At 35.6% G+C, this 144,179-nt stretch overlaps 1 long non-coding RNA gene across 3 annotated transcripts; it reads right to left on the bottom strand.

The window, feature by feature from the left end:
• Positions 1-29,755: 29,755 nt before the first annotated feature.
• LOC143654808 (uncharacterized) lies at positions 29,756-132,649 on the bottom strand. 3 transcript variants are annotated; one of them, XR_013161978.1, is made up of 4 exons: positions 132,541-132,649; positions 131,468-131,642; positions 81,284-81,349; positions 29,756-30,022 (listed from the first exon to the last, which is right to left on the bottom strand). It is a non-coding gene; the product is annotated as an uncharacterized LOC143654808 (long non-coding RNA). The 3 variants fall into 3 exon arrangements; XR_013161977.1 differs by lacking the exon at positions 29,756-30,022 and adding an exon at positions 40,563-40,804; XR_013161976.1 differs by lacking the exons at positions 29,756-30,022; positions 81,284-81,349 and adding an exon at positions 126,150-126,901.
• Between the last annotated feature and the right edge of the window lie 11,530 nt (positions 132,650-144,179).

The following is a 144,179-nucleotide window of genomic DNA, read 5'->3' as shown; positions in this document are numbered from 1 at the left end:
CCCACCAGCTTTCTTAAGTCTAGGTATGTTTGCCTAGATTTTTATATCATTAGAATGGTAAACTGACAATTAGTTTGGACATTTTTATATCATTAGAATGGTAAACTTACAATTTAATAAATTCCCTTTATAAAAGCTAATCCATAATTGCATTCTGGCAGCATTAACAAACCAGTACAATAGCAGTTTATATTTTGTCCATAGCAGATACTGTTACTTGATGACCCAACATCCATTTCTTCTTGGCTAACTGAAATCAAACTTTTTTCAGGTACCCAACCTTTAGGGAAGACATATATATTCCTACTCATGGATAAATGATAAATTTTGATTATTCTAATGTATGATTATTAAACCTTTTGTCCTCAATTTTTATTTATGTGGGTTCAAGAAATCAATATTCACTATATTATAAATTAAAATTTGATAAAATTTGAACATTTATTCTCTTAAAAATAACATCAATAAATACAGATTATGTTACCATACATAAAATTTTTATAAAAATAACTGTTTTCCAAAACAAATTTCATGGTAGTTATATTGGTTTATATTTTTACAAATCTCTTTAGTGTTTTTCTTTAATAGATTCTCATAAATAGTTCTGAATTCAATCTGTTGTAGCATGTTCTGTTAAAGTAGCTGAAGAATGTGGGGAATGGAGAAGTATTTTGTTATCCTATTCAGATAAATGTAGTGATTCTTTGACATTACACCAACACTCAATAAGTGGTAGTTTCTTAAAGATTAGTTGAAATGTGGTGTCATGGTCAGGTTCATGTGCCAACTTGGCCAAGCTGTGGTACCTGTTTGTCTGGTTAGGCAAGTGCTGGCCTGTCTGTTGCAATAAGTACATTTCATAGAATTAGATTATGATCACATCAGGTGCATCACAGCTGATTCTATTTGTAATCAGCCAAGGGGAGTACCTTCTGCAATGAGTGATGCTTAATCTGGTCATGGGAAGGCTTTTAAGGAGGATTCAGAAGAGATAGGCTCTATTCCTGCTTTGGCTGGGGAGCCTCTCCTGTGGAGTGCGTCCAGACCCTCCTTTGGAATTGTCAGCTTCACAACCTGCCCTGCGAATTTTGGACTCCACATACCCGCAGTCATGTGAGACACTTTTATAAATTTTATGTTTGCTAGTGTTCCCTGTTGATTCTGTTTCTCTAGAGAACCCTAACTAATACATCTTGGTACCAGAAATGGATCTTAAGAAACAAAATCTTAAAAAATGGGTTTTTATGAATGGTTTTCTACTCTGATTGGACTCAAAGGCACTAAGGACTCTGATTCCCATAATCAGAATGACACTGCCATGGAGTGAGCTGTCCAAAGAGATGGTCAAAATGTGATCATTAGATTCTTTTAATGGTTCACTTGTACGAAGCCAGGCTCTGGGAGATAATGTTTTTTGACACCTTTGTGGAGTTTTGTGGAAATAGGGTGTTAACAGTTTGTTTAGATGGCTGGTTGAAACATGGATCCAAAGGTGGCCAACATTACCTGAGATTGAAATGCCAGAACTGCCCTGGCATAATGTAAATGAGGGAATCTAGAGGCTTAGAGAGATTGGAATGTTAGAGTGGATTTGTCATGCAAAGCCTGCTCTTACACCCCAGGAATGTCCGGAGGATGCATCTTTCACCAGAACAGTGAGAAATAAATTTGTGAGACTAGCACCATCATCCCTGAAGAGCTCTGTGGTTGCACTTCTCTGTAGGTCAGATATTACTGTAGAAACTGCTGTCACTGAGCTGGAATCCTTAAACACAATGAGGATAATGGGATCCGGAGTTGGCAGAAGCCAGGTGGCAGCACTTAATTGCCAAAGACAGGGTAGATGTGGCTATTATAATAGACAGCAAACTCAAAGCAGGTGTCAAAATTATATGACTCACATAGATTTGTGACATTGGCTAGTAAATCATGGGATACCCAGAAATACAATAGAAGGGCAGTCTACTAAATTTTTGTTTGAACTGTATAAACAAAAGAGTTCTAGGTCAAGTGAACAGACGTCTAACCTGAATTACAAAAACACAGAGTCACGGCCCCTTAATTTCCAGAGTTCAGACAATTTACAGACCCAGAGCCCCTTGAATGAAGGGGAGGTCACATCCCTTTGGGGGAGATTCCTGTTACACTGCCACAAATTTAAACTGTTAATCTTCCTCCAGGCTTCCTGATGGAGACCAATGGCCTTTTACCAGGGTAGCTGTGCATTGGGGAAAGGGAAATGATCAGATATTTGGGGGATTATTAGACACTGGTTCAGAAGTGACATTAATTCCAGGGGACCTAAAACATCACTCTGGTCCACCAGTCAGAGTGGGGGCTTATGGAGGCCAGGTCAGCAATGAAATTTTAGCTCAGGTCCATCTCACAGTGGGTCCAGTCAGCCCCCGGACCCTACCCATAGTTATTTCCCCAGTTCCAGAATGTATTATTGGTATAGAAATACTGAACAACTGGCAGAATCCTGACATTGGCTCTCTAACTCATGTAATGAGGGCTATTATGGTGGGAAAGGCCAAGTGTAAGCCACTAGAATTGCCCTTACCAAGCAAAATAGTAAATCAGAAGCATATACCAGATTCCTGGAGGGATTGCAGAGATTATTGCCACTCTTAAGGACTTGAAGGATGCAGGGGTGGTGACTCTCACCACACCCCCATTCAACTCTATTTGGCCTGTGCAGAAAACAGATGGGTCTTGGAAAATGACAGTGGATTATTGTAAGCTCAACCAGGTGATAACTCCAATTGCAGCTGCTGTTCCAGATGTGGTATCATTGCTTGAGCAAATCGATACATCCCCTGGTACCTGTTATGCAGCCATTGATCTGGCAAATGCTTTTTACTCAATAGCTATTAGTAAGGACCACCAAAACCAGTTTGCTTTCAGGTGGCAAGGTCAGCAGTATACTTTCACTGTCCTACCTCAAGGGTGTATCAACTCTCCAGCCCTATCTCATAATCTTGTCCACAGGGAACTTGAATCAGTTCTCCCTCCTACAAGATATCACACTGGTCCATAGTATTGGTGTTATCATGTTGATTGGACCTAGCGAGCAAGAAGTAGCAACTACTCTAGACTTACTGGTAAGGCATTTGCATGTCAGAGGATGGGAGATAAATCCAACAAAAATACAGGGGCCTTCCACCTCTGTGAAATTTCTAGATGTCCAGTGGTGTGGGGCATGTTGAGATATGCCTTCTAAGGTGAAGGATAAGTTGCTGCATCTGGCTCCTCCTACGACCAAAAAAAGAGGCACAATGCCTAGTTAGTCTCTTCGGGTTTTGGCGACAACATATTTGGGTGTGCTACTCCAGCCCATTTATCGAGGGACCAGAAAAGCTGCTAATTTTGAGTGGGGAACTGAACAAGAGGAGGCTCTGTGACAGGTCCAGGTTGCTATAAAAGCTGCTATGCCACTTGGGCCATATGATCCAGCAGATCCGATGGTGCTGGAAGTGTCAGTGGCAAATAGAGATGCTATCTGTTGCCTTTGGCAGGCCCCTATAGGAGAATCACAACACAGACCCTTAGGACTTTGGAGCAAAGCCTTACCATCTGCTGCAGATAACTACTCTCCTTTTGAGAAACAGCTTTTGGCCTGCTACTGGGCCTTAGTAGAGACTGAAGGCTTAACCATGGCCACCAACTTACCATGAGACCAGAGTTGCCTATCATGAGCTGGGTGTTGTCTGACCCACCAAGCCATAAAGTGGGCATGTGCAGCAGCACTCTATTGTAAAATAGAAATGGTATATATGAGATAGGGCCAGAGCACGTCCTGAAGGCACAAGTAAGTTACATGAAGAAGTGGCCCAAATGCCCATGGTTTCCACTCCTGCTGCCACATTACCTTCTCTTTCCCAGACCAGAGCTATGGCCTCTTGGGGAGTTCCTTACAGTGAATTAACGGAGGAAGAGAAAACTCAGGGCTGGTTTACAGATGGTTCAGCATGATATGAAGGTACCCAAAAATGGACAGCTGTACAACTACAACCCCTTTCTGGGGTATCCTTGTTGGAGAGCGGTGAGGGGAAATCCTCCCAGTGGGCAGAACTTCCAGCAGTGCACCTGGTTGTTCATTTTGCTTGGAAGGAGAACTGGCCTGAGGTGCATTTGTATACTGACTCATGGGCTGTTGCTAATGGTTTGGTTGGATGGTCAGGGACTTGGAAAGACCATAATTGGAAAATTGGTGAAAAAGAGGTCTGGGGAAGAAGTATGTGGATAGACCTTTCTGAGTGGGCTAAAAACATGAATGTATTTGTGACCCATGTGAATGTGCACCAGAGGGTGACTTCAGAAGAGGAAGGTTTTAATAATCAAGTGGATAAGATGACCCATTCTGTGGATACCAGTCAGCCTCTTTCCTCAGCAACTCCTGTTATTGCCCAATGGGCTCACGAACAAAGTGGTCATGATGGTAGGGATGGAGGTTATGCACGGGCTCAGCAACATGCACTTCCACTCACCAAGGCTGACTTGGCTACAGCTACTACCTAGTACCCAATCTGCCAGCAGCAGAGACCCACGCTCAGCCCCCGATATGGCACCATCCCCCAAGGTGACCAACCAGCTACATGGTGGCAGGTTGATTATATTGAACCACTCCCTTCATGAAAGGGGCAGCAATTTGTTCTAACTGGAATAGACACATACTCTGGATATGGGTTTGCTTTCCTTGCATGCAATGCTTCTGCCAAAACTACCATCCATGGGCTTACAGAATGCCTTCTCCATCGTCATGGTATTCCACATAGCATTGCTTCTGATCAAGGAAAACACTTCACAGCAAATGAAGTGTGGGAATGGGCACATGCTCATGGAATTCTCTGGTCTTATTATGTTCCCTATCATCCAGAAGCAGCTGAATTGATAAAACAGTGGAGTGCCCTTTTGAAAACTCAATTATGGTGCCAACTAGGTGGCAATACCTTGAAAGGCTGGGATAATGTTCTCCAGGAAGCTGTATATGCTCTAAATCAGCATCCACTGTATGGTCCTGTTTCTCCCATAGCCAGGATCCATGGGTCCAGGAACCAAGGGGTAGAAATGGGAGTGGTGCCACTTACTATTACCCCTAGTGATCACTAGGAAAATTTTTTGTTCCTGTCCCTGTGACCCTGAGCTCTGCTGGTCTACACCATTTAGTTCTAAAATGGGGAGTGCTTCCTCCATGAGAAACAACAATGATTCCACTGAACTGGAAGTTAGGACTGCCACCTGGTCACTCTGGGTTACTTATGCCTCTGGATCAACAAGCCAAGAAGGGGATTACATTATTGTGTGGGGTGATTGACCCTGACTATCAGGGGGAAGTAGAAGTGAAACTACATAATGGGGGTAAAGAAGCGTTTTCTTGGAAAATAGGAGATCCCCTAGGGCATCTTTTAGTATTACCATGCCCTGTGATTAAGATCAATGGAAAGCTGCAACAACCCAGTCCAGGCAGGACTACCGATGGCTCTGAAACTTCAGGAATGAAGGTTTGGGTCACTCCACCAGGCAAAGAACCATGGCCATTTGAAGTGCTTGCTGAGGGTAAAGGGAACATGGAATGGGTAGTGGAAGAAGGCAGTGATAAGGATGAACTTTGACTGCATGATCAGTTACCGAAATGAGGACTGTAATGCTGTTTTGTTCATGTTATACTATTTAAGTTGTAAGATATCAAGTTTAAGAATGAATGTTGCCCAAGGATTTGCACCTTATTCTGGAAAGATTTAATGTGTTTCCAGTTATATGCAGAACAGTTGAGTATTGGTAGATAAAAGAAAAAATGTGTGTTTTATTGTTTTTTATTTGGAAATTGGGTATGGTTTAAGATGATATATATAGCTACCAAGTTAAAAAGGGGTGAACTGTCATGGTCAGGTTCATGTGAACTTGACTTGGTGGTACCTGTTTGTATGGTTTGGCAAATGATGGCCTGTCTGTTGCAATAAGGACATTTCATAGAATTAGATCATGATCACGTCATCTGCATCCGCAGCTGATTCCATTTGTAGTCAGCCAAAGGGGAGTGTCTTCTACAATAAGTGATGCTTAATCTAATCACAGGAAGCCTTTTAAGGAGAACTCAGAGGAGACAGGCTCTATTCCTGCTTCAGCTGGCGAGCCTCTCCAGTGGAGTTCATCCAGTTCCTCCATCGGAATCTTTGGCATCACAACCTGCCCTGCAGATTTTGGACTCTGCGTTCCTGTGGTCATGTGAGACACTTTTATAAATTTTATATTTGAGAGTGTTCCCTGTTGATTCTGTTTCTCTAGAGAATCTTAACTAATACCTGTAGAATCTGAATTCTTATCAATGAACACTTTACACTCTGTTAAATTAAAATCCATTAGTCTTTGGTGCATGTTGTATAATTACGCAACATTATGTATTGGTCATTTGGAAAACATTGACTCACTGGTTTATACAGACATTCTAATATGTTAACATACTTAATTATAGACTATTTTAAAAGGCTACATTTGTTAATATAATTTGTAAATATTACCAACAATCTTATCAGGATGAGATTCCTTTAAGTATGGAAAATATTCAAGTTCATAGAGGCAGATGCAAAATTATAATTTTAATTCTAATTCTCATTTCAAAATTAGAAATCCTTTGAAAGTTCAAATTTCATCCTTACCAACAAATACTGTCATTTTTTTCTTTAAAGTGGCACACTGATTTTGTTTATTTTTGAAAAGTTTTGGCTGAATATCAAAGTCTGAATTTCTGTGTTTTTTGTGTCAGCAATTCTTTCCACTAAAAATGGGATTTTGTGGAAGTATGGACTAGTTAAGCTTATAGAACAATCACACAAATGCTTTTCCCTCAGACAACCATTGTACTCAACTATGTAGCAGATTTTTTTTCATGCCAACTTTCCATTTATTCACACAGAATATTTAAAAATCATATACTCAATGATTGAAGTTTAATAAAATTAATAATTTTTATACTTCATCAAGGACATCCTTAAACTAAGTTTTTTTTTTTTAGGAACTAGTACATGGCAGTGGAGAATACAAGGGCTACTACTATAGTTTTACTCCATTGTCTTGATTTTTGCTAAGGTGTCAGCAGTTTTAAACACCGTTTCTTTTACACCATCAGATACCACAGTGAAAAAGGCAAACAGTATCTTTGTATTACAGTGAAAATGGTTTTGACCTTGCAAACTTCTTGAACGATTCTCAGGAACTACATGGATCCATGCATTGGTTAATGGATTTAGGAGGTGTCATGTGACCTAGATATAGTCAATGAGATATTGTAGGGAATCTTCCAAAAAGATTGAAGTAGTTATCTCTTTCTAAAGTAGACATAATGAAAAACATAGCTCCCTTCATTCAGAAGATGCAGTTATTGTCCTCTCTGGATACTTGTATGTTTTATGCTCAGAACTGTTCATATAACATGAAACTACAATAGTAATGAATGCCAAAGAAAAAGTTGGCAATGAAAAAGTAGTAAAATGAAAAAATAAAATGGAAAGAACCTGGATCCTTGATGATGTCATTGAGCTACTTCTGACTTAATCAACCATGAACCTGGTCATTGTTAGGTTATATAGGTGAAAATGATAAATACTCATTCTATTTAGATATATTATAGTTGGAGTTTTCTGTAACATTTAATCCAAGATATCCTAATGGATAATTTCCATTTTCTCTTTTACCAAGAGAAGGAAAAGCAATGATTACAAGTTTATAAAGGAAGGTCTCCTTGGGTCATCAATTATACAAAGAGTGAAAAATCTCACAGGAAAATCTCTGTGATTAAAAGTAGGAAATTGCATCAGATTGCTGCAGAAGAATGGCATAATTGATTTTGGGAGACAGCTTAGACTTCTTAAAGTGCCTGGTGTGTAGACTGAAGTGTGTATTGCAATTTAGACATGTTCTTAATCCTCATTCTTGTAGGTGTGAATCCATTGTAAATGAGATTTCTTAAAGATGCTGTTACATTTAGTTAAGGTTTGGCCTACTGAATGAGGCTGGGTCTTACTATGGATTGCTGGCGTTCCTTATAAGCAGAAAAAAATCAGAGACTGAAAAAGCCACAGGAAGGAAAAAGAAACTGGGAGTGAAAAGAAGCTGAAAATCAGTGGAAGCCAGAAGAGAAAGGAAAGGACATCAACCAATGGTGTGAGGCAGGAATTCAAGCCAAGAAAACCAAAGGATCACCAGCAGCCAGTACCAGAATGTCACAGATTTGGGGGAAAAAGCATCACTTTGCTGACACCTTAATTTTGGATTTCTCCCAGCCTCAAATTTGTGACCCAACAAATTCCCATTTTTTAAGCCAACTAAGAAACCTGTTAGTGAAGTTAGGTTTATTTCAGATTTTGTGAAAGGAAACAAGTTAAGAGGTTTCAATTTCAAAAATTACTAGCTATAAAGGCAGGGAAACAAGAGATTTCCAGAAGTTACTGAATCAATGAACGTGTCCATCAAATATTAGGCAGTTAGAAACTTGGAGTAATTATTTACCAGTTTCTACCTGTATCTTAAGAGCCTGAGATAATCCTAGAAAAAAGATTTTGATTAAAAATAGAATGTATTGTAAATTAATTTGACAACATCTGTTATGAACTTACTCTCTGGGACAACATTGATTTTAATTTGAGTAATACTTCTTGCACTCACTCTTGCCTAGAGGTAAAGTAGCTTAATGAAAATTGTCAAGTGAATTGATAACCAAAGTAATAAAAAAATGAATACGCACACTGTGATAATCCTTTCATCTGCACAGAGGAAAGTTACTCAAATGCCAGCATTTCTCACAAGTGTTAAAACTGTTTTTTAAAAAGAACATGAAGCATCACTTAAAATGACAGAAAATATGCATGTTTTCTCCCTTAAACAATTTTCCCATTATTAAAATAACAGATGTGTGATATAGAAAAAATTGGTAAGAAAAAGATAGCTGGAAAAAATTTGTCCATAACCAAATCACCCAAACACAATCACTGCTAATTTCCCTTTATTACTATTCAGTCCTTCTTTATGATTCTCTTTACATAATTAAAATCACTCCATTGTATAAGGAATTCATATCCTAATACTTCCACTATATATTATTTAACTGCAATAAATGATAAGGATTATTAAAAGCAACATTGAATAAATGAATGTTGCATAGATTATATAGTTATTATCTCTTGTTGAATATTCATTTTTCTATTAATTACTAGAACATATAATACTGAGATGAAAATTCTTTTGCATAGTTTTATATTTAATAAACAAGTAAGATAAATACTTTATTATAGTTTTCCAAAGCATAACTTTCAGATTAAATAATATGACAAATATTGTCGTATATAAACTAATTGCATTTCCAGTGTACTATACCTCTATACACAGTAAATTTACAGTGAATTCAAGAGTGACCATTTTATCACTTCCTCCTCATAATGTAACATCAACATTTGATAATATCAGTTGAATAATTAATAATATAAAATAATAGTATGTAATTTTTACAAACATCTGGAAGACATACTAGTCTACTAAAGGAAAATTCTATGTATGTTCAAAGATATGTTAGATTTTAAATAAAAGAGCTAGAATAAAGCAAGTGAGGTGTCATACAAGTATGGGGTTGGATGATTATTTTTAACTTTAAATTTTGATATTTGTTAATCATGGACTTTTGCATAAGTTTTGATTAAAAATTTTTGTATTAAATATTATTTATTGTTATTACTGAGTTTTCAGCACCTCCTCATTTTTGTGTCCAAAGCCAGTGCCTTACTTGCCTTGCCCTAGTTGGATTTATTGCCTGAATATTAACTTTAAAAGCATTTTGCATACATTTCTCAAGTTAAATAATTCAGATGTTTTTCCTGAAACATCTTGAAGTTAATTTGTAAAGTTACTTTAATTGTAAGAAATATAATACTTCATTGTACTCTTTAATAAGAATATTATAAAATCTAACAATCTCAATCAATTGAAGCACATTATCATTATATAAAAAGGAAAATAAAGATTGCATGCTATTATTAGCAATAATTTGATACAGTAAAATTCTAGTTTTTAGTAAGCAAAAAAATAAATTGTGAGAATGATCATGACACTACAAAAGAAATTCATATCTGCAATTTATGCAAATCAGAGCTATCCAACAGAACTTTTCTGCAGCAAAACAAATATCTTCCACGGGATTTAATGGAACAGCCCACAGGTACAAACAAGAGGAAGGACAGGTCTTAGGAGAAATATAATGATTATCTTGCTACACACACAGTTGTACTTAACAGTGTCAACTAACAATGTAAGATAATGATAGTTCATTATCTGAAATGATTTTAAGTAGTTTGCATTGAATAATTAGTTTCCTTAAATGATATATAACAACATTAAAAGTTCCCTGCTAGAATGTGGTTCAGAAAATTGTAACATTCTGATAAAAAATGTTGCATTTTCCTTTCAGATTTTTTTCGATCTAAATTGCTGTCCTATTTTATTTTTTATCTGAATGAAAGGTTACTTGGTAATAGACATGACATGCTCTAGACTCGACCCATCATCAGCGTTACCAGGTCCTCTGAAATTTCTCTGAATTTTGAACTATGCAGTTTTTTTCTATGTAGCTCAACAATCCACAGAACAAAGATAGGGAGGAATGTTTCTTCACTTTCCTCCTTTAAACCTAGATACAACATTCATTACACTTGATAGGGATTCTCTCATAGATCAATGAGAAGTGCAAGGATGAAAAAAGGAAATGGGTTTTTTTCTCTGAAAAGTGTATTTATATGACCTGTGGAGTGACAAGGGTAAGAGCAAATTGACATCCTGCGCAGTTCCTGCTTAATATAAGATTACACATAATTTGGTGGCAATGCCATTTTAGGAGGTCAGACCATCGTACATGTCATGGAGCCCATCTGCAAATAATAGACATTTGCATATTAGTCAGGTTGTGTTTTATGCTATTTTATTTCAGGCAACAGAAAATGCTCTAGCTGGTTTAAGTAAAAACTTGATTTATTCGAAGATAGAAATAGCTATATAGCTCAATGTCCTTGGGAGGGTTGAGATTCTAGACTAAGTTCATAGGAACAACTCCTTTCATCCCAGTGAGATTATAAGAAAGAGAACTACAGATCAATACTTTGGAATATTTTTGTTACAATCAGAAAACTGAGTCAAATAGGTGGCAATAGTGTTACAGCACCAATACCATGCTACCGCTATTTTAATGAAGTATCTACTGTAATAGGAAGCTACTCATAGTGCCAAACTCTAACAGTGCATTGTCTCTGCCATGATTCATACAGGCAAATGGATGCCCTCTCTCTGCCTCCTTTTTCACATATCTTAGATCAGAATCCAATCATGTGGTACATATAATCGGTGGAAGCTAAATTACAAGCCTTTATATTAATAGCCAGGTTGTCTAGGCAATGTGATTACATAGGTTCTTCACTGATTTCCAGTTTTTCATTGAGGTTGCAGGTCCCTTAAACTATGAAATTAGATATTGTGAGGTTACCAATTGCGTAAGTACTGTGGCTACTCTGAATTTTTTGCCATTCCATACAAATCTGACCATTCTTTATTTGAAAGTTACAAAATAAGTTGCTAGGATTTTGATATGAATTTTATTGAATCTATAGATGAAGTTGGGAAGAATTGACACCTTAACAACATTGTGTCTTAACAACATGAACACAGAATGTATCTTCATTTATTTAGAAGATTTTTTTATATCATTCATCACTGTTTTGTAGTTTTCTATGTTCTCACATTTTCCCCTAATCTTAGCAGGAAAACATCCATTCTCTCACATTAAGTATGATGTTAGCTGTCTCTTATCAAGTGGAGGAAGTTTTCCTGTATTCCTAGTTTGCAAAGAGTGTTTCATCATGAATGGTGTGTTGGGTTTTATCAAATGATTCTTTATGTGTTAACTGATATGATCATATGGATCTTCTTGCTTAGCCTTTTGGTGTGGTATATTATACTGAATGATTTTGAATGTGGAACCACCCTTGCATACCTGAAATAAATCACACTTGGTTGTGTCAATTTATTTAATAATCACACAACTATTCAGATTATCTTTTTATTCTTGTGTAAGTCTTGATGCTTATTTTTTCTCTTAAGCAATTGGTCCATTTCCTCTAGGTTATTAAATTAGTGCACATTGAATTTTTTCTAGTGTTACTTTGTTATCCCTTTTATACATGGCATCAGAAGTGATGATGCTTCTTTCATTTATGATATTAGCAGTATTTTTTTTTGTACTGGCCACCCAGGCTAAAATTTTACTGATGTTATTATTTTTTTTTCAAAACACTAGCTATGGTTACCTTGATTTTTTTATATTTCTTACCTTTCTTCATTTTCATTGATTTTTTTTCTCTATTTTAATTATTTCATTTCTTCTGGTTGTTTTAGTTTAAATTACTCTTCTTTCTCTAGTTTCCTAAGGTGGGAACTTAGGTTCTTGATTTTAGAACTTTTTATCTAATGTATGCAATTAATGCTATAAATTTCCCTCTAAGCACTGCTTTAGCTGCATCTCATAAATTCTGATAGTTTGTATTTTCGTTTTTCTTCAGTTCAAAACATTTTTAAGTTTGTGTTGAAACTTTCTTTGACCCATGGATTGTTTAAAGCATGTTGATTGATTTTCAAATATTTGGGGATTTTCCAACTGTTGATTTCTAGTTTAATTCCACTGTGGCCTGATAGTATGTTTTGTATGATTTTAACCATTTTTAATTTGTTTAAAAAATTTTGAGTGTTTTATGGCCCAGACTGTGTTCTATCTTGGTGAATATTTCATGTGAGCTTGAGGATGTGAATTCTGCTGTTTATGGATTATTCTAAAAATGTCGATTATATTAAGTTAATTGATAGTGCTTTGAAATGATATATGTCTTTACTGATATTCTGCCTACTTGATTTTTCAATCACTGATGGACAGATGTAATGAGTTCAAGTGAGAATTTCAGAGTTGATCAAGCAAAACATGAACGATTAAATGACAATAGCACATGAGCTATTTATTCTGGGGTGTGGGGATGGGTGGGAAAGGGAATGCTTTTACAGGATTGGAGTAGAAGGGATGTCCTTCACAGCAGGAGAACTTCCAGAGGCTGTGGCAAGAGGGAGCCAGGAGAAGAAGAAGCATGGTAAAGGAAAAGAAAGAAAGTGGGAGAGGGGAAACTATGTGATTTTGAATGTCTCAGACTCAGAAGAGAGCTCCAAGGAACCAAAAGTAATGTGGGCCCTTACAACAGAAAGGTTTCATTTTATTCCATGGCTATGCAGATTTTGGACACAGTTTCATGGGGTATGCAAAGTAAGTCAACTTCACATGGCTAAATATTCCTTATTGGACTATTTCTAAAACAACTGGATGTGTAAGAATTTTACTTTGACAATGGCAGTCTTTTCTAATGAACGCAGGCTACTGTGAAGATGGACTACTACACAGAGGCCATCTTTGGCTCATTTATATTATAATGGATGTTAAGTCTGTAAGTATAATCGTGTATTTGTTTATTTCTTCTTTCATCTCTATCAGTGCTTATCTCATGTATTTCGGCACTTTCTTGTTAGGTACATATACATTGAGTATTGTTATGTCTTCATATATATTTGACCCTTTATCATTATGTAAAAGTTTTCTTTATATCTGATAATATGTCTTGTCATAAAGTTTGCTTAGTGAGTTCCAGCTTTATTTTTATATTTTCTTTTCAGACAGAACCTTGTTTATTTGTACATTTCCAAGAATAACTCTACGTTGGAAGAATCATTTTGGAGAACAGTTGGCCATATGTATTACAAATTAAAGTGTACATAAACATTCACTGAACAGTTCCAGCTTTATTTTGATTAGTGTAAGCATACAATATGTTCTTTCTACTTCTTTACTTTTAACCTATTTGAGTCTTTATATTGGAAGTAGGTTTTTTGTGGACAACATATAGTTGGGTTTTTTTTTTCATCCACTTTGAGAATCTCTGTCTTTTAACTGATGTGATTACACCACTCACTTTAAAGTTATTATCGATATAATTGGATTAATATCTACCATGTTTGTAACTGTTTTTTATTTTCTGCTTTTGTTCTTTCCCCCCTCACCTTTTTCATGCCTTCTCTGGTTTTAATCAACACTTTGTGCAATTCCATTTTCTTTTCTCTCTTTGTGTATCAATTCTATGTCTTTTAAAAGCATTTTTTGTATGCTGTCCTGGAACTTACAAAATACATGCTTAACTAATTTAACTACACTATACCACTTCAAGTGTAGTTCAGGTACCTCATAATAGAATATTCCCACTGACTTCCTTCTATACTTTGTGACATTTCCGTCATTTTATTCACCTTCCCATACCCAATACTTTATGACTATTACTACTTTAAGCAAGAAGTTATCTTTTAAGTCAACTTAGGTGACAGAAACAAAATTGTTCTTTTCACCCGTAATTTCTTCCTTATTTGAGGCTTTTTCTTTCTTTAGGTAGATGTAAGTTTGCCACCTAAATCATTTTTCTCATGCCGGAATAGTTTCTTTTAACATTTCTTGTTGGACAATTCTGTTCCTCTTTGAATATCCTCAGTTTCTCTTTGGTGGAGAAAATTTTATTTCTCCTTCATATATATATGGTGCATGGTCCAGGAATTGAACCTTGGTCTCCCACATGAAAGGTGAGCATTCTACCACTGAACCACCTGTGCACCCTCTCCTTCATATTTTGAAGGAAAATTTTCCTGTATATAGAATTTTATGTTGGAGTTTTATTCTTTCAACACTTGAAATGTTTTGCTCACTCTCTTCTTGTTTGCATAGTCCTGATAAGGAGTATTCTGATAATGCTTAAAATATTGTCTTCCTTGACATTATATCAAGATTTTGTTTGTATTTGATTTCCAGCTGTTTGAATATGGTATGCTTAGGTGTAGTTCTTTTGGGTATATATTTTCTGTTCATTGATTTCTGAGCTTCCTGGATCTATGCTTTTGAGTGTGTAGTTAACTTGAGAAATGGCCATTTTTGTTTAAAATATTTTTAGCTAGTTTCTTTCTGGCATTTAAATTATACATGCATTACATTTTTGATATGTTCCACAGTTCTTGGATGTTCTGTTTTTTTCCCACTTTTTTGTGTCTTAGTGTTTTTATTTGGAAAGTTTCTATTAAACTGTTTTCAACTCCAGTGATTGTTTCTTCAGCTATTTCAAGCCTACTGATTAGCCCATTCAAAGACATTCTTCATTTCTGTTACAGGGCTTTTATTCTCTAGCTGTTGCTTTAAAATCCTTTCTTAGAATTTCCATTTCTCCTCTTACATTACACATCTCTTTCTATATGCTGTCTACTTTTCCCCTTTAGATCCCTTAACATATTGATAATTCTTATTTTAAATCTCTTGCATAATAATTTCATCATCTTTATGTATATGATTCTGGTTGTGATGATTGCATTGTCATTTTACACTGTGTTTTTCCTTCCATTTTGTCATGCCTGTCAGTGTTTTCTTGAAACCAATATGCATTGATGCATTGGTTAACAGTTGCATTGGTTAACAGCAACTGAAGTAAATAGGCCTTTAGTGATGAGAATTTATGCTAATTTGACTAGGATTTAGGCTGCCTTTAATGTTTGCTGTAAGTGCCAGAAGCTTCAAATTTCTCTGTTCTATTTGTGTCCTTGTGCTTGCATTTCCTTTTTTTTTTTAAACATTTTTATTGTATAGTATAACATATATACAAACAAAAGAAATAATAAAGCAACAGTAACAGTTTTCAAAGCACTCTTCAAAAAGTGGTTAAAGGATAGAGCCCAGAGTTTGTCATGGGCTACCATTTGGTCCTCTCATATTTTCTCTTCTAGCTGCTCCAGAATATAGGAGAATTGGGGGTTAAGTACTTTTTTATCATCACAATCTACTTTTTTCCTTCTATTTTTGTGAACAACAACATATATACAAAAAAGCTATAAATTTCAAAGCACAACACCACAATTAGTTGTAGAACATATTTCAGACTTTGGCATGGGTTATAATTTCACAATTTTAGGTTTTTACTTCTAGGTGCTCTGAAATACTGGAGACTAAAATAGGTATCAATTTAAAGATTCAGCATTCATATTCATTTGTTAAGTCCTATCTTCTATCTATAACTCTACCATCACCTTTGATCTTTCCATACCTCTCTTTGGGGTTGTTTGGGCTGTGACAATTCTAAATTTTTGATATTTGAAGGTTTTGTCACTAATAGGGGTTAGGAGGATGGAACTATCTGGTATTCTGGAGAGGCTGGGTTAGGTTTCAGGACTTATCTGGACCAGGGACCCATCTTGGGGTTGTAGGTTTCTGGAAAGTTACTCTAGTGCATGGAACCCTTGTGGAATTTTATATATTGCCTTAGGTGTTCTTTAGGATTGGCCGAAATAGTCTTGGTTGGGGGTTGGCAGGTTATGATAGGTAGCAAGGTCTACCTGAAGCTTGTGTAAGAGCAACCTCCAGAGTAGCCTCTTGACTCTATTTGAACTCTGACTGCCACGGATACTTTATTGCACTTCTTCCCCCATTTTGGTCAGGATGTAATTGTTGATCCCACAGTGCCCAGTCTGGATTCATCCCTGGGAGTCCTCTCCCAGGTTGCCAGGGAAACTTTCACCCCTGGATGTCATGTCCCACATAGAGGGGAGGGCAATGATTTCACTTGCAGATTTGGGCTTAACGAGACTGATTCCACATCTCAGCAACAGCGGAGGTCCTCCCGGAGTAACTCTTAGGCATGCCTATAGTTAGTCTAAGCTTCTCTGTCACCTACATAAGCTTCACAAGAGTAAGCCTCATGATCGAGGGCATGGCCTATTGATTTGAGTATTCCTAATGTTTGATACAGTATCAAGGGATTCCCTAATGGTAAGATTTAATATTTCCATAGTCTTTCTCTCCTCCCTCAGGGGACATTGCCAATGCTTTTTGATTATCTGCCTAATATACTCGAGGATGTTTCCAGATATTACAATAATCTATACACAATTAAAGCACAGAAATAATCACCACTCCAGACTTAATGTGTCTGCTCTAAAAGCTTGCAATCTTGGCCTCTGTTTTCTAATAAGCATTTTCTAAAAGTGACCATACCATTGTATTTTTTTGTTTCTGGCTTATTTCGTCTCATCAAATGTCCCACATGTTCATTCACATCATTGCATACCTCATGACATTGTTCCTTTTTGTAGTAGCACCTTCATTCATAATTATATACCATCGTTCACCAATCTACTTCTCCATCAGGGCATCCTTCAGCCACCTGCATTCATTGGACATCATGTAAAGGGCCCAAAGTCCACAGTCCATCAACATTCTCAATTTTACATAATTTCATTGTTCCCTAGAGACAGGAAACTAATAAACTCACCCTCACCAAATAAAAAATCTAAACCTTCTCTTAATTCTTGTCCCTCACTCCATTATTTACCTCTGCTGTTGCTGTGGTAGTGCTGATGGATTCTTTTTGAACATAGCTCATAGCATGCAATAGCAGTTTCCCCCCTGCACCCTGTACAAGAATAATATCTTTGAGGTAATTCTTTTGAGAACTCATTCATATTCTAGTGTGAATCAGTGGGACACACAGGTCTATACAACCCCTTTTGATCTTGTTCATATTCAATATGGTAATATTATATCTAGACCCACTAGAGAATCACCTTTACTCCTATGTATTCCCTTACATTGGAGTTCAACAACATTAGCTAACTGTTCAACCATTTCTAGCTTCCATGTATCTCTAAATCCCCTATATTCTGTATTACAAGGCTCTTATTATACCTTTATGCTGGTCATGAAAGTGGAATCAAACAAAATCTGTCCTTTTTTGTGCCTGGCTAATTTCACTCAGCATTATGTCCTCAAGGCTCATCCATCTTGTCATGTGCTTCAGGACATCATTTTGTCTTACTGCAGCATAATATTCCATCATATGTATATATCACATTTTGTTGATCCACTCGTCTGTTGATGGACATTTGGCTTGTTTCCATCTTTTGGTGATTGTGAATAATGTTGCTATGAACATCAGTGTGCAAATGTCTGTTTGTGTCACTACTTTCAGCTCTTCTAGGTATATACCAAGTAATGTTTTTGCTGGGTCATAGGGCAACTCGATATTTAGTTTCCTAAGGAACCACCAAACAGTCTTTCATTGTGGCTTCACCATTATACATTCCCACCAGCAGTAGGTAAGTGTCCCCATTTCTCCACATCCTCTCCAACATTTAAAGTTTCCTATTTGTTTAATAGCAGCCATTCTTATAGGTGTGAGATGGTATCTCATTGTAGTCTTGATCAGCATTTCCCTGATAGTCAGTGAAAATGAACATCTCTTCATGTGCTTTTGAGCCAGCTGTATTTGCTCTTCAGAAAAATCTTTAGCCCATCTTATAATTGGGTTGTTTATTCTTTTGTTGTTGAGTTGTATGATTTCTTTGTATATACAGGAAATCAAACCATTGTCTATATGTGATTTCCAAATATCTTCTCCCATTGAGTTTGCTGCCTCTTCACCTTTTTGACAAAGTCTTTTGAGGTGCAGAAGCATTTGATTTTGAGCAGTTTCCATTTATCTATTTTTTTCTTTTGTTGCTTGTGCTTTGGGTGTAAAGTTTAGGAAGCTACCTCCTATTATTAGGTCTTGAGGATGTTTCCCTACATTTTCTTCTAGAAGTTTTATGGTGCTAGTTCTTATATTTAGGTGTTTTATCCCCTTTGAGTTAATTTTTGTGCAGGGTATAAGATTGGGGTCCTCTTTCATTCTCTTGGCTATTGACATCCAGTTCTTCCATGCCTGATTACTGAAAAGACTATTTTGTCCCAGTTCAGAGGATTTGGGGGCCTTGTCAAAAATCAGTTGACCATAGATTTGATGGTCTATTTCTGCACTCTCAATTTGATTCTGTTGGTCAATGCTTCTGTCTTTGTGTGAATACCGTGCTGTTTTGACTGCTGTGGCTTTATAATAGGTTTTGAAGTCAAGATCGTTAATCCTCCCACTTTGTTCTTCTTTTTTACGATGTTTTTTTTTAACTAATCAGGGTCTCTTTCCCCTCCAGATGAATTTGGTCATTAGCTTCTCCAAATCCTCAAAGTAGGTTGTTGGAATTTGATTGCTACTGTGTTGAATCTGTACATCAATTTGGGGAGAATTGACATCTTAACTTTATTTAGCCTTTCTATTCATGAGCGGGGAATGTCATTCCACCTAATTAGATCTCCTTTGATATCTTTTGGCAACGTTATGTAGTTTTCTGTCCTTTATGTCCCTAGTTAAGCTCATTCCTAAGTATTTGATTCTTTTAGTTGCTATTTTGAATGGATTTTTTCCCTTAACTGACCCTTTAGCTATGTCATTGCTTGTGTATAGAAATGTTACTGATTTTTGCACATTAATTTTATATCCCACCACCTTGCTGAATTTGTTTATTAGCTCAAGTAACTTTGCTGTAGATTTCTCAGGATCTTCCAAGTATGGTATCACATCATCTGCAAATAATGAGAGCTTTATTTCTTCCCTTCCAATTTGGATGCCTTTTATTTCTTTGTCCTGCCTGATTGCTCTAGATAGAACTTCTAGCACAATGTTGAATAATAGCGGTGACAGTGGGCATCCCTGTCCCATACCTGATCTTAGGGGGAAGGCTTTCAGTCTCTCTCCATTGATTTTTTCATATATTCCCTTTATCATATTGATGTAGTTACTTTTGATTCCTATCTTTTGGACTGTTTTTATCAGAAAATAATACTGAGTTTTGTTTGATTTTCAGCATCAATCGAGATGACCATGGTATTTTTCCCTTTTGATTTGTTGATATGCTGTGTTACATTAATTGATTTTCTTGTGTTAAACCATCCTTGAGTTCCTGGTATAAACCCCACTTGGTGTATAATTCTTTTAATGTGCTGTTGGATTTTATTGAGAATTTTTGCATTTATGTTCATTAGGGAGATTGGCCTCTAGTTTTCCTTTCTTATAGCATTTTTACCTGGTTTTGGTATCAAAATGAAATTAGCTTTATAAAATGAGTTAGGTAGAGCTCTCTTTTAATCATTTGTTTGGAAAAATTTGAGTAAGATTGGTGTTAGTTCTTTCTGATATGTTTGATAAAATTCCCTTGTGAAGCCTTTTCTGGGCTTTTCTTTGTAGGAAGATTTTTGAAGACTGAATCTCTTTACTTGTGATTGGTTTCTTGAGATTTTCTATTTCTTCCTGAGTCAGTGTAGCTTGTTTGTGTCTCCAGGAATTTTTCCATTTCATCTAAGTTGTCCAGTTTGCTGGCATATATTCATTCATTGTATCCTTTTATGATTTCTTTTATTCCTTCAGTGTCTGTGGTAATGCACCCCTTCTCATTTCTTATTTTGTTTACTTGCATCCTCTCTCTTTTTTTCTTTTTCACTCTTGCTAGTGGCCCATCAATTTTATTGATTTTCTCAAAGAACCAACTTTTGGTTCTTTTATCTTTCTATTGTTCTTTTGTTCTCCTATTCATTCATCTCTGCTTTCATCTTTGTTACTTCTCTTCTGTTTGCTTTGGGGTTAGTTTGCTGTTAAGTTCTTGATTTTTGCTCTTTCTTATTTTTTAATATAGACATTTAAGGAAGTAAATTTCCCTCTCAGCACAGCCTTTGCTGCATCTCATGAGTTATGACAAGTTGTGTTCTCATTTTCATTCATCCCCAGATAGCTACTGATTTCTCTAGCAATTTCTCCTTTGACCCACTGGTTGTTTAAGAGTATGTTATTTAATCTCCATATATTTGTGAAAGTTCTCATTCTTTGATGTTTATTGAGATCCAGCTTCATCCCATTGTGATCAAAGTGCTTTGAATAATTTCAAAATTTTTAAATTCATAAAGACCTGTTTTGTGCCCCAGCATATGATTTATCCTGGAGAATGTTCCATGAGCACTAGAGAAGAATGTATAACCTTGTGCTTTGGGGTGCAATGACTATACATGTCTGTTAGGTCTAATTCATTTATCAAGTTATTTAACTTCTTTATTTCCTTGTTGATCTGTCTGGTTGCTCTATCTATAGAGGAGAATGGTGTATTGAAGTCTCCTACCATTATTGTTGAAACGTCTATCTCTCTATTCAGTTTTGCCAATATCTGTCTCATGTACTTTCGAGCTCCTTGATTGAGAGCATAAATATTTATGATTCTTATATCTTCTTGATGAATTGACCCTTTAATTAGTATATAGTGTCCTTCTTTGCCTCTTATGATGTCTCTACATTTAAAGTCTGTTTTATCTGATATTAGTATAGCTACTCCTGCTTTCTTTTGGTTACAACTTGCATGGAAGATCTTTTTCCATCTTTTCACTTTCAACCTATTTGTATCCTTGTGTCTAAGATGAGTCTTTTGTAAGTAGCATATAGCTGTATTGTATTTCTTAATCCATCCTGCCAACCTGTATTTTTTAATGGGTAAGTTTAGTTCATTAGCATTCAAAGTTATTACTGAAAAGGCATTTCTTGATTCCACCATCTTATCTTTTTAATTTTATTTGTTAGTTCTGTATATTCTTTTCTCCCTTTCTCTTTGTATTCTTTTAATTACCCTTAGTGGTACTATTCAATTCTGTGCTCTTCTCCAGATCTCCCTCTCCTGTTTTTCTTTTTCAGCTGGCAGAACTTCTTTAAGTATTTATTGAAGGGCTGGTCTCTTGTTGACAAATTCTTTCAGGACTTCTTTGTCTGTTAAAACTTTAATCTCTCCCTCAATTCTGAAGGACAATTCTCTGGTTACAGAATTCTTGGCTGGAAGTCTTTCTCTTTCAGGATCTTGAATATATCATATCATTGCCTTCTCACCTCCAGGGTGCTAGTTGAGTAGTCTGAACTCAGTCTTATTTGATCAAATATGAAGGCATGGGCCTTGCTCTGAAGATTTCTATTTAATGTGATCTTAATTATAAGCTCTGAGTTGAGAAGATCAATGAGGAAAATAAGCATTCTAGATTTTAGGTTTCTGAATTCTTTTTGTCAAAGCAGTAGAAAAATTTAATTTTTCATAGCTCTCTTCTTTTAGTCCATCAACTCTTTGAACAGCAAAGGACCTGACTGATAGTTTTAAGTGAAAACTAATAAAATGCTTATTCTTCCTTGGTTGTTCAAAGTGAAAAGAAACTCTTTAAAGAGATTAAATTGATTTCCCTTGTACGTAGTAGATTGTTTCTCAAGATTTTCTACTTCTCTTCAAAATTTGACAGACTGATAAGTATGTACCTTTGGGGGAGGCCTATTTAAATTTATTCTGCTTGGAGTTCTATGAGCTTCTTTGACTTGTATATTTATGTCCTTTATGAGAGTTGGGAAGTTTTCCCCCATTACATCCTCAAATATTCTTCCTAGCCCTTTACTCCTCTCTTCTCTTTCTGGAACAGCAATGATTATTAAATTTGTGTGCCTTGTTTCGTCTATCATTTCCCTGAGTTCCCATTCAATTTTTTTTATCTTTTTTGCCATTTGCTGTTTTGAGTCTTCAAAGTCAATTATCCTGTCCTCTATATCACTTATTCTTTTTTCTGTCTCTTCAAATCTGGTGTTGTGTGCCTCTAGTATGTGTTTTATTTGGTCAACAGAGTCTTTAATCTCTGTGATTTCTGCTATTTTTCTATTTGTTCTTTCAAATTCCTCTTTGTGCTCTTCCACTGTCTTCTTGATCTCTTTTATGTCATTTGCTGTCCCACTTATTTTATTAAGTAAAGTTGTATGAATATCCTTGATTAGTTGTTCTAATGTCTGTGTCTCCTCTGGTGTTTTGATTTGGTCCTTAGGCAGGGTTCTATCTGTCTGTATTGTGGTATGCTTTGTGATCTTCTGCTTTCTTGGTCACATGTAAATATCTTGATTGGTTTACCTTGGGAGTTGATTTCTTTCAGTAGTCTAAGGCCTTGTGTTTGCGGGATAGTCATACAGCAGGTAGCAGGGCATGGGGTGGAGCACTCAGTATGGTGATTTGTTTTAGGGCAGATATGGGCACAGGTTGGGGATGTTATGCTGATGCTTGTGAATGTGGGCATCTAGCAGGTGGGGAGGATGTAGCTGTGTGGGTGCACTGGTCTGGGGGGTGTAACCCTGATGTGCACTGGTGCTTACATTTCCTTTTAACTTTGAACTTCCTTAAGTGCTCCTCCTCCAGGAGAATAGATGTCTTGTAGATCTCAACTTGAATTCAATTATATTGTAGTGGAGTTTTGATGTGGAGGTAAGATGTAGGAGTGAAAGAACATTCTGAAACTTTCAACTTAAATCACACTCTTTTAGTGGGCTTCTTTTTTGGAGCTGTGACCTTCACAAATGTTTTTCAGTGAAATAACTTGTATCTAATGGTCCCTTCTTATTTTCCTGGCTTCAGTATTCTAAATCTATTTCCTTGACTGCTGACCCCTGTTGAATATGTTTTTTTCCTTTGTTTGTTTGCTTTCTCCTAGAAGACTAGGTGGGATTGGAGTTAGTAATATGTCCTTTCCCTACCTGGGATAATGTACTAGCATACTCCTTTCCCCATGAAGATTTGACCTTTGTTATGGAGAAGGCTAAAGGAATATTTTCCAGTGAATACTGTACTCCTTCCTATGCAGATACACAAGGAAAATTTTCTCAGATTTCCCCCATGAGTTTTGGGTTGCCCTCTTAGACTATAGTCCTCAAGATCTTCTCCCTTGGGGCGGGCCGCGGTGGCTCAGCGGGCAAAGTGCTTGCCTGCTATGCCGGAGGACCTCGGTTCGATTCCCGGCCCCAGCCCATGTAACAAACAAACAAAATACAATAAAACAAGAAAATGTTTAAAGATGTTTCCCTTTCTTCCTCCCTTCCTTCCTTCCATCCTTCCTTCCTTCTCTCTGTCTTTCCTTAAAAAAAAAAAAAAAAAAAAAAAAAAAAAAAAAGATCTTCTCCCTTATGCTTATATACACTCAGCATCAAGCATTTTGCTAATAATTACTAGTTTATGGTCCCTGGGGTTCTTCTACAAGTGAGCAGATCTCAACTATGTCTCTCTGGATGTGTCTCACTCTCTAGGTTTAGGGGTAGTGGGGTAGCAGTTTGTCTGTGACTTCACTTCTCTGATGGGTCCATGAAAACTCAGCATTTTCCTTGTTTAATGACAGAAGTGATGACTTCTGAGAACTTTACATGTTGGAGCTGAAACTGAAATTCCTAACCCTTGCATTTTTTATAGCATTTATCACCTGTCTTCTGACCAAGTATCTATCCTTTGTATTTCTGGCTGGCTAGGTTCCTTCAGTAAAAGGCATCATTGTGGTGAACCATCATGTTTGCTATTGGATTCATGGTACAATCGAGATTAATGAACAATACATTATGTTATAGAACTGAAGAGCTGAACTGTTTCTTATGGTTACTGATTAAAGTGCAATACTGGTTTTGTTAAGTGAAAACAAATAGTTTTTGATGTTCTCTCTAATTGGAATAGAAAAAATGTGCCAGTGCAGTAACTATAAAAGGAGGCTAAAGCTCAAGATACCCTGCAACATCCTAGCCCCACCGATGCCTCCCTGCCACTGCTGGACTTCTGCTCCCACATTGTCTGCAATTCTGTTTGCAAGTCATCAATCTTTCCTGCTCCTCTATGTTCTGTGGTGATGATGACCCCATGGACCAGCAATGTTGCTCTTGCTGGACTATTTTTGAAGAAAAAAAATGGCTTTAAAGGGTCCTTTCTTTCATAATATCCCCTAAAAGGGGCTTTGCTAGTCTCTAAGTGCCTCTATTACAACTATGCATGCACTAGAAAAATAGTCTGATTGTGGTTCTATGAGTGACCTACTACCATGAGGTGGATTCTAGCCAGAAATCTATTTAAACCTGATTCACTTAAGTCCCCAGTGAATCTTGCATAATTTGGTATTTTGAATCATGTAGATAAATATTAAATAGCTTAAAAGTGTGTCCAAAATTTTATTAAGTATCTCAGTATTCCCATATCCTGTGGAAATGACTTGTCTATTTTAGGAAGCATAGGGGGAAGATTTACAGTATGCATTTGTGACATTATTTCAGCTTCTGTTATCAAGAGAATGAATTCTTCTTTCAAGAGGCTCAAGGGCTATGGGCTGTCATATCATTTCTCATATCTGGGAAGTGGTGATACTCTGTTTAAGATATTAAAGTCATTTTGAATTTATAGAAAATGTAGGAACTTGGTAGGGATATCTATCTTTTGAGTACCACCATATGACCAAAGAATCGTAGCCAAAGAATTTTATTGTTCTATTGTTAAACATTTTTTATTATTATTCTGGCTCTGTTAACTAGCCTCCTGGGATAACAATGCTACTCTTTGGTGTTAACAACTGTTCCTTGGTGCCTCCTAAACTGCAATCCCTTAACCCTCTTTATGCTCATAGAGACCATTTCATTGGCATCATCTCCCACTTTTCTTCCCACTTTACCAAGAGCAACCATGCAGTTATCTACATGAATTCTGTGCTTTCCTTAACGATATATTTCTCCATGATTTGGGAAATGAAATCTCCTCAGGGTCCTCCACAAAGACATGGATAAAGTTTATGTGAGTAAGTTGCCAAGGATTTGCTCCTTAGATCTTTGGAATCTTCTTTTATACTATATTGAGTATTTTCTGATCTCTGAACTTCTTTTAAGGTAGGCCTATACTTGAGTCTAAGTTTTAATCATTCAATCAAACAAATGTATTTCAAGTTTATTTGAATTCAGGATCTCCAAAAAGTGTATCCCTAAGGACAAATACATCAACATCTATAATTATGTTTCTCTCTCCCTGTTTTAGCACCTTAGAATCCATTCCTACATATACCTCCCAGGCTTTGGCCACTACAAAATTACTAAAGTTTTCAAGCTTTGCAATTGCTCTGGAGTACAGTGTGGAATCAAAATAAAGGGGAATAAAAATAATGTGAATTCTTTTGCAATGTGACTTCAAATAAAGCAGGGCCACCTAATCAGAAGGGACAGTATCTGCTGGTAGGGCAGTGGGTCTTGTAGTTGAATTTACTAGAGTTACTTAAATGTCCTTAATAGTTATTTTCATTTCTTTAAAGCTGCCAACATAGAAGCAGCCATCCTCCCAACAACCTTTGTTTGTTTCATAGTAATGACCTCAGCTAAGTTGAACTAAGCAGCTACCAGTCTAGCCAAGTTTTGCTGTCAATAAACAACTTATTCAAATTGACCACCAGTGAAAAATTACTGTCTCCCCTGTTGAATTTTCTAATAATAACTAGGTGCTCATTGTCTTTCACCCTAACTGAGTAAAACAGTCAATCTGAGGTTCTCATTTCCGTAAGGTTCTATTCTATTGTTCTACACATTCATTGTAATGGTAATTTTATTGGTAGGAATTTATTGTTAAGAATAACCCACTTTTTCCTATAAACTGAAAGCTTCTCTAATTAAAAGTAAAGAATAGCCCACTCTAATTGGTATAAGCACAAAAAGGATTTTTAAAAGAAGATCTCTCTTTCATAGAATTGTTGAAAAGGATAAAGAAATAAAATGTAGGTTGGATTTCCAAGATGCATATAAGAGAGTCTCAGCCCGAGAACTTCTGTATTTTCCATTACCAAGAATTTTTAAATAAGGAGGCTGCCACTGTAGATAATGATGGCAAAGTATACCTCCTCTGCCATAACCCAAACTAGTGGAACAGCTGCCTATGCCCTATCCCTTTAAATATGAACCTCATTCTCTTCTCTGTCTAAACTACAGTAAACATCTAAGAGTCCTAAAACACATACCTATACCTAGGTCTAATTTTTTTTAGTTCCAAACTGGGAAAATGGTATATATAAAATGAGAAACATCAAAATGTGTAGATAGTTCAATATAATTGAGGGTTAAATAGAATTTAGGCAGCAACAAATGCAAGAGTCATCAATTGTGAAAGGATCTAACAACCTATGAAAGAGAGCCAGACCACCCTCCAACAAAAACATAAGAGCGTTTGTTAAATTAATGTGTATCTTACGTAATTTATCAGATGCTGTAGGGGTTTCAACACTGCAAAGAAAGAATAATACATTATAATTGTAAGGATTTTTAGAACTGAAAATATAGCTCAAGAGTATCAGTGCACTGTTAGCTGGCGAGCATGCCTTCATGTAAATGCTTTTACATCAGAAAAGTTCTGTGCTCATTTGGCACATGGAACATTAGCAACAATTTTATCTATCTTCTCTGGGCTCATGCATGATGATTCCAAGTTGGGAAATGACTCCAAAGCAACTAATGATCACTAATTGTATTATACCACTAGCCAGCTCCTTCCCCAATTTAACAAATGAAGAACCTGTGACGTAGAAAACTTAATATCTAGTTAAAGCACCGTAACTTTTTAATTAAGGGACCAGTTGGACTCAGAAAACCAATTTCTGATTTCTAACACTATCTAAATATCTTTACTTATTCATATTCATCTTTCACCTCAAGTCATTTTTTGCATTTTAAAATTGTTTGGAGTAAAAATAATTTCATATAATTAGCCAAGGTTTAAGTTACAACTAACCAGAAACTTATAACTAACTCTGAAATGCAAAATTTTAAATATGCATGGAGTTTAATTTCACTCATAATTTTTTCTATCTCCATTATCAAATTCACTAGATATTTTGAAGTTGAGTAGAACCTTTTGTATAAACATAACCTTGATGAAAATGCATGTAATTTACTTGGAGGAAGCGCACATCTTAATGCACTGATGATTTTTAAATTTCTTATGCATTTTCTTTTAATTTTTCTACTATCCCTCTCCATCTTGAAGAAAACATAATGTAGTCCTAGCTATTGTAATTATTTCACAGTTAGGTATCAAAAAGTATGAACATTTAATAACAGTCCTGTTTAATTATGCCCTAAAAGCCTTTGAATGACTTTGACATTGAGTAAAACAATAGAAACAACTACCATTTACTGAATTCTTAGGATTCAGTGTCAAGCATTAGTGCTACATTTCATTTATTTTCTCACAAGCATGCAGTGAAGTGAGTGCTATCCCCATGTTTATATGAAGAAATGGAGACTAAAGAGATTAACCATATTTTTCAATATTCTGGTTACAAGTAACAGAAATTTATTTAAGTTATTTCATACAAAGGGGGCCTTATTAAAATAATACAACAACCTCATTGACATCCACGGTAAGTAAATGAAATACACATCGATCTTATGGTGGTAGGAATTGAAAGGGCAAAGACTAAGTTTTATTCTTCAATTTCCTATTGCAAGATCATTCATTTCTGTGGCTTTTTTGCAGATCATTCATTTATGGCTTCTTTTTGCAGATGTGCTTATATTGTTAATGGTGACTTCAAGTGATATTTTGAGATATTCAATGAGAATAACCTCATTGTCTCTCTAGGAGCAAATCTCACTTTATTTGAAGGATGGATGAGCCATTGACTGATTGACAGTTCTTGGTTCATTTAGGGGGGGAGTGGGGTAAGAAAAGGCAGGGTCATGTGGTACTAGAGACTATGACAGGCAGATTCCGATTGTTTAGAATGTTAAGTCTGCTGAACAACCTGATTTATATGTAAGCAATTTCAATTTTGAAAAGTCCCATGTAGTAGTGACTGCAAAATATAGGAACTGAACTCATATTTATCTAACCTCAAAACCCCATTCTTAACCATTGGGTTTTGCAATGTAATGTGTTCAGAAGCTTCAGGGAAAGAACAAACAGGAATATTTAGTGGTCTCTATAAGGATTAGTGATGTTTTCTGAAAGTTTAGAATATACATGTAAGGTTAATTTATTATCTGTGGAGAGTTGTTGACAACTAAGGTTAATGCTGGTTAGATTTTATAAAGACTGAGTTTACCTGTGAAGAATAGAGTATACTAGAGTCTACAGTGAATTCACTGGTGGTTTTATGTAATCTTTTTTTGTGTGTTCCCTTTCCAAAATGCTGAATATAAAAAAAGGAGAGACAATGGATTTCTTCATAAGCAATATATGTCAAAGTTAACCTCAATATATAAAACCAAATCAAAATAAATGTTTGAAGTCTTTTGTGCAATAGAAGCTTTTTTTGTTTTTTTGCATACTTACATGGCCTTTCTAGAAACGTGCAAATGAAATGTTTGCGTTTCCTATCAAATATGTTTAACATGCTTGCTAACTGTTTGGAAACATCCAAACTCATAATTGAATTGCTTTCTTCACATTGAGTTGAGTGAGTGTTTAAATGGAAGTGCCTATTTTTGAAATTACGTAGATAGAGTACTCTGGCTTATTTTTTCATATAATATGATAATAAGGAAAATGTATCATCTGACTAAAGTTCAGAAATATTCCATGGACATATTTTAGTGAGACTTTTAGGATTGTTTGTTTGTACTTACCAGACAAAAATTTAGATGGAATTTTTCATCTTGATCATATATCTGAATATTGATAAGTTAATTGTAAGATATTTGGGGACATCACATATATTTGTCATTGACCTAGGTTAAAAGCCTGCTATAATAAAGGGTCTGGCTCTGTTAGGGGTTGAACCATGTCTCACTACATGGCATCTTAATGTCCTAATCCCCAGTCCTGGGGGTGCGAACCCATTTGTGAGTAGGACCTTTAAAGATGTTCCTATTATTTGGGGTGTGGACTCCATTCTGAATATGTTCTTCAAAGTTACTATATTAGTCTGCTAGGCTGATGAGTTGCAATATACCAAACGTGGGCTGGCTTTCAGCAATGGGGATTTATCAGCTTACAAGCTCACAGTTCAGAGGATGGAAAATTGTCAGCTCAAGGCATCATCCAGACAACACCTTTTTCCTGAAGACAGGCTGCTGGAAATGCTGGACTTCTATGACAGATAGCAAGGCACATGAAGCCATCTACTGGTCTCTCCCTTCTCTTCTGGGTTTTGTTGCTTGCTTTCATCTTCTTGCTTTTGCAGCTTTCTCTCGGAGCATCTGTGACTTTATTTCTGAGTTTCATTTCTTATGAAGGACTGCAGAAAGAAAATTAAGACCCACCCTGAAGGAGGTGGCTCATATCTTAAGTTAAGATCCTGCTCACCAAAGATCCCACTTACAATATGTCCACACCTACAGGAATGGGTTAACTCCAAGAACATAATTTTCTAGGTTCTCCCATAAAGCTTCCAAACTTGATGAGGCCAAATTAAATTAGGGTGGGTCTGAATCCAGATGGTTGAAGTCCTTATGAATAAAGGAAACTGCTCACAAATGTAAAAGCCAAAAACCAGAAAAAGCTAGAGAATGAGACAGCTTGCCATGTTTGGGAGGCTGAGATGCAAATCAAGGAACCCCAAGAATTATTGCAGCCAATACTAACAAACTAAAGATTCCAGGAGAAAGCACAGCCTGTCAAGACTTTGTATTTTAACATCCCAAACCCTGAGACAGTAAATTCCTGTTGTTTAAGCCAACCAGCTTTGTGGCATTTGTCATGCAGTCCTGGCAAAGTAAGACAGCATTCATTTTTAGTGTTTGATTGCTGAAAACTTTCAGCTTCCTTCTGCCCCTCTTTCCCTCTTGCCGCACATGTGGGCAAGCTGAAAAGATAGATCTTGCACTCCCTGGTTGGGTGCTAGCAGGAAGGTCAACCATGTAAGTGCAGAACTGTGGGTAGAATACTCCAACCCAGTCCCCCTTCTCTGCTTTCTCAAACCATGCTGTAGCTACATGGGGTTCTCTCCTTCTCTCCCCAGGAAATCTCATTATGTGAGAATAAGCCTTTTCATTCTCTTTGCCATGTATATGGCATCATCACTCTTCATGTCTGAGCCAAATTTTTGGTGGAGATTCATCCATTTTCCAAAGCTACATTTGTCAGAAATGGAGTGAGATAAAATCTTGTTCCTACCTTGACTCCAGCAACGAAAAAAAATATTTGACCAAGTGATATGCTCCTCTGCCTTTATAATGATCACATTTACTAAGCTGAAGTACGTAAAAGACTCTGCTAATTGATTTGAGGTATGTGGATGGCAGGAGGAAAATTATTCACAATGGAAGAGCTGAAGAAACAAAACTCAGCTTCAAGTTTCAGATTATTGAGTTTGTCTCTTATTGAATTAAGGAATTTGATATTCTCATTGCAGAATCCAATTTATTTGGGAAAATTATGCATATATATATGTAGTTAAGAATAGTGGATTTTAATTTTATTATTATAGTTATTTTTAGACTCCAAAAAGTATTTTATTAGCCAAGCACACCATTAATTGTAAAATATTTCACTGTTGTATGTATTGCTAATATACAAAACATCCTGACAATTCGAATTCATACAATGCTTTCTAGTTTCTTAGATGTTTTATGCTTATAAGAAGGACTCCTAGACCTTGTGCTGGTTTGAAATGATGTATGGACCCTAGAAAAGCCATGTTTTAATCAAAATCCCATTTTGTGATAGCAGAATAATCCCTATTCAATACTGTATGTTTGAATCTGTAATTAGATAATTTCCCCAGAGATGTGATTTAATCAAGAATGGTTGTTAAACTGGAGACATGGATGATTACATGTCTCCACCCATTTGGGTGGGTCTTAATTGGTTTACTAGAGTCCTATAAAAGAGGAAACATTTTGGAGAATAGGAGATTCGGAGAGAGCAGAGAATGCTGCCACACCATGAAGCTAAGAGTCCACTAGCCGGGGACCTTTGGAAATGAAGAAGGAAAATGCCTCCTGGGGAGCTTCATGAAACTGGAAGCCAGGAGAGAAAGCTAGCAGATGATGATGTGTTCGCCATGTGCCCTTCCAGATGATAAAGAAGACCTGACTGTGTTCACCATGTGCCTTCTCACTTGAGAAAGAAACCCTGAACTTCATCAGCCTTCTTGAATCAAGGTATCTTTCCCTGGATGCCTGTGACTGGACATTTCTATAGCCTTGTGTAATTGGGAAATTTTCTTGGCCTTAGAACTGTAAACTAGCAACTTATTAAATTCCCCTTTTTAAAAGCCATTCTGTTTGTGGTATATTGCATTCCAGCAGCTAGTAAACTAGAACAGACCTAGACATATTTTCATGATACATTATGCTTCTACATACATAAAAAGGAAATATGAGCAAAATAAGATCTTAAATTGTCTTTAAACAGTCAGGCTGTCTTTGTACTCAATGACACTTATCTCACAACTGCTCCTGGCAGTCAAACATTATCTCATTTCAGAAATATTGAAATGGGAAAATATGTTCATCTTGAAATTTTGTAAAACACAGAGTTCACTGAGAATTCCCAATCCCACAGAATTAGAAATTACTATTTTCTTTCTTTTCTGAAAAGCCTACAGAGCAACAAGGAAGATTTCAAAGAAAAAAAATTAGACTTATCAACAGTTCCAAAGTGAAATTCAGACACAAATCAATTGAGCAAATTCCAAAATATAGTAAATATTTTTAGTTCAGTATATCTGAAAATCAAGATAGTGATTACCATGTGACAGGCATTGTTCTAACATTTGCTTTACAAGTGTTGACTCATTTAGTCTTCACAACTACACCAAGAGGTACTTATCCTCATTTTATAGATAAATAAATTGGGGCATTGAGAAGATGGCCGCCTAAAAGAACATAGAGATTAAATGCCACAACCAGGTATAAATATAGTAAGTCTGATCCCAGAGTCTCCTTTGTTAATTAGAGACGAGCAGAACTGACATGAAAATTTGCAAAAATGTGACAATGTGATAGGAAAGTGCTGGGCCTTGAAGTAGCATGTCTCAGAAATCATCAGAAAATACTCATTCCCTGACAGAGAAGGATTTACTTTGAATTAAAACATCTTTGAGCAGGACTAAAAATCTCTAAGTATGTGATCAATAGGAGAAGCAATGATAAAAGGAACCAAAAATACTCAGGGGAGGATCCAAAATTGACACATATGACTGACCCAAAAGTGAATAAAGCACTCTGGAAAACAGGTTCTATATCTTTTAGATATAGAATTGTAGCAGCATCTAGGGAGAGAACTGGTTCCATTGAACCAGAATAAGGTTGAGAAGTAAGCGCTGGCTATATGGAGAGGCCACATTTGCAAGAAACTGCCATTGGAGTGAAACCCAAAAAATTACTCTTGCCTCTCTGATCTTCCACAAAGATTTCGAGCTAATATATTGCCCCCCAAAATCTACTCAGTCAAATGCAGGTTGAAGAATGTATATAACATCCATATAGAGGTACTGGAAGTAAAATAAAAAAGTGAAGGAAAGTAGCCAGACTCCCCTATCCATAAAGAAAAAATGTGGCCACAGAGCAGAAGAAAATTCTAACATACTATTCCAACCTGAATGTCTATAATAATAAATACGTGATAAATAAATTGCAGTTATGAAGAAAGACCACAGAAATGAAAGAACTCAGATAAAAGGTCTTTAGGTAATGCTTCTCAAAGCCTTAGGATGCATTGAGATTAGGAATCTGGACAAGAATATAAATAAATGCTCTTCTTCCTTCAGAGAGAATATCTTGCTTTGAAGAGAAAAGCCAGCTGAACTAAATGAGATGCTTAGTGAAGTAGTTGAGCTACATTCTGTTGTGAGTTTCTTGTCTCATCGCAGCATGGCTACAGTTCACAGGTGGCTCAACACTGGACCAGGAAGAGGTCTGTAGGTCACACTTTGCACAGCATAGGTCTAGAGTCCAATTGTAGGCAATGAAAGACCAGAGTCAAAAGGAGGAGATAAAACAAATTAGAATAATCATCTAATCAAAGCCATTTCAGAGATGATGATCAAACTACCCCCAAACAGAAAGGAGAACAGACACCATGCAAAATGTAGTAAGTTATGTAGGGAATGAAAATGAGACATGTCAATAAAATGAGATTAAAAGAACTAGAAAGAAATTTATAGCTATCGGATACAGAGACAATTATACATGACTAGAAGTAGGAAGAGAAAACCATGGAACAACACAATGTTTTTATACATGCTACAACATTGCAACCTCCTAGCAAATGGACTAATGGTATTTTCTAGGAGAATCTTCATGGAGCAGGATGTCTGTGCTGTATGATTGCACTTAGAAACAAGCTCAGAATCCATGGATTTCAAAGGCATTGTTCCCTGGAAACATTATACATAAACTATGCTACTACCCGAGTATGAAATAGAGATGTTTCATAACCTAAGCACTTTGTCCCATGTGCTGTAACCCTGAACAGCTCACATGGAGACCAAAGACTGTAAAACTCATATGCAAAAGAAGGAGCTACACTGAGCATCTCAGAACTCTCCCTGATGTTTTTCTGAACAACTTCATTGCGTGTATCCTCAAAATGGTAGTAAAGCTCGATAAAGGGCAAGATGTCTGATTTATATGTTTTTGATTAGTGAGCTCCATCCCTCATTTTATCTGAGTTAAGAAATTTAAACAATAGAAGATAAGTTTTGGTATGTAATGTGATCATTCTTTTAGTTAAACCTTCTGAGTAGAGGAGTATCTGGGGAAAAGGCAGATAATGCTTCCATCCTGTGGTAAAAAGCCCTACTACTTTCTTGCTTCAGGAATGTCGACAATATGTTTGACATGTTAGTGTATCAGAAAGTATATCTGATGCCAGAGAAAATAGAATATACTGTCAATATAAGACCAAGACTATCAATCACTAGTTTGATAACATTAGAGGTATTATGTGATTAATTTGCTTGATTTCACATTTTAGTTTTCAATTGTTTTTGATACTTTCACAGTTAAATGAAAATCAATAAAGCTTTAAAAAAGATTTTTGAAAGAATAGTAAATATTTTACCTTTTGAGATGTTTGGAACAATTATAAAAACATGAAGCCTTTCGTTCCTTGTATATTTATAATATAGTCAAATACTGATTTTCCTAGTCTTTCCCCTCACAAAATCAGCTTTCCAATGACTAAATTTTGATTTTTAACATTTTAATACGTTAATTCTATTTTAAACCTTAATATATTTATCACTTTTTTCTAAAGTTTGTTTTGCTGTTTTTTTTCTAAATTCTTGAACTTCAAACTGTTTCTTTCCTTTCTTTTTCTCATTTACCTTCTGAATGAGATTCTTTGTATAATGTTCCCAAAGCTACTGCCCTTGCTGCTTAACTGCAGTCATGATTTCCTACTTCATTCAAGAGTCATTTACAGGTGTTTTAAAATTGTCAAGGCTTTTTTTGTATATATTTTCATTAATTTCTGTTCAGAAACTATAAGCTTGATATTTTCTGTATTTTGTAATTTACTTAGATTTTTTGGTTTCCTATTTACGGATGAATTTTATGAATGACACTTGGAGGCAAAAAAATGCATAGTCTCTCTAATACACAATAAAACTCCACATGGACAGCTATTTGCTTGTGTTTCTGTGAGTTTCTTCTTGTATTTTCAATAGATGTTGCAATAATTATTTGCGTGCTATAATATGACCATTATGACTGCATCTTAGATCAAGAAAAAAGGCCCACTTGTTTAAAATAAACACAAAAAACCAAAAGATGTAAAAAACAAAGCAATGTTAAAAGAATTATCATAATGTATTTTCATGAATTCAAATGGGAAAGTTTTATTAACAAAACATAAAAGTTCCAATCATTAACAGAAAAAGTTTATTTTATGATTATAATTATATTATTTATGTTATGAGTACTGTACATCAAAAGACATGATGAACAAACCACAATCTAGAGGATATTTGTCATACATAGAATGCACAGAGGACTGTTATTTAAAATATGTGAAGAACTACACAGCAATTTAAAAATAAAGAAGCCAATAGAATAAAATAACATGATAATAAGTACAGAGGAAGAAATATGAATGATCAATAAGCATATAAAAGATGTTTAAACTCATTAGAAATCAGAAAATGCAATTAAAACTGTAATGACATAATTTTACATGATCTGGAATAGCAAAAATTTAATTAAATGCTTCTGAGCTCATGACTCAGAGAAAACTCATATAATGGTGGCATGTAATTGGTACAGCTACACAGGAAAACAATTTTGAAATATCTTGTGAAAGCTGAACATAGTTGCAATGATTATGTTCATGTGTTACTTTGAATAGGTTATGATATCCAATTGTTTGGTAAAGCAGGCATCGGCCTGATTGTTACTGTGATGGCATTTCAGTTAATTCCATCTATGGCTAACTGCATCTACAATCAACAAAGAAGATTGCTCTCACCAATTGTGGAATCCCCAGATCCAATCAATTGCACCTCTTAAAAGCCAAAACGGAGGATTGGAGAAATAAGAATTTCTGCCTCATCTTCCATCTGCCAGCTTCCCCTGGTAAATTTGGACTCAACATCAACATTATATCTATCAGAGTTTTCAGCTTGCAACATGCAATCTTGCCAACCCCATGGTTGCGTGGGCAAATTCCTCACGATAAAACTACACTAAATCTTTCTTTATATATCCAGTTCTATTTCTCTGGAGAGCCAGGTCTTTGGTTATGGTTATCTGTACCTTCAGATGGTTATCTGTATGTTCCAGCAATGTCACTGCTAGCTTTATACTAGAATATATAGTTGTATGGACATACTAGGAGATATATGCAAAAATAGTCAGAGCTGTACTAAATGTATCAACAAAAGATAGGAAGTGACCCAAACCACTTTGATTACCTAATTGAGGCAACGAAGTATTGTAAAACTGTGTAAATCAATGAACAACAATTATCTGCAACAATAATGATGCAGTTAGAAAAAAATGACTGATTTTTTTTCTAAAGATACACTGCCTGACTTTTAAAATAAAGGCAAAAAAAAAAGCAACAAGCAATACATTTTTAGTGATTCATAGATTCTCACAAAAAATGGATAATTTATTTTTAAAATCACAATAATGTTCTTATTTGATATGTAGGCAAAGTTCTGGATAGAGACATTATTGATAATCTAATTGGGTGGGGCTTGAGATTACAAATTTGTATTTAAGCACTAATAATATACGTTAATTATACTATTATATTTTGCAAGAATTACACTCAAATTAAAGTAAGTAAAGCTTTGTACAATAATAAAGTCCATAATCAGAGCCACAGCTAACTTGTTTAACCTCTAGATTTGTAAAGGACCTGTAAACAATTGATTCTTGAAAAAAAGATGATCTTCTTCCCCTTATCTTGATTATTTCCAGGGAGAAACTATATTTAATTTCTTATTTAATAGTTCAAATATACGACGATCTAATACTTTCGATATTAATTTTAAATATGTGTAGGACTTTTATATCATGGGTAATTTCAAAGCTCCATTTTATCAGTTTATATTTGGCTCTTTTCAGATTAAAATTTCAATTTCAATTTCCAGAAAAGCTAACTGTTTTTCACTGATTTCAAAGAAATGATAAAAGTCTTTCATTGCTACTTTTCTAGGTAATGGTACAGGCTATCATAATTGGGTTTTAAATGGATAAAGCTAATGCAGAAATATAAAGTGATGCATTATTTTGTGATGAAATGAAGCTTTGCATTTTGTTTGCTTCTTTTTTCTCATCATGACATGAATCATTTCCTGACCCATATTTGCTCAACTCGGTAATTTAGCTATCATTCAGCTATGATCTCTAGACTAGTGTTGAGTAAATAAAAAATTGAAGTACTGTCAATATAAAGTAAATATTTAACTTTGATTCTAGTTTAGTATTTTTAAATTATTACATAATGGTTTATTATGTAAAGAATCACTACATGGCTTCTTATTAATATACAAATTGCATTTGCAGTGAAGTTTTACTGTCTTAAGTATTTCATAGTAATTGTTACTTTGCAGAATGGAATAATTTTATACACAGAAAATCACTAGATAAAAGAACTGTTGCAATAAGTGATTATGCATAAAACTGGATAGTTAGGCCAAAAAACTTAAAACTTTGTTGAAACTACAGAGTAGTGGCTAAATTATTACTTACATTTGCTATAGAATATTATTTCTATAATTTATATTACAAAAAGAATAATTTAAACAAAATTTCCTAACTGTACATTTGTAATTATCTCATAATTTAAAAACTCATTACAATGTGTTTAAATTATTCGATAATTCTGCTTTATACAGAATAGTTTTGAACTTTCGGATACATTTATGTGAGAGGAAACTACCTATTTTTCATATTCCTCTTCTTTCTGATTTATCATTTGAATTTGAGCTAGTTAAATTTTTTTTGTGAAGAATATTGCATGCAATAAAGTGATTCTTCTAGGCTGAACCAACTAGATTAGTTACAGCTCAGGGGAGAGTTTGCAAAATGATATTGCTATTGCTGCTTTGTGTTTTCCTATTTTCTGTTTTTATTTTTATATCAGTGAAAGTACATTCCACACCAGAGCTCTATAAAAAATAAAAATCCTGCCTCTGGCAAAAGTACACTTTGTGTATTTTAGTACCAAGCAAAATATTCTACCAATAAAATCTAATGTGTGTGTTCAGCTGTTAAAAACACTTGAAATTCAGAGCATGCATCAGAAAATGCATGCATTAAAGCAGGTTAGCCCCAAACTTCATCTAATTCAAATTCTTCATTTGCATCTTCATATATTAATATTTATTGAATTAACACATCAAACTCAAGGAAACTTAATCATCAAAGCTAGGATGCTATTTTAGCTTTTGTTATATTTAAAATGCCTATACACTTGTTTCTTATTAGGTATCTCACCTGATTATGTTAATAAATAATGAAATTGAATCAATTATTTTAAAATTACAGTTTAGCATTGTTTTATAGTTTTAAAATACCTTTTTTCAATAATTATAAACAGCTGAACCAAATATCTCATCAACTAACTGATCTGGCAAGGAAAAATTTCCCTGAGATAGCATTAGCCCAAGAAAGTTATTTCTGAAGGTACTCTCTGTAATTTCCAGCTACTTCCTAGATATTATGGCCAACATTTTTATTTCATTAATATGTTTTTCACTACCATGCTGCAAATTAGGTCTAATTATCTGCATCTTACTGTTGAAACTTCAGGCCAAAGAGACCGAGCAATTTACGTATGGAATTAAGCGAAATAAAGGTGAAGTTAAGATTTAAAAACAGGGCAGTCTATCACTGGAAAGGAACAGATGAAGTTCACAGTAAGAGGGTTTGCCCTTTATCCTTTTAGGGGACAAAAGTCAACTCATAACACCTCTCATCTGTCAAATGTAGCAATGGCAAGTTGCCATCAAAGTCTCTGGCTTTTGCTTTCTATATTGTATTTGTTCTCCTTTTTGGATTAAGTATAATGAAAATGCATTCTCTTGCAATCAGAAAAAATAATTAAGCAAAGATGTACCTGAACAGTCAAATAACACGTCACCATGTTTAGGAGAATAAGTAAAATTTATGTGTAAGAGAAACCATCTCAATTAATCCTTTGCAAATAGGTAATTTACTCATTTTTTAAACATACTTTTAAACATGGTTGATCACTTAGTTTTTTAGCTTACAGCAAATTACAACCAGCAAACCATTTAGAGAAAGAACTATGACAACTGGAAGCTGGAAGACTAACAATTTGAATTTGTGGAGTCCTAAATAGAAGAGGAAAGTGATATTAAAACACACACACACACACACACACACACACACACAGAAGTCTTGACCATTGATTATAAATGGAAACATATTGAGACACCTCAAAAACCTCTATCATAACACTGTATTTTTATTGAGGTTAATAATTTATAATAATAATGGTAAACCTGGGTCATTGATGAAAGTGTGAAAACAGATCCTTTGTTAAAGAATGTAAATAATTATGTAATAAAAATATCAGTTGAGAGAAAGTTGAAGTCTAATGTATTTATTACACGTATAGATTCTTTTTTTTCCGTATGGGCAGGCACTGGGAAGCAAACCCAGGTCTCTGGCATGGCAGGTGGGAGAACTCTGCCTGCTGAGCCACCTTGGCCCACCCCATCTATAGGTTCTTTTTTGTGTTAAAATAATTTTCTTCAAATGATACACTAACTTGATCTTAATATATTGGCTTTTTTTAAGTTGCCAGAATTGGTTTGCTAAGATTTCGGGAAATCTTAGTATCTCTGTGCGTACATGAATTTGATGTGCATTTTCCTTTTATTATATATTCCTTGTATGGTTTTAAAATCTTTTATGTATTAGAGTCGGGCAATGATTTGGGGAATGTTCCCTTATTTTCTATGCTCTCTAAGAGCTTGATTAGCATTGGAGTGATTTATCCCTTGAAAGATAGTAGGATTTGCCCTTAACAACTTTGGGGTTGTGAGCTTCTTTGTGTAGAAAATATCATTTCTCTATTACTGTACAATTTATTCTTCCTGTATCAATTTTTATGCTATATTATTTTAGGAATTTGATTATTTCTTCTAAACTTTTTAACTTCATGGCAATATTATTTTATATTATTTACTGAGTTTTTAGCCCACTTAACATACATGAAGGTTAAACTAATTTAATGTTCAGGACCCCCCCTGGCTTCAACGTTATTGTTGCCTGGTGTTCTGCTTCTATCATATTTCCAGTCCTAATGTATTACTTATCTATTGAAGACTAACAGCCACCTGAAAACGTAGTAGCTTAAAACCACAAGCATTTATTTAGCTCATAGTTTGAGGTTTGGAAATTGACACTGTTCTTAGCTGGCAGTTCTGGTGTTGTCTGGGATTCCTCAGGTGTCTGCAACCAGTTTTAGGTCAGCTGAGAGTCTCTGCACTTGGGATTGGCCAGCTATCCGCAGGGACCTTTGGTTTTGCTTTACGTGGTCATCATCTAACAGAAGGCCAGCCTGGATTTGTTCACATCACACTGGTAGAGTTCTGAGGAAGAGAGAGCAAAGCACGCAAGGCCTTTTGAAGTCTAGGCTTGGAATTACCACATCACATCTGCTATGTTATAGTGGACAACGCGAATCATAAATACAGATCAGATTCAAGAAGTCAGGAGATAAGCTCCACCTCGCAATGGAAGGAACTTGAAAGTTTTATTGCAAGGGGCATGGACACAAGGACCAACACTGATCATTTGGGCATAGTAAAATATATACAGAAGCAAAGAAAGAAAAAAGCAATGATTTTTGAAGCACACTTCAAAAAGTTGTTACAGAGCAAATCCCAGAGTTTGTCATGGGTTACCATTCAACCATCCCAGATTTTTCCTTCTAGCTGCTCTAAAACACTGGAGGGTAGAAGGAACATTAATATAGTTCCAGCAGCTAAACTCATTTGTTTAATCCCATTCTTGTTATACCTACTTCTTCTTCTTTGATCCTTCCTCCAATCTATAAGAATCTTAGGGCAATGCCTGTTCTGACTTTTTCATGTTGAGAAGTGGTGTCCATACTAAACGATAGGTAGATGTAATTAATTGATAATCCTGGTGAGGCTGGTCCCTTTGGGCTTCAGGATTTTTCTGACCTAGGAACCCTTTGGGAATTATATGTTCCAGGAAGGCAAACCTAGTGCATGAAACCTTTATGAAGTCTCAGTTCCAGCCCTAGGGTCAACAGGAGTGATGTTGATTGGGGTTTAGCAAACTATGGCAATTAGCACTATCCTACTACTGAAGCTTGCGTAAGAGTAGCCTCCAGAATAGCCTCTTGACCCTATTTTGATCTCTTGGCCACTTTTTCCCCACTTTTGGTCAGAAAGGCATTATCCATCCTATAATGTCAGGGGCAGACTCATCCCTGGGAGTCATGGCCCACATTGTCAGGGAGATTTTCATCCTTGAATGCGTTGTACCACATAGTGGGGAGGGCAATGCTTTTCCTTGCAGAGATTGGCTTAGAGAGAGGGAAGCCACATTTGAGCAACAAAGAGGACTCCTGGAAGCAATTCTTAGGCCTCTTTAAGGGTAGTCTTAGCTTCTTCCCTACAGAAACAAGCCTCACAAGGGCAAGCCTCAAAATCCAGGGCTTGGCCTCTTTTCTTGGGAATTCCCAATGGTTGAGAGGGTTCCTAGGGTGTGTATATATATATATATATTTTTTTTTTCCCCCTTTAGACCTTCAAGGACTCTACCACCACTCTTCAATTATCAGGCCAGTATAGTCTGAGATGTATCCAGGTATTATATTAAGCTATATGGAATTACAAGGCCTCGTTCCCATTCTGGAATCCAGGAGTTTGGGTTGTTCAAATGAGCAATCCTGAGGGGTTGATTTAGATTATGTGTTAAAGACAAGTTGGGTTCTAGACATAAGAAACCTCTCTGCCTTTGGTCTCATATAGTAGCTGAAGGTCTAGAGAACATATACTCTCATCTTTTACCCTGTATTCTAACCTACCTTAGGCCCAGCCAGATTGGCATCATTTTAAATTTTCATTTAAGCCTGATCTCTTTTTTGGTTACCTTGGCTTTTATTGTATATAGCTATGCTAACTTTCAGGGCTGAAGCATGACATTTCTGGGTCTTAGGTGTCACAGAGTTACTCAAAGTTACAGGGAAATACCAGTTGGCACACATATAGCTCAGTGAGTATCTCAGAGTCCAGAAATCCATTTACAAGTTCAGACTAAATGTGACCTAATTTAGTATTATTATTTAATATTGGAAGTATTTGGTTATATTTATTTACATTTTTATTATTTCCCTCTCTTACCATTTGTTCTTTCAGCTTAGTTTGTGACGAAAAGTTTCATGTTATTTAATCAAATTAATTTGGTGTTGCATTTTGAAGATGTGGTTAATGACGACACTAAGCTGACATTAAGTAAAAGACTGCCCTTGATAATATGGGTGGGCCTTATCAATATGTGGAAAGGCTTTAAGAGCAAAAGCTGAGGTTACCCAGAAAAGAGGAAATTCAACTTCAAGGCTGTAGCATCAGCTACTACCTGAGTTTTCATGCTACTGGGCTGCCTACAGATTTTGGGCTTGCCTGCCCCACACTTTCTTGAACCAATTCCTTTACATAATTCTATTCAAATATGTGTATGAATGTGTGTGTTTGTGTTTCTGTTTCTCTGGAAAATACTGACTTATGTTCTCTTCTTAGTTCTATAACAAACCTATTAGAATTTCCAATACTGCAATTTTTGTTGTTGTTGTTGATGAACTTTGAGGTTTTTATTTATCTGAAAGTGCCAACATTCTTAAAGATTTTCTGGAACCCTACTCGGTGTTGTCACCTTTCTCTTCTGAGCACTTCTAAGAAAATTTCATTTATCTTTTGGATTCCAAAATTAAGACATTTTATTGTTATTCTTTGTTGAGTCTTTTATTATGACTTTTATTTTTGTAATGTTTTACTAGAAAAGTTGTAGGTTTACAGAAAAATCATGCAGAAAACACAAGAGTTCCCATACATAGACCCCCATGGCCATTGTCCCTATGATTACCACTTTGCATTAGTATGGTACCTTTGTTATAACTGATGGAACAGCATTATTATCGTACACTATTAATTATAGGCCATAGTTTATGGTTTACTCCTTCTGTTTTATAATACTATGGTTTTAATTTTTATTATAGTAACATATATAAAACCTAAAATGTTCTCTAACTACATTCACTTACATGATTCAACTGTGCTAACTGAGAGTGCTGTGCTACCACCACCATTCATTACCGAGACTTTTCCATCACTGTGGACAGGAACTCCGTCCCGATTACTCCCCAATTGCTGCACCAGTTCCAGCCCTTGGTAATCTGTTTTCTAGTTTCTGACTTTGAATTTGCTTATTGTAATTATTTGCTATCAGTGAGCTCATGCCATATTTGTTCCTTTGTGTCTGGCTTATTCCATTCAACATGATGTCTTCAAGGTTCATTGAAGCTGTCTCACATATCAGAACATCATTCTTTTTAAAGTTTACCCCCTTGATCTTATGTATCTCATGAATCTATTTTTATATCAGTTCTGCATGCTGCTCAGCCATTGCCTCTTCATTCTATTCACTTATTCCCTTTATTCTGGAGGTCAATTAGACATACACCATGTTTTCTCATGTCACTATTGCTTTCATCTTCTGTTTATTTTTCGTGTCCTTGCTTCAGTGCACTGCAATTAGGATAATTTCTTAAAATTTAACTTGAGATATACCTTTTACTTCTTTATTTGTGTCTAATAAGCTGTTTAACCCATCCATTGAGATTTTAATGCCAAGAATTTGATATTTAATTTCTAAAACTTCTGGTTCATATTTTTCTGGCTATTTTTGGTAGTCTTCATTCCCTAACATAATGTTTGTTCCAATTCTATATTTTAACATTTTTTTTCTTTCCTTCTTTCTTTTTATTTTTTTGTATGCTTTATGGCGGGGTCACATTTCATTCTTTTTCCATGTGAGTATCCCATTATTGCAGCACCATTTTTGTTTGTTTTCTTTTGTTGGTTTGCTTGTTATTTATTTGGGGGGGAGTGTATGGGCTGAGAATTGAACCCTTGTCTCCTGCATTGTAGGTGAAAATTCTACCTCTGCACTACCGCTACATTTACCTACCTTTAAAAATATTTTATACAAAATCATATTGCATCCTGTAATGTTATTTCCTGATGATTATATCCTGTGTTCATAAATTTTTATTTTGTTGTTTATATTGACTATAACTCATGATTTCACTCAACTGCTCAGTAATTTTCTTGTTTTGTATGCTATATTTTCTCAAGAATTAGTGACTATAGAACCATATTAACCTACTTTAAAATACTTTGACTTGGGGACTTCCTGGAAGATGGCGGCTTAGTAAGACGCGCGGATCTTAGTTTCTTCTCCAGGGCAGCTACTAGGGGACTAGAAACGATACAGAAAGCGCCCAAAGCCACAACAGAGATAAAAAAGACAGCGTACCCCATCCTGGAATGGCTGGCTGGCTGAGAGAAGCAGCTCAGGTGAGATCGCCGAGGCGCGCGGGCCTCACTGGGCGGGGCGGCAAGCGGCCGGAGTTACTCCCTTCCCCCTTCCCGGGCCGGCTGGGAGAATTGGAGAGGCGGTCTGAAACCGCGGCGGCGGGCGCCCACACCACGCGCGGCCCCCCGGACCAACTGAGAGAATTGGATCGGAAATCCCAGGCTGCGGAGAACGGTGACGGGTGGGGGAGGCCCCTTCCAAACCCGTGACTCCCGGGGAACGTGCACTCTCTCGGGCGGGCTGCTGCCGCTGGCGCTCTCCCGCCACGCTTGTCGCCCAGGGCCGACTAGGAAATTCGGACGGGCTCTTTCCCGGGCTGCGGCGACCAGCAACCCCCCCTGCGTTCGGACCCCGGGCCGGCTCAAGCCGCTTCGGCTAGCGAACCCCCTGGACGGCGAGAGTTTTCCAAAGTTTAAGGTCCCACAGCACCTTTTACTGGTGGGACCTGCAGACAAACGTGTGCCACGAGTGCCACCTACTGGGCAGGATAAAAAAACAGAACCCAGAGATTTCACAGGAAAATCTTCCAAACTTTTGGATCCAATAGCCAGGGAAATCTGTCTAAATGCGCAGACGCCAACAGAAGATAACGGATCACGCTCAAATAATTGAAAATATGGCCCAGTCAAAGGAACAAACCAATAGTTCAAATGAGATACAGGAGCTGAGACAACTAATGCTAAATATACGAACAGAAATGGAAAACCTCTTCAAAAATGAAATCGATAAATTGAGGGAGGACATGAAGAAGACATGGGCTGAACATAAAGAAGAAATAGAAAAACTGAAAAAACAAATCACAGAACTTATGGAAGTGAAGGACAAAGTAGAAAAGATAGAAAAAACAATGGATACCTACAATGATAGATTCAAAGAGACAGAAGATAGAATTAGTGATTTGGAGGATGGAACATCTGAATTCCAAAAACAAACAGAAACTATCGGGAAAAGAATGGAAAAATTTGAACTGGGTATCAGGGAACTCAAGGACAATATGAACCGCACAAATATACGTGTTGTGGGTGTCCCAGAAGGAGAAGAGAAGGGAAAAGGAGGAGAAAAACTAATGGAAGAAATTTTCACTGAAAATTTCCCAACTCTTATGAAAGACCTAAAATTACAGATCCAAGAAGTGCAGCGTACCCCAAAGAGATTAGACCCAAATAGGCGTTCTCCAAGACACTTACTAGTTAGAATGTCAGAGGTCAAAGAGAAAGAGAGGATCTTGAAAGCAGCAAGAGAAAAACAATCCATCATATACAAGGGAAACCCAATAAGACTATGTGTAGATTTCTCAGCAGAAACCATGGAGGCTAGAAGACAGTGGGATGATATATTTAAATTACTAAAAGAGAAAAACTGCCAACCAAGACTCCTATATCCAGCAAAATTGTCCTTCAAAAATGAGGGAGAAATTAAAATATTCTCAGACAAAAAGTCACTGAGAGAATTTGTGACCAAGAGACCAGCTCTGCAAGAAATACTAAAGGGAGCACTAGAGTCAGAACCGAAAAGACAGAAGAGAGAGGTATGGAGAAGAGTGTAGAAAGAAGGAAAGTCAGATATGATATATATAATACAAAAGGCAAAATGGCAGAGGAAAATATTATCCAAACAGTAATAACACTAAATGTTAATGGACTGAATTCCCCAATCAAAAGACATAGATTGGCAGAATGGATTAAAAAACAGGATCCTTCTATATGCTGTCTACAGGAAACACATCTTAGACCCAAAGATAAACATAGGTTGAAAGTGAAAGGTTGGGAAAAGATATTTCATGCAAATAACAACCAGAAAATAGCAGGAGTGGCTATACTAATATCCAACAAGTTAGACTTCAAATGTAAAACAGTTAAAAGAGACAAAGAAGGACACTATATACTAATAAAAGGAATAATTAAACAAGAAGACATAACAATCATAAATATTTATGCACCGAACCAAAATGCCCCAAAATACGTGAGGAATACACTGCAAACACTGAAAAGGGAAATAGACACAAATACCATAATAGTTGGAGACTTCAATTCCCCACTCTCATCAATGGACAGAACATCTAGACAGAGGATCAATAAAGAAATAGAGAATCTGAATATTACTATAAAGGAGCTAGACTTAACAGACATTTATAGGACATTACATCCCACAACAGCAGGATACACCTTTTTCTCAAGTGCTCATGGATCATTCTCAAAGATAGACCATATGCTGGGTCACAAAGCAAGTCTTAACAAATTTAAAAAGATTGAAATCATACACAACACTTTCTCGGATCATAAAGGAATGAAGTTGGAAATCAATAAGAGGCGGAATGCCAGAAAATTCACAAATACCTGGAGGCTAAACAACACACTCTTAAACAACGAGTGGGTCAAAGAAGAAATTGCAAGAGAAATTAGTAAATACTTCGAGGCAAATGAAAATGAAAACATGACATATCAAAACTTATGGGATACAGCAAAGGCAGTGCTAAGAGGGAAATTTATTGCCCTAAATGCCTATATCAGAAAAGAAGAAAAGGCAAAAATGCAGGAATTAACTGTTCAATTGGAAGAACTGGAGAAAGAACAGCAAACTAATCCCAAAGCAAGCAAAAGGAAAGAAATAACAAAGATCAGAGCAGAAATAAATGAAATTGAAAATATGAAAACAGTAGAGAAAATCAATAAGACCAGAAGTTGGTTCTATGAGAAAATCAATAAGATTGATGGGCCCCTATCAAGATTGACAAAAAGAAGAAGAGAGAGGATGCAAATAAATAAGATCAGAAATGGAAGAGGAGACATAACTACTGACCTCACAGAAATAAAGGAGGTAATAACAGGATACTATGAACAACTTTACGCTAATAAATACAACAATTTAGATGAAATGGATGGGTTCCTGGAAAGACATGAACAACCAACTTTGACTCAAGAAGACATAGATGACCTCAACAAACCAATCACAAGTAAAGAAATTGAATTAGTCATTCAAAAGCTTCCTAAAAAGAAAAGTCCAGGACCAGATGGCTTCACATGTGAATTCTACCAAACGTTCCAGAAAGAATTAGTACCAATTCTCCTCAAACTCTTCAAAAAAAATCGAAGTGGAGGGAAAACTGCCTAATTCATTCTATGAAGCCAACATCACCCTCATACCAAAACCAGGCAAAGATATTACAAAAAAAGAAAACTACAGACCAATCTCTCTAATGAATACAGATGCAAAAATCCTCAATAAAATTCTAGCAAATCGTATCCAACAACACATTAAAAGAATTATACATCATGACCAAGTAGGATTCATCCCAGGTATGCAAGGATGGTTCAACATAAGAAAATCAATTAATGTAATACACCATATCAACAAATCAAAGCAGAAAAATCACATGATCATCTCAATTGATGCAGAGAAGGCATTCGACAAGATTCAACATCCTTTCCTGTTGAAAACACTTCAAAAGATAGGAATACAAGGGAACTTCCTTAAAATGATAGAGGGAATATATGAAAAACCCACAGCTAATATCATCCTCAATGGGGAAAAATTGAAAACTTTCCCCCTAAGATCAGGAACAAGACAAGGATGTCCACTATCACCACTATTATTCAACATTGTGTTGGAGGTTCTAGCCAGAGCAATTAGACAAGAAAAAGAAATACAAGGCATCAAAATTGGAAAGGAAAAAGTAAAACTATCACTGTTTGCAGATGATATGATACTATACGTCGAAAACCCGGAAAAAATCCACAGCAAAACTACTAGAGCTAATAAATGAGTACAGCAAAGTAGCAGGTTACAAGATCAACATTCAAAAATCTGTAGCATTTCTATACACTAGTAATGAACAAGCTGAGGGGGAAATCAAGAAACGAATCCCATTTACAATTGCAACTAAAAGAATAAAATACCTAGGAATAAATTTAACTAAAGAGACAAAAGACGTATACAAAGAAAACTACAAAAAACTGTTAAAAGAAATCACAGAAGACCTAAATAGATGGAAGGGCATACCGTGTTCATGGATTGGAAGACTAAATATAGTTAAGATGTCAATCCTACCTAAATTGATTTACAGATTCAATGCAATACCAATCAAAATCCCAACAACTTATTTTTCAGAAATAGAAAAACCAATAAGCAAATTTATCTGGAAGGGCAGGGTGCCCCTAATTGCTAAAAGCATCTTGAGGAAAAAAAACGAAGCTGGAGGTCTCGCGCTGCCTGACTTTAAGGCATATTATGAAGCCACAGTGGTCAAAACAGCATGGTATTGGCATAAAGATAGATATATCGACCAATGGAATCGAATAGAGTGCTCAGACCCTCTCATCTATGGACATTTGATCTTTGATAAGGCAGTCAAGCCAACTCACCTGGGACAGAGCAGTCTCTTCAATAAATGGTGCCTAGAGAACTGGATATCCATATGCAAAAGAATGAAAGAAGATCCATCTCTCACACCCTATACAAAAGTTAACTCAAAATGGATCAAAGATCTAAGCATTAGGTCTAAGACCATAAAACAGTTAGAGGAAAATGTTGGGAGATATCTTATGGATCTTACAACTGGAGGCGGTTTTATGGACCTTAAACCTAAAGCAAGAGCACTGAAGAAGGAAATAAATAAATGGGAACTCCTCAAAATTAAACACTTTTGTGCATCAAAGAACTTCATCAAGAAAGTAGAAAGATAGCCTTCACAATGGGAGACAATATTTGGAAATGATATATCAGATAAAGGTCTAGTATCCAGAATTTATAAAGAGATTGTTCATCTCAACAACAAAAAGACAGCCAACCCAATTACAAAATGGGAAAAAGACTTGAACAGACACCTATCAGAAGAGGAAATACAAATGGCCAAAAGGCACATGAAGAGATGCTCAATGTCCCTGGCCATTAGAGAAATGCAAATCAAAACCACAATGAGATATCATCTCACACCCACCAGAATGGCCATTATCAACAAAACAGAAAATGACAAGTGCTGGAGAGGATGCGGAGAAAGAGGCACACTTATCCACTGTTGGTGGGAATGTCAAATGGTGCAACCACTGTGGAAGGCAGTTTGGCGGTTCCTCAAAAAGCTGAATATAGAATTGCCATACGACCCAGCAATACCATTGCTGGGAATATACTCAAAGGACTTAAGGGCAAAGACACAAACGGACATTTGCACACCAATGTTTATAGCAGCATTATTTACAATTGCAAATAGATGGAAACAGCCGAAATCTCCATCAACAGAAGAGTGGCTAAACAAACTGTGGTATATACATACGATGGAATACTATGCAGCTTTAAGACAGGATAAACTTATGAAGCATGTAATAACATGGATGGACCTAGAGAACATTATGCTGAGTGAGTCTAGCCAAAAACTAAAGGACAAATACTGTATGGTCCCACTGATGTGAACAGACATTCGAGAATAAATTTGGAATATGTCCTTGATAACAGAGTCCAGCAGGAGGTAGAAACAGGGTAAGATAATGGCCAATTGGAGTTGAAGGGATACAGACTGTGCAACAGGACTAGATACAAAAACTCAAAAATGGACAGCACAATAATACCTAATTGTAAAGTAATCATGTTAAAACACTGAATGAAGCTGCATCTGAGATATAGGTTTTTGTTTTGTTTTGTTTTGATTTTACTATTATTACTTTTATTTTTTTCTCTATATTAACATTCTATATCTTTTTCGGTTATGTTGCTAGTTCTTCTAAACCAATGCGTATGTACTAAGAAATGATGATCATGCATCTATGTGATGATGTTAAGAATTAATGATTGCATATGTAGAATGGTATGATCTCTAAATGTTGGGTTAATTTCTTTTTTTCCGTTAATTAAAAAAAAAAAAAAAGAGAAGGGATAATTGGAGCTGAAGGGATACAGACTGTACAATGGGACTGGATATAAAAACTCAGAAATGGACAGCACAATACTACCCAATTGTAATGCAATTATGTTAAAACACTGAATGAAGCTGCATGTGAGGTATAGGTTTTTTGTTTTTGTTTTTGTTTTTTTTTTCTTTCTATTGTCTTAATTCTTATTCTGTTGTCTTTTTATTTCTTTTTCTAAATCGATGCAAATGTACTAAGAAATGATGAATATGCAACTATGCGATGTTATTAAGAATTACTGATTGTACATGTAGATTGGAATGATTTCTAATTGTTTTGTTAATTCTTTTTTTAATTAATAAAAAAAAAAAGACCAAAAAAAAAATACTTTGACTTAAAGTGGGATTCTCAAACCAGCTCCTTAGTCTTGGAGATTCCAAGATACGGAACTCTGATCACCACAGGGCTAATATTGTCATTTCCTTAGGCCACTACTCCATCTTATTGATACCAACTCTTATACTGCTCCCTATTCAGTTTCAGCTATTGTGTAAGAGTATTTGTGTGTGTATGAGAGTTTGGCCTTGGATTTTAGAGTAACTTCTAGTGAGTTAGCAATGCAATAAATTATATTATGTTGTATTTAATCAAAGATACAGTTCTGTTTTAATAAGAGTGCCCTTCAAAGTACCTGATTTACCATCCTGTTGTGAGAACAAGCATAAAAGAGTATCAAGGATTATGACATGAAAGCATAATTTATAATGTTAAAATATAATTATCCACAAAACTAATTTGTGAGAGATATGGAATGCATAAATATTCTATCTGAATAAAATAGTGTTTAATAATTTGATATTATTATTATATCAGTTCTGAATGGGATATTACATTTTCAGATATTACTGTGACTTGATTGAGCCAACAGTGTGCAAACAAGATGTAATAATATGCACAAAAGTTTAACATGTGACTTAGCACCCACAAACTTTGAGCTAGTAATTTAAATTCTCTAAATCTCAAACATCTCTTATTTAATTGTACCAATTTTTAAGTGCTAGTTTAAAGATTAATTGAAATGCTGAGCCTAACCTGAAACCTGGCAAATCCCAAATGTTCAATGAACATTAGTCTCCATTTGATAAACATTGCTCATTGAATACCTATGTGTTAAGTATTAGTTTGCTGTTACTTTGGGGCAGAGTATGGCTTTAAAGAATTACAGATCTTTTAAGTGTTTGAAAGTGGGGACAATATAAAATCACACACACAAAATAAGTTCTCAAAACTTAGGGCATGTTGAATTACTAAAATGCATGGAAAATGAGGTAACCTGATGATAAAGTAAGGGACAAAGGATAAATAAAGGAAGACTAAGAAAGAGCTTGTAGTGGCTGAGTAAGAGTTAAGACTATTCAGATTTTGATTAAAAAAAAAAATAGGACATCAGTGTTTACTATCATTACACTAGACCCCAAGCAATAATTCATACTATTCTCCCTATATTCTAGAATTGAAAGATTGTGGTATCTGAATAAAAAATTCAATTATTTGTTATTTAGGCAGATATTTGCTAGTAATAGAGTTGTGAAAACTTACTTCCTTTTAAAATGTGTATGTTATATTCTTTGTGGTAGTGAATAAGAATTATAGCAATTGGAATTTACATAATATTCTTTTTCTCCTAAACATAGTTGTAGATTAAAAATAACTATTTTGTCACATTTCTACATTTTTTATTTTCTCAAAAGCTGTCTATTTTAATTTAATTTGAAAAGGATATAAGCAAACGAGTTCTGTTCACCTTCATTTATTTGTCAAAAACTGCTCTGCACAAAATTTTCCAGTGGAAAGTAGGTAATGAGATGGAAAGCATTAATGAGCCAAAACAAAACATAAAAAAGAAATGGCGGGCGGGCCGCGGTGGCTCAGCGGGCAAAGTGCTTGCCTGCTATGCCGGAGGACCTCGGTTCGATTCCCGGCCCCAGCCCATGTAACAAAAACGGAGAAACAGAATACAATAAAACAAGAAAATGTTTAAAAATGTTTCCCTTTCTTCCTTCCTTCCTTCCTTCTATCCTTCCTTCCTTCTCTCTGTCTTTCCTAAAAAAAAAAAGAAATGGCATAAGGGGTTTCTTATATTTCTTTTATAAACTATAAGTATGTTCCATCAAGTAAAAGGCAACAGCATTTTTTAATTAGAGAAATTGCAGGTTTGCTGAAAAGTCATGCAGGAAATACAGGTTTCCCATACACATGCCACACACACACATTTCCCTATTAAAAGCACTGTATGTGCGCTAACTTTATTACAACTGAAGAAACAATAGTATAATTATTCTATTAACTATAGTCCATGATTTACATTAGGATTCGCTTTTTCTGTTCTGCAGTCCTATGGCTTTTAAAACTTTGTTTTATCTATATCTATCTAGCTAGCTAGCTAGATATCCCAAATTTCCCCTTTTAACCACATTGAAATATATGATTCAGTTGTATTTATTACATTCACCCTGTTGTGCTCATATCAACACCATCCATTATCAAATCTTTTCCATTACAACAAATAAAAAGTTTGTGCCACTAAGCATTAACTTCTCATTGCTGATCCCTACTCCAGCCTTTGGTAACCTGCAGCCTATTTTATGACTCTGTGAATTTGCTAATTCTAATAATTTCATATCAGCTATATACAATATCTGTCCTTTTGTTTCTGGCTTGTTTCACTCAAAATAATGTCTTCAAGACTTATCCATATTGTTGGTGCATTCCTTTTATGTTGGAATATTTCATTGTATGTATATACCACATTTTGTTTATTCATTGGTTGATGGACACCTGGGTTGTGTTCATCTTTTGGTAATTGTAAATAATGCCACTGTGAATATCAGTGCACACATATCTATTTGAGTCTCTGCTTTAGTTTAATTCAGGTATATACCTAGATGTGTGATTGCCAGGCTATATGGTAACTCTATATTTTTATCTGATGAATAGCCAAACTGTTTTCCATGGTGGTTACACCATTATACATTCCTGCAAATAATGAACAAATGTTCTTATTTCTCTGCATCTTCTCCAACACTTGTTATTTTCCTTTTTTTAAATAGTAGCCATTCTTGTGGGTGCAAAATGTCATCTCATGGTTTGGAGTTGCAATATCCTAATAGCTACTGATACTAAGTATCTTTTCATTTGCTCTATGGCTGTTTGTTTATCTTCATTGTAGAAACATTTATTCAAGTCTTTTGTCCATTATGTAATTTTGTTGCTTGTGTTTTTGATGTTATAACTAAGAACTCACTGACAAATTGAAAGTCATATAGGTTTTCCCCTTTATTTTCTCCTAATGTTTTTATGGTTTTAGCTCTTATACTGAGAACCTTGATCCATTTGAGCATGATATATCTTTATTACTCCATGGCAAAGTATGGAATGGACTAACTTTTTGAAATTTAATTGGGTTGTTTGCCATTTTCTTGCTGAGTTGCAGGATTTCTTTATATATTCTGGATACTAAACCCTTATTGCATATATGATTTCCAAATGTCTTCTCCCATTTTGCTGGTTTTCTTTTAACTTTCAGGCTGAAGTTCTTTGATGCACAAACATTTTAAATTTTTTGAAGTCTCATCTATTTTTTCTTTTTTTGCTAATACTTTTATTTAAGAGTCTAAGAAATTATTGCTGACCATTGGTGTAAAGATATTTCATGGCAGATATGGTGCTGGTGAGATGATTTGACTTTAAGGATAGGGGAATCACTCTGGAAAAGGTATCATGAGATAGAAAAAAACATGAATTCTTGGAAAACTTCATGGAGTTTTCTCTTCTTGGGTTCTCATGCTTCTGAACATGAAGGAGAAATCTTTGTTACTGCAGCCTAGCCTATACTTAAACTAGCACATCTGTAGTGCATTGGTGACATCATCTATGAGTGTTGCTTCTTCATTGGGATTGTGCAGAATTCCATCCTACTGGTTGATTTAAAGTATCTGTAAGAACCACCCTGTGTGCTTCTCATTGAGACAACTTTGCCAGGACTGACCTTTAGCATAGGCAAGTATATTGTTTTGGAGGTAGGAAGAAAATAATTATTCTTTTTTAAATTTTCACCTCTAATTTTTGCTTTTATAACATTTTTACAAGATAAAATAGAAGAAAAATTCCCTCAGGAAGCACTTCCACAAGTTATGGGGACTGAGTAGTTTTCCAGTGCTCCTGAACTATACCTTGCACCCAGCATTCTGTGGGATTTTTTCTTGTCTCATATGCCTTTTAGTAAGATACCCCCACAATGTGACTACAATGAAGTTTAAGTATACCTAACCTCCACTGAACAGGCTTTCTAAATGAAGGGACATTCTCAGTTCTCTTTGAAAGCATGCTGACCAATACCATGGTACGTTGAGTGTTTGGTGATGGTAGGCTTCTCTCTGGAACACTTAGATGTATCTGCAGTATTATTATTTGAGCTGCACACTTAACAAGATTCACTTACACCTGTTTCCAAATCTTTGTATACAAGTTAGGAGGTGGTTAACATACTGTTTAAAAGAATTGACTCTGGAGTCAGACAATTTGTATTTAAATTCTGAACTGCCACATGCTGATTGTCTGGGTTTGGAGAAAGCTATGTTTTAGGGTTGTCATGGTTTCTCATTTATAAAATAAGGATTCTAATAGTGAGTGTGTCATCAAGTTCTTTTGAGAATTAAATGTGTTAGTATAAATAAATCATGTAGAATAGTAGGTAAAGAGTATTTACTTTGTAAAACTTGGAAATAAGAACATTTAATAAAGGTTAGCTAAGTATAACCATGTAATTTAATTAACTACTGCATAAACTAATAAATTCGATCAAGCAAAGCATTTGTTGTGTCTGTGGAAACTAAGTTGAATGCTCTTGAATCATTCCCAAGAAATTAATCACACATACATGCACACACACACACACACACTTACACAGGACACTATTAATGTTTGGGGAAAAATTCATGTTAATACATAAGAATTCCACACTCAAACTGCTTTGTGACTAATCTTAAATAAATTCAAAGAATATGAAAAATTAGTGTCTTTTACACAAGAAAGACAATGCAGAATCTCAGTCTAGCAAGCCTTGGCCTACCACAAAGAATCAATGAATAAATGTACATTGATATGTTTTAGGCTATAATAAAAATTGTGTATATATACATTAACCAAAAATTACAATCATTTTAATCCTAATGTGTCTGTGCTGCTCTTCTCTTTTAATATGGCCCAACTTATTCTGTTTACTCAACCAGTTCCCAATACCTTATCCCATGCCATTTCTGTTGCTTTTCTTAGGCATAAAATGGAAAATATCCCCTTTCCAAATTTTTGTAAAAAAAAAAAATTTTCTTTTCATTAGGTAGGTTATAATTTTAAGAAAAAGATGGTTCCAGAGTTTAAATAATGTCAGTTATCTAAATTTATGTTATTTAAATATTTACTAAATTATGTAAATTATATATTTTATAAGTTATATATTAAATTATAGAAATTGTATATTTCATAAATTATAAAAAATTATTTAGCTATTTAAATAATGTCAGTTATCAAATAGTTAAGAAAATAATAATAGGGTAGATGAAATCTGAATCCAGAGAGATATATGAGTAGTCTAAGTTAACATTCTAAGTAGCACAAGCAACCATTTGAGATTTCTTCTAGTTCATTCTAAAATTCTAAGCCATTACTCTCATTCTTTGTAAGAATGACAGAAAAATGTTTTCAGAAAATTCAAACTAGATTTTAGTGCTCAGAAAAATTTAAGAATTGCCTTACATCATATTTATTATTTTAAAATAATTTTGTTTATTTCATTAATACATTAGCATTTGAAGAGGAACTATTTCGTTTAATATTAGAAAAAGTTGTTAAAATTATGTGGGCTTTGAAATTTAAAAATAAAAATTTCAAAATTCCTTTTAATCTTATTGCATTAGTAGGTATAAATAAGTATAAAAGAAATCCGCCCATCTCAAAGACAATTTTTTCTTTTGCTCATCGGCTAATTAAATTCATAGCTCCAAGACTCACATATATGAAGTTCTTATGAAACATGTTGTATAAATGAATTGATCAATCAATAAGTGTAGATATGGTCTCTGCTCTTGCAGAAATTATCTAGAAAGAGGGTAGAATAAATACGTGTAAGAAGATTATTAAACAAACAATTAACACTCAATGAATGAAGAAAAAATAATTGCTAAGATATGTTCAATGGATGTTGAAATATTTTGGAATAAATAAAGGAGACCGGAATAGTCTTCTATGGAAAACTATAAAACAAAAGTTACCAATTCATTGCAGACAAGTACTAATACAAAAAAAATTTGGTACCAGATGAACATCATAGTCTAGTTAAAAGGTGTGTTTATTTTCATATTTAAATAAATTTACATTGAAAAAATTCTACATTGTCATAGAAATATTGAAAATTCTAAATTGAAGTTTATGCCTGAGAATTTTTCATTTTTAAAAAAGTCCACATTGGATTTGACAAATTCATATGCAAATAATTAAAACACATTTTCCTAGTAGTCAGTGGAGTGAACAGAAGAAAAGTTTAGATTTTTTAGTGCTTTGGACTGCCTGCTTTCATTAGTTTTATTTGATTATGCAAATTCATAGGCTTTCTCAATATAATTTCCTTCTGACATGAATTTTGTAATGGTTTTTGTCTTCAATTGGTTTGGGATGATTTCCAGGGTAACTACTGGAAAAATGATTTCAAGCACCACAGTGTTGATGCACACGTGGGCAATGTTCGTTTCCCAAGTGTTCCAAGCGATAAAGGCAACCAAACAGACAATTAGTTTCTAATGAGAAGAGGTCTGCTTGACATCTGCTCCGGCTATTTTTTGCTTGTTACATTTAGTTAGAAACTACAGCCAGAAACTCTCTAAGCATAGTATAAAAACACTTCTAATAAGCCAGAACCTCCTGCTTCATTGAATAGAGCAAACTGTCTGTCTTATTACAGTTTAGTTTTTTGAACTTTGGTTTTGAAAGGCAGTAGATTATATGGTTTGGTTCTCAGTCTACCTGTTACCAAATAGGTAACACTGAATTTTTCAAAAGGTTATAGTTGCAAAGCAATTCGAAAAATGACAGACATCACATTTATTATTTTGCAAATAAGAAATTTATCACTTATGAGATTTATAATAAGATCAATATTGGCTTTCAAATTTAAATTTAGCTTTGAGTGTGTTTCAACACTTAAAACACAGGAAAGTCATTCATAGAAGGTGATAGTTACAGCTCTGTAACAAAATTGTGTCAAAATTTACTTTGAAATCTTGTGTTTGATGATAATTTAATTAGTCCATGGATAGGGCCAATAAATTATTGTGTATATGATGATGAGGACAAAATTCATCCCAATTTTGGCAAACCCAAAATATAAAAACAAAACAGAGCAAATGTGCCAAATATTTCTGTAAGAAGAAAAAGACATTTGCGTGGTTTTTATTATCTTAAGATTTCAATAGAAGCTGGTATATTTTTCAAAGCCTTTCCAACCAGAACTAAATATAGAAAATCTGCATGCACAAGCATAATGATTGTGATTTTTTCCCTTTACTGTACTAGGACTTATCAGTCTAACACAGTGAATTTGGATAGTGATGTTCAGAATGGTTTTGCTTTCTGATTCTTACTGAATCCCTACATGATTTATTAACAGTAGCTGAAACAATCTATTTTCTGGTGTTGAGTAGATTTTTTAAATTTATTTTTTCCTTCTTAATATTAGTAGTCTAAGAGTAATTCTCAATTGATAATTTTAATACTAGGCAGTTAAATATGGTCTCCATGGATTATAAGGATATAATATTTCCAAATATGAAGGCTCTTGTCCTATTTATGTAAGAAATATTCCACCTACATTGAAAGTAGGTTGTGACAAAGTATTCTTGATAAGCTTCTCAAAGTTATGAGCTCACACAACTTATTTTAGAATCTCTACTTAAAACATATCTTAAGGCTATTCAGGAAGGAATATACCATAGAGAAGCTATCTGCTGAACTCAATGCATTTGTATTCATTAACACAATTTATTTGCCCACAGAGGATGATTTAGGGACGATTTTTAATGGTGTGTAAGAATGCAGTGGTTAATTCATTTCCCTTCCTGAACAGCTACAGCTAAATTATTATCTTATATATTTATTCATTAATTCATTCATTTTTTATTTATTCAAACTCTTTTTATTTATATCTAATGCCACTGCCTTAGCTCAAGCTTACTTCATAGTATTTCAAAGATTATTTTTCCCATAGCTTCCTGTAATTTCCCTCTTTCAAAATGTCAGTTCATTCCATATTTGCTATGGAGTAATAAAAAATATCATGCTCAAATGGATCATGTTTCTAAATATAATACCTAAAACCATAAAAATGTTAGGAGAAAATATAGGGGGAAATCTACATGACTTTCAGTTTGTCGGTGAATTCTTAGTTATAACACCAAAAGCACAAGCAACAAAATTAAAACTTTTGCGCAACAAAGGACATTATCAAGAAAATGAAAAGACAACAAATGACCAACATGCACATGAAAAGATGCTCCACTTTACTAGCTCAACATAAAAACCACAATGAGATACCATGCAACACTAAGATTATTATTTTTAAAAACGAGAATATAAAAATTTTGACATGGATGTGGAGAATTTGAAATCCTCATATATTTTTGGTAGAAATGAAAAATGGTTCAGCTATTGTGGCTAAAAGTTTAGCAGTTCCTCAAAAAGTTAAACACAGAGTTACCATATGACTGGCAATCACATTTCTCAGTAGGATATTAAAAATAATTGAAAGCGTGGACTTGAGCAGATACTGTACATTGATGTAAACAGCAGCATTATTCACAATTGCTAAAATAAGGAAAGAACCCAAGTGTCCATCAACAGATGAATGGATAAAAAAAAATGTGGCATATCCATACAATGGAATATTATTCAGCCATAAAAATGAATGAAATTCTGATCCATTCTATAGCACAGATGAACCTTGAAAACATTTCATTTAGGTTATATTTATATATTAAATAAAGGTAATATGCAAATGCTAAGAGCCTGTGTGACTGTGAGGATTGGTAAGTTCAAATTCTGTAGGAAGGTAGGACAGGCCACAAGTTTGAAACTTCAATAAAAGTGAGATTCAGTTTCCCAGGGGAAGCTGGCTGGCTGAAGTAGAAGTTCATCTCTCCTGACTTCTGAAATCCTCAGTTCTGGCTATTGGATCAGGAATTTGCTTGGACAATCCTTTTTGTTGACTGTAAATGAAGTCAGCCACAGATACAATCAACTGAGTATATATGTTAATCCATCTATAAAATAACTTCACAGTGACAATCAGTCCAGTGCTGATTTGAACAAATGACTGGACATAATAACCTAACCAAGTTGATATATGAAATTAACCATCACAACTGGGGAGGAGGGTGTGTTACTGGCGTCCAATAGACAGATACCTACCTTGGACAGAAGAGTCTGCCCACTTCCCAACAAAGAATTTTCAAGTACAAAAATGTCAATAGTGTCAAAGTTGAGAGACCCTATTCTAGAGAAACATACCCATTCAATTAAATGTGAGAAAAGAATACAATTTGAAAAAGTTACATTAATTATCTATGGTGATATTTCAAAATGTCTCCAAATTTTTTGGCTTAAGACAGGAATAAGAGGTGTTATCTCTCCCGGTTTCTCCATGGAAGGAATTATGCAAGGATTAATACATGGAGTTTTGACTTAGAGTCTTTTACACAGTTGCAGTCATACCTGTTAAGGTTAGAAAGATTCAGTAGAATAATTATGCCAATTATTCCTATATTAGTCTATAAATGAGACTATTCCAATACAAATAGAGTCTGAACTTCTGGAAAAAGAGAAAAGTTCATTATTACATTTCCTTGAATGCCAAGAGCTCTAGTCAACCTCACCCTCAGACCTCAGGGTGGGCGTTTAAAGGGTCTGAGCCCACTTCTGGGGAGAACCATCAAGCCAGGTGGTGACCTGTGGGAAATGGAGATCTCTGGCAGATGTTCAGAGCCCAAGCCTTCAATAAATCTACTTTAATAATGTCATATTGATCCCTTATGTGCATGTACCAAAACTTATTAAGAGTTCTCTTGTTGTTTGATTTCCAGAATACTTCACATTTAATCAAACATGCATCTCTGCATGTTATTTCATGATGGACACCTAAAGATGTCACTGCTGTGACATGCAGTTTGAACAGTTTTAGATCTTTGATACTGTGCTGTCAAATTTATCTCTAGGCTTTGCACGTCAATTTATACTTTTACTAATAAGACCACACATTTGCCAAAAATTCTGTAAAAGCAGGATATTTTCTTTTCTTTTTTTCCTGCTTATGGATTGGTTGGTGTTTTAGTTTTCTAGGCTGCTCAAGCAAATAGGGATGCAAGGGATGACTTAGAAAATGGGAATTTAATGGCTCCCAGTTTGGAGGCCAGTCAAAAGTCCAAATCAAGGCATCTTCGATTGGTGCTTTCTTTGTGAAGACGTGCTGCACAGCTGGCCTATGGCAGTCCTGGACTCCACCATCACATGGCAATGCACGTGGCAGCCCCTCCTGACCTCTCCCTTCTCTTTTGGTTCTGTTGACTTTCAGCTCCTGTTTCCTAAGGTTTTTCTCTCCCTCTGTCTGAGTTTCATTCTGCTTATAAAACAATCCCTTCTGGGCATTCCGGAGAAGATGGCGGCTTAGTAAGACGCACGGGTCTTAGTTCCTCCTCCAGAAAAGCAACTAAAGAAACAGAAACAATACGAAACAGCTCCCGGAGTCACGAGAGAGACCAAAAAGACAGCGTACCCCATTCTGGAACGGCTGAATGGGCAGGGAGAATCCGCTGCAGTCAGATACCCAAGGGGCGCAGGTTTTCCCGGCGGGCGGCTGGCAACTGGGGTCCCCTGCACGCACGTGGCTCCCCGGTCTGACTGGGAATGTTGGATAGCGGGGCCCTCCCGTCACGCTTGGCGTCTCGGGCCAGCTGGGCAATTTGGACTGGCACTCCCCCAAGCCGCGGCAGCCAGCAACCCCCGCCTCCACGCGCGGTTTCCTGGGCAGACTGCACCGCAGACAGACGAGCGCCACCTACTGGGCAGGAAAAGAAAAACAGAGCCCAGAGATTCCACAGAAAAACCTTTCAACCAGCTGGGTCCCACACCCAGGGAAATCTGATCAAATGCCCAGACACCAGCAGAAAATAATGGATGACGCTCGGAAAATTGAAGATATGGCCCAGTCAAAGGAACAAACCAATAGTTCAAATGAGATACAGGAGCTGAGACAACTAATGCTGAATATACGAACAGAAATGGAAAACCTCTTCAAAAATGAAATCGATAAATTGAGGGAGGACATGAAGAAGACATGGGCTGAACAAAAAGAAGAAATAGAAAATCTGAAAAAACAAATCACAGAACTTATGGGAGTGAAGGACAAAGAAGAAAAAATGGAAAAAACAATGGATACCTACAATGGTAGATCTAAAGAGACAGAAGCTACAATTAGTGAACTGGAGGATGGAACATCTGAATTCCAAAAAGAAACAGAAACTATAGGGAAAAGAATGGAAAAACTTGAGCAGGGAATCAGGGAACTGAATGACAATATGAAGCGCACAAATATACGTGTTGTGGGTGTCCCAGAAGGAGAAGAGAAGGGAAAAGGAGGAGAAAAACTAATGGAAGAAATTATCACTGAAAATTTCCCAACTCTTATGAAAGACCTAAAATTACAGATCCAAGAAGTGCAGCGCACCCCAAAGAGAATAGACCCAAATAGGCGTTCTCCAAGACACTTACTAGTTAGAATGTCAGAGGTCAAAGAGAAAGAGAGGATCTTGAAAGCAGCAAGAGAAAAACAATCTGTCACATACAAGGGAAACCCAATAAGACTATGTGTAGATTTCTCAGCAGAAACCATGGAAGCTAGAAGACAGTGGGATGATATATTTAAATTACTAAAAGAGAAAAACTGCCAACCAAGACTCCTATATCCAGCAAAATTGTCCTTCAAAAATGAAGGAGAAATTAAAACATTTATAGACAAAAAGTCACTGAGAGAATTTGTGACCAAGAGACCAGCTCTGCAAGAAATACTAAAGGGAGCACTAGAGTCAGATACGAAAAGACAGAAGAGAGAGGTATGGAGTAAAGTGTAGAAAGAAGGACAATCAGATATGATATATATAATACAAAAGCCAAAATGGTAGAGGAAAATATTATCCAAACAGTAATAACACTAAAAGTTAATGGACTGAATTTCCCAATCAAAAGACATAGAATGGCAGAATGGATTACGACCCAGCAATACCACTGCTAGGTATCTACTCAAAGGACTTAAGGGCAAAGACACAGACGGACATTTGCACACCAGTGTTTATAGCAGCATTATCTACAATTGCAAAGAGATGGAAACAGCCAAAATGTCCATCAACAGACGAGTGGCTAAACAAACTGTGGCGTATACCTACGATGAAATATTATGCAGCTTTAAGACAGACTAAACTTATGAAGCATGTAATAACATGGATGGACCTAGAGAACATTATGCTGAGTGAGTCTAGCCCAAAACTAAAGGACAAATACTGTATGGTCCCACTGATGTGAACCGACATTCGAGAATAAATTTGGAATATGTCCTTGGTAACAGAGACCAGCAGGAGTTAGAAACAGGGTAAGATAATGGGTAATTGGAGCTGAAGGGATACAGACTGTGCAACAGGACTAGATACAAAAACTCAAAAATGGACAGCACAATAATAACTAAGTGTAATGTAACTAGGTTGGAACACTGAATGAAGCTGCACCTGAAATATGGTTTTTTGTTTGTTTGTTTGTGTGTTTGTATCTTTTGTTTTGTTTTTTCTTTTTCTTTTATATATATATATTTTTATTAGTATTATTATTTTAATTCTCTTCTCTATATTAACATTCTATATCTTTTTCTGCTGTTTTGCTAGTTCTTTTCCTAAATCGATGCAAATGTACTAAGAAATGATGATCATACATCTATGTGATGATACTAAGAATTACTGAGTGCATGTGTAGAATGGAATGATTTCTAAATGTTGTGTTAATTTCTTTTCTTTTTTTTGATTAATAAAAAAAATTAAAAAAAAAAAAAACAATCCCTTCTCAGAATTAGGACTCATTCTGGGCCACATCTTAACTGAAGTAGCCTTGTCAAAAGGTCTTAACTACAATGGATTCACATCCCCAGGAATGGACTAAGTTTAAAAACATGTTTCTCTGGGGGCACCTATAGATCCAAACCACTACAGTTAGAAACAACAGAAAAAGAAAACCACCAATTTATTTATTTCAAATTTATTTGAATATTATTGAAAATGGATATGTCTTCTTATATGCATTTCATTACATTTTCCAATATTAGCCAACACCAACTCTTTCCATTAAGGAGAAACTCCTTTCTAATTGATTCCCAATTTATAGACGCTTGACATAACGTTTGCCTATTTGCTACTGTGCTATGTAAAAAGGCTATTAATGTTCATTATGCAGTTGTTAATTCTGTCATTGTATATGAACATATATTTTATTCAGATTAGTGTTTATACTTAAAGTTTTAGTCTGTTTTAGTAGATAGAAATTTGAATATTTTGGTAATAAATTGTTTTTATTGCCTTGAAGGTTTTTTGGTCCATCTCAGACTTAGAATCCCTTCCTCACTGCAAGATTATATTCTTTTTTTTTTTTTGGTGATTTTGTGGTTTGGTTTTCACACTTCAATTTTTAATCCATCTGTTATCAATGTTGTTAAATATTTGTACCAACGCTTTCTTTCTAAATGGCTTGTGATTGCTCTCAAAGCTTTATATGGATGCTATCTACTGAGTTACATTTTCATTTTTATCAAATCCAATAAATAGAACTTCTTAAAGATGTTCTAAAGTTTAGAACATCTTTAGGACTTAAAGCATTCCATCAATATGTCTGTCTACAGCTGTTGTGTGGTAATGCACTGGAAAATCCCTCCCTTTGGTGGCTGTGATTCTCTTCTACTCAATGGAAGCCAAGCTTGACACTTTACTCTTCCTGTGTAGTGAGGCAGCTCAACCGAACCATGTAACTCACTTCCTTGCCCTTATACCAGTAGCCTTGTGTGTATTTTCTAGCCTTCTCATTCAAACTGATGACTGCATAAATTTTCAGAGGGTCTAGCATATGCCCATCTACAAAATACTTGAACACATAACTAGGATTTGAACATATAACCAAAATATTGTTCTAACATCACTCCTTCAAACATGAGCTTCCAGTTATTTCATTTGCAAAGATTTTGTTCCTGCAGTTATATTCTCATCTTCATGTGTTCATCTCTCTCTCTTTCTCTCATGGTTTATTTTAATCACAGTAATAACTTAACCATTTTTTCCTATCTATAAAACAAGTGAACAAACAAAATAACCCCTTCAACTTATATTCTATTTCAACTACAGTTGCATAACTGCTCCATTAAAACACAAAAATCTCTCCTCAACTAGCTCCCCTTAGGCTTCTGCCCCACAACTTCCCTGAGATTACTGTTGTCATGATCACCTATGATATTTAATTGCCCTGTTTTTTTCTGTTTTGATTTAGGAGTACTATCTGTTAGAGTTGGAAATTTGCCATTGAACCACTTTCTTTTTCCCTTTTTATTTTTGAGATTCCAATTTCTCCTAGATTTTCTCCTACTTTATGGACTATATCAGCTTCTTCTGATGTCTCTTATTTACTTTTAATCTTTAAATGTAAGAATTTTCAGGGACTTTGTCCTTGGCCTCTTCTCTTTTACTTTTATACTCTGATTGGTTATGATCATTTACTTATATGGTTGAAAGTGTGCTTATAGCTTCCATTCTCTGTAATCTGGCTCTAATATATGAATGTTCTGCCATAAATTTTTCCTGTAACTCTGAACATATACATACAATTATTGCCTTCCCTTGTCCTCTGCCAAACTGATTGTAGTTACCTTAAACCTAACATATCCTAAACAATATCCTTATCAGTTCCCAACCAAAGCTTCTCACCTAATCTGTACAATCTCGGTAAATGGCTCTACTCTCTTGCCAGTGGCACAAATGGATTATTCTCTCTCTTTTGCCACTTGAACATAACAAGCCCAGTACAAGTCTTGTTGGCCCTACTTACTGATTTTCTACATGCAGCTAAAGTTCTCTTTTTAAATGTGAAATAGATTACGTTATTACCCTACTAAAACTTGAATCAAATCATGAGAAACCTGGTCAGTCAAATCTAGATTGTGGAATGTTTTGCAAATCAAAACTAATTCCCCAGGATGGTGATGAAATTAAATGGGATAAATTGACCCCCAAAATTATTACAACTGTTCACATGGTAATAGAACTGAATTTTCTTTTAGTTCCTGTATCTATCAGTTACGTCTATAATTTCTTGCTTTAAACTTACTTTTATTCCTTTTTCCAGTATATAAATTTCAATATTTAAGTTCATTGAGACTGAAAATTATTCTATGAAACATTTTCTAATTGTTAATTAAGTTCCTCCTCTACTAATAGTCAAGAAACAAACAATGCATTACAATGTCTGTTTCTGGGTCCTTTTAACTTCCAAATAACAAATGACAGCAAAACAAATTAATTTAAAACGAGGGAAATTATTATAAGACTATAGGAATGGTTCAGACACAGGCTATTTTTTACAGTTCTGTTTCAAGGACAGTTCAGACCCAGAAAACACAGTGTACCATTTTCCTTGCTTTTTTACTAGCCTGGGTCTTGGTCTGTCTGTCTGTCTCTCTGTCTATGTCTCTCTCTCCATTTCTCTTTCTCTCTATCTCTGTCTTGGATGTTTCTTTCTGGAGATATATGGATTCCCATATCTACTACTTTTGTTTTCTCTTCTCCCTCCATCTCTTCCATCTCTGCAGATTGACTTTCTTTTTTTAATCCTGATGCAAAGAGTAGAAATCATTGCTACAATTTTGATAGCCCTTTCCAATGCAAGACTGGAACACACTAGCTATTGTCTTTGAGTACTGTGGCTGGTCGAATTATATACTCCAATTTAGACATGTTCTTAATCTTAGTCCACGTTCCTGTGGGTGTGGATCTATTATAAATTGTACCTCTTGCAGGTGTTTACTTTTTGATAAAGTATGGTACAACTGAGTGAGGGTGGGTCTTACTCTGGATTACTGGAGGCCTTGAAGAGAACATTATTAGGAACAGCTGGACACTAGAAGTCAGAAGGAACCCAGAAGTCAGGGGAACCCAGAAGAGAAAGGAAAGGGGAGGACATCGCATGTGATGGGGAAGCCAAGGAACTCAGGGATTACTGGCCAGCCAGAACACTAACAGTCCCAGGAGGAAACAAGCCTTGTAGCCAATTCCTTAACTTGGTTTTCTGGTCTCTCAAACAGTGAGACAATACATTTCTGATATTTAAGCCAGCCCATTGTATAGCATTTGTCATAGCAGCCTGCAAACCAAGACAAGTCCCAATTCCTCTTGGCACTTTAGGGTGAGGACTAATCAACCATGGCAGAGTAGGTGGGCTAATTAACACTTAGTGGAACAGGAGCTATGAGATGGAATTTGGGGAAGGACATGAGCTATTAATAGACACTTTTTATCTGTGCTATTCAAAACACTACTAAAAGAAAAGTACCTTGCATTCCTCTAAAAATAGTCAACATGTGCAAAGATAGTGAACAGAGAAAATAAAGAATTTCAAATCAAAACAAAATAAAGTAACATTGCTTAATTTCTCTTCATCAAAAATTTTAAATTTAATAATAAGAGATACTTCAGAGATACTGCAGGTTCAATTGATCATCTCAATAAAGTGAATGTTGCAATGAAGTGAGTCTTGCAAATGCTTTGTTTCATAGTGCATATAAAACTTATGTTTTCACCATTCTATAGTCTATTACGTGTGCAATATTATATCTAAAAAGCAATGTACATACCTTAATTAAAAGTACTTTATTGCTCTTATCTCTAAATATAAATACACACACATATATATATATATACACATATAACATAGAGTTCATGCACAGTGTACAGCCAGTGGCTCACATTATCATCACTTAGTTGTGTATTCATTATCATGATCATTTTTTAGATATTTGCATCCCTCCAGAAAAGTAAATAAAAAGAAAAAAGAAAAAACTCATATATCCCATACCCCTTACCCCTTCTCATTGACCATTACCACTTTCACATAGCCACTTTATTTTACCTCTTATCTCCCCTATTATTTATTTGTTTATATTTTATCCATTTTTATTTTACTCATTTCTCCACACCTTGGATCAAAGGAGCATCAGAAACAAGGTTTAACAATCACATAATCACATTGTAAAAGCTACATCTTTATACATTTGTCTTTAAAAATCAAGGCTATTGGAACACAGCTCAACTATTTCAGGTACTTCCCTCTAGCCACTCCAATACACCATAAACTAAAAAGGGATATCTATATAATGCAGAAGAATAACCTCCAGGGTAACCTCTCAACTCTGTTTGAAATCTCTCAGTCACTGAAACTTTTTTTTGTTGTCTAATTTCTCTCTTCCCCCTTTTGGTCAAGAATTTCTCAATCCCATGATGCAAGGTCCCATCCCCATGAGTCATGTCCCATGTTGCCAGGGAGAGTTACATCCCTGGGAATCAAGTCCCATACAGGGTGGGGAGGGCAGTGAATTCACCTGCCATGTTGGTTTAGAGAGAGAGGCTGCATCTGAACAACTAATGAGGTTCTCTGGGGTGACTCTTAGGCATCATTACCAGTAGCTTACCCTATCCTTTGCAGGAATATATTTCAGGGGGCGAACTCCAAGATTGAGGGCTTGCCCTATTGATTTGGTTGTCAACATTGCTTGCGAGAATATTGAAATTCTTCAAGTGGGGAAGTTAAATATTTCCTCCTTTCACTCCAGTCCCTCAAGGGGACTTTGCAAATATTTTATCCACTGCCCAAATTACTTTAGGATCTACCAAGGCATCATGATAACCTGGACAAATCAATAAACTCTCTCACCATATTCAAGATTCCATGTACTGATGGTGTTCAACTAAACTGACCATACCAGTTAAATTAGGTAGTGTGCTACACAAAATATAAATTTTGCACCAAATAGGCATCTCTCCCCTTGGTCTCACATAGAACTTGAAGTTTTAAAATATGTATGATGTCATCTTTTACCCTGTATTCGTATTTACCTTTGTCGTATCCAGATCAGTTTCCTTCTTATCTCTAGCTGAAGTGTGATTTCTTTTTCTACTTTTTAAACAGTTCCTGTATGGGGTCCTGCTGATTTTTGTAGTTTCAGAGAGATAACTCTGAGTTTTAATTGTCACATAAATAACCAAAGTTATTGGGAAAGACCAGGTTATATACTAACAACTTATTATCTCAGTATTTAGAAACAACAGTTACAACTTCTGAATATGTGTGACTGCTGTAAGAGCTTATAATCTAGGATCCTTTACAATAGGCCCAAACCAGCTAACCCACTCTCTCAACTTCAGTTCACTGAGTTTTTATATAATAATTTGCCCATAGGAGTGAGGTATAGTAACATCTATCTTTTTGGTTCTGACATTTCATTCAACATACAACATGTATATTTGTATCTTTTGACTAGGAAGTTTAATCCATTGACATTTAATGTTATTACTGTAAGGGCAGTACTTTCTTTGACCATTTTATTTCTTTATTTTATATGTCATATCTATTTTTTTCTCTTTTTACCTTTACTGATAGTCTTCACTTCTACAGTCTTCTCCAGACTGCTCTCTCCTGTCTTTGACTCTCTGCCTGAAGGGCTCCCTTTAGTATTTCTTGCAGAGCAGGTCTCTTAGTCACAGATTCTCTCAGTGATTAAAAATATGTTAATCTCCCCCCTCATTTTTGAATGACAATTTTGCTAGGTATAGAATCCTTGGTTGGCAGTTTTTCTCTTTTAGAATCTTAAATACATCATACCACTGCCTTCTTGCCTCCATGGATTCTGCTGAGAAATCTACACGTAGTCTTTTTGGGTTTTCCTTGTATGTGTTGGATTGCTTTTCTCTTGCTGCTTTCAAAATGCTCTTTTTGTATTTGACATTTGACAATCTGATTAATAAGTGTCTTGGAGTATGTCTGTTTGAATCTATTCTATTTGGGTTATGCTGCACTTTTTGGATCTGTAATTTTATGTCTTTCATAAGAGATGGGAAATTTTCAGTGATTATTTACTCCACTAGTCTTTGTCCTTTTCCCTTCTTTTATTCTCCTGGGACACCAACAATATTCATACGCTTATGTTGTCATTCAATTCCCCAAGACCCTGCTCATGTTTTTCCATGATTTTCCCTATATTTTCTTTAGGGTGCCAGATTTCAGATGTTCAGTCCTCTAGTTCATTAATCATATCTTCTGCCTCTTCAAATCTATTGTTTTAGGTTTCCAATGTTTATTTCATCTCTTCTCTTGTGCCTTTCATTCCCTTAAGTTCTATGATTTGTTTTTCTAAACTTTTAAGTTCTTCCTTGTTTGCCAAATGTGTTCTTTATATCTTCCCTCAACTCATTGATTTGATTTTTGATGAGATTTTCCATATCTGTTTGAACATTCTGAATTAGCTGTTTCTACTTCTATATCACATTTGAAGTGTTGGTTTGCCATATCTTTGATTTTCCTAATATGACTTGTTATTTTTTTGCTGCCATCTTGGCATGTTATTTTCTTAATTAATTTATTCTGGAGGTTGTTTTTACTCTTTTACCTAGGATTTTCTGGCTAGATAGCTTTGTTCTCTATCTGTTCTTTGACATTCACTTCAACTTATTCTAGTTCTCTAGTACAGGTTCTGTTTAATTGATCAGAAGTTTTTGGTCCTTATTTTTCTGTTTCTTTCCCTTCCTATATGGAGGCTTTGTTTTTTATATTTTGAGGAGGGTCTCCTCAGATATTGCAGACCCCAGTCAGATTTCCCCTAATCAGATAGGCCCATATCTCTGGATGAAAGAGTAGACAGTATCAGTTTTCTTTCAGGGTGGGACCCAGCAGATTGTCAGACTTTCCTATGAAGTCTCTAGACTCTGAGTTTTCCTATCCTGCCCAGTGTGTGACACTTGTATGGCTATAGTTTCCCACTAGCTTAAAGTAATGCAGTGCCTTTAAATTTCAGCAGACTCTCCCTGCCAGGGGTGTGACTGAGACAGAGGTGAGGCAATACAGTAGTTTTAATTGCCTCAGTTTTCCGGTCTCTGGGGCCTGAATTTCTTGAAGGAAGAATTCCACTTTAGCTGGTACTAGCTCCCTTTCTTCATAGGGAAGATACACCTTTAGGGAATTAACTCCTTTCACCTGACTAGTTACTTTGTTTCTCAAAAATCCTTAGTTCTACCCTTGCTTGGGCAGTGCTGAAGCCTGAGAGCGCTTCCAGTTCTATCTAATGAGCTGTTAAGGAGTTAGAAAAAAAAAAGCAAAACAAAGGGGAAAAAAAACCTTTTCAGAGATGGCTGCCTGCTTCTCAAGTTTGTCATTGAAGAGCTCAAGTTAGTACGTGGCTCTATGTATTACCAGGCTCTATGTGCCCGCTTTCTTGGGGTCCAGCCCTTTTCCAGTATTTTTTTGTTGTCCAACTCAAAAAGCCTCTGTTTTTTGTTCCCATCAGCCCTACCCCCTCTCTGCTGGGGCAAAACCTCCTAGTTCCTCTAGTGCTCATTCCGGGTTTATCAGGGCTCAGGGCCTGTTTTTAGTGGTCCAAGTTTGTTAATTAATTCTGCAATTGGAGCTTGATTGAGCTAATCCCTTGCTGCTAGTAAAGTCTGTTTCTTTTTCTTTCAGGAAACAGCCTGCTGTGCCCATGGGGGAAGGGTGCTGGCCTCCATGGCTTGTGGGACTTACAGTTCTGTATGGGATCTCAGCCATTCCGCCTCGTTCAGACTGGTGTATACTATGTATTCAGTCACTGATGTTCCCCCAGAAATTGCTCTGTACCATTCCTGGCTATTTACTAGCTGCTCTGGAGGACAAACTAAATTCCACACCTCACTATCTTTTGATAGCATTTTATACACAGTAGAGCTTCTTTTAAAATTGGGGACAATCCTATCAAACTCTTCCACTGCTTTATCAATTAAGTTGATGTAATATTCTAAATCCTTTGTTTTCATTTCAGCAATGTTCACAGCATCTTCACCAAGAGTAGAGCCCATCACAAGAAATCAACTTCTTTGCCCATTCAGCAGAAGCAACTCCCTTTCTGTTCAAGGTTTATCATGCTGTGGCAACAATTTAGCCACATATGCTGGTTCCACTTCTAATACTAGTTCTTTTTCTATTTCTACAACATCTACAGTTGCTTCCTCTACTGAAGACTTGGCCTTCTCAAAGTAATCCATGAGGCTTGGAACCAACCTCTTCCAAATTCTGTTAATGCTGATATTTTGACTACTACAATGAATCACAAATGTTCTTAATGGCATCTAGAATAGCGAATCCTTTCCAGAAGGTTTTCAATTTACTTTGTTTAAATCTGTTAGAGAAATCATTATCTATGGCAGCTATATTCTTACAAAATGTATTTGTTAGGTAATAGGGCTTGAACATCAAAATTACTCCTTGATCCATGGGCTGCAGAATGTATGTTGTGTTAGCAGGCATAAAAACCATATTTGTCCCATTCCACATTTACATCAGAGCTCTTGGATAACCAGTTACATCGTCAATGAGTAGAAATATTTTGAAAGTGATCTTTTTTTTTTTATGAGCAGTAGGTCTCAACAATGGCATAAAATATTCAGTAAGCCATGTTCTTAACAGAGATGCTGTCTTCTATGCTTTATTTTTCCATTTACAGATCACAGACAGAGTAGACTTAGCATAATTTTTAAGGGTCCTAGGATTTTTGCAGTTGTAAATGAGCATTAGCTTTAACTTAAAGGCACTAGCTTCGATAGCTACTAATGTGAGAGACAGGCTGTCCTTTGAAGCTTTGAAAGCAGGCATTGACTTCTTATCTCTAGCTATGCAAGTCCTATATGGCATCTTCTTCCATAGAAGGCTGTTTCATCTACATTGAAAATATTTTGTACACTGTAGCCACCTTCATCAATTATCTTAACTAGCTCTTCTGGATGATTTCTTGTAGCTCCTACATCGGCACTTGCTGCTTCACCTTGCACTTTTATGTTATGGAGATGCTATCTTTCTTTAAACCTCATAAACCAACTTCTATTAGCTCCACATTTTCCCTCTGCAATTTCCTCACCTCTCTGTCTTCATAGAACTGAAGAGAGTTAAGGGCCTTCCTTGGGATTAGGCTTCGGCTGAAGGGAATGCCGTGGCTGGTATGATTTTCTATCCACACCACTAAAACTTTCTCCATATCTGCAGTAAGTCTGTTTTGCTTTCTTATCATTTGTGTGTTCACTGGAATAAAACTATAATTTCCTTCAAGAACTTTTACTTTGTATTCACCACTTGGCTAAATGTTTGGTAGAAGAGGCCTAGCATTTGACACTAAGGTTCTCGCTAGGCCTTAGTGAGAACTTGCCATTCTCACTAAGCTTAACCATTTCTAGCTTTTGATTTAAAGGGAGAGATGTGCAACTCTTCATTTCACTTCTACGCTTAGAGGTCAATGTAGGATTAATAATTGACCTGATTTTTGTATCAAGAAATAGGGAGGTCTGAGGAGAGGGAGAGAGAGATGGTGAACAGCTATATGTTGAAGCATATTCATTTATCCATTCAGTTCACTGTCTTATATGGACACAGTTCGTGGCACCTCAAAACAATGACAATAGTAACATTAAAGATCTTAGATCACAGATCACTGTAACAGATATAATATTAATGAGAAAGTTTGAAATATTATAGGAGTTACAAAAATGTGCCACAGTGATGTGAAGTGAGCACATGCTGTTGGAAAATGGTACCAATGGACTTCTCAATGCAGGGTTGCCACAAACCTTTAATTTTTAAAATATACAGTCTCTATGAATAACAATAAAGTAAAGCACAATAAAACTAGTTGAGCCTGTATTCATTGTTCATTATTGCATCCTCTTTTGAGGGCAATTTAACAATATCTATAAAAATGTAAAGTAGTCATCCTTTAATAAAACAATATAATTTATAGGAATTTACCATTTTTTACAGACATTATCTAAAATATTGATGTGAGAGCAATAGACTGAATACAGTGCATTCAGTGATACATCAATGTATCAGTTGGTGTCTGTTCAAATAATTTATGTTACATGAATAAAATTGGACACTAAACACCCAGGAGAAACAATGAGCTAGATATACATGAGTTCATATGAAAAATACCCAAAGTGTATACTTAAGGGAAAAAATAAGCATATATTTACTCCTCAATATTGTGCTTACTTTTTTAATAGTAAAAACCCTCCATTTATCTGGAGCAAGATCCTTGTGAAAGCTGGATGGTAATGATAAAATGATGAAATAGTCTTGCTATTTTAGTACTCTCAAAAAACTTCTGTTAATTATTTACTCACCCTTATCTGGATGAAAATTTCTCACAGATCTCCAAGTTGTGTTTTATTTTCTAGTACTAAGGAATGTATAATAAAATGAAACCAATACAGCTTATTTTTGATGCAAAAATGTAAAGGTCATGCCTGCAGGGCACAAACAGGCATAGTTAGTGACTCTTCCCATCACTTTAGCAGCTGTTTCTTGTGTGACTCAGAGTTGGAGGCAGGGGCTGCAAAGAATAGGGCTAAGAAATATATAGCTAATGGGGATGTAAACTGTTTTTGCTTTTCCCTATGTACTAAGGTCTCAGTTCAGTTTCTTTATCTTACAGAACTTCAGGCTTCCACAGCCTCCAATACCGTAATCTTTCTCCTTTATTCTCCTGGTGAAGGAAATAACTCCTCTGGGAGGAGCATAAAATTCTCCCCATAGAGTATTCTTTTGATCTGTCTTCCTATCTAGAAGTTTTTTTACAAATAGTCCTTTGTCAAAATGAATCAAGTCATGCTCACTGCACAAGGTCCATTTTCAAGACCACTGTCTTCTTGCCCCACCATGATTGGATACAAAACTTATTCCAACTGCAGACCCTTATACCCTGGATTTCCAGGAAAACTGCAACTAGGGCTCTGCTTTTAAACTCAGGTTTTAGTTTCTCTGAACCTCAACTTCAGAAGGCCTATGTTAGTCAAGCTTTCTAAGAGTTTCTTCTGAACTCTCTTTACTTGTTCCACTGGACAAAAAAGTTTATGGAAGAATGGTAGAGGGTATATGCTAATGATCCTATTTAAAGCAATCCTCGTGACTACAAGTCTTTCTGGCTCCATCATAAAACATCACGAAACATCTATCTCAACATAATCAATGTGCATGGCCTTCTGTCTATTTTTCTCAATCTTTCTTGCCTCCATTTCCCATATAATAATAAAAAATGTATAACTAGAAACATACCCCACACAAACACATGCATTCACATGCTTATATATGTATAAGATATTTCTGGGAAGATAGTAAAGACAGTAATATTATCCGAGAAAGAGGTAGGGCACAGGAATTCTCATGGCATACTATTTCGAAGTTTTAAAATATTTTATTAATATTCAAATACCACCTGTTCAGTATTACAAGTTATATTCAACTATATTTAATCATATTCAATTATTGTTCAATGCTCCCTGTTCTATTTTGCTAGCTACCAGAATGAGATATACCAGCAATGGAACAGCTTTCCAAAAGGGGAATTTAATAAGTTGCAAGTTTACAGTTCTAAGCTGATGAAAATATCCCAATTAAAGCAGGTCTATAAAAATGTCCAAATTAAAGGCACCAACAAGAGGTTACCTTCACTCACAAAAGACTGATGACGTTCAAGTATTCTCTCTCAACGGGAGGGGCGCAAGTGAACATGACAACATCAGCTAACTTTCTCTCCAGGATTCTTGTTTCACGAAGCTCCCCCGGGGCATTTTTCTTCATCTCCTAAGGTCTCTGGCTGCGTGGGCTATCGTGGTTCTCATGGCTCTCCAGTGGTTTTGTCGTGGCTCTGGTGCACTGAAGGTTTTTCCAAGATGGTTCCTTCTTAAAGGGCTCCAGTAAGCAACCCTACCTTTAATGGGTGGAGCTGCAGCTCCATGGAAACCATCTAATCAAAAGTTACCATCCACAATTGGGTGGTTCACATCTGTGTAGGGATAATCCAGTCAAGCCTTTGACATACAGTGCTGATTAGGGATTAAAAGAAATGGCTGCGTCCACATGATGGATCAGGATTAAAACAGGCTTTTCTAGTGTGCATAGTCTTTCAAACCAGCACATGCCCCCAAAGCTTCAATTGTCCTAGTTCTTAGACTCATCATTGTAACAAACCTATACTACAAACTGTTTTGAGGCTTTTTAGCTTAGACGTGTGAATTATAAATCTAACTTTTAAAAAGTATAATATGAATCTATACATGAATTGATATAACAAGCTATGCATGTATACACAGATACACATCTATAAAGTTGTTTCATTTTTTTTTTAACAAAAATCATTAGAAATTGAGTACACTTTAATATATGGAAAATTGTATAGAACAAGTTAAGTCATTTAAATGAAATTAGAAGTACAAATGAAAAAGAAATATGGACGTTACTGATATCTAATTAGAAAGAAGAGTCATTACTGATTTCATGGATGTTAAAATGAAAATAATGAAATACTATGGAGAAGAGAGAATTTCCAACTCTACTTCAGCCAGCTAGCCTCTCCTGGAGAATTCCTATTAAACCTTGGAATTGTTAGCTTGTAGCCTGTCCTCCAGAATTTGGACTCATGTTTCCCCATATTTTGGAGGTCAGGAGTCCAGCATCAAGTTCACGCTTTTTCCTGGAGTCTTGTGGCATTGTGGTGCTGTCTTGATGAGATTCAAAGTAAAAAAAAAAGGTCAATTCTGAATTGTGTACGATGCTGGGGGAAGATATGGATTGGAGAAGTATCCTAACAATGTCAAATTGGAGAGATAAAATGATATCAGAGAAGTAGAATGGTGAAGCCACTCTGGAGGGCAGAGTAGTGGTTCCACAGGACGCTAAGTTTACAGTTGCCACATGATCCTACAACCCCGTTATTAGACAAAGACTTGGAAGAACTGAAAGCAGGACACAAACAGCCATCTGTATGTTAGTGCTTGTGGTGGCATTATTTATGACTTGCAATGAAAGGAGGTGGCATAGCGGTGTGTTGACTGATGAATGGAAGGGCAAAACATGGTGTATACATATGAGGAGAAATGAGCAGCTTTAGGAAGGAATGAAATCATGTGGCATGCAACAGGGATTATGAACTTTGAGAACATTATGTTGACTGAAATAAGCCAGAATAAAAATGGACAGATAATGTATGGAGTGTCAGTTTGAGACTGTTGTATACTCCAGAAAACCATGCTGTTTAATCCTCATTCAATATTTATGGGTGGGATCTTTTTTTATTGTTTCCATGGAGATGTGACCCACCCAATTGTGGGTGGTAACTTTTGACTAAGTAGTTTCTATGGAGGTATTTCTCCACCCATTCAAAGTGGGGTTGCTTACCTGAGTCCTTTAAGAGGGAATCATTTTGGAAGATGCTTCAGAGTTATCAGAGCCCACACAGCCAGAGAACTTGGGAGATAAAGGAAGAAACCACTCCCAGGGAAGCCTTATGAAATGAGAGGCTTGAAGAAAAAGCTAGCAGATGTCGCCATGAGCCTTCCCAGCGGAGGGGGTATTCCAGACCCATCAGTCTTTCTTGAACCAAGGTATATTTCCCTGGACATCTTAGTTAGGACATTTTATAGCTTTTGAACTGTAAACTTGCAGCCTAATAGATTCCCCTTTTAGAAATCATTCTATTCCTGGTATATTGAAATCTGGCAGCTTAGCAAACTAAAACTAAACTAACTATAATGAGCAAACTCTGAGAATTGAATTCAAGTGCATGGTTTATCAGGGGATAGAAAGTGAGCAGAGATTGGGCAATTGATGATTAAGGAGTACAGCATGTAAATGTTTCTAGATTATAAGCTTTTATAGTAGTCTCATCTGTTCCTGAGTTTTAAATGGTATTTCTAAATTCTGATATGCTGTGCTCTTTGTATATAACTTTGTAGATCCCTGGAACTTTGGGTATCTGTGGGACACCTGAGATTCATAATTAGAGTTCTCCACCTCTGAAAGTCAGCATTACTCCATACAGCAACTATTAAAGAAGATGAAAAAGAGATAAAACTCCAATTAGTGATATGAATGAAATGGATCTCACTAAGATTAAGGTAAATCAGAACACAGGGTAAATAATGATATTGTCTATATTTTAAAATTCTAACTTCTGTGGGAGATCAAAGGAAGAGATGTTCGGTCCAAAATTTAAAATTTTTGCAACACAGTATATAATTTAACCTATTTGTTCAGTTTATTTAAATAACCTACTTACATGGAACCTAGAATAGGGAATGAGAAACCTGTATTAGTCTGTACAGGTGAATGTAGTACCCAGAAACATTCCAGAGTATTTTAGGCAGAAAATAAAAATATATTTGCAAAAATAGGGACTGGAGGAACTATTAAACTTCCTCGTCTAGGGAATTCCTGATAGTGTCTCAGGCATTGGGGACTCCCAATATAGTAAGCCACGCCCTCAATCTTGAGGCTTACCCTTAATGAAACTTATTTCTGCAATGGGAAAACTAGGTCTGACTGTAATTATGCCTGAGAGTCACCCCCAGAGAGCCTCTTTTGTTGCTCCGATGTGGTCTCTCTCTTTAAGCCAACTCTGCAAATAAACTCGCTAACCTCCCCCCATATGGGGCATGACTTTCAGGGATGTAAGTCTCCCTGGAAATGTGGGACATGACTCTCAGGAGTGAGACTGGCCATGACATCATGGGATTGATAATGACCAAAAAGGGGAAAAGAAATTAAACAAAACAAAGTTTCAGTGGATAAAAGATTTCAAACAGAGTTGAGAGGTCATTCAGGAGGATACTCTTATGCAAGCTTTAGCCAGAGCTTTCAAACTACCACAGTATGCCTTGTCCTAACCAACTACTGTACTCCTGAAAAGCCTAGGAAATTCCCTGGGTTCTAGCTAAGTTTCTATAAAAGTTTTTCTTAGTAAATTTATTGTTTCAGAAACTTAAAGCCTCCAGATTGATCCTAAGCCAGAGAAGTCCTGAAATCCAGATACCAGTCTCTCCAATAATAACAACCAGGCTCATTCCTCAACCCCAGAAGGTCAATACCCCTTTCCAGCATGAAGAAATTAAAGTGGTCATTGCCCAGATATGCCCTGAAGATTGAAAGAAAGATCAAATGCAAGGAAGGAGATGTAACTGTGAAATTAGGATTGAACAAATGATTGTGACTGCTGACTCATTATATAGATATTTCTTTTTAGAGTCTAGAGTTTTAGAATGACCAGAAGGAAATACCAGATATTGTTGAACTGTAATCCAGTAGACTGATCTTTGGTAATGTTTGTTTAACTACATTGGAAAAAAAAGAAATAAGATGAATTATTCTATGCCCAGTAATATGTTAAATTAAATGAAATGGGCCAATTTATTGAAAAACACAAATTACTAAAACTCTCATAAGGAGAAAAAGATCATTTTAATAGTCTATAGCCTATGAAATAAATTGAAACAATAATTAATAACCTTTCAAATGAAAGCACCAAACACAAATGATTTCACTGGGAAATTCTACCTCAATTTTAAAGAAGCAATTATACCAATTTTCCACAATATTTTCCAGGGAATAGAAGTAGAGGGAAAAATTCTTAACATTCTGTGAGGCCAGCATAACCCTAACACCAAAACCAGATAAAATCCTTACAAGAAAAAAAAACTGTACACCAATATCCTTCATGAAAATGGATGCAAAAATCCTAAACAAAATATTAGCAACTTGAATTCAACAATGTTTAAAAAGTATTGTACTCATGATTAAATGGGATTTATTCCAGGTATGCAAGTCTGTTTCGATATTAGAAAATACATTAACATAATCTATCACATCAACAGGCTGAAGAAAATATTACACAGTCATATTAATTGATGTAGATAAGGCATTTTACTAAAGCCAATGTACTTTATTCATGATAACTTCAGCAAACTAGGAATAAAGGGAACTTCCTCAACTTGAAAAAGGACTTCTACAGAAAATCTACAGCTATCATATATAATGGTGAGAAATTGTGCACTTTTCTCCTAAGATTGGGAATGAGGCAAAGATGTCCTCTCTCACCACTCCTGTTCAACATCACAGTGGAAGTTTTAACTAGTGCTGATCACATGACTGCTGATGTAGAAAATCCCAAAGAATCCACAAAAACCTCTTGGATCTATGTTCTTGGATACTAGGCTTTCCTATAGATGAGTAATGAACAACGGAAACATGAACTTTTAAAAATACCATTTATGATAGCAGCAAAAATGAAAAATGTATGTATAAATTTGGCAAAACATGTATAGGATCTATACATGGAAAATTACAAAATAATGAGGCAAACAATTAAATAATATAATTTGTGCTCATTTTTAAGATGTTAAATCTTTTCAACTTAATCTAAAAATTCATTACACTCTTGACATCCCTGCAAACTACCTTGCAGGTGCTCACACACTCATCCTAAAGTTTTCATAAGAGTAAAAGATCTAAGCAGCCCTCCTGATACTGAAGAAGAACAAAGTTGGAAGACTCACAGGACCTGATTTTTACTCTCACTATAAAACTGCAGCAATCACCACCCTGTGGGATTGGTGAAAAAATAAATATATAAATCAGTGGAACAAAATAAAGAGCCCAGAAATAGAGCCACACAAATACATACAACTGATCATTGACAAAGGAGCAAAGGAAATGCACTGGGGAAAGGATAGTCTTTTCAACAAATGATGCTGGAACCCCTGAACGTCCACATGCAAAAATAAGACTCTAGACACAGATCATATGTTTTTCATAAAAATGAACTCAAAATGGATCATTGTTTTAAATGTAAAATGCAAAACCATAAAACTCCAAGGAGACGTCATAGGTAAAAAACTAGGTGATGTAGTGTTTTGCAGCAAGCTTTCAGATACTACCTCAAAAGCCCAATCTGTGAAAGAAACAATCAGAAACTACAAATCATGAGAATTTTGATGACTCTGACATGCCTTGCTTGAACATCTTTATACTGTGTATGATGTATTGGGTTATTTTTTCCATATTTTTCCTTTATATGTATCTAAAATATGTAAAATTTCTCTTCAGGTATCAATCTGGAAAGTGGCAGTGGCTTTTTTGTACATTTCCATTTGTTCTTTGTGAACAATATTATTTGCAGATTCTAAATGATAGCTCTTGGCTTGACAAAAAAAAGCACACTGAAACCACACAGTTAGAAATTCTGACTGTAGCTCACAGGATATTAGCATTCTGACTCAGCATGGCAGTGTGAATGTTTTGGGGAACATATTTGTTATGAGTCATATTTTTTGTACATCATGTTACAGCCCGTTGGGACAAACTTACCTTCATGAAGCTCCAAACAAGTCTACGATAGGAACTGCCTAGATCAATAGTCAATTCCGGTTGAAACTACAGAAAAAGCAAAGAAAAATTCACTCAGAAAAAAAAAAGGAATACAGAGCACACAACTCTCCATCTTTCCTGGGAATTTTATACTATACCATTACATTTCTTTGTATTTAAAGGTAAATAAGACCATGTGCTGTATTTATTGGAGCAAAAATAGACTATGTCAATACAGAAAATAAATGGAATATTCAGAAGACTATTGAGATGATTTAGAACTCAAAATACTTTTTCTAATGATTTTGGTTAATGTATCATTTGTATGTTACTTTAGAAATATACAAACAATTGCATTCTAGCTAAGACAGCAATTTCAATACAATATCATTATCCACTTTTCAGAATTTTAATAATTAGATAGATGTAAATATGCCTGACAATTCTCTGACTCCTTATGTTTCAATATTACTGCAATATAGAATTTAGAAAAGCACTATGCACAATCTAAAAGTAATGTATGCACTTTCATCTCTCTGAAGTCCAATAAAGGCTAATTTATAGCTTAGAGGAGGAATTTATTCAATCCTCTTATCCCCCCCTCTCCAACTGTACTGCAGCCTTTAGTTCTTTTGAATCATTTCACTCGGTAACTCTCACCCTCTCATTCCTAACAAAACTCTCACCTTTACTTAGCTCCTATGTCTTTTAGCTCTATCCTTAAGGACCCACACTGTCTCTCAGGTATCTGTTAAACCACCTTAACTCCTTCTGTTACATGCATTAACTTTGTCAGTATCTTTAGTTTATTTTCTGTCCTTTCCATTAACTGGATTCAGAAAAATCAAGGAGAAACTAAAAGCTTGTCAGTGAAATTAGAGTTCTCCTTGCTTAAATGTCATGACAGAGAGAAGTGAGGAACTTGTGAAAACTCATACTTAAAAGTTATGTCTCTTACAAAAGCATATCATTATAAAGGGAAGGGTCCGCATTAGCCCTGAAAATTTAGGACAGATGTGATCAATGCTTAACAAACTTAAGACAACTTTACTAATATTTGAGAAATGCACAACAATCAAACCAGATAGAAGATAGATAAATACTAAGGGTCTGACTCTCAAGTTCACTGTAAAGAAGCCAGTTTTTTCTCTGACATTGGAAATAACTAGCAGCACTCCGAGTTGCCGTGAAGGTTGACTACGAGGAAAATAAGAGTGGATCCACTTAGAATCCTTTCAAGTACTCTGAATTGTTGTGCAAGGAATAACACAATACTCAAAATCCATGAAGAAAAAAAATTCAAGAAAATTCAAATAAATCTTGGTGAGGGAGAACACTGCTGAGGATGGAAACACATCCATGGGGCTGCCTGTGCTTGTGTTTCAGCAGTGAGGTGAGGGGCAAAATGGGACACACTGCGGAGGGGTTAAGGGGGCAATAGGCCACCAGTCCTGCTATCTTGTTGCAGATTCCTTCCTTCTCTCTCTCTGTTCCTTTGCCCCTCTCTTTCAGCCTCTCTTTCCTGCTGCCCTCCTTCCTCCCTTGCTCTTGCCTAGATTTGGGGCAGTTTAAAGGGAAAGAGGATCAAGCATGATATACAGGGAAACACCAACCTCACTATAATTTTAGTTGATTTGTGGCTATTAGCTAATATGTGGAAGAAGTCTTAGCAGTGATATGCACTATATGCAATAAAACAAAGATATTTGGAAATGCACATCCATATATTCATGCCTTTGAAAAATTAAATGTACTTGTTGCCTTAACATTTTAGAGATCTACTTGGAGAAGTGAACACTATCCATAATTTCTTCTTCATTCCAACTCTGTTTCAGGGGTAATATGACCACCAGGATAGGTGATCTAGTGGGCGTTGAAGGTTGCCACTGACGTCATAAGATCTTTGGGTCTGGGAAGAGTGAAGACATAAAACTTCATGCTCTCTGGTGCTGAGTAAAAACCAAGGGCCAAAGTGGTTGATGGAATTTGTCTTTCTTGTGCCCGGGATCATGACCTACATTCCCTGGTACATTGAATGGGCCTGTCAGTATGCAAGCATAGCAAAAGAACTGGGAACTTTCTCTGATCCTTTTACATAGAAAGGACTGAACAGGTGAAAGAAATGGGTCTTAATCCCTGCAACTGGGAAAGGAAGGCCGCTTGTTCATGGGGAGCAGTGCACATAGGGAGGCTTCATGTTCACCTCCAGTGAGTCTGGGTTGCAGGTTTATTCACTATCACTTGTGAGATCACTATATCTTGCCTCCCACCACTGGATAGTTTGCCAGTGCTCAAGAAACACTAGACTGACAGGTAAGAAAATGCAAGACATTAAGCACTTTTGGAGTAGCTTATCAAATCACAAACAAAGATGGACATGAAAATACATTTAAACATTGCCACCATAATAGTCTACATTTAAATAAAATTATTTATTCTCTCCAAAATGACAACCTCATTCTTTGAAAGTATAAATAGTTCTTCCCGAAAATATCTAGGTCACCTGCTGACAAAAACACAAACAAAAAACATGCAAAGTAAAAAAAGGATTGTACAATTAAAAAATGGGCAAAAGACTTGAATAGACATCTCTCCAAAGAAGATGGCCAGAAAGCACAGGAAAAGATGTTCAACACCACTAGCAATCAGGGAAACGCAAATCAAAAGCACAACGAGGTATAATTTCACACTCATTAGAATAGCTGCTAATTAAAAACTGAAAGTAGCAAATGTTGGAAAGGATGCAGAGAAATAGGAACACTTATTCATCGGTGGTAGCAATGTAAAAAGGTGCAGCCACTTTGGAAGAGTTTGGTGTTTCCACAAAAGTTAAGTATAGGACTACCAAATGACCCAGCAATCCCACTGCTAGGTATATGCTCAAAAGAATTGAAAGCAGGAACTCAAATGGATATTTGCACACTGATGTCGACAGTGACATTATTCACCATTGCCAAAAGATGGAAACAATCCAAGCATCTATCAAGCAATGAATGGATGAATAAAATGTGTCATATACATACAATGGAATATTATTCAACTGTAAAAAGGAGTGAAGATCTGAAAAATACAACAATGTGGATGAACCTTAAAGACATGTTGAAAGCCAGACACAAAATGACAAATATTATATGATCTCACTGATCTGAAATATTTAGAATCAGCAAACATGTAGAGTCAGAATAAAGAATATAGGTTACCAGGGGATGCGGTGAGGATAAGGAATGGGAAGTTAAGGCTTGAAATGTACAGGGTTCCTATTTGAAATGATGGAAACCTTTTGGTAATGGATGGTGGTGATGGTAGGCCAACATTATGAATGTAAGTAACAGCATTGAAATATACATCTTGTGGTAGTTAGGTTCAGGTGTCAACTTGGCTAGGTGTAGGTGCTTATTGCTATGGATATGAGCCAATGGCATGTGAACCTCGTCTGTTGCTGATTACATCTGCATTGGCTAGGAGGTGTGCCTGCTGCAATGAATGACGTTTGATTTAACTGGCTGGTGCTTAAATGAGAGACCTCAACATTGCACAGCCCAAGCAGCTCAGCATACCTCATTCAGCACTCGCGGCTCAGCCCAGGCCTTTGGAGATGCAGAAAAAAATCACCCCAGGGAAAGTTGTTGGAACCCAGAGACTTGGAGAGAAGGCCAGCAGAGATCGCCCTGTGCCTTCCCATATAAGAAAGAACCTCAGTTGAGAGTTAGCTGCCTTTCCTCTGAAGAACTATATGTTAACTAAGTAAATCCCCTTTTATTGAAAGCCAATCCATCTCTGGTGTGTTGCATTCAGGCAGTCAGCAAACTGGAACAGATTTGGTATCTGAGAAGTGGGGTGCTGCTGCAATTTGCAAATCCCACATATGTTGGAATGGTTTTTTGGATGGATAAGGGGAAGATTTTGGAGGAACTGTGAAAAGAATGATGGAGAAGTCCTGGAGTGCTTGAAGAGACTGTTGGTGTAAAGGGAACCACTTCCAATCTGGGCAAAAGGGGACACAAAAGGGACAAATTGGAGTTTGCAGAGTGAGAACCATGGAAGCTCAGGTCTGAAGCCAAGAAGCCTCGGCCAGGACAGTGGACCCACCCTTACACAGGGAGAGGGTGAGTCTCCCACCTCGTTGCAATGGAAGAGTTATGCCACCTCAGACCTTGGAAAAGGTACAGTATACTCCTTGGGGACTGGGGAGAGCGTGGCTGCCACCACATGGAGGGGTTGAGCATGTGCCCCGGAAATGGCAGAGAGCCCAGGTGTGGCCCTGATGCCTGGAGAGGGTAGAGCTGAGAAAAAGGTGGTCCCCTCAATGTCCCCTGAGGTTGATTCAGAAAGAGGAGGGCCACTGCATAGTCCCTTGGAAAGGGTGGACTGCCACTTTCTAAAGCTGAAGGGTAAATGACTTTCAGATTTTGAAACCCAAGGGTGTTTGCCCTGCAGGTTTTCCTTTCAATTTCTCACTATGGATCCTGTGACTGTCCCTCCTTTGCATATTGGCACAAGATAACTTGTTTTGAGATTCATAGGTCCACAGCAAGAAGAGAATTTTTGCACTTTAATATCGTTTAAGGTGATACATGTAGTTGCCAAGTTGACAAGGGTGGACATGTGGTAGTAAGGTTCAGATGTTAACTTGGCTAGGTGAAGGTGCCTAGTTCTATTGCTATGGACATGAGCTAATGGCATGTGAACCTCATCTGTTGCTCATTACATCTGCAGTGGGCTAGGAGGCGTGCCTGCTACAATGAATGATGTTTGATTTAACTGGCTGGTGCTTAAATGAGAGAGCTCAACACAGCACAGTGCAAACAGCTCAGCATACCTCATCTCAGCACTCGCAGTTCAGCCCAGGCCTTTGCAGATGCAGACAGGAATCACCCCGGGGGAAGTTGTTGGAACCCAGAGGCCTGGAGAGAAGGCCAGCAGAGACCATCCTGTGCCTTCCCACATAAGAAGGAACCTCAGTGGAAAGTTAGCTGCCTTTCCTCTGAAGAATTAATGAAATAAATTCCCTTTTATTAAAAGCCAGTCCATCTCTGGTGTGTTGCATTCCAGCAGCTAGCAAGCTAGAACATATCTGAACATGATCAAAAGGGAAACTCCAGATTGTATATATGGTAAAATAATATAAATTTTAAAGAACACATGGAACTACACTATACAAACAGTGAACCCAAAGTTAAACCATAGACTGCAGTTAAAAGTACAATTATAGGGTGCACGGGTGGTTCAGTGGTAGAATGCTCACCTTTCATGCGGGAGACCCGGGTTCGATTCCCGGACCATGCACCACCCACCCCCACCCCCCAAAAAAAGGAAAAAAAATACAATTATAAAAATATGCTATCGTCAATTGTAACATATTCCACACTAATACAAGGTTTTAATAATTGTGTAGTATTTGGGAATATCAATTTTATGCATGATTGGTCTGTAAACCCAAAAACTTCTCTAATAAAGAAAAAAGGGATATATAAGAGATCCCCTATATGAATCATGTAGGGATTAAGTTGTCTGTTATTCCTCAATTATCAAAAGCCAACTTTTGAATTTATTTGTTCCTGCTTGAAAGACTGTTTGGAGAAAGTACTCTCCTATGATGAATGCTCTTTACCACAAACATAAATGGCTTATTGTTTTAAAATTACACATTTTAAGTAATCGAAAAATTATCTTAATCAATTAAGTTTGAACAGCACTAAATATTTCTATTTTAGCATTAAACAGAATTAAGAGACAGATGGCTTGGACGGTGTTTATCGCCATCTGTGTAACTACTGGAAGCAGGCTTCTAAGACGATGTGTGGCCTTTTCTGAAACACTGCAAATTCACATATTGGCAAAAAATTCAACAACAATGTTTCAAATGCCTTATAGACCATAATCCTTAATATACTGATGTATTTGCAATACTTCCAAACTCAGTTTTTCTTACAAAAGATCACCTCTGTAAAGAAAAAGAGGTAATTCTTTATGATACTTTTTGGTTCTTAGTAAACAATTGACAATATTAATGGCAATCAGAAAAACATAGTAGGAATCAATGAGATAAGAAATAGAAGAATGGAACCATCAACTCTAGAATGGGGCCTCATCTATGATTCTAGATATTATTCACAAAAATTCAGTCATCATGCAGAAGACCAAATGGCAATATTTTGCCATTAGTTTAAAGTTGTCACTGAATATTTATTATGTGATATAGATAAGTGATACATTGAATTTGATTATCCAAACCTATGATGCAGAATTCCCCATGTTACTCACTTTAGGAGACTAAAATATGTAAAATATGTTTCTAATAACTTTGCAAGCTAATTTAGTTTAACACCAAGAGAGAAAACACATCCATACTTAAGAAGCAGCTACATGCTTATCTATATTTCCTAAATCTAAATTTAAAAATCTGTATTTATTGCTATCCAAATGAATATTTTTATTAAAGTAATATTTCAAATGGTTAACATGTATTTTCTAATAACATATGTCTACTGTATAAAGTTTTCTAAATATAACAGTAAACACAAGGAAGAATACAAAATTCGTAAATCAACCCCTGGATAATGACTGCTAATTACAAAGATAACACCCAGTTATCTTTATAATTATAGTGACACCCCAGTCCCACTACAAAAGTTATTTTTGAAGATCTCTGTGTGTCTGTGTATAATTCTGAAAACCCACATATAGAAAATTGTTAGTGAATAAGATAAATGATGTGTGTTTTATTCTATGTAACAGTTTCTCTCTGTAAGAGAGATATTTATGATATCATGTCCCCTTGGCAATAATATGCCAAAAGTCTGTATTGTAGAATTTTCTGACCACCCTAAATGCATAATATTTCTGTGTGATATTTGGGAAAGAGTCCTAAAACTATGCCAAAATGTTATTTAAAAATAAAATACCTAAGGAAAAGTAAGAAGAGCTGTATTCCCAAAGAAATAGGTACTGAATCTTGTTCAGTGGCCAGTGGCCACTGAATATTATGTATATTATGTACTAATATATGTAATATTAGTATATTATAACTCTCTAGCCTGGGCCCTATAATTCTATCTGTGAAAAACGGGAATATAAATTAAAACTAATGAAATAAAAATTATGTCCATTATATACTTCCCTTCCAACTTACTTGATCGTTTGTTATTTGGGCTTGTTTTGGTTGGTTTGATCATTTAAAAATGCAATGTATGTGCAGATTGATGGAATGAGTATTTGTATTACTTTTGAAAAATGTATCTGGAAAACCAGTGGTTGCCTGGGTTGTTAATCAGAGGTTCTATGGACAGAAGCTTTTCTTCTTCCATCATGATCAGAATGACTTATTAGTTTCTACGTAGTGTAGGCTCGAGGGGAAGGTATGCGCCTCATTAGTGTGAGTGAGTTATGGCAGGACCATTTAGAAAAGGCAATACTGCTGCAGAGATAGGGGCTGCTCAAGTGATCTACTGCAGAATCCTTATATCCCCAACGACTTCTCTCCTGTGATACCAGTCACTGTTATACCACTGTGTTATTTCCTGCTCAAACAATTTCTTCCTTTTTCTACTGCGCAAGCTGACAGATTTTGCTTTTTGAAAGTATGTGCATTTTTAAAATCTATTTTCAGTTTTGCTGTGATTTAAGTTACTAAGCATTGTCTGTCGTAGCAAATGTTTAGCAGTATTGCATTTATATATTAAAGTGATTAATTTAAAAATACTGCAGTTAAAATGTATTTTTTTGGGAAGTATTCTACCCTTTGATATTTAATTCAACTCTGAAGTGTGATGGGAGAACACTGGTTATGCAATAAAACTATTCACTGAGGCCATTAAAGTGCAAAGAGAAAATTGCTACCTCCGGTAAAATTTATGACAATGTGGTGTCTTGAAATGGGTAATAAACCTCAAAAAGAACTATTTCCTGCTGGGTAGAAAGCTATAGTATATATTTATAAAATCCTCAAAAATCAATTCACATTAAACCAACATAGTAAAGTTTTTATAAAATTATATTTGTGCAGGATGGAATGAACCAAAATAGAGGCAGTTGTTTGGTCCTAAATTAAACATTATAGTAATAGCTACACCATAGTTATTGATAGTGATTGCTAAGAGGATGAATACTTTTATATCACTCCAGATTTTCAATTTATTTTTTCCTCTAAGAATTTTCTACTAAAAAATTATACTCGTAAAAATTTTGGAAATATTAAAAAAATGAAAATACAGCATTAATAATTACACAGACATGTAAACACTGCACACGACCAAAGTCAATAGTTTGAAATATTCTCCTCTTGTCTTTGTTTTATTTAATGAGAGTCACATTGTTTTATTTTGTGAGAGGCATTGCAAAATAAATGCTATGCTCAGGGGAATCTACAGCCCAATACCACGTTAGGCTGGTTTTTGGTTTCTTAACTCTGATTCTCAGCTTCTCATGTAGTAAATGAGACTAATAATTGTACCTAATTTATAAGGTTTTGTCACAACAGAGTGTTATTGAAAAATAATATTGGAGAATAGAGGGAAAAGAGGATGCAAAATATGGAAAGATTATGCAATGCATATGGAGATGATGGAAAAAAAGTGCTACAAACATGAACCTGGCATCAAAGTGTATGTTGGGTAGAAAGTTTACAAAACTTATAGAAATATCAAGGAGTAGTTTCAAGAGGCTCCAAGAACTCACACAAATCTGTAACTGTAAACTTCAGTATCTGAAAAAGATTCAACACGAGACAATATTAGATTTATGTGAAGTTCATGGAGCCTCTTGAACCTGCCTTTTATTGCTATGTGTAGTATTTTTTATATGATACTGAATGTGAAAAATTGTAGAGACCCTGCATGATGTTATCGTCTTCATTTCTTTGAAAGGATTTAGTTTCCTCACTGCTAAAGCAAATGCCATGCAATGGGTTGGCTGAAACAATGGGGATTTATTGGCTTATGGTTTTGAGTCTAGGAGAAGTCCAAAATCAAGACATCATCAGGGCAATGGTTTCTTCCAGAAGACTGGCATTTTGAAGCTGGTTGCTGGTGATTCTTCGTCTTTTGCTCCCTTGTTGCATGGCAATGCACATGACAGCTCCTCTTAGCTTCTCCTTTGTCTTCCAGGTTCTGTTGCCTCTCAGTTTCTGGCCTTCTCTTTCTCTGTGAACTTCTCTATGAGGCCTTTAGTAATAGGATTAAGACCTATCAGAACTCAGCTGGGCCATACCTTAACCAAAGTAGCCTATCAAAAGGTCCCATTTACAAGGGTTCACACTCCCAGGAATGGACCAAGTCTATGATTTGGGGGGTACATGGCTCCAAACCACGCCAGCTGCTGCCTTCTGACAGCAAGAGAGATTGTATGTGGATTGCCTCGATACAATTGAAAGTGGATGTCAGTCACCTATACTTCTATGAATACTTTTACACCTAGAGTATAACTCTTCCAAGGTCTCGAGCAGAACTCTGGGATTTTTTAACAAGGACCTTCTGTCTTTCTGGTGAGGAACTCTGGCTTATTTCACCTCAGCAATATGAGACTGTCAAAATCTCTGTTAAGACTATCAGCCTTCAAGGGCTCATTTCTGCTTGATTTTTCATCATTTCGCACCTTATTTTAGAGGCTTTGAGAAAAAATCGAGTAGAAAATTTCATAATCACATCTGTGATTCCCTCTTATCCAGGATTATGACCCTTCAAATCTCTGCCATTTTGGCGTTCCTGAACTCCAATATTTTTTCTTCACAACCCAATAAATCTCCCACACATAGCCCATCTGGCCACCTATAGATTTGTCCTCTATTTAAAGCACAGGAAATTATCGCATGCCTTGAAAGAAATATGGGCCATACCTCAATGTCATTCCTTTTCTATTGGCTCAAATCCTGAAGTTTGTTGTTTTTAACACAACACATTTCTTTTCAATGAGAGTGTTAGTTGGATGTGATTTTCTCTGTTCAGGGCAAAGAACCAATGATTCGAAAACCCAGAATTCATTCTTGGCCCCTGTAGTGTGGCACCAAGACTGGATTGGCTGCTAAAACTTCTCACCCTCAAGCTAAAGGCTATTCTTTCTGATACTCTTATCAATGTTTGCCTTCAAGTACAACATTTGAGGGAGCGATTCTCAGTATGTAAACAAGAGATTACCAGGTTGACTACCCAAGAAAATTACTATAGTGACTGACAAGGCACGAAATCCTTGATACTTCTCTCTAGCAGGATTTTATAATTAATATATATCAATAAGTGTTGCAAATTTCCCATTATCCTCCACTTTCAATGATAGTTAATTTTATTTTTCTTGTTATCCTGATTATTGTGTAACATACCAGGAGTAGGTAATTTGCAATTTAGTTTGAGGTCATGAAACCTCAATCATATCCAGACCTGGTTGAAAGACTAAACATCACCCAGAGAGCCTGCATTTTGATGTGATGCCAATAAGATGAGGCTTATAGCTTTCCCATTTGAGGAGGTGAAACTGTGATTTGTTGATGGGAAGATACACATTTATGGCTATTGTGCATGGATGTGTGGAGCCAAATATATTAACTACACAAGAGATCTCTTGTTGCCTACACAATAAATAACCTTCTTTCTTCCTAGTCCAACTCCAATTTTGTTGCGAACAGCTAGAAACTCTAAAAATTCACATTTCCTCACTATCCTTGCAGGCAAAGATACCATTTGACTCAGTTCTACCAAATGATTTATAAGCAGAAGTCAGTGAGTGGAGTTTTCAGGAAAGGACCCTAAAAGAGGGACAGAGTCAGCTGGACATGCCCATTTTTATTTTTGTTTGCCCTTCCTCCTTCTTCCTGCTTCAAATATTATGTGAGGACTGGAACATTAGCTTTCATCTTTACTAACTTCAATTTCGAAGGTGAAGCTAAAATGATCTGTCCTGAGTTCTGACAACCATGACCAGTTGATATTAATGTCAGCATCCATCTAGCTGCTGACTTTTTGTAATATGGGGAAATAAAGCCCTAATTTGTTTAAAGCACTGTACAATTACCTCTTTTCCTCACAGTTGAACACAGTAGTATAAAATCTGCATATTATGAAGTAAAAAACTCTTCACAATAGTTTTTTTTCCACATACACAAACAAATCTACATTTTATGGGATTATTTTCTCTAAAGTAATTTGGAAATTAAAGGGAAAAAATCTAAGACTTATTTGAAATGAGACTAAAGTATCAGTTTTTGCATGATTAGAGGGTGCCTTTATTCTAACTAGTCTGTGAATACTTTGTGTTTCTGGAACAGATAGAGCAGGTCACAAATTTAACATACAGTATATTACTTTAGGGGAGCTGATGCTCCTTCAAAGTTTCTACTTCACTAGGTAGAAGGGATTCTTAGATTTGCCAAGGAAGATAACCCCAGCCTTTATCACTTTAGACCATGCATAAATCACACCCTTTGTTTCAAATCAAGAGGAATTGTACCTAGACTTCAAGCTGATCATGAGAACTTGGACTTTGCGCCTGATTCATGATTGGATGAAACTTTTATGCATCTTATGAAGAAGAAAGGAGGAAGATTCAGATGCTTCCAGGAAGACATCTTAACTTGCAGATAGATATGTAAGAATGAACCATAGTCTAATGGTTAAGAATATATTGTGTAGAAAAACAAGGGTATTTTACCTTTACTAGCTCTTGATCATACTTCATATTTAAAATGATAATATACAACTATTATTGTTTTTTGTAATGAGTACACAATGTACTATATACAGAGCCTCAGTACAGTGTTGGCGCATTGTAGTAACTCATTATATTATAGTCCATGTTATTCTTAACTCAATGACCAGTTTTAATTAATTTTATACATGCTTTTCGCCATACTAAATAATATGCTTATTCACTGATGTAATGTAGTCATAATGACACACAGAGTGTTTTAAGCTGATGAAATCATCCAACTTCAATTTTGTTCTTATATAAAAATTCCACCATTAACACAGAAATTCTGGCTATTAGATTGTCCTATATTTAATGACCATAATGATTTATTTATATGGCTCTGCTAGTAATATCTGTTAGCTTCAACTGTAAATTCTGGATATTATACATTTGTATTAGTAATTATAAGAAGAATGTATTATTAGTTGTTAAGACAAGTTATTTTTTATAAAGTGATTTTAGACTAGATTTTTGTCTTTAAAATGATTCTTGAAACTATCTATTTTAATGCTTTGCACTTGCTAAACTAATAAAGTAGTTAGTTTTGCAATAATCATTTTGGTTTTCTAATTTTAAGTTTGAAAATGACCATTCAACCTTTGTTTTGTAGAATGCCTTAATCACACTTGTAAAAGTCCTATTAATCGTGCTATATTAATTATTACAATGACAGCTCCTTTTAGCCAACATTGAAGCATTTCTTTCAGATTCATCATATCTTAAATTTTGAAAGGGCTTGCTTCCTACTTTTAATACACACACACACACACTCATGGGGCAGAAAGTATGCAAATTTGTTTCATAAACCCTAATTGCATATAAGTAGAAGTTGTTATTATTCAGTTTTATAGCAAATAAAAAATATATGGTTGCATATGTTTTTGAAATGAATTTTTGCACCTTATGGATTTTAGCATTACTAAACACTATTAACCAAATATGACAAACTCAAGAACCTTGCATTGGGCTTTATCTCCCTAAGACTCATGTTCAAAAATTGAAAGGGACCTTGTTTTAGAATCCCAACTGCCAGCCATTCTGATCCAGACCATGGCAAAAGGGAACCTTGATGTTGAATGCCTATCTATTAAAAACGGTCATTTGGCTTCATTCCAGTTATTTCTTGTAGAATCATGCATCAGAAAACTTACATCAAAGAGTGAAGGCAAATATTTCATAAACAGATTTATCTGGTAATAGACCCAGAGAGCGATGAATAGCTAGTCCCTTCAAGAGATGGTCATTCTTTATCTTAGCTGTTTTACCCAGAAGATCCTAGCTTTTCTTCTAGAACAAGTGAACCATAATAATGTTTTTGCATTTTTCACTACCCCCAACTCTTCTGACTTCATCAGCAATTATGCACATCCCTACCTGCACACTCTCATATCTGTGCCTTTAGCATCTTTTCCCAAGGTTAACTTCATGGGCAGTTGTGGCCAGAGAGACAAACGTCAAAAATAGTAAACTTGGTTGGCAATCATGTACTTGCACTCTCTTGGGTCGGTGCCTTTTTTGTCTATGCCTACTATAAAATCCTGCTCCCCAACCTGCCATCAATGCAGACCATCGTAGCAAGGAATTACTGTCTCTCCTCCTGCTGCCAAGAATGAGGACTCCATGTAAGTCTCCAATGAACCGTCTGTCTAACTTGCCAACTGGAGTTATCCAAGTTATTCTTTGGTCTGCAGTGTCCCTCACAGTTTGATGGAAGGCTGGCTTATTACACAGCCGCTTGCCTAACTTGGAACAGCAAGAAATATTAACTCTTAGGGTAACTATAGCCATTGGCCCAATTCCAGTTCTCAGTTTGTGGTACCAATAGAAATTATCTCTGGTTTCAAGCTCCTTCTCTTTGATGCAGAGAAGTATTGTATCTTCAGAGGCTGCATCATGTAAATGGTAGTAGTCTGTTGCTTTAGTTTTTCACTAATTATTTCCTGTTTAGAATTGACAGGACAAGCCAGAGGCACAATCACTTTTTAAAATTATATTCATGTGGTTTATAGTATATCTACACTCTTTTTTTTTTTTTTAACATGGGCAGGCACCGGGAATCGAACCCGGGTCCTCGGGCATGGCAGGCAAGCACTCTTACCTGCTGAGCCACCGTGGCCCACCCTATATCTACACTTTTGACATTATTTCCTTTTTCTCAGAGAAAGCCACTGGTACCTTATCTATATCTATTTATTGAAATGATTGCTGTTCACATTTAGTTAACTATTGGTTATTCCCTTTCCTCTTTCCTTAGGCCATTACTACCCAATAAAGTATTTCTGTCACCGTTAATACAAGTTGTAGCATATGGTACATAAAAATCATTTCACGCTTCTCATTAAACTTGTTTGTGATAAAGGATGGGAAAATGAGAATAAAAATCCTGAGGTCAAAAACTGTCAACTCTAAGCAATTAGTCAACGAATAAATTCTATCATGCATGGTGCCTTCTGTCATTGAAAAGTGAGCTGTTTGGAGGTCTAACTTCACATAACTTGTCCTTCCTCGGTAACCTGTTTATTTAGGAATGAGTTAGCCCTTTTGAACCTGAGAGACAACTGAGTAGGCAGCCAGCATGAGATTTTGATGACATATGGATTAATTAATAAGGTCTAACCAGTCAGGAGAAGTGTTAGAATTAAATACATTTAATAAGATTAGACTTTCAAACATTATCTGGTGCATTATTATGCAAATAGACATCGCGCACCCCCAGGGCATGAAAAAACAAGGACAGGTAGGAATCAAATTAAATTTTAGGGATGTATTAAATTTTAAAAATACGCTTGCAATCTAAAATTGAGAACTGGAATTAGAGTTTCTCAGCCTATTAAAATTCACTATTATTAGTATATGAGACCACTAAGATAGGCAGTTTGATAAATTTGTAAGCAGGCATATATTTAAAATTAGAAATTATTATCTTTTTTTGAAGCAATAAATGTGAATCTTCTATACAGTCCATGCAGGTAATTGCTACAATACTAGAACATCTTTATTCTTCAAGGATTAAAAATAGTACCACTTTCTGTGAATTACAATTAAGGGATGTTTGCTCTATAACAGGTTTGGTAAATCAGACCCATCATATTAATACTAACATGTTTCTTTCTGCTGCATGCAAAAGTCCATTGACAATTCTGATTCAGACTGGTGTGAGAACCAAGGAAAGAAAGTAAGTCTCTGGTGTGAGTACTCAAAAAATTTTAAATCAATTTTGAAAAAAAATTAAAAATCATTCAAAGCATTTCCTGCTAGGCATTTCAAAGATGTCATCTCTGGTGCATGTGTGAGGAATAATGCTTTTAAATATTTTATGACTGTTAATAAACTAAAATTCAGAGGAAATTTCAAAGCTTATAAGATAGAGCTTTCTACTATGTTGTAAATATGTTATTATACTTCAATATCAGATATGAATTTGTTAATTCTGCCTCAGCCAAAGCTCTTATATCTCAGAGAACAGCAGATGTTACCTTTTCTACTGCCCCATTAATATAGCTAGTCAGTTTTTCAACAATCCTCCCTAGGGCAGAGAATAAAGGCATGTTTTCTTTACTGTTTCTCAAGCAAACCCACTCATTCCCCAAAGCACAAGATTTAATTATCCTTATTGCATTGTATTTGCTTGAATAACTACAGAAGTTATTAATGGGTATAACATTTTCTGATCTTTTTCTTGAAATTCAGCTATGATATTTATGTAGATTTAATTACCTCCAGCACATTAATTAGCCTAGCAGTAAGAATTAAGGACCTAAGGGGTATAATAAAATTTATTTGTATTGATCAGTATGATATATGACAGGTTTGTTACTGAGAGACTTTAGATATACAATTAATGTATGTATATATGTTTCTTGGAAAAGGGAGTGGTGAGTTACAATATTAACTAACCTTTTATGGTAATATCAAACAAAAATGAACCCTGGAGCCATTGGGGGCGCAATATGAACCAGTAAATGGCTTGGTACCTTAGATAAATGACTTAACTCCTCAGGCCTCAGTCTTCTCATTTTTAGGGAGGAAATGGGGTTAAATAGGCTTTACATTCTGGGATACTTTTTAAAATTGAGTGATTTAATGTATAAAAAACCCTGAGAGCTGAATCCAGCACAAGATATCTTTGCATAAGTATCAATTGTTGTTATTATGATTTACTATTATTATTTTTGAATAGGTTATTGACATTATTAAATTATTATTGTGTATTAATGGGGAAGAGGCAAACTTTGAGAACCAGATAGTGAATTTGTGTCGAGTCACATTGAGTACTAGATAGAAATCTAATGAATAGCTAAAATCCACAGGACCGTCATAAGTATAGGTCTAAAACTTAGAGGACATGTCAGGATTGGAGTTAATAGATTTAGGTATTATCAAAATGTGTTGGTATTTGAAGTCAAGAAATTATAGGTAGAGAAAATGAGAAAAATTAGGTTAGGACAAACTTCAGTAGTGATCACCAGGATTGGTCAGTACAGAAATTAATAAGGAAAGAGGAAGGAAATTGGGGTAGACATAAGGAGTTGGCTAAGAGGAGAAACGTGGAAGAGTACTGTACAGAAGGGAAGGAAAAAAAGTGGTACGCAGTGTTATGTGCAGTAAAATATTGGTGTGTGAAAAAGAAGCCAGTGGTTTCAAAAATGAAATTCATTGGCATCACTTAAGAGTGTAATTTAAGAAGCATTTTAGGAGAAGGACTGCAATCATTTGGGGAGTAAATGTGAGCTGAGGCAGAGGAAATATTTTAGAAAAATTCTTCAAAACTTTTGGAAGAAAGGCTAGTCTCAAAACTTGGCAAAAAAAAAAAATGAAGGGGAATAATAACCATAAACCAGCCATAACATGAAATTTCACTACCTGAATTGCCTTAAAAACCTTAAGCTTTGAATTTAATTTGAAGTAACTGAATTCATAGTGACCCCAATTACCAAGGAGAAACAAAAGCAGAGCCTCTCTGGAGAAACCCACTTCTACACAGACCTCAAATAATTTAAATATTTAACATCCCAGAAAATGTAAGCTCACTCATAGGAAATCAGAAAATGCATAAGAAAGCAAAGTGTCATGAGCAGAATGTAGCAGAAGCCAAACAAAGCAATAGTATAGTCTAGTATAATAAGCAATTTGAGCTTTGTGTTTGCATAGGTTCCTTTTATTCTGCAGTCCCATGGGTTGATACAGAAGCAGGTCCATGAATATGCTATGCCCAGTAGGCTGCATGATATCTGAGCAACTCAAACTAATGAAATCTAAAATTTTAAAGGTTTGTTAGCAAACCTGCTCATTATTTGCCTGAAGGGAGACATTATCTTTATCAACCTGGCCAGGAAACAAATCTGTTCTTTGCCCTAAGGGGAAGCACTCTAGATTCCAAGACTGCTTAATATAAAAACATCCTTAGAAAGAAGGAGGGAAAAATAACATTAGAGCAGAGGTTAATGTAACAGAAAACAGCAAAACGGTGAGAATCAACAAAACTAAAAGTAGTTTCTTTAAAAAAAGCAAAACATAGACTAACATTTAGATAGAGTAGGGAAGAAAAGAAAGAATAAAAATAACAACAATCAGAAATGAAAAGGAGGACATTATGTCCAACTCCACCAGTAAAAAGGAATATAAGAGAACACTATGAACAACTATACACCAATGCAGTAGATAACCTAGATGAAATGGACAAATTCTTAGAAACACAAAAAGTACCTACATTGAACCAAGAAGAAATAGAGAATTTCAAGAAGCCAATTTTTAGTAAAGAGATGGAATTGGTTAAGAAAAACCTCCCAACAAAGAAAAGCTCAGGACTAGATGGTTTATTAGCAGAATTCTACCAAACACACCAAGACTTAACTCCAATTCTGCTCAAACTCTTCCAAAATATTAAAGAGGAGGGAATAGTTTCTAATTAATTCTACAAGGCCAACATCACACTCATACCAAAGCCAGAAAAAGATAACAACAAGAACAGTAAACTACAGACCAATATCTCTTATGAATACAGATGCAAATATCTTCAGCAAAATACTAACAAACTGAATCCAAGAAAATGTTAAAAGAATTGTACACCATGTTCAAGTGGGATTTATCCCTGATATGCACAGTTGGTTCAACTTAAGAAAATCAATTAATGCAATACCAAGTATTAACACAAGGAAGGAGAAAAAATAGCTGTTGATCTCAACTGATGCAGAAATGGCATTTGAGAAAATCCAGCATCACGTCTTGACAAAAACACTTTAGAACACTGTGTATAGAGAGAAACTTCCTCAATATGATAAAGGGAATACATGAAAAGACCACAACTAACATTCTACTTAATGGTGAAAGTCTGAAAGCTTTCCTCCTAAGATCAGGAATAAGACAAAGATACCCACTTATTTTGGTTTGCTAAGACTGTCGGAATGCAATATGCCAGAAATAGGTTGGCTTTTTGAATGGATATTTATTAGGATTCCTCTGCCACATAGGAAGACAAATGGTGACATCTGTTGGTCCTTCTCTCCTAGTTCTGGTTTCAAAATGGCTCTTTCAGTTTTTGTGGGTCCTTCTTACTTCTCTAAGGGTATCTTCTCTCTAAACTCTCTGAGCTTTTACTGTCTTTTTTCCTCCTCACAAAAGACTCCAGTGAAGGGTTAAGATCCACCTTGAATGGGCTGTCACATCTTAGTTGAAATAGCCTAACCAAAATGTGCCATCCATAATAGGTCTGCACCCACAAAATGGATTAAAAGAACATAATATTTTCTGGGGTATATAACAGATTCAAACCAGTACATTACTGTCATCACTGTTACTCAACATTGTACTGGAAATTCTTACCAGAACAATTAGGCGAGAAAAGGAAATTAAAAGCATCCACATTGGAAAGGAAGGAGTAAAGCATTCCCTATTTGCATATGATATGATCTTATAAGCAGAAAATCTTGAAAAATCCACAACAAAGATCCTAAAGCTAATACATAAATTCAGCAAAATAATGGTGCATAAGATCAATATCCACAAATCAGTAAGGTTTCCATTATAAGTAATGAACAACTGGAAGAAGAAATCTAGAAAAAAATTCCATGCATAATAGCAACTAAATATCTAGGAATAAATCTAATGAAGGATAAAGGACTTGTGTATAGAAAACTACTACAAAATAATCCTAAAAGAAATCAAAGAAGACCTGAAGAGATGTAAGGACTTTCATATTCATGGCTTGGAAGACTAAATATCATTAAGGTGTCAATATTATTCAGGACAATTTATAGATTCAGTACAATCCCAATGAAATTTTCAACATTTTTTTTTGCAGAAATGGAAAACTTATTATCAAGTTTATATGGATGGGTAAGTGGCCTTGAGTAGCTAAAGCCATCTTGAAAACAAAGAAGAAAATTGGAGGACTCACATCTCCCAATTTTAAAACATATCACAAAACCACAGTAATCAAAACAGCATGTTAAAGGCACAAAAACAGACATAAAAAACAGTGGAATCAAATCGAAAGCTTAGCAATCAAACTTCATATTATGGCCAACTGATTTTTACAAGAGGGCAAAGACAACTTAATTGGGAAAGAATAGTCTGTTCAACCAACGATGCTTGGAGAACTGGATCTCCTTTTCAAAAAAAAAAGAAGAAGAAAAGGACCCCTACCTCAAACCTAATACAAAAATCAAATCAAAATGAGTCAAAGACCCAAATATTAGAGCTAGGACTATGAAATTACTATAAGAAAACATAAAGAAGAATCTTCAAGACTTTGTGTTAAGCAATGTTTTCTTAGATTTTTTTACCCAAGGCACAAACAACAAAATTAAGAATTCCATAGATGGGATTTCATCAAAACTAAAAACTTATCACGCAAGTAAAACCTCAACCTAAACAACTGGAGACAATATTTGTAATCCACATATCCAATAAAGGTTTAATATCCAGAATATATAAAGAAATCCTTTAACCAAAGAACAGAGAGACAAAGAACTCAATTAAAAAATGTGCAAAAGACTTAAAGAGTTATCTCTCCAAAGAAGATACACAATTGCCAGAAAGCACATGAGAAGATGCTCAACATTATTAACCATCAGGGAAGTGAAAATCAAAACCACAATGAAATATTTCACAGCCATTAATGGTTTCTGTTAAAAAAAAATCAGAGAATAACAAGTGCTGGAGAGGTTGGATAGAAATAAGTACACTTATTCATTGCTGGTGGCAATGTAAAATGGTGTATCTACTGTGGAAGACAGCTCACCAATTCCTCAGAAAACTAAATATAGAATTACTATATGACTTGGCCATTCAACCTCTATCTACCCAAAAGAATTGAAAGCAAGGACTTGAACAGATATTTACACAATGATGTCTATAGCAATATTATTCACAATTGACAGAAGACGGAAGCAATCCAAGTGCCAATCAATAGATGAACAGATAAACAAAATGTGGCTCATAAATAAAATGGAATATTGTTCAGCTCAGAAAAGGAAAGAAGTCCTGATGCATGAGACAACATAGATGAACCTTGAAGACATCATGTTGAACGAAATAATCTAGCATAAAAGGACAAATATTGTATGCTCTTACTGATTTGAAATAATTAGTATAAGCAAACTTATATAGTCAGAATAAAGAATATAGGTTACCTGGGAATGCGATGGGGAAAGGGAATGGGAAGTTTGAGCTTAGAATGTACAGGGTTCCTGTTTGGAATGATGGAAATATTTTGGTAATGGATGATGGTGATGGTAGCCCAACATCCAACATCATGAACATAATTATCAGCATAAAATAAATATCGGGGGGGGCAACAGTGACTCAGTGGCAGAGTTCTCACCTGCTGTGCTGAAAACCTGGGTTCGATTCCCAGAGCCTGCCTATGCAAAAAGTAAATAAATAAATAAATAAATAAATAAATAAATAAAATATAATATATATCTGAATGTGATTAAAAGGGGAAACTTTAGATTGTATATATGGCAACAGAATAAATAATTGCCTATATGGTAACAATAAAATTTTTTTAAAAATCCATGGAACTACACTCAGTTAAATCATGGACTATAATTAATAGGGCAATTATAAAAATGTCTATCATCAATTGTAACCAATGAGCCACACAAAAATAAGGTGCTAATAATAGGATAGTATATGGAAATCCTGTACTTTATTCATGATTATTCTGTAAACCCACAACTTCTCTAATAATGAAATAAACAACAACAAAAAAGATAGTCTGGAAAAAACCCTGCTCTTGTATACAAGATGTGCAGAAAATTGAGAAAGACCTAAGGAAAGTTGTTTTCCAGTGAATTCAATGATTGATATTTTCAGGAAATCCTGTTGAATTCCAAGACACAAAAATTGAATGAAATCCTCTCCTAGATGCACAATGAAAATGCAGGACACCAAAGGAAAAGAGGAGTCTTAGAAGTAGTGGAGGAAAAGACGGGGCCCCTCTAAGAACAACAGTAGCAAATCGCTGACTTCTCAACAGTGTCAGTGAAAAGCAGGCAGCAAAGAACTAAAGGGATCTAGTCAAAAATAACTGTCGACAAACAACAGTTGGACTTAATTTGCTACCAAGAAAATCTGGAAAAATTATTATTTATTTAGGACATTATTATCCTAAAAACATTCTAAAGAGTAACATTCAAGAAGAAAAGTGATCCCAACCAGAAGCCCTGAAATACATAAAGGTATGGTGAAAAAAGAAAGTATTAAATATAGTGTAAGTCTAAATCAATATTGGCTCTGAAAAGCAATAATATATATTTTTCTTGTGTAACACAAGCTAGAACTAAAATACATATAAATAACAGCCTGTAAGTCATAAGGGAATATTAGGAGCTAAAGCATTTAAAAAAAAAAAAAAAAGAGGGTGTAACTTTAAACTTAGAAACTGGTAAGTTTGGAAGGCAAGTTAGAATTTCAATGGAAATTAATAAAACAACAAAGAGAGAATGCACATCTTCTAGAACAGTGGAAGGAAATAAATGGACTATGAATACTGCCATGAACTTCCTAACAAAATGTGTGCTATAGTAAAAACTGGTCTTACATTATTAAATAGTTGGACTCAGTGAAACAAATACAACGGTTTTATTTTTGAAAAGCAAAGGACCTATAACCTTGTTGAAAGTGTTTTTTCCCAGATTGCTGATGTGGCCAATAGATGAAGAAAGATTTTTCTCTAGATTAGCTATCTCTTTGTATCAAAATCATTGTGCTTTATATTTTTTGTCCTCTCTGTCCCCATCTCCCCCTCTCCTGTAAACTTCTATCTGCTTTCTAGCTCAGCAAAATTGCTATTTGTAATCATCTCTCATAAGCAAAAACAGACAAATTTGTCCTCATGTGTCTTGCTTATTTCACCGAACATAACATTTTCAAGGTTCTTCTGTGTTGCAGCATGCCTCATATACTGTATACATACCAGATTTTGTTTATCCATTCATTTCTTGATAGACACAAGTTGCTTCCCAATTTTTGCCTGTTGTGGATAATGCTGCTGTAAACATTGATGTCCATGTATCTGTTTGTGACCCTGTTTTCACTTTCTTGCACATGTACCTAGAAGTGTGACTACAAGGTCAAATGGTGATTTAACCTCCTGAGTAACCACCACATTGCTTTCCAGTGTGGCCACACCATTTTACATTTCCACCAACAATGCACTAATGTTACAATTTCCCTACATCTTCACCAACATTTATTTTCCATATTTAAAATAAGAACCCAACTTTGGTATAAAGTGGTACTCATGGCTTTAATTGGCATCTCTCCAATGGCTAATGATGTTGAACATCTTTTCATGTGTAAAAATTCCTCATATATACTGAATATCAAACTCTTATCTGAAATATTGTCTCCAACTATTTTTTCTCCCACTCTGTAGATTGTCTTTTCACTTTCCTGCTAATGTACTTTAATGTATAAAAGTTTTTAATTTGATGAAATCAAATGTATCTATTGCTCTTTTATATTTGCTCATGGTGTTTTATAATTTTCTGTGTTGATATATGTATATACCTCAACCTTTATTTAATTTTGGGCAAAGTGATCATTTTTATGGATTGACTGATCCATCAGACAATTTAAATATTTTTTCAGATATATATATTTTTCAGTCTACTTACATATTCATTTCAAATTGCCTATTTTTAATATTTCAGTATCCTGTAACATCAACATCAAAATAATTCTACCACTTATATATTTCATATCATATGAATTTATGTGCAGATATTTTGAAAAGAACAAAAAAGTGTGTTGTTCCAGTGAAAATCTATCTATAAAACTGCATAAATTAACTATATCGGGATATATAGAAAAGAGTGTGATTTAAAAGGAGTTTTATTTGCCTTATCTTAATAATGTGTGCTATCAACTCATATCTGGAATGAAAATGGTAAAATATAAAATATGTTTTAATATAGAAGGGTTTTACATGAATTCTAATGATTTTGTTACTGTATGTTAATATATCTTTAAAAATATGATCAAAGTAAGTGAAGAATAATCAAACATTCACAATTTCAAGAGCTGTATATAAAAATATTTTTAAATGATCTTCTAGAAATGGCATCTAATTAATCCATTTAAAGCATTGATAGCATTTCTTATGACAACCTGTAATTATACCCTGGACATGTTAGAAATTAAAGACAATTTCTGCATTATAATTAAAAAATATAAGAGAATTTTTTTAAATGGGAAAAACTATAAATATAGAAGTGGCCTGAATATGAAAATGTAATAGGCTTATCTCTCTGTATAATTTAATCCCTTTCAGTACTTGGCATTATCCATAATGCTACTCTCCCCAGAGACTCAACACCTTGAGTTTAAATAGATGCAATCATAAAGGATTGAGAAACAAACTTGAAAAATTTCTAATTATTGACAGGAAGAATTTGCCCTTTATTTTCTGGTGTCATCAGAATGTTATGAAAATTATAGAACAAGGATTGCTTCAGAGGTTCGATTTATTGGGCTGCAAAAATCTATTCTCTGAAAAAGCATTGCAGATGCATGTATTGTATAATTTCATGCAGCTGTATCTCTCTCTGACCCGTCTCCTATCTAATCATGTGTTGAATGGAAAGGAGGCTAGAGTGTCGACAGGGGATTGAGTGGTTATCTCCTGGTGACAGGAGAAAATGAGTAGGCACACCAATATGTAATGATACGCCTGGCAGCAATTTTCTGCTATAGAAAAACTCGAAACTAATGGACAAAATGTACTACTTCTGTCCTAATAGCAAGCTCCCTGCAATTAATAAAAGTTTCAAAAACAAAAAATGAAACTCTTCAGTTTCTCCATTTGAGAACTGTTACGCTGCTAGAAATTTTTAGAGTGGTTTTAGCATAATAAGAGAAGAAAATTCTCTCCAAAGTCTCTCCAAAAATTAATATTTAGAAAAGTGTCTTCCAAGGTTCTGTTTAGATTCTGAGGGATCATTTACAGTTTTATTTGAACAAATTTCAAGGCTAACCATTTAAAAATCATTGGCTAAATCAATTCTGTTTAGAATGCTTAATAAAGAAAGCATTAATAATTACCATTAAATTTATATTTTCCATTATTTGTAATATGTACTCCTTGGATAAATAATATGATTCCTTTTTGTGTCTTTACATTTATATAGAATATGGGCGTTAAAGAGATTTAAGATTAGAGAGTAAAGAAAAAAGAAGTAGTATAAGCCTATTTGGTATAGTGAAACAAAAAGAGCAATACAGTAAGAAACATGAAATATGGAATTATCTTTGAATAACTATAAACTGTATCACCATCACTGAGAAAAATCACTTAAGCTGCTTGTGCTGAGTTTTGTTACCTATAAAATATTAAAACGAATAATCTCTTCTAGAGTAAAAAATAATTTTTTTGATTTAATGATATCCAAGAAATGCATTTCCTTCTGCCAAATGTTTTCTATGATATAAAAAAGAAAATTACTGAGATTTTTAAAGAAAAAGTTTAAATGAAGTTAGACACTTGGTATACTTACTGAAAACAGCTTCAATTTTTATAATTGTAATTATCTAACAGTTTTATTAACATATGTTTCAGTTTGCTAAAGCTGATGAAATACAATATACCAGAAACTGGCTAGCTTTTATCAGTGGGGATTTATTAGCTTACAAGTTTATAGTTCTGAGGCCAAGAAAAATGTCCAAATCAAGGCATTATCAGGATGCTCCTTTCTTCCTAGAGACAGGCTGCTGGCCATCTGGGACTTCTTTGCCACATGGAAAGGCACATGGTAGTGTCTGCTGGTCCCCTTTCATTCTGGGTCTCGTTGTTTCCAGCTTCTGACTTTAGTGGGTTCTTCTCTGTTTCCATGGTTTTCCCTCTGGTTCTGTCTCTGAATTTCAACCTTTTATAAAGGACTCCAGTAAGATGATTAAGACTTACCTGTGGCCTCAACTGAAATAACCTAATATTTCAGTTGAGAACTGATTGTGGGTCCCACCCACAATAGGGTTACAGCCACAGGAATAGATTGACTTTAAGAACATGATAGGGTCCATTCAGCTGAAAACTACCACAACATGTTTAAAACTTTTAAATAACTCATTATATTTTTTGTCTTAAAAAAAAAGAAACAAAAACAATGCATCTTCCATAGTGCTGTCATTGAAAAGACTCAGAGAAAAAAATGGAACAAACACTACTGCTTTCACCCAGATTGTGATCTCTAAAGGACATTTTCAAATAAAAAGGGGTGAGACTTCCTTGGACAAATGCCTGAGTACATTTCTGGGACTGACAATTTAAAAGCTGGGCCTGGATCATCTTGCAATAGTATAAATCAAAAGAAATATCAAATCTAATAGGATTGTGTCAAAAGAACTCAAGAAGCAAGGATGTCCCAGAAATGGGATAGTTTGAATAACAGTATTAAAAATAAATGCTTTTGATTGAAATATGAAAAATATTTAAAAATTGAAATGTTTAAAAATATGTTTAAATTAGTGATACGTTAAAAAGAAATACTAATTGTTCAATGATGACAAATGTTAGTAAACCAATTCATTATTTTGAAATGTGGTAAATAAAGGGAAATAATTAAATAAGACTAATACATGAGGATGAGATTTTCATTATAGAGAGGTTACAGTTAATAATTGAAGAAGTAATGATAGAATTAAAAAATCAATATTTTATAAGCTTTAATTAATTTTTTGGATTTAGGCATCATCATAGATTGATCACCTATAAAATATTCTTCCATGCAAAATTGTACTCTAATCTGGTCTAAACTCGATTTATATTTTGTGGGAAATGTAGAAGGTAGATGAACATGTGAAACTATTCTAAAGGAATGCAATCATCACAATCTAGATGAAGGAAGATTTTAAAGGACTAAAGTCATGGTTTCTTCAATAAATAAGTTTCAAGGAAAAAAAAGAGATTGAAGTTATGTGAGGTATGTCAACCAATCATGTAAAATGTGTACCTTATTTGTCTTCAGATTCAAATAACTTTAATAAAAAAATTTGGCATTTATGACACAATTGGAAATATGTGACCAGTGAATTGGTATTTAAAGAACATTTTTTTTGTAATGATGGCTTTGTGTTTAGGCTTTTTGAAAGTCCTTATCATGGAGACATAAATAGAGAAATGTCTATGGGCAAGATGATTTGATATTTGCGATTTTCTCCTAAGTGACATGGATTTGGGGAAATGGATGAGTTCATGAATTGATAATTATTGAAACTGTATGAGTACATAGGTGGGCTTCATCTCATTAATATGTCTATTCTAGTATGTTAGATTTATCCTTATTAAAAGTTTTAAGTATCTATTTTGCTACAACAGCATCTACCTTTACTCAGTGGTCACTTATGTGGGTTATGTCCAGCTACTAACCTAGATGTATGTCTAACCCATCTGCCATTTTAATTGCAAGCTGGATCCTAGGAAATTGATTAACTTTATCAAGGTTATCTTAACAATTAAACACCATGTTAAAGGACCAAGGAACACCACCCCTTCCCCTGGATATATTTTAAATAGTTTAGATACATCAAAAATATGCTGTATTCCCCTGGACCTCTAAATGCATTAGAGTCCCTATATTTAAACATTTTTTTTCTCAAATCTCATTTTGTACTCATTTTATTATTTATATAATTGTTTCAAGCTTTGTATTCTATCTATATTTTTTGTATCATTTCTCCCTTATCTTTCATTTTAAAATTAGAATAGAGAAAATCATAAAATATTAGAAACTTGGTCTTTCACTACCATGTGCAAGCATATTTTTATTTTAAGTATTAAAACTCAATAAAAATTTGCCTCACAGCCCAACTTTCACAGTATTCTAAAGTAAAGTTCAGGAGATCTACATCTCACAGCCTTTCTCTGATGTTTAGACCACTAGTGCAGATTCCTAAATGTCAAAAACTCTACAATAATTTTGTTTTTAAAAGAAATAATTTACAGGGCTCTCAATGCATAAATCGTAACCTTGAATTCTGAACTATATAACTTGTAATCATTCTATTGGATCTATGGCTGATTGTAACTACAATCAGCAAAAGAAATTGCCCTTAGCAATGTGGGGTGTCTCGTCATCAAATTAGATGGAGGTCTTCACAGCCAGAACTGAAGATTTCAGATTTCAAAATAATTTCTGTCTCAACTTCAGACAGTCAACTTCCCCTGAGGAACTTGGACTCAACTTCATCGTCACGTTTATTGGAGTTCCAGCTTTTGGCCGGCCTTAAGGAATTTGAACTTCCAGCCCTCATGGCTGTGCAAGTGTATTCCTTATATACATTTCTTTGTATCCGTATTTATAGTTTTTTCCTGTTTCTCTGGAGAGCTCTGAGTAATACAGGGTCCTCATTACTTATCATAGATTGTTATTTGTGTGCGTGCATGTGTGTGCGTTGGCTAAAATACGCATGTAGCTCTATAAGGCTGTAGTTCTTGTTCCCTTTTATTGGAAGGGCATCTCATGGGCAGGGGTTTCCTCTGGAGGACCTCTGTGCCTCTGATCTGGTGACTGTACTCTTTGTGTATTCTATGAATGGAGTGAGACTTTTAAATGTCCTTTGGAGTAGGGTTAATAGATTTCTGGTTACATATAACCATTAAAGCTTATGTTTAATATTCCTGGGTAAATCCATTAAACATTTCCTTCCTACCAGAGGGCACATATAATCACTTCATGCAAGCTATTGGGTGTTTTAAATTTAAGTTGACATGACATTTTCAATTACATTTTGGAATTTGCATGTAATTCCCAACTCAATGAAATATCTCACCCTGTGAATCAACAGAGGATATAACCAGGTCTTTTTAAAAAAATAACTTTTAAAATTTTAGAATAGTGTTAGATTTACAGAAAATTTATAGTAATTTGAGTTCCCACATGCCATATACCCAGTTTCTCTTATCATTAATAGCTTACATTAATATTTTTTCACAAACACATTTTCCAGAAATAATGAAATGATATTGATACCTTATTAACTGAATAAGGTATCAATTATTAACTGAAGTCAATATGTTATTCGGATTCCCATAGTTTTTACTGAAAGTCCTTTTTGAGTTCTTTCTGGGATACCATCTAGGAGACCACATCACATACAGTCATCAAAGTTCCCACCAGAGTGTGGCAGGTTCTCAGGTTTCTCATGCTTTTGATGACCTTGATAGTTTTTATAGGGCTACTAGTCAAGAATGTTGTAGAGTGTCCTTCAGTTGGGGTTTGTCTGTTTGCTCATAGCTACCATCAGGTAATGGGTTTTTGATGGCAGGTGGCAGGATGACAGAGATAAAGTGTTCCCTTCACCACAACATATTAAGAACACATGCGATCACCGTAACATCGTATCAGCTTTGATCAAACCTCAATAGGGTTTGTGAGGTTTCCATTCTTTAACTCTTTTTCCATCTTTCCACACTATTTATTTATTTTCTTGTTAAGTTGTTCCAAATTTAGCCCTGGGAGTGCTTTCAGTTGGATCCTGTGTCCTTTGATATACTACTACGATTGTGCTTTTTCTTTTTCTGAGTACTTCCTTTCTGACACCATAAGATGCTCCAGGCTCATTCTGTATATTACCTGACCTAGCCCCAGATTCAGTTGCTTCTCCTGGTTGCTTTTATTGAATAACGCTATAAGAAAACAAGACCTGGGCTCAAGTTGAGCTAATTGCTTTTAGGGTGTCATTGCACATAGATCCTCTTAGTTCTCATATCAAGGGAATATATGCATATAAACTGACACATGCATGTACCTATATCTATGAATATTTCTGTGTGTCAGCTATATCTGTATTGCCTAAACATGAGTTCATACTGAAGTTAACAGCTCTCACCCAGTACCATATGGATCATTCTAGTCTTCTGCCTAAGTTGTGTGTTACGTTCCACTCTAACAATGAAAACTCTGTTGCCTAACATTCATCATCCATTTACTTAAATATTCAATTCCAATATTCATGTACAGTGGTTTCAGAATTGATAACCCACTCCTCCCTGGGAAACAATTTTACCAATCACTGTATACTGCTAACATGCTAGATCTGTTGCCTTTAGACTTAGAGTTTCCACTCATTTCCAAAATTCCTGGTCACCACCTTTGTTCCCAACTCCCTTCAATGAGATTATTTCTTATATTTATAACTCAGATGTTTTTGTCTCATTCTGAATTGCATCCTGGAATCCCAGGCTTCCTACATGATTTTTTTAATGGGTATACATTAAGGTTCATTCTTTATGCTGTAAAGTTCTATAAGTTTTGACAAATAATGCCATATATTTAATACTACAGTATCATAAGAACACTTTAATCACCCTAAAAAAATCCCCTTTCACCTGTTTAACCCCATACCCTTTCCAGACCCCTGGGAACCAGTGATCTGCTTGCTGTCCCTATCATTTCGCCTTATCCAGAATGCCATATGACTTGAATCACATAGTATGTAGTCTTTTCAGCCTGGCTTCTTTCACTTAATGATATGCATTTAAGCTTCATCATGTTTTTGCGTGGTTTGATAGCTCATTCTTTTTACTGTTTGCAGTATTCCACTGTATGATGTGCCATAGTGTATTTCTCTGCTCATGTACTGAAAGTTTGCTTCCAATATTTGACAGTTATAATAAAGCCATTATAAACATTTATGTACAGGTTTTTGCATGGAGATAAGTTTTCAAATAAGTTGCATAGATGTATAGTAGTGAAATTGGTGAATCATATGGTAAGGCTATGTTTAGTTTCAGTATTATGTTGACTATGTTAGATCATGTGCCCTTCCATATAAATATTTGCATTAGTTTTTGTCATTATCTACCAAATAGTTTGCTAAAGCTTTGACTGGGAGTGTATTGAATAAGTAGATCAAATTTGGAAGGATTGACACATTAACAATATTGAGTCTTTCAATCCATGGACATTGCCTATGTCTCTATTTATTTACTGAAATTATCTTTTATTTCTGTCATCAGTGTCTGGTGCTATTATGTATACAGATTCTGCTCACATCTGATTAAATTTCATATCTAAGTACTTCATTTTTGATGCTAATATAAATGATATGATTTTTAATGTCAGATTTCAATTGTTCATTGTTGATACAAAGAAAGGCATTTGACTTCTGAATTTGGGCCTTGAATAATGCAACATTGCTATTTGTTTCAGTAGGTTTTCTTTATATTCTTTGAGATATTTTAAATAGACAATCACATCATTCACAAATAACATCGGTGAATTATTTCCAATGTTTATACTGTGTATTTCTTTTTCCTGTCTTATTGCTTTAGCTTAGACTCCCAGTATTTATGGTATAGGAGTGATAAAGGAAGCAATCCTTACCTTGTTCCCTCTTATAGGGAGGAAGTCTTGTCTTTCAGCATTAATATGATGTTATCTGTGTGTTCCCACATATTCCTTTTATTAAGTAATGGAAATTCCCTTCATTTCTGTTTTTAAGAGTTTTTATCTTAAATGCATGATAAATTTAAATGCTTTATTGCATCTATTGACATGATCTTGTAGTTTGTATTATTCAGTCTGTTACACTAATTGATTTATGGCTGATGACCAAACTCTGAATTCCTTAAATAAATTCAATTTGTTCATGATGCATAATTATTTTTATATACTGCCAATATGTTCATGAAAGATATTGGCCTATACCATTCCTTTCATGTAATATCTTCTTCTGATATTTATATTAAAGTAATGCTGGCTTCATAAAATGACTTAATTTTTCTTTTCTGTTTTTAGTTTCTGAGAAAGATTGTAGAGAATTGGTATCATTTCTTCCTTAAATGATTGGTAGAATTCATGACTGAAACCATATGATTTTGGAGCTTTCTTTTTTGGAAGATTTTTGATTATCAAATCAATTTCTTGATAGATAAAGGGCTATTCATGTTATCTGTTTCACCTTGTAGGAGTTTTAATAGTGTATATATTTCAACATATTGGTTCATTTCATCTAAATTATTATATTATTACATTCATATAAATTATTATATTACATCTAAATTATAATACCTTGAATAACTGTAGGCTTACAGTTATTCAAGGTATTCATTGATTATCATTTTAGTGTCTGGTAGATCAGGAAATTACCACATTTCTGATGTGGTAATTTTTGTCTTCTCTATTTTTATCTTGGTTAGGATAGCAAGCAGTTTGTTGCTATTATTCATCTTGTAAAAGAAAATTTTTGTTGTTCTTGTTATTGATTTTTCCTCTCCTTTCTCTAGTTTCCTAAGTTGGAACTTCAAGTTATTTATTTTAGAATGTTCTTCTTTTCTAATATATGCAATTTGATGTTATAATTTTCTCTTTAAGAGGTACTTGAGCTGCATTTTGCAAATTTTTATTGCTGTATTTTTAATTTAGTTAAAATATTGTTAAATTTCTCTTGGAACTTTTTCATGCCATGGATTATATAGAAGTGCATCATTTAATTTCAAATAATCATTGGTTTTCTAGCTATCATTCTGTTATTGATTTCTAATTCAGTTTCAAAATGTGTTCCGATAATAAATTTTGTATAATTTCTGTTTTTTAAAAATTGTGATTGTCTGTTCTATGCCCTGGAATATGCCACTCTTTATTCCTTAAAAATTTTTTTCTTCAGAATCTGCTTTTGCTGAAGTTAATGTAGCAACTATTCATTAATACATATCTTTTTCTTGGTTTCTGTTACCATAGCTGCCTCCATCACTTTAGTTTTTATAAATGATTTACATTATGTATATTTTTTCCTATAATACAACCCCATCATCAACACCCAGTTTTAGTGTGGTACTTGTTACAATTCATGAAATAATTTCTTATACTTGTATTATTAATTACCACCCATTGTCCACAACAGGGGATCACTGTTATATGGTCCCATGTTTTTTCTTCTAATTCTACTAACACATATGACCCCAAATTTCCCCTTTCAAGCACATTCACATTCATAATTCAGCATTGTTAATTACATTCACAATAATGCACTACTATCACAACCATCCATTTCCAAACCTTTACAACCAACCTAAATACTATACTGCACAACTAAGCATCAGCTACCCATTCTCTATTCTCAATCTATCTCCTGGTAAACTATGTTCTAGAGTCTGATTTTGTGAGTTTGCTTATTATAAGTAGTTCATGTCAGTGAGATCATGCAATATTTGTTCTTTGCATCTGGCTTGACTCAGTCTAATGGCCTCAAGGTTCATCCACGTTGTTGCATGCATCGGTACTCCATTCCTTTTATATAGTTGAATAATATTCCATTGTGTATATACCACATTTTGTTTAGCCATTCATCAGTTGATGGACACTTCAGTTGATTTTTGCCAATTGTGAATAATGCAATTATGAATATCAGAGTGCAAATATTTATTCAAGTCCCTGCTTTCAGTTTTTATGGATATATATAGTTAGTAGCTGGATTGCTGGGTTATATGGTGGTTTGAAGCTATTATGTACCCCAGAAAAGTTATGTTTTAATCCTGATCCAACCTTGTAGGGTCAGCCATTTCTTTTAATCATGATTCAATATTGCAGGGCAAAAACTTTTGACTAAATTATCTCCTTGGAGATGCGGTGTGCCCAATTGTGATGTTATCTTTTGATTAGATGGAGATGTGACTCCACCCATTCAACGTGTCTTTTGATTAGTTTACTAGAGTACTTTAAAAGGGGAAACATTTTGGAGAAACTCCAGAGAGCAGATGCAGACACTTGAAGAACAGATGCTTCAAAGCTGAAAGAGTCGGCACGAGACCCAGACGTTTGGAGATGCAGGGCTCAGCAGACATCACCATTTGCCTTTCCCATGAGATGCTGAGCAAGTCACAAGCTAGAGCTGTGTCCCAGAGGAGCTAAGTGAAGCCCCACAGATGCAAAGTGAGGAATCCTCACAGGAAACAAAGGTAAGGGAGCCCAAGAGTAAGGGAGCAAGTCCAGCAGATGCCAGCCCCATGCTTTCCCAGCTGACGCACGTGTTCTGGATGGCATCAGACTTTCTTGAGTGAAGTTAACCTCTTGTTGGTGCATTAGCTTGAGCATTTTCTTAGCACTAGAACCGCAAACTTATAACTTATTAAATCCCCTTTTTAAAAGCCATTCCGTGGCAAAGTGTCTTCCATAGTGGCTCACCATTTTACATTCCCACCAGAAATGAAAGTTTTCCTATTTCTCTGCATTCTCTCCAACACTTATAGTTTTCTGATTTTTTAATAGTAGCCATTCTGTGGGAGTGAAATGATATCTCATTGTGGTTTTGATTTGAATTTCTCTTATAGCTAGTGATGTTCAGCATCTTTCCATTTTAGCCATTTGAATTTCCTCTTTGGACAATTGTCTATTCAAGTCTTTTGCCCATTTTTTAATTTTGGGTTGTTTGTCTTTTCTATTGTGGAATTGTAGGACTTATTCATATATTCTGAATATTAAACCTTTATCAAACATGAGGTTTCCAAATATCTTCTCCCATTGGGTAGGTTGTCTTTTCACTTTTGTGACAAAGCTCTTTGATACATAAAAGTTTTTAATTTTGAGGAAACAGTTTATCTAATTTTGCTTTCATTGTTTGTGCTTTGGGTGCAAAGTCAAAGAACCCATTGCCTAATACAAGATCCTGAAGATTCTTTCCTATATTTTCTTCCAGGAATTCTATTATCCTGGCTCTTATCTTTAGGGTCTTTGATCCATTTTTAGTTAATTTTTGTCCATGCTGTGAGATAGGGGTCCTCCTTCATTCTTTTACATATGGATTTCAATTTCTCCAGCACCATTTGTTGAAGAGACTATTCTTTTCCAATTTAGTAGACTTGACAGTCTTCTCAAAAATCAATTGCAATAGATATGAGAGTCTATTTCTGAACTCTTGACTCAATTCCATTTTTTGATATATCTATCTTGTGCCAGCACCATGCTGTTTGGAGCACTGTATCTTTGTAATATGTTTTAACATTAACAAGTGTGAATTCTCCAACTTCATTCTTCTTTATCAAGACGTTTTTGGCTAGTCATGGTTCCTCACCCTCCTAAATAAATTTAATAATTGGCTTTTCCATTTCTGCAGAGTATGCTGTTAGAATTTTGACTGGCATCACATTGACCTGTAAATAATACTGGTAGAATTCACATCTTAACAATATTTCAACTTCCAATCGATGAACATGGAACACCCTTCCATTTATTTAGGTCTTGCATATTCTTTCTTTTTAATCGTTTCTCTTTGCATTTTAGTTTGAGACATTTTTAGTGACCTATCTTCAAGTTCACTCTTTTTTTTTCATGGCTGCTTAGTCTAGTGTTGAACCCATCAAAAGCATTGATAATTTCTTTTACTGTGTTTTTTTTTTCGCATTTGCTTTGATACATTATTATAATATCCATCTCCCACATTATCCATATGGCCTTGAATGTTTTTTACTTTTCCACTTGAGCTTTACCATATTAACAATTGTTATTTTAAGTCTCCTGCCTGATAATTCCAGCATCGGCATTATATCTGATTCTGGTTCTGATGATTGTTTTGGCTCTTAAAACCAGGCTTTTTCTTCCCTTTTGGTACACCTTGTTATTTATTTGTGGTAAGACAGGCAGTTTATTTTGGACAATAGAACTGACCCAAATAGACCTTCAATATGAGAATATATGCTAACCTGTTAGATGTTGGGTTGTGTTTCATGTTTGCCAGCTATGGGTGCTGGTGGCCTCAAATTTTTCTAGGTGTCCTTGTTTTTGTTTCTGTTCTTCACAAATCCTCCTCCATCTACTGTTTGTCAAACTCTGCATCTTGCAATTCCTTCAGCTTAATATACTGTCATTAAACTGGAGCAGGCTTGTTGTAGTAATGGAGTGTGTGGAAGGAGGATTTTATAATCTTCTAATTAAGTAAAAACCTTTCAGTGTTCCTGTCTCAGGGCTGTGCCCTTCACAAGTCTTACTGCCCTTCCTTCGGTAACTAACCCTCCCCCGTGCCTACTCTCCCGGCTGCAGTGCTCCCAATCTATTTCCCTGAAATACTGAGACCTGTTGATTATTACCCTCCCCCCCATCTTAAATGAAAAGATAAGCCTGGGTGGGGGGTATTGTAGTTGACAGGAATTCCTTTCCTCCAGCTGAGCTACATTTCAAATTTGCCCTCTGGCCTTATGGAGAACACTTTGGACGAGTTGCATAACATTACTCTTCTGTTCCCCCTGCCAGAGCTACAGGGGCTATTTCTTGAATTCTCTTCATGAGAACCTAATGGGATTTCTGGAGGGAAAGTTCATGAATGTGTGGGGATCCCCCAAAACTGAGCCCCCTGGGGTTTTCTTGTTTTCATGTTAGTGCACATTCAGTCTCCAGCAAAATTTATTATTTAAGTGTTCACACCAGATAATGCTCCCACAGCATCTGCTCCAGGTAAGCAGATCTCAGCTGTGATGGACTGGATTCACCTGTCTTTGTAGATTTGGGGGGTGGTAGTTTATCCAGCAACCTCAGTGCTCCAGGTTCAGTTCTCAGAGAACAGAGAACTGAGAATTGTCGTTGTTTTTCAGTTTGTCCAGGTTTTCTGGTCATAAGGATGAGAGCAACCACTTCTGAGCTCTTCATATTTTGGAGCTGAAACTGGAAGTTCACCGTGCCTATATATATATATATACATGTGGGTGTGTGTACACATTATATTTTAAAGAGTTTAAGTGTAAACATTGCCTTCTTGAACTATTTTAGTTCTATAATATCTGAGCAGTACCAATTATGCTTTAGCAATCTATTTGACTGACATATATATATATATATCATATATCATAATAATATATATTATTATTTTTTTCTTTTGAGGTGCATGGTCCAGGAATCGAACCTTGGTCTCCTGTATGGAAGGCAAGCATTCTACCCCTGAGCCACCCGTGCGCTCTTGACTGAAATACTTTGAAGCATGCCTTTGCTAATATCTGAACAGAATCTTAGAAAATCATGCTAAAATATTGAAGGGTATATATTACAGGCTAAAATGTTATAGAGTATGCATTATATATTTTAAATCTCACATAAAATATATGTATTAAAAACATGCTCGGATTAATGGATTGACTATACTTTTTTTGGCATGTGCTATAACAATTTACTGTGATTTACTTGCATAGAAAATTGATTTATATTTGAGGACTTCCCTATAATTCATTTTGATGAAGTATTACTACTCCTTTTCCAAATAAGAGCTATGTGAATTTGGTGTGGTTCAAAGGTATTTTGAAATTTGCCGGCTCTATTAATTTGGAGAAAACGTCTAAATGTCCGGTTGTCTAGAATATGTCTATACACTGGCCATCAGAGAAAGACTGCTTGTTTTGCTCACATTAAAATGTAAACTTCATGCTAAAAGGGAAAATAAATCATTGTGACACCATAACTAAATGTGCAGCAAACTCTATTCATGCTGCTACTGTACAAGTTGGAGACCTATTAGTATGAATTAAAGGTGCTGATTTTACAAGTAAATGAGTGACAAAAATAGTGGTAGCATCAGACACTGACCAATGGAGAATTATAGCACAATTTCTAATGTTAGGTCTAGCAAAAGGAACTCTTGATGCAGAGCCCCTCAGTCCCCTCCTTAGCGTCCTTGGCAGGTCCAAGGATCCAGGTATGAACCAGTTGCCATACTGGCTTGGTGGTGTGCCCTCCAGACAAATGAAGACAGCCCAGACAGCTAGAAATATGGTCATATCTGTTTGTGTTGATGGTGCCCTCCCCTGCCAGCACCTCACTCTGCACAGTGTGTCAGCACCCCAACCATGTATCTTAGCCTAAGTCAATAAGCCCCTTTGTTAGTGCAGTCTTTTGGGTGCAATTTTTTCTTTTAAAGGGTGGCTCTCCAGGGGTGAGGGGTGGGAGTGGCTAAACCACTTTCCACAGACCTCTGGGTCGGTGGCTCCCTTCTGTTTCTTCCCTGTTTTCTCTTAAAATCCAATTTACTTTTAACAGTGTGTTATGTACCATGTATGACATATTTGCAGTGCAATTCATATAAAAATATGGCTAGGTTATTTTTAGCCTAAATTTCTAAGTTTGTTCACCAAATTAAATTGAATGTAAGTATCTTAAGAAAAAAGTCCTATTAGAAACCCTATTATAATTAATGAAATAAACAATTACTATTAAATTAATTAAATGTTAAATCAACCAAAGGTGAAACCTCTAGCCATTCTTCACTTTGACAGAACTTTTATTGTTACTTGAGTTATCTTGGTATTAGTAATGCCACTGATTTTTATAGAGAAGCACAAATGCCTTAATTTATGATTTGGATTATAGATATGCTTAAGAAAATATTGTTCACATAGCTAAAAATCACCAATGGGAAAAATACACAATATGTTTTATGTGCAATATAACTAGAAAATTATGACTAAGTTGATGCAAACATATGGCTACTTTCCATCTAAAACCACAAGATACATGAGCCTCTTTATACAGAGACCAATACTTCATCATTTTTAGACCTGGCAATGAGAGTCTTCCCAAAGAAACAAGAAGTATCTTGTTTGCCCAGTTCTAGAATTATGTTTGACTGGCACTATTTCTCAAAGTCACATCTTAATTGTTTCCTGTGCTTCACTGGAAATTGCTTTGTATACCCCAGTGTTCATGTTTGCAGTCTTGAAAGTTAATCTTTCCATAATAAGAAGGCTAGAGAGGGCCTTAAAAAGAGTGCTTTGAAATGAAAATAAATGACCAAGATAAAAATTATGGAGGAAAAATAATCTTCAACAAGTTTAAATTCTCATAGGGATAAGAACTTCAGGAAACAGTAATGCAGTGTTATTTATGATGTTCCATGCTCAGCATGGAAGTTTACACTCAAGTCATTTTAATTCAAGGCAAACAGTACTATTGTCATGCTAAAGGTACTGAGGCACAGAAGAAGGGGTTATCTCTATTTGAACTTATTGTGAATGCTTTATAATAAAAAGTGGCAGTTGAACCCTACCTTATCGTGTAGTCAAGGGTAAGAGGAGGCATGAGAGGCTGAGAGGACAGTGTGAGCAATAGGTCATGGATGAAAATGTGAAAAATACGACCCAGAGTAGAGATTACCTCACAGCAGTGGAAGATACATAGTCCTTAGAAATAAGTCATGAAACTTGGATATGGCCAGTTGTTTGAGACATAGCTTTAGAATTTAGAGAGTTTATCCTGAAAACCTTTCTGGAACGGAGAAGTAAGGCGGCAATGAAAGCTGTCCAGGCAATAGGAAAAGATATTTTGGCAATAGATATGAAAAATTAAAAGATTGTGATAGGCAATTTAGTGGTGAATTAATATTATTTGGAAATTGGTTAAAAATGAAGCTGAAAAAAAGAGAAGTCCAACATAGGTGGTTTAAAACTGAGATCACAAGAGGTTGTTATGCCTTTAATGGACTGGGATGGAAAAAGAAGAGTGGATTTTAAAGAGGAAATTATTAAGTTTGCTTTGGATATGCTGACTTTCCGGTGTTGGTATCTATCAGAGAATCTTTTCAATCATCTTGGCAATTTGTCTATTGTAGATAATAAATCATATATCAGACTAGAGTTGCATAATCTGCAAGTTACTTTAACAGACAATTAAGCTTAAGACTTTTGATCACAACTGCAGTTCTTTTCTACCATGTATGTTTTGTTTCTGTAAATATAAATGTGGTAGGTCGTATCTCATAAAAGACAAGAGAGTGTGCTATGGAACCAGGCAGGCCACAGCACACACTTTCACTCTGCCGCAGTGCAGCTCTACTATCTGGAACATTGTACTTAACCCGCAGTGAGTTTCAGCTTATTCACATGTAAAAATAAAGCTGAAAGGATTCTATGCAGAATGCAGTAGTATAGTAATGAAAAAGTAAAATAAAAATAGGGGCAATATATGATTGAAAAGTAAAAGAGTCTTTTGCACAGGTCAAAATTTTAAAGATTTTTTAGCTAGATTTAGTGTAAATTAACCATTGAATCACAACTTAACATTCTTTAAGCCATAAAAAGAAGATAAGATCCTCTCACACCAATTTGGAAATAAGAAAGATAAAGACAGTGTGATACTACAGGTCAGATTGGGAAATCCATTTTGGCCTTTTACTCTCTACTGGATCGAGTTCTCAAAATGAACTTCCTTTTCCTTATCCTCAGGCAAATACCTGAGATGCTGTAGATAACACCACCATGCGTGGAGCGTATGGGGGCCAAACATACATGACAATAAAGAAATTGTGACCTCTCCGTGTTATGGCACTTCCATGACACAAGAGGGATGATGCATGTTTCAATAGGTCCAGGAAAGAGTTTGAAGATGATTTCATTATAGTTGTGTCATGGAAGCTGGCTCTGGTGTGTAAAAATTTGAAGGAGGCTGAGTAATGTAGCTGGTTGTATAAACTGACATAACCTCCTAATTTGGACAAAAAAAACAAACCTCCTTCTTTAGGAGAGGAAGGAAACTCACCAGACATTTGTTTCTGGGGGTTACTTGATAGTCTTCCTTGTCTTCTCCCAAGTACAAGACCTACCACTGCTTATGGAAGAATGCGATGATCTTTCTAGTTGTAGATCCTATTGTGTAGCAATAATAGGCTGGTGTCAGACAATTCTAGATATTGGTTTCTGATCTGCCATTTAATAGGTGTTTTGTTTGGGCTAAGATTTACATTTGCTAAGCATCAGTTAACTTATCTGCAAAAGAAAAATAATGATAATAAAAAATTTACCCCAGAGGTTGTCCTGCAGAATAAATAAGATAATTAATGTAAGCAATTGAAACGTAGCTTGGAACATAGTGAACAGCTACTGAAAACTAAATTATTCTATCAAGATTAATATCTCTGAGAAACTGTTTTATTTCCTATGGGAGGAGCTGTCAATAGGTTTATAAATTCAGCACAGTTCTCAATCTCTGTTTTCTCTTTTTGTGGTTTAGTCTTCTAGCTGTTTATTGTAGTTCAACAAACTACCTCAAAACTTAATTGCTTAAGACAATATGTTTGTTATCTCTCACAGGTCTACGGGTTGACCGTGCTAAGCTAGATTGTTCTCTGTTGGAAGCTCTCATATTCCTGGCTGTGGATGTGTAAACTGAAGGCATGATGAGGTTTTTGTCCCTGATGGCTCACTCACACGGTTGACAGTTGAACCTGGTTATTAGCTGAGAATTCAGATGCTCCATGTGGCTTACACATGACCTGTCCGTGAGGTTTGGGCTGCTCAAAGTATGACAGCTGAGCTCCAAAGAGAAGTGTCCCAAGAGTGAGTATTTTGAGAAAAAAAGAAGTAGAAGCTTCCGGATAAGTAAACGTGTATGTCTCAGAATCAGTATGGCTTCTTTTCTGAGATATTCTATTATTCAAAGCACTTTTGAGTCTTGCCTAGATTTAAGGGTGTGGAGAAATAGATTCTGTCTTTTGGATGGGGTAGGAATGACGTTCTGTAGAAGATCATATGGGATGGGTAATAATGCTGCGACTGTATTTGGAAAATGCAATAAACCACAGTTTGCTTTCTTGCCACAACAATTCATATCCTTCTCACAGACAAAATATACACACTTCCTCTTTCAGTCCCACCAGAGTTGCATACCATGATAGCATTAGCTCCATGAGTCTAGTAGCTCATCATTAAAATAAGGTTTATGTGCACAGTCCTTCGATGCTGCTCCTGAAGTACAGTTTTTCTTGACCTGAAGACCAATGAAGAAAGGGACGTATCTTCTATACCCCACAGATGCAACATACAATGGTGGACGGCATAAGATATCCACAATAGGAACTCCTGTTCAAAAAGAGGCTTATGCAAGGTCATTGACCCATAGATATTCTGGAACCCAGCAGGACACATATCACCACCTCTTTGGTTAAAGCCTAATTGTGCTCTTTGGCAGCAGTGATCGAGGGATCTTGGCCCTTCCCTTGGAGTTATCATTCATTTTCCAAGAAAGTGGCCTACGTTTGTAGTGGAGTAGCTTTTTTGCCTGCAGGAACCACTGTGCCCAGAGGCTCCTTTTCATAATGAACTGCCACAGTCCTTTTCAGTCCAAGCTGATATAACTACTTTTAAACCCTGTGGGGGTGCACGGGTGGTTCAAAAGTAGAATGCTCGCCTTCTATGTGGGAGACCTGGGCTTGATTCCTGGACCATGCACCTAAACAAACAAACAAACAAACAAAACTTTGTGGGTTTCTTATATCTTAAAGAATAATCCTTTCTGTTAGGAAAAATCAAATCTGAATTTCCTTCCAAGCCAGGCCCTTCCGTACCTGGGAATGACCATGAAATTGCGCAGGATAGTGACCTTAGGATTTTTAAAGTCAGTTTGTCTAGGTTTGAGGCCCTAAGAGTTACTTCCATCAGAATCTTTGAAATTGTTTATCTGTATTACAGGGTCTAGGAGACACTCCCTAAGATTCTTAGAGGAGTTTGTACTAGTTGAAGTGGTATATAAGGCACAAACTTAAAATTCTTAGGGTATTTCTGCCTTGCTCAGTGTCAATAAGGTATCACCTCATGCCCTTGATATTAGTTTTAGCCTAAGCAAAAAATATTTGCTTTTATTTTACTGTCAGCATCCTGGATTTGATGTTTAACGTGAGGCTGTTTCTTACTTTGAGAATCTTTTTCAGTGTGGAAAAATTGGAGATGAGAAACTTCCATTTTACATTTTCTCTAAATTCTGCTCAAAATTTAACTGGTCCCTTCCTTAGCTCTTCTCTCTGTCTTTAAGTCATCACATGAAGCTGAAATAAAGCAGGTGCTTGAAAATCTCCTTAGATCCATCAGTTTATTAGGGACATTTTCTTTCTTTTTTTTTTTTTTAATTCATTCAGAAAATAATTATTTAGCACCCCTTATGTGCCTGGTGCTATTTTAGATCTGATTGGCTCATTTTAAAAATTTCTATCTTTTTACTAAGATTCGCATATTTCATATTGATTGTTTTCATGATACAATTTAGTTCTTTTTCTGTATTTTCTTCATCAACTTGAACATTTTAAAGATCATTTTATAAAGGCTTTGTTTGTTATATCCACATTTTGGATATAACATTTCGTTGCTGTTTTCTAGATTTTTATCCTCTGTTTTTGGATGGGCCATCATTCTGTTTCTTTGTTTGCCTTGTACTCTTTTTTTTGCACACTGCTTTTTAATATTCAAAAGTGTTAACTCTGGGATTTATCCCATGAGATGTCTGTTTCTTGATTTTGTAACTAGCTGGTGGTAAGGCAGAGATGTTCCTGAGCTTCAGTCCTCCTATCTGGGGTGTCTGCACAAGTCAAATGCAGTGTGTAGGGCTTTCCCTCTCTTTCTGGACCTGAGTCTTGTCCTGGATTTTTGCTTTTATTGTTTCAGAGTTTCTCTGTTTGCAGGAGTTTGGTTGTGTTCTCTGTTTCCCGGGCACCCCTCTCCAAGTCAGCAAGTCTTTGCCCCAGATTGTTCACCTCTATAGTTTCTTATGCTCCTTCCCTTGTCTCAAATTGCTTTTGCTGGAGGTCAGATTTTAGGAGGAAGGCTGTGCCAGAGAGGACTTTCCCACGTAAATCTTTTCCATCCAAGGCTCTAGTGTCTGCAAACCAGCACCAAAGTTCCCAGGGACGGGGATCAGGGAGGGCACCCAGAGCTTCTTCCAAAGGTCCCCAGAGCTGAGATTTCTTGGCCAGCCCAGCAAATTCAGCCCTTCAACTAAGTGTACCCCTTCTCCTGAGGAGGCCTAGAGTCCTTAAGCCTCCTCTGGGGCAGGTTGACATTTACTGTCCTCAGAGCAGGGCCCCAAGTACTCTGCATTTGCTAATCAGAAACCGTGATCAGTGATTGGCCATGCCCTCCCCTGGTCTTAGAGAAGAAGATTTTCATGTCCCTTTCTGTCACCAATGAGCTAGTCATGGGCTGGACCCCAGGGTGGCCTGCTACAAGAGTGGGGGATGGGTGCAGGTCACCAAGGGGGCAGAGAGCAATTTTCTGTTCTTCACCATAATTATCAGCCTTTTCCTTCTGCTGCCCCCGCATGCTGTACAGTGTTCTTCTGGCCTCCAGAGTTTCAGATAATTCCTGGCTATTTACTAGCTGCGTTGGTAGAAGGACTGATCCCTGGCAGTCCCTACTCTGCCCTTTTCCCTGGGTACATTTTTCTATTTCCTATATTCTCACAGCAACAATTTCACTAAACTTCCTACCACTACATAACATGCCAGTTTTTTTTTCAATTCTCCAATAATAATTTTCACACTCTCTTTTCAGCCCCTCTTGAGGCCTTCCAGCTTCTGCTCAATGACTAGTCCCAAAGCCAGTGTCCAATATTTTAAGTTTTTGTTGCAGCAGTATCCACTTTTGCGAACTAAATTAAATCTGGTTATTCATTGCTGGGTAACAAATCACCATAAAACTTAATGGTTTTAAACAACAATTTATTATTCTCTCTCTCAACTCTGGGTTGATTGTACTCAGCTCTCCCTTGGGGTCTTTCTTGCACGTAGTTGTGCTCAGACGCTGGTTGCGGTAGACATGGGGTGGGGCATGGGGCACGTCTGGCAGTTGATGTTGGCAGGAAGCTGGGCTAGGGCTGTGGACGAAATCATGGCTTCTCCATATGGCTTTGACTTATCACCACATGGTGACTGGGTTCTGAGAGGGAACATCTCAAAACCTTACATTTCAGGAAGAGATAAGAAACAGGAGCTCTCAGGCCAGGTAAGGGCTATGCCTAAAATGGTACTTTGTCACTTCTGCCATAGGTTATCAGCCAAAGAAGTACCAGGCCTACTGAAATCCAGGGCTATAAGAAATAGAGAGAACAAGTTCACACTGGGGAAGATCATGTAGCCATTTTTGGAAAATACAGGTTCCATATATAAGGGCTAGAGCTGCTTGTTAAAGTGAGGAGGGCTTACCATCTCGCTTTCTCTTTCATCTGTTTTCTTCTCCTCCTCCTTGTTCTCGCTGTGTATGTCCACTTTCATTGCCTCTTCTTCCTTGACTTTTCCATCTTATTTTCACATAACACTCTTGGTAAGAGTTATTCCTACAGTTAAGGAATGACTGAGGTGGGAGATTCTAGACACTGGGAATGAACACTGATTCTTATTCTGTCACTCTGGTTATATCTACCAGAACTGGCAAATATAAATTTTTATCTCAATGGAACTGTAAATTCTGATATTTGTGTGGCTTAGGGGAAATAGGTCACTTTATTTGCTTTTGGCTTTGAGTATTAGCCTACCTCAAAATAAGACAAAAAGAGTCTCATGTTTAGACTCAGGTAAACGTGGATTTCTTGGCCAGAAGCCTGGCAACACCTTATGAGCATCTTATGAATATAAATCAAATAATATGTACAAAACATTAGTATAAGGTATAAAGGAAAGGGGCCATTATGAGTACTGAGATGAAATGATGGCTCTTTGAAACAGTGTTCTTGTAAGAAACAGTGAAACTCTATAAAGTATTCAATATATATCTTTAATGAAAGTGAAAAGGACAGTTGATGGAATTGAATAGATCAAAAGTGTAGTCATGAAAAAGGACTGTAAGAAAGATTATTGCAGAAGAAGACGCGATTGCCTATTTTTGTATAAAAAGCATAATGAAGGAATGAATATAAGATAGTGTAGCCAGAAAATAAATTTGATGAATAGAGCTCAAAGTTAAGGAAATAATTGAATTATGAAATCAAAATATAAAAGACACAGGGAACAGAGCTCAGATATTCATTATAGTCTCATTTAATTATTCTTGTCACATATTTAGTGAGCATATCTTATTATTTTACATCAAGCACTGTTATAATTACTTGGGACACAGCACTTAGGATATCAGACACTGTCCTTTCTCTGAAAGAGACTAGAGTCAAGCAAATGAGATGGGAAATTAAGTCATTGTAATAAACTATGATGAATTATATGACAGGGGAAGTACAGGTTGCTAAGAGAGAGAATAATCACTATATGAATGTGTTCTTAATAGTGTTAGAGAGTCTTCCCTGAGGAACTGATATTTGCAATGAGATCAGAGATATGAAAAGTAAGTAAAGAAGGCAGTGGTGTGGATAGAGTGTTTCAGATAGAGGAAATGCCATACAGAGTACACACTAAGACTCATGAAGAAGAGAGTGCAAGGAATAGTGAGAGAGGTTAAAGAATGCTGCTAATATTTGGACAGTTGGTTCACTTCCTTCAATTTTGTGATTCATTTCATTTCAGCTGGGTTAGACCAAAGATTTGCAAACTCAAAATCAAGCCCCAAGCTGAAAACAAGAATCAAAGCCCAAAGCGCCTAGAAACCTGCATTTCTTAGTATGACTGTGCAAGAGTTCAGTGCGAAGAGAAAGTAGAATATTCTTAATTTTTAAGCGTCTTCAGAGCCCATGACATTCTAGTAGCTCACAGCTACTTCCTACTCCGGCCATAAGTCTCCTGTCTGGATTCTTCTGAATAGTTCATATCATTACAGCACTACAAGGAACAAAGATCAAGTGATATTTAACATACTACTTTGATTTTAAAAATTCTAAAATTCTCATCAAATTTAAAATTTTCTGGTCCATATCTCTATGCCAAATATATCCTTTTGCTCTGAATCTGGAATAATATATTTTCCATATTTTTATGATGCCAAATATAATCATAATAGTAACAACTAATATTTATTAATGATGTCAGGGGCCATTTTAAGCATCCTGCATTTATTAAATAAAATAATCTTCAAAATAACCCAGCAAGGCAAGTGCTATTTTTATCACTAATACTTTATCATTAAAAAAAACTGAGACACAAAGAACTTGAGTTACTGGCTTAATGTCATTATAGTTAGAAAATGCTGGGGTCAGGTTTCAGATACATTTCCTCTGAGTGCCAAGCCACATTCATTATGTTAAACAGTCTAATCATAGATACTATGTTTTATAGCATTATCATTTACTGACTTCAGAAAAGCAGTAGAAGGAAAAAACAAGATATGAGAAAAATAGTGATGAAAGAAGAAAGTAAAAAAATTCTCTGAACTGAAGAAGTCCATCTTCATCGTGAAGTGTTTCCCCATCCCCCTTAACTTGTTATAGTAAAATATCTATTAATTTATGAGAAAGTGAAAAAGATATATATCTTGGAAGCATCTAGAATGAAGAAGTAAGACAAATCATATTAAAAGGAAAAAGAAGTAGATTGACAGCAGATTTTTCTGTGTTCATAAAATTTTTTTATAAATAAATTTAATGAGGCAATGCCCACAGATGTGACTGTCAATTATAAGGATCTAGGAATTTTATACACAGAAAATACATCAGTATTGTGTGACACATATGTCATGAAAGGATTTAGAAATTGGTAAGTTAGATCAAACAGGTCCTGCCAGCCAAGCTAAGTAGACTTGTCTTTTACTGAGAATAGTGGATTGCCATTAAAGGATATTAAGCAAAATCAGATTCAGGTTTCAAAATAATCTCTTTGTTTCCACTGTGGAGAATGGAAAGGAAGGTGCTGAGTGGAATGAGTAGAGTGCTATTATGATGCTTCTAGTAATCTGGATGGCTTGACTGCAATATTTGTGATGGAGATGGGTAATACAATTTGTGCATGGGTTGGGTATGTTTTCTCTGCAGTATTTAATGCAAAATTTAGGTGCCTCTTCAAAATTATTCTTAATGCTAGCTCCTTCTGAGACTAGGTTACTTGCATTACAGTAAATCATCCACTTTATCTGTGATTGTCTAGCCCTACATCATGGCTGCCAAAGCAGCTAAGCCAACCAGTCATGACGTTTCTTAGATATGCCCAAACTTTCTTGATATAACATAATTGATCAGAAAGATCAAGAAAGTGGGAATGTTAGAATTGGTTTATTGTATATGGTCTGAGAATCCATCAATTTCCCTTAGAGGACACTTATTTACTAAAGTAGAAATTAATGCACTGGTATAGGAGACACTAGAATCTTTGAGAGGCTTGAAAGTGGCTGTTCCCTCCAGAAAAGGGGGTTGATGGTCAGAAAGGTTGCCATTTATCTGAGCTCCCTAATAATGTTGTTCATAAAAATATGCTGAATAGGAAATCCATATAGCATTGCAGCTGTCAGTGGCAAGGTGAACTATAATTACTTCAATTGCCAGCAGAGTCAGAGTAGCAATAAGGATGCCCTGATCTGCAGAGATCTGTGCATTGGCCAATAGATCATGGTATTCTGTCAAGGTAGACAGCAAGCCAACTTCAGCTTTACTCAATTTATATAAACAGAAAAAGTCATAAATGAAAATCAGAAGTCTTATGTCAGCTGTCACAATGGAAAGTATCATCTCCTCAACCGGTTCCCAGATCTAAGCCAATTTACAGACCTACAGTTCATTGATTAACGGGGAGGTCAGTTCATCTTGAAGGACTTCACAAATCAACCACACATAAATGCAATAAACACTTCTGATCTTTTTCTTAGTGCACCTAAAGGCTTTCACCAGGGGAAATTTGCACTGGGATAAAGGGAGAAACCAGGTTTCCCTGGGACTATTAGATTTGGAGTCTGACTGACACTGACTCTACAGGCTCAAAATGCCATATAGCGACCACTTATATAAAGGTCATATTATATTTCACTTATATGAAGGTCAGTAACAGGCAAAACTAATCTTATGATGGAGGTCAGAATGCTACTTTCCTTATGAGAACATTAGCAGGGAAGAGTATGAGACCAATTTCTGCACTTGACTGTGTATGTAATATCTTAATTATTGAAAGAAAGAGAGAAGAAGGATGCTTAAATAAAGTTAATTCCAGACCTGTCAAAATCAAGCATTTGACACCCAACAGAGATTTGCTTTGTTAAATTTCAAGGGCAGTACTACAGGCAGATAAATATTGATTACATAGAAAATCTAAAATATGAAAAATCCTGTAAGCTATGGATGTAGTATTTGATAAAATCCAAACAGATATAAACTGTGTATTACAATATTAATACTAATATCCTATGGTGTAAAGTAAAAAACAACAATAAATAAATAATTGAAAAACATGTAATGACTCAATTGGGAATTGAGTAGGTTCTGACAGAGAAAAAGTATTCTAAGATCCCAATATTGGTCATGAAGAAGGTAATCATTGGTCTAACCTTTTAGAAGGTTCTCTTAATATTAATTTTTTAGGCTGAACATCTAAATGATAAAAATAGTCCACAAATTCCAAACTAATACAGGCAAAATTAGGAGTAACAATTATCATTTAATTCAAAATCAGGGAAGAAAGAAGAAGAAAATTGCAAATTTAGGACAAATAGAAATCACCATAGAAATGTGGCAATGACTCCAAATATGACAGTAATTCAATGAAACATAAATGCACTAAATGTTTCAGTAATAAAACAAAATCTATTTGCTGGCGATACACAAGACACATATAAACATACGGATACAAAAAAGTTGAGTAACAATAATATATTTCAGACAAATGCTATCTAAAAAGACTGAGTATACCAATAGTAATAGAAAATCAAATAGAACTGATGATCAAAAGATTATTAGACAATAGGAAGTCACTCTACAATGACTTTTACTGGGAAGATATCACCATTCTAATTGTCTTTAGCATTACTAACATGATATCAAAATGCTTAAAGCAAAAATACACAAATCCTCCAAGAGAAATAGAAAATTAAGAGTATTATTTTGGTTGATTTAAATACACAACTCTGTAATTGCTATATCAAGCAAAACCTTTGTCATTAGGTATAAATGATTGAAGCATCAAAAATTGATGTAGGAAAAAGTAAGAAGACACAAATAAACAATATTTGGAATTAAAAGGGCACATAAAAACAGATGCCACAGAAAAAGAAAAAAAAATTGGAACTTACACTTTTGGCTGTGGAAAAATAACTAGGACAAAACTAGCTCTTTCACTATAAACAACTAAACAACAGTATCAGATAAATGATACAACTGTTTTCTGACATTGGAAAACAAGCAGCACAGAATTATGATTTATGAGAAGAGAGAAACACGTGAGAGTAGCCCTACAATCATCCAGGTTTTATGAGTTAAAACCTTTCCATTTCACTCACAAGTAAAAATCGTCAGATTAGGTACAGAAAAGCAGAACTCAATTATATGATGTCCATGTAGAAATCATTAAATATAAGGACAGTATTAAGCTAAAAGTCAATGGAAAATTATATATCATGAAACAATAATAAAGCTACAGTGCCTATATCAGTGTTAGATAAAATGGACTTCAGGCCAGAGAGTGAATCCATACAGAGGAACATTTTATAATAATACACAAGGGTCAATTTATCAAAAAGGCAGCAGCATTTCTAAATGTGTTTGTGCCTAATAATGCTTCAAAATGCATGAAGCAGAAACTGAGAGACATGAAAGGAGAAAATGACAAGACTATAATTAGAGTTAGACATTTCAATATTCTTTTCTCGGTAATTGATAAAACAAACAGAGAAAAAAAATCAATGGGTATATAGAAGACCTGAACAATCCTGTCAACCAAATTGGTCAGTTTGACATTTTGGAGCACTCTACCCAGCAACGTCAGAATCCCCACCCTTGTACATCCTCAAGATAAACTGTACTCTGGTCATAAAAATATCTCCCCAAAAAAACAAAAAGAAGGAAACAAACATGCAACAAACAGGTATCCAAAGGTTTAAAAAAAAATTTCATACAGAGTATGTTCTCTGACCAAAACAGAATTCAATTAGAAATCAATAACAGAACATTATTAGAAAATCTCCAAATATTTGAAAATTAAATACACGCTTGTAAATCACATATAGGTCAAAGAAAAATCACAAGAACATTAGAAATTATTTTGGACGGAATAAAGAAAAGCATATATCAAAAATTGCCAATTGAACATAAAGCAGTGTTTAAGTGAAAATTTAGAGAACTCTTTAAAATTTATTATCTAATTTCCCAGTTAAAGTATATAAAAAGGGATCAGTTAAACACATGTAAGTAAATGGGGGAAAATGAAATTATAGAGATATGAATAGAAATCAATAAAATAGGATCAATCAATTACCTTTGCTTCTTGTTCCATTGTACACCATTTCCATTCCTATTGGGATCATTTCTTTTCTTGGATTACATAAATTAAAATGTCCTCAAGTCTAGTAGCTTGTAGTCTCCTGCTCCTTGTCTACACCACCTTCATTTTTACTCTATGCAGATGCTTCAGTGTGTTTCCACTTCACAGCCTGGGAAGATATAAGTCCTAATGGAAGGGCCCGACCTTACCTTGACCCTGTTAAGGGAATAAGCAGTTACAGCTGCTTTTCAGGGCAGGAGTCTCAGTGGTTGGGCTCCCTTGCCTGAGTTGCATCAATTCCCTGCTCTTGGGCAGTGCTCACTCCTCTCTCCTCTTCTCCTGGAAGTGAGATTGTGGAGCTTCCATCCGCCAAATCTGACCAGAGCACTTGGTCTCCTGGCTTTTGGAACCTGCACTTTTGGATCCTTTGAGCTGTGTAAGTGCTAAAGTGGTCATTTGCTGAAAGTTTCTGTTGTGTGTGAGCCTGTGTTCCCACACGACACACCTTATAGTACTTCAATCCACACAGTTCTATTGATTATAATTTTTTTCAGATTCTATATCAATATTTTGTTGTTTTGGTTTGCTAAATGCTGCACAATGCAATATGCCAGAAATGGAATGGCTTTTAAAAAGGTAATTTATTAAGTTAAAATGCCCAAACTAAGGCATGCAGGGAAAGACAACTTGACTCAAGAAAGGCTGCTGGGTCTGAAACACCTATGTCAGCTGAGAAGGCACATGGCTCGCACCTACCAGTCCTTTGGCTTCTGGTTTCAAACAACTTTCAGTGTCTGATGCCAGTGGTTCCCTCTCTAAGTGTCTGCGGGCCTTCACTTAGCACCTCAGGCCTCAGCTCTGAGTTCTGGCTTGCTTAGCATCAGGTAAGGCCCATGGAAACTTCTGCTGGGACTTCATCTCTGAATGTCCCTGTGAAGGCATCTGCTCTCTCTGTCACCACTGCAAGCTTCTCCAATGCCATCATCTCTGTTGAATCTGAAACAACTATGTTTTCTCCAAAATGTCTCCCCCCTTTAAAGGGCCCCAGTAAATGAATCAAGACCTACCTTGAATGGACAAAGTCACATCTCTATCTAAACAAAAGGTTGCCCCTGCAGTTGGGCTTGCACGTCTACATGGAAACAATCCAATCAAAAGTCCCATTCACAACTGGGTATGTCACATCTCCATGGAAACAATCCAAAGTTTCTATCCTACAATGTTGAATTAAGTTTAAAAGAAACACAGCTGCCCCCACAAGATTGTGTCACAGAAAAGAACATGGCTTTTCTGGGGTACATAACAGCTGCGAACAGGCACAGTTGGTTTGTTTTTATCTTTATGCTCGAAAGTTTTCCTGGAATATAATTCTTGATGGACATTTTTTATATAACTGAAGATAACTGAACACTGAAGATAGCATTCCACTGGCTTATGGCTTCAATTGCTGCTCCCAGGCTCATTGTCTTTCTTAGAGGTAGTCTGTTTTTGTTTTGTTTTGTTTTTTTACTAATAGCTCTTAAGCTATTTTATTTGCCATTATGAGGTTTCACTAAAATATGTCTTACTGCATATTTATTCTTTTTTATTTTGGTCAGAGTTAATTCACTAAGGTGAATTACTTTGCATCAATTCTGGAAAAATAGCCTGTATTTCAGGGATCTAGAATTATCTCCAGTCTCAGGCTCACATCAAACTAAATACTTGTGGTATTTCTGGTTTCCTATGTACTGTGACTCCTTAGGACTATTACTTTGAGTTTGTTTATAAAGGCCCGAATCTTTCCAAACCCTCATTCCCATCTGAGCTATGGCCTAGGTATTTATTTGATTTCTCTCTCTGTAACACTTCTGTTTTTCTAGTGCCCCTGTCACAGTGAGTGCCCTTTTCTAAGTCCAGGTTGAATATCTATTTTATGATTTTCTGGCTTTGCAGGCTGTGGGCTTTGTTTTTGCCTTAGACACACAGCCTTTTAAAACAAACCTCCATATGGCTTTAGCATCTGGTTTCTTGCTTTAAGTCAAGTCTGGCTCTGCCTTCAGGATTCTACCTCTGCTATTGACCTATATTTATCTTGCCAAACCAGACATAACCTTACATTGGTTGGCTTGCTTTTACAGTGTCCTTAAGTTTAGAGATCTATTTATTTTTAATATAATTGAATTCTTCCATCTTTTATTTTATAGCTCCTGGGTTTTGGATGTTTTAGAAAAAATTCATTACGCTAAAATTATTAGAACAACATCACTTATTCAACAAGTACATTTAGAGCTCCAGCCAAGCTTGGGATGCACCATTGAAGTTTATCAATAGATAACATTTAGTCCCATGCAGAGTTCTCATTCTTTTAGGGGAAGACAGACAATAATAAATATTACATGAATAATATATAGTACATTAAAAGACGATTTTGTGCTATAGAAAAAATGAAATAGGGAAAGAGGCCTTCATAGTGTTGGGGGTGGAAGGTGGCTGATTGTGTCTGTAACTTGCATGTTCGGAGCAGAGCACATTGAGAAAGTGGCATTTGCACAACCTGAAGAGGTGAGGGCATTCGTGAGGACCAGGAGGAGGAGGAGACAGCCATCACAGAGCCCTCAAGAGGGACTGTGCCTAAGGGGTTTGAAGAATGGGTGGGCCATGCGGGTAGTCTGGAGTGAGAGGTCTGGCAGTGGTGCACGTGGGGACATAACATAAAAGACCTTAGAAATCTCATAAGGATATGGGCTTTTAATTTATGAAAATTGTGGCACTATTACAAGACTTCGAGCAGACAGGGAACATGATGTGTCTTACTTTTGAAAAGGCTCACTGTGGCTACTTTAATGAACAATACACTGTAGAGGGACAAATATTAAGATGTTGTCATTTTCACAGATGCTGACACTAAGCCCTAGGCTTGCAGAAAAGACTTTATAGGAAACCTGAGAGCTGGAGCAAGAAGGAAGAGCAGACCCACAAAACCTGCAGCCCTGGCCCAGTCCAGAGTAGGGGAGAAAGTACCTGGATCTTCCTCTCCTGTCACTGGTATCTCAATGCCTCTCGGGCCCAGTGTGACAAGAATGCAGTCTGCAAGGGCGATTTTGGTCACTTCATGCTATTTCCAACATCTGGGTCATCCTAAGTGTGGCTGCTTTTGAGTGCTTTTTCTTATGATGTAAGGATTTCTTTTTTTCTGATGAAAATGCAAATTAGTAAACTGGTTTACAACTGAAAAGAAAATGAGGAAATCATATATAAATGTTCTAAGAATTAATCCAAAGCTGCCTTCCCAGAGTTTGAAAAGCAATTCTCATCATCTTCAGATGCAGATCACTCAAATGATTTGAAAACTGAAGAGGATTTCTAGAAGTTGATAGAACTGGTTATTAAGAAGTCATTGATACTTAACTAAACTAATAAAAATCGATTATTAATTATATCAGTCAACCAAAGTAAGCATATTGTTAAATTCTTTGGCATTTTAAATCCAATGATATTTGATAAGTATGTTTTTACTGGCGTTTAATAAGCCAACGGATGTGACAAGTCAAAATTTTCAGTTATGTATGTAATTGAAAAATAAAGAATAAGAACAGGACACATCTATTTTTATTATGTCCTTGAATCATTGGCTTTCTTTCATAAATGAAGTGCTACTATCTCATCTTCCAGAAGAAGTTTGCAAAAGAAAAAATTAAATAATGGGTATGAAGACATATTGGAACATTTTAAAGACGCCTAACTGTATGGTATTACCCAAAGTTATAATTGCTATGAAGGAAGAGTGGCACAGATAATTCCAATGCACTAATCTCTTAAAATCTATCAGTGGTAGATTTAGCTAGTCAATATACTGATATGCTACATAAAACTTACATTGTTATGCAGATTTAATAAAAAATTAACAAAAATACTGAATTCAAACATTGAAGAAATAACTACTAAGGAAAATAAAATTGGCTGCTATTCTAATATCTCCCTTTCCATACTTATGGCCCATAAATTGTCTTGCTCCTCACTGAACTAGAGAGATTTAGAATACAAATATGTCAAACTTCATTTTTTTCCTGAATTTGCTTATCTTTACCTGTCTTGGGGAAAGTTAAGGCCACTGACTGGTTTGGACTGCTATATAAATAAAATTTATGAGGATAAACTGGTTATTCTGTTATCAAAGGGCTAAAAGATTCTGGCTGTTAATTATATTAATTGGACTTTGGGATCAATGTAGGTTACTATAGTGGAAAAATTATTTCTGTTTCTCTAAACTTCAATTTCTTAGAAGTATTGTAAGACTCATCTAATGTATTGTACTGCAACTTTTCCCTGTGGTAATGTATTAATGTTACTTGTGACTAGCACAATGCTTGGCACAGTCTAGATATTCAATTAATGGGAATTGCTGATACTCTTTTTAATATTCTAGTTTATTGAGCATAAATTGAAAATTGCAACTAGGGTTATCACATTTTGTTTAAGAAAAGCTTCTATTTTAAAAAACTTACAAACATTTGCTCCTAAGATACAGACTGATAACATTTTTGTACCTTAGATATGAGTGTCTTCATTCTTTGGGTTTAAAGTATATATACAGGTTGTACTGGCCTCTGCAAATTCCTGGCAATAGTCCTAAAACGGCTTTCCTTTAGACTCCTTGAGAACATCACTTTATAAGACACTATTAGCCCTTTCAATTAATATCCATAAACAGATAAATGTGTAGTTAACTCTGGTATTATCGTCATTTAAAATAATTTTGTCCTGAATACTGTTATTTTGAGAGATGATTACATATAATAGGTCATCCATTTAAGTCTTCATTTGCCCAAGTTAATTTTGTCACAGGACCTAAGCACAAACCTCATTTTCTCATTTCATTTCTTGCAGTCCTGTATACATTTTCATTTATCACATATTTCATATTTCTATAATAGTATATTTTGTACACTCTAGATTTTCTCCATAAATTTTAGCCCCTGCTATTGATTCTAGAACAACATATTTTCAAACTACTTATCTTGGTGTTAGAGTCACTCTAGTGTCTTAATATTGATTGCTTATACACAAGATGAAAGAGGTTATTTTCAGGCTGTCATTGTTTTAGTAGCCTTGTTTAAACTGTTCAGCAAAAAAGGCCGATGTGAGTGTCTGTTTACTGCATTATAAATGGCCTGTGTGCTGTATATTGGCATCAGGAACAGACTGAAAAATGGATACTCTAAAGTGGAACTTTTTAAAAGTGTAAATTTCTGAAGTCCTAGAACATCACATTCCCTAGAGAGATCTGTTTTACCTTGAAATGTAACTTAAGAAATTTGTTCATAATATTGTAGCAATTTCTTCTGCCAAACACTTTTAGGACTGAGAAAGAATCTCTTTAAACTATATATGAAATTGAAATGGAAAACATTGAAGTTGACTTTGAGATGCAAATAAGATAGCTAACCCTTAAATTAAAAATTAAAATATAATGTAAAATATATTTTTTTCCAATGACTGGAGACAAATATCAAAGCTTATTTTACTGTTGATTATAAAATTTGAGTAAAGCTGGTTGTAGAAGAGAGACACGGTTTTTATTCTCTTTTTGATATTTTGATACATAACTCTAATATGTATTACATTTTTGTATCTCTGGCAGTTGATTATCTTCCTTTCCGAAAGACAGGAAGAAAAAATGTATTCTGTTGAAGTTTATTAAATGTTGCTTCCTCTTGGGAAGAAGTAGTTTAGTCATTCAATTGAGTATGCTGAAGTTACCCTCAAGGGAGTTATGAATAAAATATGGATCCAAAAATTGTGTCTCTGTGAAAGAAAGATTTTATAAAGCATTTTACAGAAGCCACACTCAGAGTATTAATTCCCGATGAAAGTCTTCCTATCTTTAGTATTAATTTAATGCAATCTTTCAGTATTGTTGGGAAGGAACAAACCTTGTACTCTAAAACATTTTATTCCTATCATCTAATTTGTTTTCCCCTGACTTATCTAAGATAATTTAGAGAAACGATATTATTTTCCCAGTTTTACAAATTGGGAAACTGAGCCCAGGGACTGTCAAGTAACTGCCCCAAGGTCACTAAACTCTGTTGTCGTAATATCCTTTTAGTTAAGTAACTGAGATTGGAAAGTACTCATTTAGTTTAATGATTTTTATGGATGATCACAAAGCTGAATCTACATTCTCAAAAATTGCTGTTTTGTAGGACCCCGATGTTTCTGAGGTTGTCTGGTGTCAACTTCAAATGATTAAGAAATAGCAATGCCTTAATGATAAAACATTCAAAGTTTTTCCATTTTCTCAGTGATGCAAAACTGTATCTTCTACCCTAAAAGTAATGACAGCAACAGTATGCTAAAGATTATTAAGTATGGGGAGGGCCACAGTGGTTCAGTGGCAGAGCTCTCCTTGCCATGCCCAAGACCTGGGTTCAATTACCGGTGCCTGCCCATGTTAAAAAAAAAAAAAAAAAAAAAAAAGATTTTTAGATATGGAAAATTTGCCAAGGAAAATGGATATTGAGAAATCTCCCTTGTCCAGACTTCTCCTCATATAATGGAAATCTGTTGTTTTTGCTGCCCAGCATCCATTTAGCCATCTTAGAATACCAACTGATTAAAAAAACCCACAAAACTGATTTTTTTTTGCATGGGAAATTGCCTGCTCCCATTAAATCTATAGTGAGTTTTGACTTAAGTGCTATCTCAGCTAAAGAAGGGACATGAGACCCAAGTTGGACCATGGCTGTATTCCTTAAGAATTTCAGCAAAATCATTGTAAAAAGATGAAGCAAGGTTAGTATTTATTCATCTACACTGAATGTAAGTTGAACATACTGCATATACTGTATGAGGAAAGTACCATAAATTAGTCCCCGGGATGGAACCTGGTTTCCTTTTAAACAGATGTAAAACATTCCTTTTAAATTTTTGAGCTGTCCCTTATATTTCAAATAAATCTTCTTTCTGATTAGGTTAGCCTTTATCAATTTTAGTTGCTTGGGTAATGGCTATAATATCTTAAAATGTTAAACTGCTAAGCTTTTCACCTCCCTCCCCATAAATCATGCTCTTTAGTGCTATCTGCCATCATAACACCAAAGCACAGGGTTAAGGTATAAAATTAAAAAAAAACCCTCCAATTTCCATATTTGAGAGTATGGATTTTTAAATTGTAAAACTTTTTAAATTGTCTAATATAACAGATACACAAAGCAAAGCAAGAAAAAAAAGACTAATGATTTTCAAAGCATACTTCGACAAGTAGTTACAGAACAGATCCTAGAGTTTGTTATTGGCTACCATTTCATCGTCTCAGATTTTTCCTTCTAGCTGCTCCAAAACATTGGAGGCTGAAGGGAATATTAATATAGTGATTCAGCAGCCATACTCATTTGTTAAATCCCATTTTCTCTCTTATACCCCCTCCTTCTCCTTTAATTCTTCTCCTAATCTAGAAGGATCTTTGGGGAATGCCTGTTTTGGCTTTTTCATGTTGAGAAGGAATGTCCATACTGAAGGATAGGGTAATTAATTGATAATTCTGGAGAGGCTGGTCCCTCTGAGTTTCAGGATTTATCTGACCCAGGAACCTCTGGGAATTATATGTTCCAGTCAAACCTAGTGCATGAACACTTGATGGCGTCTCAGTTTAAGCATCAGGTGCTCTTAACAGCTGACAGGAGTGGTGCTGATTGGGGCTTAGCATGCCATGGCAATTAACACTAACTGAACCTTGTATAATAGCAGCCTCTCAACTCTATCTGATCTCGCTTAGCCACTGATGCCTTAATTTATTATACTTATTTCTCCCCTTTTGGTCAGGAAGGCATTGTCAAACCCATGGTTGCCAGAGCCAGACTCATCCCCCAGGCTCATATTCTAAGTTTGTTAGGGAGATTATCATCCATGAATGGCTTGTCCCATGTAGTGGGGAGGGTAGTGATTTTCCTTGAAATGTTGGGCTTATAGAAAGAGAAGATACCTCTGAACAAAAAAGAGTCTTCCTGGTAGCAACTCTCAGGTCTTGTTACAGGTAGTCTTAGCTTGTCCGCTATGAAAATAAGTTTCATAAGGACAAGCCTCAAAATCCAGGGCCTGTCCTATTTTCTTCAGAGTCCCCAATGGTTGGGAAGGTGCCTGTGCTTTCTGAGATGGGGAAGTTTAATAGTTCCATATATTTTCCCCCTTCAGATCCTCAAGGGACTCTACTAATACTTTTTCATTATCACCCACCATAGCCTGAGCTGTATCCTGGAATTACATTAAATCATAGTGAATTACAAGGCCTCATTCCCATTCTGGACTCCAGGAGTCTACATGAGCTAGCCAGAGATGCTGATTCAGAATATGAGTTACAGACAATTTGGATTCTAGACATATTAAACCTCTCTGCTTTGATCTCATACAGCCCCTGAAGGTCTAATGTACATATATTATCATCTTTCACCCTGCATTCTAATTTACCTTAGACCCAGCCAGATTGGCTTCATTTTAAACTCTAATTGAGACCTAATCTTGTTCTTGGTTGCTTCAACTGTTATTATATATAGCTATGATAACTTTCAGGGCTGTAGGACTCCATTTCTGGGACCCAGGTGTCACAGAACTACTCAAAGTTCCAGAGAAATACCAGGTGATATACATATAGCTCAGCATCTCAGAATCCAGAAATATATCCACAACTTCAGATCGAATATGGCTGGCATAAGGGCCCATAATCCAGGTTTTCATTTTTTTATAAACATTTTCTGAGAGAGAACTTAGCATATCTGTTCTTTCATTTCTGGCCCATTCTGCACAGCCCATTTTCCCCAAGATTTATTCAGTTTGTCATGTGCCCCTCTATGTCCTTCCTTTTATAGCTGCATCAAGTTCCGTTATATAAATGTACCACCATGCACCCTTGTACTTCTGGGTCTTGGTATCCTTTCACTAGTGCCCCAAATAAACAAACAATGTCTTACTGTATCTTGGTTTTGTGATACAATCAGCAGCACTCTCAATTTTAGACAGTTTTCATTGGTCTGTAATGATAAAGAACTAGCAAATATAGCATCACCAACTATCAAATTAAAACTGCTCCTTATCACTTGTTGCCCCCACCCCCAGTTAGTTGCCCCTGGTGGTGCTATGGTATTGTTGATATTTTCCTGTTAACTGTTGGCTATAACATGCATTTTTAGTTTTCACCCTACATCCCTCTACTATTGATTCTTTGTACACTATTGAACCATTGAAATAGTTCATATGAGAACTTATTTATAATCGTAAATTTGATCATTGGGATACATGACACTATATAGCCCCTTTCAATCATATTCACCTTCAATATGGCAATGTTTCTAAACCCACTAATTAGTTATTATCACTTCTGTCCGTTCCATTGCATTTAGTTTCAGTCTCTTTGGGTAGCCTTTCCTTTGTCTCTAGCTTCTGTGTACCTCTAAGTCTGCTATATTCTACAGTGTAACCTCTGAGATTACCTTTACCAGAGTCATAGTAACAAAATCATATGGTATCTGTCCTTCTGTGACTAACTTATTTCACTCAGCATTATGTCTTCAAGGTTCATCCACTTTGTCATATGTTTTGGGATATCACTTCATCTTATTGCTGCATAATTTTCCAACATATGTATATACCATACTTTGTTTATCCACTCGTCTATTGATAAGCACATTAATTGCTTCCTTCTTTTGCAATTGTGAATAGTGCCACTATGAACATCGGTGTGCAAATGTCTGTTCTTGTCACTGCTTTCAGCTCTCCTGGGTATATACCGAGTGTTGGTCTTGCTGGGTCATAGGGCAAACGATTTTTTGAGGAATTGCCCAACTTTCTTCCACAGTGGCTGCACCACTATACATTCCCACCAACAGTGAATAAGTGTTCCTATTTCTCTACATCCTCTCCAACATTTTTAATGGTCTATTTCTTTAATAGCAGTCATTCTTATAGGTGTGAGATGATATCTCATTGTCATTATAATTTGCATTTCTCTTATAAGGTAATGAAAATGAGCATCTCTTCCTGTGCTTTTTAGCCATCTGTATTTGCTCTTCAGAAACATGTCTATTGATATCCTCTGTGGGAAAATGGGAGATTTTAAATAGAACATCAGTGAAAACACTATAAATTAAAATATATTGGAAAAATTAAAATGGAATTAGTAAGAAATTTTATAGCGTTAAAATGAAAGTGAAAAAGAAATAGATTAACTATAAAAAGTAAAATTATGAAAACAACAAAAGATGTGTAGTGAGTGACAATAAGTTAATATGAATATACAGATTAACATAAATAGAAAGATAACAATATAGAATGCACAGAGGCTATGAGCATGCAATTCATAGGTGAAACTTGAATGGTCAATAAGCATATGAAGATGCTCAATCTAACTAGTGCTTGAAAAACTAAACCCAATCATGGAGAAAGCATTTTCACCCACCAGATTAGCAAAATTTTTAAAAAGTGTGATTAGTGAAACCTCCTGTAAACGATGGACTATAAAATGTGTTGATTAAGAAAACCTCAGTGAAAGAAGATTGAGTAGAAAATCTGCCTTTTTGATCTCTGGTAGCCTGTTAAAAAAGCACAGGCATGGATGGAGGATGAGAGAGTCCTCCTCTCCCTAATCGGGGCTCAAGCTACTAAAGGAGGAGCTAGGTGAGAGATTTCGTGGGAGAAACCAAAAACTTAGGGGACTTTTATCCTCAACTATCTGTTTTGGAATTTGGAAATCGACTGAACTATGGCAAAATGGAATAGAGACATCTGTACTGTGGAGTGCTTGGCCAGAGGGGCTGCCTTCTTTCAGCAACCCTGAATCTGTCTTTATCTTCCTTGGCTTCCAGGATGCACAGAAAGTATCAAGAAGCTCCCTCATGCATCAGATAGTGAGATGCGATTCTGTGGGCAAAAGCATAGAAGGGCCATTCAGGGTAGAGTTGGAAAAGCAATACTTAAAGTGGGGCTGAGTCAACAGGAAAGATCACCTGGATGAATTAATGGGGAGTAAAGTGTTCGCAAACAGCAAAAAGATGGACAGTGACTAAGGGGAAAAGGTCAATACCCCCAGGTCAGAAGGAGCAGTTGCACTCTCAGTAGGATCTGATCCTAGCAGCCACACATCAGCAGAGACCAAAAACAAATGAGAAGATGATGGATACATGGAACTTAATTCTTTTCTGCTACCTCAAGGGCACAGATTCTTTCCCATGACTCCACTCACCAGTTTAGTGATCTAAAAATAGATTGCTTTTCAACAATGTGTACTGAAAGAGTCTGGGGTACCATGTGTTGCCTATTTAAGACCAATTTTTCTTCTCTATCAGTTAAGTTAATTTTAGCTGATGACAACAGAATAACTGATCAAAAGTGACTTAGACAAAAAAAAATATTTTTATGTCATATAGCAAGAATTCCAGAGCTTATAGGTATAGTATAGTAGAAAAATGGTAATTTAGTACTAAACTCTTTCATCTTTCTAATCTGTCATCTCACTGTGCCAGCAAAATCTTTTCTATTGGTTATTTTATCATTGCAGTAGCTCCAACCATCATATCCTAAACACACTCAAAAGCAAGAAAGAGAGAGGGTTCAAAGACAACTTTCTTATATACCTTTCTCTTTTGATTTGGAAAAAATATCTTTCGGTACGACTTCAAATAGATATCCCCTTTTTGTCATATTATCTACCCCAAGTTGTAAGTGAACTGGGGAAAGGAACATCTGATATTTTCAACCTCTAGTGTGGAATAAGGATCTACCAGGTAAGAAGAAATTTATCTGCTACATTCATGTTACCATCAAATCCTTCCTGGTACAGTCTCTCTAACATATCATGCAAACAGGATTTGGTAGTAAGACTATAGGAGTAATATTTTATGGTGAAAAAGAGTTCAAATTTACTTGGAAGTAATTGCTCCAAGTCCTATCTCTGTAACATACTAGGTATGTGTTATTGGACAAGTTTGATAAATTCTCTAAATCTACTTGTCCTTATTTGCAAAATAGGATGAACTATATCACATGCATTTTTGCCATTTAAAAGAAGTAATGCATATAACAGTTTTGTATTATAAGTATTATATATTTGCTACTTTAATATTTATTTATTTTTAATTCTTCTTTCATTCAATTATTCAATACAGTGTTTGTTGAGCAACTCGTTTGAACTCGGCATTCCTATCACCTGCCAGGCAATGTTTTAGGGGCTGGGAATACAAGATTGACAAAATGAGTTATGGCTCCAATGGAATTTACATTCCAAAGAGGGTTAGCTGGAGATGGACAACAAAAAGTAAACATATAATCTGTTATCAAGTTAAAATAAAAGCATCGTAAAAGCAAGGATTTTTGTCTGCTTTGCTCAGCACTTAAAATAGCATCTGGCACATAGTATGCACTCAATAGATAAATGGTGACATTAAGTGACAAACAGTAACAAATGGGCGCATTTTGCATTTTTGAGAAATATTGGCCTTTTAAATATAAGCTCTCCCCTTATGCGTTCTGGACCTAACAATTCAAAGGAAAAAAATAATGCATTTTTAACCCTATCAAGAACTTTTGCTTTCAATAACTTCATGTTGGAGGAGGTAAGGAAGTTGCTTTGTCCTAAATTAATTTTATTCCTAGAACCCTGATTAAAGGAAGTATTACTGAATATTGCTTTCTAGAAAAAAATTATGCTATAAATCTTGGGTAAGGGCAAAATTTT

This window comes from Tamandua tetradactyla, chromosome 14, assembly GCF_023851605.1.
Source record: "Tamandua tetradactyla isolate mTamTet1 chromosome 14, mTamTet1.pri, whole genome shotgun sequence".
Lineage (NCBI taxonomy): Eukaryota > Metazoa > Chordata > Mammalia > Pilosa > Myrmecophagidae > Tamandua > Tamandua tetradactyla.
The sequence above is the reverse complement of the archived record's forward strand: the minus strand, read 5'-3'. Positions and strand labels throughout refer to the sequence as shown.